The following is a 144179-nucleotide window of genomic DNA, read 5'->3' as shown; positions in this document are numbered from 1 at the left end:
CGTATGGTTTGTGGTAGTCGGCCAGAGTCTTTGGCTTGTCTCTCGGAAGCAATAGCGACAATTTTTCAGACCGAGAACTTGTAGAGGCAATTTTTGAAGGTTGGCTGGACCGTCGAGCGTCTGGCCAACCAAAGTATGTTGATTAGAAAAACTCCGTCCCGTTATCGAGACTAAAGGGGGTTTGGAAGCTGCAGGAACGATTGGAGTGTCGGAGTAAAAACCGTGCATGGGTGGTCGGATGGATGAGGGAATGTTAACACAGGTTTTTCTGTTTTTTCGTCCTTTCCTTGTTCCAGGGACCGAGGATAAGGAGGAGGAGGTGGAGGAGGAGAAGGCTGACGCGAGGCGAGAGAAATCCGAGGTTTCGGTACGTGGACATCCAAGTTAGGGCATAAGCTTTTGGGAATGACGAAACCAAAGAGCTGCGAACGGTCTTTCGACTGTTTACGAGGCCGCGCAACCTTGTATAGAATCGTGGCCGGCTGGTCGGAGCTCTTAAACGCGCTGACGAGGCGTTTAAAGTCTACGTTAAGAACAGAAAGACCCATTAATGGAGGACAGATGAGGACAGATGAGACCGATAACTTATACCGCTCGTATAACCTCAAACAGTAGATTCATTCACGTCGTATACCAATGTCAACGAGCTTGTACGCTTTCACTATCTACCGCAGGACAGTCGACCAGGCTCGTATCATCGCGCGTTCTCAAATTTTTCACCTCAGACGTCATCGTCTCTTTCCCCTCCCCATATCCAACCGTACGAACTGAAACAATCTCATCGCCGAGAGTCGTTGAGTAAAGTCGAACAACGTGAGAGAAGAACGCAGATTTGTTTACAACGAATATTGTAAAGTGTTAGAAAAAACTAGCGTTCCAAAGACCATTAGGCACGTCACACTAACGACAGAAAGTCACGCGCACAAATTCCAATTGCGATTCCATCCTCGAGCATTAAACCGTATTGCGGGAAAGATCGTTCAGGCAGCGATGAACTGTGTGTATTTCGGAGGTGTTTACAATGTCGGTTATGACGGCGATGTTAAAATGGCATGTCGCGTGTCGCGCGCCCCCGCAAAACGTTGTGTAGTGGAACACCCCGTTATAGGCGCAAACAGGATAGTCTGGGCCGTTGGTGCAATTACTTTAACGACGCATATTAATTGGCACAATAAAGCTAAGGAATTACGAGGGTTTAATTATAATATTGAATTACGAGTGACGTTTATTCTTGTCAGGCAATATTAACGGGTTTGTTGCTGCGGCCTGTTGTACACGTAAAACTGAATCCCGATCGCTCTGTGATTCCATCGACGTTTGCGTAACGGAAACCCCGACGACGCTCTTTGGGGCAAAAGTGTCTTTAGCCGAACGTCATATCGCCGCTTACCCTGCGCACTAGTCGATAAACCGTCTACACGCTGTACAAAGCTTTTCGTTCAATGTACGCGTGCCGTTAAATCTTAACCGTGAAGCGTGCAAGGGCTGCTGCACAAGACAGGCGAGAAGCGCATCGAGGATGGAAAAGACCGACCGACACGTTTGCACGCCGCGCTTCTCCGCAAAGGACATCGGGTGCTGCCGTACCGCACAGTTTTGCACGGAAGCTCACTTAAACATTTTACGAGGTGGTCGGCGTAATTTGATGGCCCATAAAAATGCCTAGTCTAGTTTTTCCCGAGCCTCGACCCGTCAACGTTCACCCGCCAGACCGCGGCACGCAACAACCCTCGATCTTCCTATACTTTCTGATTCATCGAACTGTGATGAAAACTATCCAAACGAATTCGTAATTGCTGTACCCGATGAAGGGTTCGATATTTTAACACGCGTCTTTCATCCTCTGTGCTTACTTCGTCACTTCAGAACTCGCGGATCGGCGATTCATCGGCTTCCGTGTCGATTTTCGCGAGGACTCGGAACGGCCGAACCGTTTATACGGTCCAATCTAAGAGTTAAGAATCTCCTTAGGTTGATAGATTGTATCTACGTCACGTTCGGAGAACTTAAGGACGAGGGACGCGCGCCGAGGGAGAATCGGGGTTATCAATCGGTCGTTGGGAGTATCGTAGCCAGCTGTCGGAGAAGAGCTGCGAACGGGAAACGCGGTGGAAATTGAAAACGTAATAGACGATGACGTCCAGGACCTCCGGGATGTGCGCTCCAGATCGCCTGGCGCCCGGGTCCTCGCTCCGGTGCGCAAAACCTGCGGAAATTACTGAACCAACCCTCCTCTTCGACCCTCTGGCACTTCTCGTCACGTCCCTCTACTTTCCTGATTGGTTCGCTGGTCGGCCGCCACCGTCGAGGGACGGAAATCTATTTCAGGTAAACTCGCGCTACTCTCCGGAATAACTACGGTGCTGCAAAATCCGTGCAGAAGGTCGGGATCATCGCTGCATTGCCGAATGATCGACGTCCAAGTTCGAAGATCTACCAAGTCTCAACGCTGGATAAATTGGATCGGTTCTTTAATTTTTTTAACCATTATTTCTCCACTTTGAACCTTATTCCCAAAGAAATTCCCGTTTCTTTTATTTTAGGTCAAGCTTGAAAGGTCGATTTTCCCAGACGAAGATCCCTCGAGGCGAGTCTGAGGTACTTTTGCGAGCCCTTGAAAATATAAGATCTGAATTTGTATTCTCGCCAGACAGAATAGGTAGTTTCGAAGATTAGGGGATGATTTACGCGTTCATGATCGTAACGCGTCACCCGTTAGACACAACACGGGTATACGTATCGCCCGGTTTATGCACGCGACGAAATATCAGCGTGCAGGTTATGTTTATGGCTAAATATGTATGCATAGAGTCCGGCTGAGCTCCGAGAACTCATTACCTAGCGCCTGGAGAGAATTACCATATTGAGAGAGAGAGAGAGAGGGGAGGAGGAGAGAGAGGAGCAGTTTCTCCGAGCTCATACCGGTGGAGTTTCCCGGTGGCGAACGACCCTGCCAGATCCCGATTTCCATTTTTCACCATTGCACGGGACAGTTTTATTGTTGTTTTCACTATACGTATGCCTATATACACATACTGTATTTATCAACTCCCGTTTTTCCCTCTTATACGCTACTATGTAATACAATCGTGTATATATGTACCGAATTTTCAACCCCTGCAGGTAGAATACACGCGCATTAACGGGTATCTGGTTCGCCGTAGATACTCAGACCCGCCGCAGACAGGCTCAGGGATAGAAAATGGAGACATTTTCGACTCCCCCAAAGTTTGAGCATACCGTAATCGTTGGGGGTCGGGTTCCCTTAACGGTAAACAAAGTCGATAAATCTGTGACGTAATCTTTGAGTTGAGAAAAACCCCAGCAGCCGAAGCTGCGATACCGGAGGTATTCTTTAAGATTGAATTCTTCGCTTCTCAATCTCTTCTGTTCAAACATAAAATACCATTCCTGAGTCTTGCGGTGATTCGGGATAAAAAAAAAAACAAAAGAAAATCTGAGAGGCAAACGGCGACGGTGTTTGCAGAGTAAATTACACCGTACCCTCATGAATAATTCAGGATACGCTGCAGCACTGTAAATTTTAAATGGCAACGTTAAAAAAATGATTAAAACGAGGACGTAATTCCATTGTTCAAGATCGGGGTACCAGCTTCCATTATTTCCCTGCAGCCGACGACGACGGAGAGAAAGAGAGAGAAAGGCCGAGAGCCGAATGACCGGAGACGGGATCTCGAATAAGGAGCTTGATATCGCCCGAAGCACTTCGCGCCGCAGCGGGGATTTTGGAGTAGGAAAACTACGGGGGGTACGATGCGGAAACGCCTCGAAGCTTCTCGGGACGCGGAAAGGACATTCCGGGACACCGCGATCCCCGCGGGGAGCTTATAAAAGCCCATTATCACCGTCCGCAAGGGTGGCTTTTCTTCATTATGCAGAGTGTGGGTCCGGCCATCCAAGTTGGAAGGAATTCGAGTTTCCCTTCCGCTTGCCAAAACGGACTCCGACGTCTGCACTGAGAAGCCTGAAGGCGTTCGCGATCCTCGCGATATCTAAACTTTCCCGTCGCTCGGGGGTGTGCAGGTCGCATCTCAAACCCACTTATGGATATAAATTTCCACTGCTCAGAGTCGTAGTAGGTATAACGTAAGAGGCGTCGCAGCGATTAGGTTCAGGCTGGTTTTGATTCGGGGTAAAAGTTAACGTCCCGTAAGTTTATTATATAATTTCATACGTTTCAGGGTTTCGGGATAAGAAAGGGGCACGTCGCTTGGGCGCCGGGGGTTGAAATGGATGTGCAGAGGTAAAGAGGTGCAGGGATCAGCCGCGCCCGGCGTTCCCGGCTCCTCCCTCCGCGGATTCGTGACGCCCGGAGGGCGGAAGGCACGAAGGAAGGAAGGAAGGAAGTAAGGAAGGGAGGAAGGGCGGGAAGGAGGGTAAGTAATTAAGGAAGCTCATCCTGGGAGACAATTTAACTTAATGAGAGGCAACCAGTTCCACCCCGGGTTTCGCCCCTCGCTCCACCCCCGCGTGGCCCTCTAGGCGTAGTGTCTTTTATGTACCTCGTCTACCCTTCTCCGCCCGGGTTGGTCGGTGTATGTATAACATGTCTAGTACATGGGGCATGTGCCTGCGATATTACATAAATCCACCTCGCACCTTATATACAAACTGGCGAGGCTCGAGCGGCGGCTCTGCGCTAGAAATATCACTCCCGAGATGATGATAGGCCGGGGGTATTTAATCGGTCCCCCTGAACTTGCCCCGACGCTCTCTAATCTTTTCATCTTCCCCTCTTTTTCTCTTTCTCTTTTTTTTTTGTTTTTTTTCTTTGTTAATTTAGACCCGGGGGAGAGATTTTTTCCTTCAGAAAATATCTTTGCCTCTGCATGATTACGCGTTATTTCGTAACGGATGATCGGACCGCAAGACAAAAAGGTAAAGCGAAGCTGTAAAAATAATATACACACATATTCGTGTGTAAAGCAAAGTATAATCTGATAAATCTAAAAATCGTTATATCTGTGAATGAAATTTGTTCTTTTTTTTTATTTTATACTTGACACGAGGTAAACAATTACAGAGCAAGGTTGGTAAAAAATTTATCACTACAGTCAATCCAATTTGGAAAAACATGTTAGCTGTACCGACATTTCTTTTTCGAATAAAAACCTGCAGAGCGTGAGAGAAGTGGTTTTGGAATGTCTGTGTGGAACGGCGATAAATACGCTGTAATATCATAACACGCGGCGTTGAGATATATATATATATATATATATATATATATGACATACTGGATACAGAGAGAATTTTTATACATTCCTTCAGAGCGGTTTCGTGGCGATGGTTTATTGCCGTCACTTGTTGCTGGATTAGTGGAGAACCTTTGGAGGGGTTCGCGATGACGGCGATTAATTAGGTCGGACTGTAATAAAGGGTGGGCTGGAAACTTTGCTCGGCGTTCGTATTTCTTTACTTTTTTATTCTCCTTTCAAGTATCGGACGATGCGCGGTAATCGCGAGGCACTAAACCGAAGAGTAGAATTTCCAACGTAAACGATACTTGAGTTGTTTCGAGCGACGAGTGCGAGGATAAAAGATGCGTCGGATGGACGAGAAGGATCGTTCTTGTGGCGCTAAGTCAGTTCAAAGATTTTTCCGTACACGTACGGAGGGTGCTTTTCATTTCCAGTGAACCCCACACCACCCCTCTTACCATTCGGTCGCATCGGGTGGGTAATTTTCCTTCTTTTTTTTTTTATGACACTTCGTATAAACAGAGCCAAACAAACGCCTGGAACACGCTATAACGTTGTATAAAGCCACCCCCGTTCACCACATATTATATATACAAGCGGGAAAAACGAATCTCGCAAACGTGTCGGTGTATACTTTAATACACTTCGTATCGCGCTTTATCCTTCTCTTCTTCCTCGTTTTTTTCCCCTCCATCTCTCTCCCGTCGTTCCAACGTTCTCTCGTCTTACCCTCAAACCGCGTCTAAATTACACCGAGGAATTCCCTTCGGGGGTTGCGTTACGTATCTGCCTTGTCGTGCATAAATACCGCGTAATAATTCATCCCGTCGGAATGCACTCGGCATGTCGGAATCTGCTACTCGTGAAAAACTACCCAAATACGTCGCCCCGTAACGCGTTACACATTTTTTCCCTCCCCTTTCCGCCCTCTTTTCTCTATTTTATTGTATATAACTCCCGATCATCCGCACCTAATATCCACGCCGTTTCATACCAATAATCGCGGAATAAATTCTTTACGAATCGAGCAGCTTTTTACTTTCCGCTTTTCAAATGGGGTAGGCACAGACTTGGAAACCAGCCTATGATTATCTAATCGAAAAAGAGGGAACGAAAAAATTGATCATCGTATAACTGAGTGTAACAGTGGGTCTCGTTGTCGGCCAATCTGAATATAAAATTTCGTTACACAGTGCAGGACGAGGGATTACGACACTCTGGTCTATTTCCTATTTTGCGTTTGGGTATGTTAGATGTGGATGAGAGCTGGAGCGTGGGCGTGGGCGTGAAAAGTAGAGTGAGCTAGACGGAGATGGAAGGAGGAATAGGAAGAGAGAGAGAGAGAGAGAGAGAGAGTCGGATATATTTGGGATGGAAACAGAGTGACCCTTGTATTACGAGTCTCGCAGCAGCCATCTCATCCCGTCTGGTTAGCTCTCGCTCCATCGAACTTTGTGACGGTAACCAGACACTGAACAGATTACCGAAACGCTGGCCCGAAATGGTCGCCCTGTGCTCGTTTACTAACGACCCTTTTTCCTCGAGCCCTTCGCCCTCGCCCTGCTCCTCCTTCTCTCTCGTTTCCACAGTTCACTGCTCCGTATCATGGTTGCGGCATATATCGAGCACCCGGATTCAGTAGCCACATGACTGGTCGATCAGTTGACAGGTTCGGTTGTGTAGTGGGACATAAAATTCCAACGTAATATGAGGAGAAAAGAGAAGAGAAAAACAATTAAAAAAAAAAAAAAAAAACACACTCCAACAACAACATTGAAATTAGTCGAAACCCTTGGAGAATGTAAATTATACGACCTTTATATCGTATAAGCATTAAATATACGACCCCTCCTGGTCACAGCAAACAAGTGAAAGCCGTGCCGAATTTTTTCCAAGAAAAGGGCATACAGCATAACTCAAACCCCCGTCAAATTCGTGCTCGGAGAGAGAAAAACCCGCCTAACTTGGTTAGGAAATCTCTAGATCACACACCCGCACCATTCCGTGCAGAAGGCAAAAACGTTGAAGGAAATTCTATAAGTCTGTACGCGAGGCACGTGCGGCGTTAAAACTCTATGGCGACGGGGAGGATGGATTTGGCGCGCAAAGCACGCGGCCCGGGACGAAGGAACGGCGTTAAGGGTGAGAGAGTTTCAGCGGGCAAGTTTTGTTCGGGGTGGCTGCGAGGGTGGAGCCTCTTTGACGGCGCGGGTCCCGGGCTTTCGGGGGAAACATTCGTGAAGAGATGGCGAACAGGGTCGGGGGAGGGTTTAGGGGTTGAGGTGGAGCCACGAGGGGTGGGGGAGCGATAAATAACGCCGAGAGGCAAACTTTGCATTTTTTTCCTTTCTTTGCTTTTCGCTTCCTTCTCTTATTCTTTTTTACCTTCTCTCTCTCGCTCCCGGGGAAAGGGGGAGGGATTTCTCTCGTTTCCTCCCTTCCGTTCCCCTCGACTTCCAGGACTTCTACCGCCAAGTTGCGAAACTCGAGCGAAAGGGGGGAGGGGGCGAAGGGACCAAGGACGCGTATCATTGTTACGGAAAATAGAAGCAGAGACCCCTTATACTGCTTCTACTGCCTTTTCTGCAGTAGCCCGCGATGAAATCTTTTTAAAGAAAGTAAATGGAACGGAGATGGAGACGAGGGTATAAAAATGAGACCTCCCCCCCCCCCCCCACCCTTCCAAGTTGGCGCACCGTACCCTGCGTCACTATATACATGTATACCTAAAATATACCTATATACCCGAACTTACATATATTTACCTACATTTATTTACATAGCGTATATACGGTGTATAAATTTTACATGTAAAGTTACGCCGCACAGATTTCACCCAGGAATGAAAGTTCGGTAAGGTGAGAACTTTGATTTCCGTCGCTAATTCGTTTATCATCGAATATAAATACGCCATGACGATACATCTGTACTTTTTTCAATTTTAAGTAATTTTTTTCGATTTAAAAAAATTTTTTTTCTTCCTTTTCCCAACCGAGCCTTGAAGATATTGGTACAGCGGAAGGCTTCGGATTAATTTATGAGACCTGCGACACTGGTACAACTTATTTCCATAGTAAGTGCAGTGTGTTCGTAATTTGTTACAGCTGGGTTTTTACCAACAACAACCAGGAGCTTTCTCGGGACGAAACAAGGGGTTCTTTTAGCTCTGCACCCTCGCTCAACCGTTCGATGAGAGGGAGGCTTGACCGGTACTTGAATATTTAAAGGGTCTGGAAGGAGAAGAAACTCGCTTCTTTTCCTGCAGAGGATACGGGGGAAAAACAATCATCGTTTGGTTGGTACCGGCCATTATTTATATCGGGTCAAGTTTCTACCCCTAATTTGGCGATCGATCGTCTCAGAGACGTAGAAAAACTCGATTTGTACTATCGCCCGAAATTTGTCTTCCCAAAATTTCCCCCTTTCCCACGATAAATATTCCGTTGCATGTAATAGAAATTTATCGCCTGCATAAATCTGCAGAATCTTCTCTTATGCAAAGACACGCGTCGAGCGTAGATACAACTCGAAGGCTAATTTTACCAAGTGGAATACATACATGTATAAGTATAAGTGCGGTAGCTTTTGTCGAAAAGGAAATAAATCACACTCTCAGACTGTATCTTGATGTTAGATATGGTATACGGTATGCAAACGAGCCGGTATACTGTACGCCAACCAACAATACCCATTCTCCCATGGTGCACCGCTTATATATATGCGTGTGGGTATAGCGCCAATATCGAGGAGGTGTTATCAAGTTATTTATTTATTTTCTCCTTTTCTTTGCCGCAGGGTGAATTTCCATCAAGGGGAGTACGAGGACAAATAGAATAGGGGCGGCAGGGGGGGGGAACAACCCCGTACGTATAAAGCCGCTGTCGCAAGGGGTTTGTTTCTTCGCCCCATCCCTTCACGCAGGAAACGCAAAATGGACTCGTTCGGTTTTTCCTTCGTCTATCTTCGGATGGAATGGGATTTTTTTTTTTTTTTTATTTTGATCCGAATCGTCGGTTGGAACTGTATATTGTATGGGAGAAAGAAAGAAGATGACAGAATTGTCAAGACGAAAACATACGAGTGAATAAATGTTCAATTCGTTCTTTGCAGAGTTTAATTTCGGAATGACTGTGTAATAGGCGTAATCTATGTGTTCGCAGAAAGAATGTCGTGGTGATGACTATATATATATATATATATATATTTTTTTATATATACATATGTACGTAACGATTCAACGGGGTTTTATTGCTCACTCGAGGAAATATATCGCGTGTTTAGATACACATCTATCATTTCACCGCGAGATCAAAGAATTAGCCAGAGATAATAATTTACACCGCTGTTTGTCACCAACCATAACGTTTGATTTACGACGCGATAGAATTACCATTTCGCTCGCTCGCAATTAGCCCGCTACAACTTTCGAGTAGCTGCTGTTGCACACTCGTACCAACCTAATATTTTTTCACATACCGTGATTTTTACTGCCTTTTTATTTCCGCTCATTCAACGTCGCAGCAAATCGTATCGTACCGGAGTTTTTGTATATTTTGAGGATGGAAGAAAATTTTCAACTCGCGAGCGACTACAAATCCGGAAACTTCAACGGTATATCTTTCAATTCTCTGTAATTATCCGCGCTTCCGCTGCAGACAAATGGAGATAATTTGTACGAGATTTACGAGCGTTAGATTAGAACAGTATACGCCGATTTTTAATGTAATAAAATAAAAGAGTTTTAACGACTACGGTATCGTGAATAGTCTATAAATAGAAAATTAACAAATCTTACAAGTTTGTATGCCAGTGAATAAAATTTCGTAATTATTTTATCACACTTGGTATTTATACGTTCAGTGTGTAGGGTATAATTTATTATATCACGTTCTTGAGTCCGAAAATATTAGTTTATAATAACCGAGCCTAGCAAGGCAAGTGGTATATAAAAAAAAAAAAAAAAATAAAAAAAAAAAAAAATAAACGCTTAAAAATATGCTTTCAGGAGAAGATACTCGCTTCTGTTGAAACACTTATGTACCTCCGATATATAATACATGTATAATACGGCCAATGCCATTGGCGAGTGTGCGCCTAAATATTGATACGAAACCTGGTTTTCGGTCACGCCCAAAATTTATCTGTTAAAAAAATTTCCACTCGTGTATCTAAATAAAGCTTTTTATTTTCAAATCCAAGCATAGGTATAGGTATACAAATATACCAGGATTAATTACAATTAAGGTATTACAAACTATTGATTAAAATGTTTGACACGAAATTCAAAGTGTGAAAAATTATGAATTATTTTGAAACACGAATCGCTTAAAATTATTACCATTTTTCTTTAACCCGAGCTTGCGGAAAATTCTGGCGATATAATTCCTCGACTCGTACCACGGGCAGGACGAGGTGGCGAGCTTTTCACGGTGAAACGGCGAGAAGCTTTGATCGGCTCGGCAGAGGCGCCATCTAGTCGAAGAGCGTTAAAACCGGGAGCCGGAAGTCGGTAAAAAAGATATTTCCCGTAGTAAATGGTTGCGGGTAAGATAGAGCTAGCTCGATATTTGAAAGGTAGAAAGGCGCCGCTGCCTTGATACGTGCCGGTAGATGAATACGGCGGCACGTCAGAGGGTGAAATACATAGAGCCCCGTGTATAAAGAAGCGTATTCCGCGCTTCGCTTATTATGGAAATACATAGGTATGTACGTGTGTATGTACACATAGATAAGGAGGGAAGAGAGGGGGCGTATAAATAAGAGGGTGGCTCCACTATGAAGATGAAAAGTTATTCCCCGAGAAGAAAAGAAGTGGTCTCATAAATTCCGCTCGCCTCCGGTATAAACAAAGGGGTCGAGTCCCGAGTCGACTCGACTCGTTTAGTCGAGATTCACCGAGTCTCAAGACTCGAGAGTCGAGAGTTGAGATTGCATTAGCTAAACATGGCCGTGCGGTTCCTCGAGTGCCTTGAGATTCTTCTTCCCCCGACCTTTTGCCCCCTCGGTGGATCATCTTCTTCTTAAGTATACGTCACGTCTCGAGTGGATTGCCTCGTTTCGAGGACCGATATAATTATGATATAGTAATGACGGTAATAACGCCTCTCGCCGAAGCACGAAAGCTCCGTTGATCGGCAAAAACGGAAAATCGAAGGGACGGAAAACTGGGTGGCGAAACATTTTTTCGCCTGAAATGAGTCGGAGCTTGCAGTACCGAGTCGAAGACTTCGTAGGTACGCTTTTCCTTGCATTCACCTCTAAAATATCCGGCAGCAGGTTGCGAAATGTGTTGCAAAATCAGGGTGACCTGGTGTTTGGATATAATCGCGAGCGAATCACGCGTCGATTTGGTCGATGTGCTTGCAAGCCAGGCCGACGAAGAAGACGGGAACGTAGGTATGACGGCCAAGCGGAGGAAGTTGATACGAATCTATTCTTGCTCTACAAATAATCATCGCTGTGCAGCTTCTGCAGAGCGATGCAGAGAGAAACGGATGAGCGCCGTTTTCGTCCTTCACGATCGAACAAACTCAATTCTTGTATTTTCTCTCTCACTGTCGATCCAGCCGCAGATGACGCGATTTCCGTGTCGTTGAAAAATGCGCCAAGACTCGATCTCGACTTCGAAAAACTTCTTGATTGAACGCAATTTTGGAAAAGCTCAAGGCGAACCTTTTCCCCGCTAACAGTCCACGCTTCGAATCATAGTTGGCATCGCGCTGGAGGCCGCGAGCCACTTCCGGGAGTAAAATTTTGTTTTAATAGCTCCGCAAGTATATTTCCGGCACAAAGCGTCTATGTAACAAACACAGCGCGAGACGCAAGCTCAAAGTCTGCCGTTGGCGTATTATATATATTATTGACTAAAAGCGGTTTTGCATACCTACATACGTACGGCGTCGTTTGAAAGGCGTCGGTGGAGGATATTCGCTAGGAGCGAAGTGTAACTCTTCCGCAAGAGATGTGGATATACGTACACGTAGCCGAAGGTTGGTATATATTTACATTACTTACGTATAAAATATATTTACACACAGCATCGCTGGCTGACCAAAGTCCCCCGTAAATCCCAACCCTCTAACGTCAGCGGCTCGTTACCCACGCGGCTTCCGTTCGCGGCTTAAGGAATGGACTATAGACCCGCGCTTTTTCTACCGCCGCAAATAATAATTTCGCAGCAAGCTCGGGCCGTTATCGCAAATAGGACGTGACAGCCGTGATTCATGCGCAAAATCCAAGAGCTTTTCCGCGTTCGTCATATATATATTTTTCGAGCAATTTCACGCGCGGTTGAAAAAAACTTGGGTTTAACGTTCGCAAAACTTGTAAAAATCATCGACGATCGTGAATAAAAGAGATTACACGGTGTTTTTTCAAGAGACGTATAATACCTGCGATGCCTAATCTCAACGATGTTTTCCAAAACCTCCGCGGATTCGTATCAACCGAAGCTTTTTCTTCGGCGAATGAAACGTTATGGGAAAATGTATGGTAATAGTTTGGACCTGAATAACGTCAATAATTCGGATACCGTACTTTCGCGGATTGGTCAATTCATGAATGAATTCATCCTCGCTGGTCTTGTGGACGAATGTTTCAACGTAATGCCTTGCCGTTATTACTATTATCCTTTTTTCGCAGAGCAACGATGACCCAGTTCGATATAACGAACGGTGGATAAATCTTCAGTGAGCCTAAGATTCCTCTCGAGCTGTTGGATCTGAGCGCTATGTTTCAAGGATGGTAAAATGGCTGGGTGAATATTTCTGTAGGAACCGCAGCTCGGCGTTTTTCTCACGGTTTGCGAAGAGCTGGTAAGTTATAGAACATTTTCTTAGGCTGCGGGGATCGCCAAGCAATTTGCAGAAGTGAAAAAAAGGAAAGTTAAATTCCTCCGTTTTACTTTACGACAAGTTTTTTCCAAACCTAGGATTCTCGCCCGAGTTTGCGTTGATAATTAACCGTGTTTTCTCTTATTCCCTGGGTATATCAATTCTCAAGCTTTGCAGCTCTTACAAACTGTAACTTATCGCCGAAGTTAACCTCTCGCAACCCTGTCGCCGTTCAACGTATGTCCGAGCAGCTGGTACAGAAATGATTTATGATTTTTACCACGACACCGGGAGCCTTGAGTTTGTAAATATAAGAACAAATTCTCGCTGTTGGACAACGCTGGCTCGGTTTTCACGATGCCACGGACAAGAAACGCCAGCTGCGATTACGACAAATAAAATGCTGCTTGTATAATAACGTGGAAACGAATATAGAAAAGTATAATCTCGTCTATGCGTCTACAACTTGATACGAAGTGTATTACATTCTCGTCTGTAAACGATTGTATTATCGTTGCAACAAAGTTCAGCCTGGATTTTGTACCGCAGCAAATACTCGCGTGTCTCGCTAATTAAGCCTTACCTCACTTTAATAACCGTACATTCGTTTAGCAGCCGCAATCACAGACTGAAATCGCCGCGTTGTGTATCTCTGCGTAAGATTATCGGCGTTTGTTAAGGAACATGTAACACGGTGTTGAATGGAGAACGGAACGAACAGTTTGTTACGTCATAAGGCGAACGCTTGTTCTTACATCGAGATCATTGTTTCGGTCATTGGAAGCGAAGGATGAATGTGTAAGATTCTCATTGTCTCGTTGACGCATCGTTTGACTTGTCGTTACGCGAAGAACAAACCCAAAGATACTGATTAGCGGACACAGCGTATAGTATTCGCCGTTCATTCATTGTGTTGAATATTTTTTCCCCTCTCTCACTCTCTCACTCTCTCTTATTTTTACGAGGCATAACAGTAAACTGTCGTAACTCAACGGCTTTCAAATAAAAAAGTAAAACACAATGCCCGTCCGCCTTAACTGTATACGTATGGACTTAAGGGCCGATATGTGTATTATAAGTAGACCGTAAAGTTCTATTTACATAAAAGATCCCTAATGGCTTTCCCCAAAATTCAAAAACTTGATATAATAATTCTTCTCGAATAATCAAGACGGTATAAATGTAACATAAAACAGTATCTTAACGTTTAAATTTCTCAGGAAAAGTTATCTCCTTTTTTAAGAAAAAAAAATTCGAGCCTTCTTCCGACCGTCCCACGTTATGTAGCCTTTACAATCAAGCGACATTTCATTGGACTTCGATCAAGGCTCAGGAAGGAATCTATTTCCCCATGAAACTACGTCACGAGTAAAAGTCGAAGCTAACTCAACGTGAGATCGGTTGATTGCAACGCTCACAAACTATATGCAATAATAATTAACGACATAAATTACAAGCCGACTACATAGTCGCAGTGACCTGAGCATGAAAGTATCGGAACCCGAGGTACTCGGGTATATTATAATTACGGAAAGAGGTATTTACGGTATCAGATCCAAGATTTATTACACGCTTGTTAGAGCAAACGGTTGCGCAATTCTTATACTCATTTAACATTCGACCCGATGCCAACAAGCTGAATATAGTTGCAGATATTCGAAAAATATCTGGAAGCGCGGTACGATCGGTTAGTTAGCCGCACGATCGCGGCTCGAGTTAAGTATAATGCAGGGTAGGAAAATTAGACAGAATAAAAAATCCTCAAACAGCCGACTAGTTTACGGCCAATTATTATCCTCTATATCTTGAGGATAAATTGCACTACAGAAACACGTACACCGCAGGTATATAACTCGCAGCTAAACTATCCTGTAGGCCAAGCGATCTCTCTTTCTCCTTCTCCGTTTCTGGCCCAAGACCAGCGTCTACGTATTTTCCAAAGTCTTGTGCCACGGCGAATCCTGATCAGCGACCTTGCCAGCTTCCGGCTGAATCCTTCTCCCAGGATTTATTGGAGCAAAAAATTCTGGAGAATGTCCTTCGACCCTGAAAGCAGCTTACGTCTTTCCAAGGATTCTCCTCTAGCCTCGTCTAATTGATGTTGCGGGAACTTGGAAATCCTTTGAAACCGTTAACGGCAGTCCTTGAAGCCAACATCGTTGACGAATCGTAAGTGGAGTGATAAAAAAAAAATTCTTCGGCTCGTTTTTCGGAATGACCTGATCGACTGTTGTTGATTTATTACGTGGATAAGCGGGGACACGACGATTGAGTGGATCACAAGTAGGTGTACCGACTTGTAATTATTCGCATTGGACGAAGTTTCTAGGGTCAAAACCGAAAACGGATATATTTATTGCACTCCGTATAATTTATGGCACCTGACGCGGGTTAAAGACGCTACATTATGGACCATTAACGTTTTATACGACCGCAAGTATCGGAGACTTGACTCGAACTGCTGCTGCTGCACAACCATGCGCGGTAGGTACACCTTCGAGTACTGCAACAACGGTACGATACGAGCAAAGCGTCATAGGACCAGCTTCTTCAATGGGCGCCGGATCAGCTTCCCGTCCGCGTCCGACGGAGTGAGATATTTTTTCGTTATAGTAAAATTATAGTCTCTGTTCTCCTTTTTCGTCGTTTCACATTGTTACATCAAGCATCCGTAAAGTCGTTCCAAAGACGCGAACCTTCCGCGTCTAAACTGTTCTCCCGAAGCCGCGCATCGAGCGGTACCCGCGTTAAATTTGTACAAAAAGTCTCAATATCAGAAGCGAATACCCACACGTGCCTCCGCCAACCTAACATGTAGCTAAGAATAAAGAAATACGCGAGAAGACAGGGCGACAGATTTACGGTAAGCGATCGTCGTTCGCCGCACGACGTCCCGTTGAATTCTCAAGAAACGCTCGAGTAGACGAAGCGAAACCTGGCTGCAACATCAAGTATCAACAATATTGCCGGCAAGGGAGTGTCGGATTTTTTCTAACCATACGTGCAGGCATGAAACGCGCTTGGAAGTCTGAAGGAAATAAAACGACTTCTTCGAGAAATACCAGCGAGAGAAAAGAATCCACTGCATCAGCCTTGCCTTGCAAATACATGCATATAGGCTGGAGTTTGTAGAGGAATTCAAAATGGCTGAACTTTAAGCCGCAGAAAGTTTCTTCGGGATCTGACGTCACTCAGCTCGCCTGTACTCCAGTTGCATTTGCAGTTCACTCTCCGTGCTCGTATACCTATACATACACGTATACAGTACACAGTATACGGTGTAAGCGTAATGTATCCAGTGTATAAACATACATCGGAATCACAGCTGCGGTACTTGCCGGACTCGCGTGCATGTGCATCGTGCACCGAGCAACATGCGACTCGTTATCAGAATCGTGGACCATTTGAATTCATCGCGATAGCTGGCCGCGATTTTTTCATATTGAAACCGTTTACACAAGGTCCGTGTACCGATGATGTGGACCAAACTACCGATCTAACACTCCCTTACCTCCTATCAGTAGGCCAGTAAATATTCGTAATGGTCCGAGCAGTGATTTTATTGCGGAACCGATTAATCCTTCTTCGACATTTTGTATAACTGTATTATTTTTCGTTTTGTTACTGGGATTCTCTTATACCGTTCCTTATACCGTTCTTCTTTTCTTCTTCTTTTTTTTTTTTTCTTTTTTTACAACCCTAAACTGTATTGATTCGAGAATGAGATTTATCGGCAAGGTTTTTCTGGGATAATGTAGATACTGGTTAGATACTTTGGACACCGTGTTCAGCGCCTGGTAGAGTGTGAACGGTTACAGCCCACCTTCGAGATAGCCTCCAGACTCGGGCCACGTAATGGGCTATCGCAGGCGGGTTTATTCCGTTAACAAATCTGTATAACTTTACCGTAGATAAGAAAACTACTCGATCCGTCTATGGAGCTCTTGCATAAGCATCGGACGCTGTATACCATTTGTCCACGAACGAATACAAATGAGTCAAACCGCACAGTTTGTGTGCATGAATAAAATCATGATTCATTAGAAAGCTCATATCGTTCCACACATAACAATCAATCGCTTTGTGGTCTACCCGCATGTCGATCGTCTCCGCGAAAAACCTTTTTAATAAAAAAAAAAAGAAAAAAAAAAAACAAGAAAAACAAGAAAGAAAGTAATTCAGATTGTTAGAAAGCCAAAAAATTTTCTCCAATACCGTTGCTGGTAAGAAGTGCCCGTCATCGCAGACCACCGTTTGTAACACCTGCCCAACCGTGATCGTCTACCTCGTTTGTAGCTAGGTGATGAGAAGTTTGTCGATGGTAGCTAGACCGGAGAAAGGATGGCGGATGAGACGGGACCACGGGGACGGGTGGGCGAGTGGGTTCAGCCACCCGGAGTTTCGAGGAGCTTTAGATTCAAGACGCGGCGAGCAACATGGCGGCCCTCCAAGTTTCAACGCAGCTCTCGGGTTAGCCTGGGTTGAGCAGGGTTCCATTTGGCTCGGCTGGTTCGGGTTGGGTTAGATCCAGCCGTTCCGGTCTGGCCGGGTTGTCTGGCTCTGCTCGGCAGGCGGGGCACGGCGACCGAGATCCCGATCCGCCCGCCCCATGCCCGTCGGCATCCATGCTTCGATCTCTGTGTAGTCCAAGCTTCGTCTGGATATTCCAGCGAGCAGCGCGTTGTTACAGTGTTTGATCGGTACGACGCTTTGATGAACAATCAAGGTCAAATCGAGAGATGGGGGAAATGCGACGTTGGATGGACGATGACGATGACGATGACGTAGGTAAGGAAAGTATCAAACAACCATTGTGGGATAAGTACCCCATGCGAGATGGAGTATCTTGTACCATATCGTCAAAAATAAAAGACATGTGTCTACGAGTACACGTGTGCAACACTGTCGGGTAAATCGAGGTAATTTCATTGACTTGATAATGCGGCGTTAAACCCCAAGATAATTAACGGATGTTCCGATATGCTGTAAGATTGAGGGTTCGTATCCGTAGTCTAATTGACGTTATATACCTATAGACACTGAAATTATACGCGACGTGCCGCCGGAATTTCCTGCTGGTGCTAAACCTGACTCCAAATCGAGGTGAACCTGGTGCGTGGGAGAATCGACCGGCAGGTATGGTAACTGGCTGGGGTCATTAACGATTGATTTATCAATCGATTTACAGCCCTCGAAAGGCGCACCGCGTTCTCCGATTACCGCGTTGCAGGGTGTGGTCGTGACTGCTAGGAAAGCAGGCTGCGTGGAAACGAGCTTTGAACACGGAACGAAATTAAGGATCAATCCAAACTGCACTCGCAATATTTGCGTACAAATTGCGCTTATATCAAGTGAAAACTATATTTGCGAATAAAGTTAGAGTTTATCTGACGGCTAGAGCTTGATTAAAACAAGTCGACCACCTTGAACTGTGCTGACATTTTTTTTTTAATTTCATATTGGAAAATGTATACGCTAACCGTGAGAGAGAAGAAAAAGAAGAAAATAAAGTTATACACCTACGCTCCCCTGAGCGATGAAAAAAGGGTTGAAAAAGAAAAAACGATGACACATCCCCAAAGGCGTTATTTACAGTCCGCTTTGGAGTTTAATATTTGGTACCGGCGAAATGTGAACTTCGTTAGTAGTCCAACGGAATCCGTGGTATGTTCTCATTAGCCGTAACCCCCGAGTCGGCCGGTCTCATAGGATGCTGGAGCTTAAAAGCGAGAATCCGCGGCCCCTGCGGTATAATTTGTGCTTAGGGCATAACACAGATGTGGCGCACTCATACTCGGCGTCGCAACGACGAACAACGGCGATGCAAGTTCGTTGGCACCGTCGTCGGAGCACGCAGGCGAGTCGAGTCCCAGTTGGTCCCTGATGTTCGGTCCAATTTACGATCATCCTCCGGCATCTGAGCAGCAACAGCAGCAGCAGCAGCAGCAGCAGCAGTGGAAGCATCGGCATGAGCTTTTCAGAGACGAGAGACCGAAACCACCAGGTTTCAAATTATTTCCTTCACTTTGTCGAGTCCACCAGAGAGGAAATCGGCGTCAGGACGACGACCGGACCTCAACCACCGCGTAGCTGCATCTCTACGCTCGCACGGAATGAGTTGAAGATATAAAGTGTATAAAATAGCACCGCTATCTAAATTACCTCGGAGCTGATTATCGTGGATGCGTTGGAAGGCTAACGCTCATCTCGACGCGTTGCGCTTCCACATGTTTTTCTCACCGACGACGGCTCTCCGCATGCCCTTCGCTTACACGCATGCACAATTGTACGCACGTATGTGTGCGCGTGCGTCTGTAGCCGAGAGGGATAAAGAAGACGCACGAAGAAGACGCGCGGGCGAACCGGTGCGGCGGCCCGAATAAAATTCAGAATTTATGTAAAACGAGGGAAGAGAGCGAACGGCTAGGGGGTGAGTAGAAGTCGGAGGGGGGTGAAAGAGGCGAAGGAGAAACGCGGTGGAAGCCGTAACGAGCGAACTGGGAGTGCCGGCTTGGTAGCAGCCAACGGGCATCTCCCGCAGGGCTTATTTTCTTATTTTCTTTTCATTTTTCTCTCCCCCGTTTTACTTTTTTCCTTTTTTCTTGTTGTGCTTCTTTTATTTTTCCTCCTCCTCGTTTCAGTTTTTTCTTGTCGTTTTTTTTTTTTTTTTTTTTTTTTTTTATCTTCTTACAACTCCCTGACCGTAGAATGAATTTGAATAAAAATGGAAACCGAAGAAGGAGAAACGCCTGTATCCTACCTGTACGTAGATCTCATGTACCGAAAACGCGGAATCTCTTACGCGCCTTTTATACGCCTCTCGGATTATATTCGTATACGTATGCAGATACGCATAAACGTTGGAATTTAATCCTGATTCACGCAACCAAGATATAACTGTGGGTAGTAATAAGACATCGGCATGTTATCGTTATAATACAATCCGCACACGTTCACTGACTATCGCGGATTTAAAACTTAAACCCGAGTTATGTACCGTATACGTTATTCGTATAAGTATTATACCGAGGTATTAGATATATAAATGTATAATATTCTCGTCCGGACGGAAATAACGATTAATTTTTATTCATGCTTTTAAGAAATATTTTACGACGGAACTGTGTGTGTGTGTGTGTGTGTATGTTTTTTTTTTCTTTTGCTCACTTTTTGAGCTAATGCGTTATTTATATACGTATGTCATACGGACGTGTATTATACCTATGCTCGCCTAATCAGTTGACATCCATTACGCCGAGGGACACTGCGAAGGGTTTGATTTACGATCAGGCAACGATATTATATCTGTTTACGCATTAATACTTCCGCTTATCTCTGGCTGCAGGAACGAAAAATGAAAATAAATACATGGATTTGAAAAAACAGACGATGGAAACAAGTAATACTCGAGAATTCGTAAAGTCAGTCAGGTTCCATTCGATTCGTTATACGCGTCGTTAATGATCACGCGTTGAAACGCGGACTCTGGTAGTCCACAATTGCTCAGTTATAATTGTCATTAGCATATTTGCAGAGGAGTGCAAACACGGCACGACACAAGCGCGAAAGCTCCGGTTTAAATAATGTCACCGTTTTCTCAGCAGGCATAAAGCTTAATTAAACGTATAAAATCTTTCGCGTGCGCTTTTCAATTTCTGCCTCCGTACGTAATCCGGCACAGCTCTTCTTTTTTTTTATTACGCGCGCAAAACAGAGGTATAAATATTTCGAAATACCGATATTAGTTCAAGTTCGCAAGCATCGACTACCGAACCCGAGCAAAAGCACAAAAAAAAAAAAAATTACACATCATTCAGAGATGAATGCGTCAGACTCCTGATAATCTTGTGACGCAATATGACATTGTTGAAAAATAAAATTCTGTACACACGACGCAGACTTTTCTTGCGGGTCAATTGTTCAACTGGAATGTACATACGACTTTTTAAAATATTGCAACATTTATCGTGGAAAAAGAAGAAAACATTTCCGATAACTTTATCGTGTTACTGAAATAATTAATATACCGTAGAAAAAAATGCTGTACGTTATACAGTCTGCATAAAAATCCTTAATGTCATCGGGCGCATCAGCACGGCATATCGGTATGAAATGGAAGTAAAAAAAAAAAAAAAGAAAAAAAAAATACGTAGGTAGATATAAATATATTCAAAAATAGAAGCACGAAGGTTTTGGATCTGAATGTTAATTGAAAAATATTGCGTAATCGATAGGTCTCATCGCTCAGATATCCGGGATTGTTTGAGCACTTCCTACAAACACGGTGCCACCCGTAAGAGCCGGAGCTTTTTGTAAAGGAATAAACTTGGGAATACATCGACATTTAGATAACGATACGATTAGATGCCGAGGCTACCGTCGGGCAGCCTTGCCGTCTAATTCCGGGTATATTCGATGCCATCAACGATGAGATATACAGAAGTATTCCTCTACATGTGAATTTCTTTCGCAATAATACGAAGAATTGAGAAAACAAGTCGTCCAAGTCAGTCTGACCTAATTTTATGGGACAAAGGAGTTTGTTCGCAATTGAGATTACTAGCAATAATTCCGGTCTCATAAAAATTATCCTATTTTCCTTTGTTCCACGTCTTAAAGATAGTTCAAAATTAATTAAAAAAAAAAAAAAACATCAAGTTTACCATTGAAACCACGATTAATCACCAATGTCGCAAACGACTTCCACCACTTGTATTCTCAACCCTTCAATTATATCCACGGATCGTTCGGGAACTGCCAAGAACAAAATCGCAGGTCCACGCATACAAAGCGCGCAAATATGAGAATATACCTATTAAACAAGCACCGCGAATGCGTCGACTCACCTTGCGGCTGTTATGGCGTCGTGGAGGGCGTTGCGTCGCGGGGCAACGTCCAGGGGGTGAAGGGAGGTGGGGGTGATACCCTATTCCCTCTTGTCTGCGGGAGGGGTTGGTGAACCTGCGATGGCAGTAGCTAGTCCATGACGTCGGGTCCTTGAGCAGCTGTAACAGGAACGATTCACCGGGTCACAATCACAACTGGTTGCGGCGGAAGGATCGGCCTCACAGTCAGAGTAACTCGGCCTCATTTTTGGGTCCGTTCGACTCCCGTCGACGGCCTCGCGCGCACTGGTCCACGATCTTTAATCTTATACCGGCAAGGAATCGCGGGCAAACGACTAGCCGCGAACAGAGGTCAAAAAGCGTCTAACGTCCTGAGCGCGAAACTTGGTCGTTGCGGTGTATTTACGGCGATCAGCGGTAACGTATCCGAGCACGTGTGCCGGGGCTCTGGTTCTGGCCTAGACGCCCGGCTGTAATATCGCGTGGCCGCGGAACTCGGCTCTGTAGGTACAAACAAGACGTAGAAAATCGCGTCGGCGACGCGAGTTGCGAGGCGGTTCCGAGGGGAACCAGGTGGAACAGGCCAATCAGGCTTCAACGCCGCGTGTGTACGTCTACCTGCGGTCGACTTCGGACTTGCACCGGAGGCATTTCGATCGGCTTCGGCATCGCGGCAACCGTCTGTATTAAGCCCATGGATACCCACCTTGGACTCGTCCGTCTGTCCAACGACGCCGCTGGACGTCGGACGTCGCGACGTCCGCTTGACTTTACTACTTTGTAAACGCGGAAAGAACGGAGGGAGTTCGGGAGGCGAAAAGTCGACGATGGATACGTCGTTGCCGCACGAAAATTCATCCGGTTGTGTGAATTCAGCCGAGAAGGCTGGCGTTGTGTACAATTTTCCCTGGAACCACGCTGATTGAGTCACTGGACCGTTTTACCTGACCCAACTCGGTTCTAATGGACGGCCGTTGTTATACCCTTTCAACGCTTTTTTAATCTCGTTTTTAATTTTAATGACCGAGGGATTTCGCAAACCAGCTCTCGCCACGCTGGTCTCTTCTTTTTTTCTCCTTCTTTTCCTTCAGGTTCCGCAGCGCAGTGACCAAGAAATTAAAGGTTTTCTGATGGGCAATGGGAATCCTGCATGTATTACCAAGTATTTACATACCCAGACTGTCTCTGTGGAATCCGAGGTACAGAATTTTGAGAATTCGAGAAAACGATACGACACACCGTGTAGTACAACGTAATCTGTAAATTATAAAATATCTTTTTGGCACGATTTACAGTCACGATGTACGGTCGCGTGGCTGAACGCAATGGCGATGTTTCACCGACTTCGTATATACTCCAGTTGCAGCCCTCGGGAGTATAAATTCGTCGGGCGCATTTGCATGTTTTAATAAAGTTTATAGGCAGGCAATTGTTTGCTTGACAAGCAAGCCATTCCCCGGTACCTACTGTAGCAGAGTTTGTATACTGCAGTATATACATGCGAATGAAAACAAGGGCGTATACCACGGAAAGGGGAAGACGGAGAGAGTGTGTGTGTGTGTGTGCAAGAGAGAGAGAGCGAGAGAGAGGGAGGAAACGTGGGGGATAGACGAAGGGTGAAACACAGTTGCAGAGAAAATTTGAAGGAAAATCGGAGAGAGGGAAACGGTGAACGGAAGTCTAACCTCCGCGGAGGCTGCTTCATTGTTCGTCCTGAGTACGTACGACGGTGGAAATTGTAGACCGAATAAATTATAATTCGTACGCGTATATCTACAAGGGCGGCCTCCCTTCTTCTTTTTCCTCTTCCGCGATTTTGCACCGCTCGAGGATTCAAGGATCGTTGGGTTTCCTTCGCGACGCATAGATTGCAAAGCACCGCGATAATTTACGGCCCCGCATAAACAGCCCGACGTACGCGTATCGTCTTCGTATAATCCTATTCCATTTCGCCCCATCCTCCTCCGATATTTCGCGGGGGATTCAGCCGGATAAAATTCCCTTCCAATTTTGATACACGCAAGCCCCCCACGACAAATATGGATAAGACTGAAAAAACGAAAATTCGTTTCTCAGATAAAGAAGAAGTCAGAGGCAAAACTTATCACGCAGAAGATGGCGTTTTCACGACTTTGCCTATATATTTACATGGCCGCATTGCGAGATAGTGATAGAAATTTACGAGAGGTGCAGATTCGTCGGAAATTGAATAAAATCGTACTTTACGTGCCGTCCGAATTGTAACGATCGAATTTAACAGACAATGAATACATCGGTTGCACAATCCATAGCACAATGGCGACGTGCGGTGTTTTCTTCCAAGCTGAACGAAACCTTTTCGACGTCGCTGTTGCGAATGTCTGGAAACACGCCCGCAGACTGAAAGGTGAAAATCCACTCGTCTGTAACAAGCAAATGCTAAAGACAAGGCGAAGGTCTACAATTTTATTGCTTGTTCGTGCAGTTTGAAATGCGAGCAAGAAAATGTCGCTGAAATACCAAAGATGAACGTTGTGCGCGAACATCGTTGAAAAATATTCACGTAATGCGAATTGCGCTTATTTTGAACCCCCGAAGTTTTGTGTCCGTGAATTTTTTACGACCAGTTCGTACACAAGGGGTGAGAAATGGTCGATTTTGACACGCGAGTCGGGTACGAAATTAGTTTTCTATTTTTACCCATATACATACACAATAACGATATATATTTCCCCGTGTGCACGACGAAAAGATCGCTCAATGTGTATTTGTGTACCATGCGAACGTGGACACCGGATCGGGGGTAGGTGGCATTCAACCACTTACTGAAATTGCCCTCTGGGAAAAGACAATAAAACATTCATTGCTGGGCATCAAGGTTGATTGCAGCCGCGGTTAGCTGCCACCGCGACTCTCTGGCGTTTAAGCAAAACCCTATACGCACATACATAGTCGGGTGTGAGGTAGCAATTTGTTAATTTATACGCGCGAAATCAACCACGACAGACAACTGAGGAGAGTGATCGACGCGTATCGCCTATAACGCAGAGAGAACGACGATGATCGCGTTATTGAGTCGCGTGGCAGCGATTAAGATTTTATCGAATCTGTTTTCATAATTTTAATCAACCTGTAGCGGCTACCTAAACACGACGTCGAGGTATGTTAATAAACGCGCGTAAATTATTAACGCGAGTCTAAAGCAGTGTAAGCTGCGTGTAATAATCGGATCGCTAAAAATAACCGCTGCACAAACGGTTTTACAGCCCGTGTGCGTATACACACGTACATAAAACGCTTCGGTTATCGGTAATTCGTATTTCTTAATTCTCCCTCCTCGAATTTTCTCATCTTCGTATCGTGTTTTTTACTTTACTTTTCTTTTTCTCCTTTCTTCATCACTACTCGAATTTACTCCCCACGGTAATAAAAATGTCGAACATCTTTAGTACACGGTCTGTATAACGTATTACACACGCTTACAGACATGCGAGAAGCAAAGTTCGAGCGCATAATAAACGAATGAAATCCTCGTCTCACCGATGGTCGCAGACCAGGAAGACCCACACTAAGAAGACGCGAATAATTAACCTAACCGAACCAAAAATTTCAATTAAATGGCCTCTCGAGATTGGTCAGCGATTCGAAACTCGGCTGGATAAGCCGGGACCAGCTGCTCTTGCCGCCGCAACGAATATCTGGAAATATGACTGCGCCATCCCCGCAATTTGAGTACCGTTAATTTCCTCGATTGGTTGTTCGCTCGGCTGCCTTGTCCAGAAATATTCGGTCCAACCCACGAATTAAGAAACCCAGTCTGGGATGTCTTAATTGGTCGGGCTCCTTCTCTCCCCCTGTGGTTTTTCTCCCGTACAGCCGAACTTCTCCCCACTCGTTTCATTCGTGGCCAATGCCAGATACAGCTTCGCGTTCCGATAGTCTCGTTACTGTATTTCGGTTCAAGAACCGCGCCAACACATTATACATATATATATATACAAACATATACCCATATGCATATGGGCTCAGGCTCATCGTCGCCAGAGTTTCAACGCATGAACACATCTAATAAATCTAAACACACGCTGCATTTCGAGAGTATAATTCAACCCTTTGTCTGCCCCGACCCGTCAGTGTAATCAAAAGAGTTATTGTCGAGGGTGACGACGTTCTTCAACGAACTCACGCGAGTAAAATCAACGCTAGTTTTCGTTAAATATTAACGTTTGAAACGGGCCTCAATCCGAGTCTGAGGTCGAATCCAGTTGTAGAAACTGATTGTATCGACAGAAATAGAAGAAAGTGGTTGTATACAAGCCGTAATTAGACCCCGACAGTTTTACAATGTATGAAAAAGTGCAGGTTGGGCTTTAAAGCGTTGGGAATTACAAGGGATCAAGAATATGGTATATACCTGAGGTGCGAAGTGCGTGAGGAAGAACACGAGCCTATCTTTATGCCTTGTACCTGTATAAACCGGCGCCATAACCGTGTACACAATGGTCTTTCACCTTTATGATTTTATAAGGGGTAATCTATCAGGAAACGAACGCTAAGTAGGCATTCGTAATTGTGAATACAATATCGTTTCAAGGGTCTCCGCGTCATGCAAGCATCGAGTCACGGTCACAGCTCGAGGTTTAAGAGTAGTTGTAACGTTATTTCGAACTATATCATATCATTCGTCGGATGCTTTTCTAGAGGTTTTAAATTCGGGCCACATGGCTTTGGCATGTGACTATTTTAAACTGTTTTTCAAACGGATATCTCAACTACGTGTCTGCAAATCCACGATCCCTCTCCAAGCGTCGAAACCAGGCCTGATCAATGATTGCCTTTATGAAATCTTTGGGCAAAACGGGCATATTAAGTACGGACAAATGTCCGTTCGTATCCAAATACTGCCGCGGAGGTTTGACGTATCAAAATATAAACGTTCAAGAGAAGAAGAAAGCATTACAGCAAAGAGAATTGCAATAGCAGCTTCCTGCAGTTGGAGTTGAACAACTTTAGGTGCCTACTTTGGCGAATGGGAAATGCATTGTTGTAGTAAGTTTATATAAACGAATGTTGATGGACGTACTACGGTTAGGTAGTTAGACAGGTAGGTACATAATAAAATGAGTGCCCATTGAGTGTTGAGTGTTGTGTGTTTCGCAGCCACGAGTTAATAAAAATGCGAGAATGCTGCTTTCCATTCGTTGTAAAAACAAAGAAACGAAAAATAAAAAAATAAAAAAACCAGAATTACGATGATACAATTCTTGGATGTATGTATTTATCGTAATGTGCATTATACCTATGTACCGTCATATTTATCACCTACTTAACTCCTTACGCCGATTTGTCTTAGAGGTAACCTCCTTCCCTACCTCGACCCCTTCAACTTACCTACGTATAACGTTACTACGTTCACACTTCTCGCGGTCCCTCGAGCATGGTGCGGGAGAGCATATAAGAGCTCATAAATGTGAATTTAAGAGGCGCAATAAAAACACATTGAAATCGAGAGTGAGCGACCGTATGCAGAAGCCAGATTGATCGTTCCGTCTCCCTCACCTTCCGTTTTCCGTCGCTCACTCTCCTTCTCTTTCTCTCTTTTGCGAATATATTCGCGGGCTTGACTGCACCGGACGCATATATATAACCGAAGTGTTAACTCTTTTCGCCGGTGAAAAATCAGGCCGGAAGGATAGGCCACGGCAACGTATTTCCGAAAATTTTTCAAGGACACTACCATCTATTCCGCGGGGACTTATACCTACCCCGAAACAACATTATATTCCTGTCAGCACGACCGGCGTTTATTTGGACTCAGACTTTACCGCCGTGACGGCGTTAAGCACGTCGTAAGCAAATGGGAGTCGAACGAATGGAGGTTACGGCAATTCTTAAATCTCACTTGCCAGACTTGCGCTTTCCATTTCATTTCCGAGGTTTTGCGCGCCAGGAGAAAATCGACCTACAGCGGCGAAAATTGGAGAAAATAAGGAAACAAAAAATATGTTTAACGCACCGTGATTGTTCACCCCTTTCAGTCTTGTTGATACTCTCCAAACGACATGTTTGTCCCAAAGACATTCGTCACAACGAGGTATTTCCTCACCGAGTCCTTGGGCCCTTCTTTTAGGGGCCTGAATACTGCTTCGGAGAATCGACCGAAACCAGCTGCGGGTCTTCCAAGCGTAAAGTTCAATTGATATGATTTTAATTTTTTTACCGTCGACTGCGACGATACGTAAATGAAAGGCCTGGGGTCGAGCTGGCAGAGATTCGAAGCTGAGACAGTGAGCGGCCATGATTCTCTCCGAGGTTATATGTATAAGTCTGGATCAGCTTTCGTCTAGCAATCTTTATTGTGCATATAACAGGCCTGCGTTTACATCTGTTGCACATCGGGTCTATGTACGTAAGTCGAAACGGCAATCAATTGATTTTTATCTATCGTATCCGTGACGTCGGCTGTAGCGATACGGTATAAAATACGATAGACCAAGGTAAAAGGATAAAAATACGAGAAAAATCAAGATTCCGTAGGTAAATTTTCAATAATTATTCACAGTCTCGATGCTGAGAGAAGACGCAGGCCTTCCGAGATCGAATGAGCCACCGATTCTTGGACAGCAAAGCCAGAGCCCGGCTGTTTCTCCAGGCATAAATATCGACCGACACGCCGACTCCGTGGACACGCAACAATATCGGACCAGCGAACCCAGCTCGCCGTCGGTTCTCCAGCTCTTTTCATCGACGAAGGGCAGCGACGTTAGTTCCCGATAACTTAACGTTCGTCCGACAAGAGCGTGAAACGTTTTTGAATAAAATTCAAATAAAACACCGGTGATGCTGTCGAGTCGTGGTAAGAAAACAAAATTCTGAAGCTATCAGCGTGGCACGTTATGGAAAGTGAATTTGAAAGATACCAGGACCCAAACCACACTTCCAATTCCATTCTCCAGCCCAGCTTGCACGCGGCATCGCATAACAGAATAGATAACACGGCGAAGTGAAGAAGTGAAGGGTTCGATTCACTGTCGGCGAGGCTGAACACGGATGGCTCGAACAGGGAGCACACGTATTGCGACCTGGTACACCTATACAAGTTTCCGTTCCGCCGTTCCGTGTCCGTGCCCACGAGCTGGAAGTAGCGGGGAGACCGGCGAACCTGGACGAAGTTATCTGGAAGGCGTGCATGAAGACCGCTCGCAGGTTGCCAATTACATGCAAATTCCTCGGCGAAGGGGTATAACTTTTTTCATCTAGCTGCCGCTGCCGCTGCCGCTGCTGCTGCTGCTGCCGCTCGGCTATAAAGCGCAGCAGAAACCTCGAGCCGATTGGCCCGCCGTCGAACCCTGACATGTGGGTATTATATTCACGGAGGAATCTCTCCACGTCAGCATCTGCATATTCCAGGCCTGTTTCCGTAATAACTTTCAGCCGCGTTCAATGGATAGGCGTGCATTGAAAATGACCAAGCCCCGAGTTTCCGTTTCACAATCAGCCCTTAGTGAGTACATCGCGCCACTTCCGTTGCGGAATTTGTTCCTCGCGTCACGGTATCGGGGCGTAATAAGCGGAATGGAAACGAGCGAGGCAGGCTGGAATGGACTGCGAAGCCGTCTGAAAGGGTATCGGCAGGTAGGTGGATACTCGGATACTTAGAAACGACTGTTAGAACGTTTGAGAAAAATTTCCTTCTACCTCGTCATCGACGTCATCACAATTACAGATATTTACAACTTGTTCGGTGTGTACACAATGGGTGAAAAGTAATTTGGTAAATCACTCGTCAAACATGACCCCCATAAACTTGTCTGAAATATTTAGGCTGCTGAGTCAACAAAGTGTCCGAAACAGGTATAAGTCGAGGGAATTGAACGAGCTTAACCGCATCAAGGAAAGTTTACAATACTACGGTAGCTGTATTCAAGTTTCTCTACCGACGTACACGCGATGTCAGCAGTTCGGTTCGACCTGGCCATATTTGAGGTGAAGAAAAAAAAGCACACGGAACCTTGCGACTCGTTGTCCGAGCTTTCAAACCACACGGCAAATAATACATTGCCAATTACCGCATGGGGCAGGTGAGTATAATGATATGGTATTCATGCTCGGCACACATGCCTGGTCGTGTGGCGCACGGCATCCGTGTATTGTACGTGCCGGCAACGTTTCCCAAAGGTTATAACAACCGCCGTAAAACAATGAGCCCCGCGTCGCAGGTGTAGGCGGTCGTGTTTCGAGCTTGCAAATGTAGCGCCATCATAAACAAGGCGGAAGGTAGGTAGGTACACTGTAATGCAGGGTATGCATGCGGCTGACCACCACCTAACCCAAGACCCCCGGTCACGCGCTCGCTAAGCACTCAGAAACCAAGCTCACTCAACATTAGACCCACGGGTAGGTGCATTACGGCGATACATGTCAAGTCGGATCGTAGCTCAAATTGGATCACGCACCTTGCATCTCGATGGCTGCTAATTGCGTTCAAATTTCAATACTGTGCCAGGTATACACCTTCGGATACTCCAAGTACTCGGTACCGACTCGCGTTGTCCCTACATTCATAATTGTGCCGAGCGAATCTCTTGGGTGATCCGGATCACTTGCAATGGTGGGAAATGGACAGAGATACTTCGGTGATTATTAGTGCCGATGATTACCGTATACGTGTGAATAAGTACGCAATGGCGCGGCTCTGCTACTGCTGCACAGGACGAAGAGTTTACGGTCTCTCAACGTTATATTGCCTGTATATCGCTCACAATTCTCCGCTAATGCTTTACCCATTAGTTTAAATTGGTTGTCAAACTTTTGCTGCTACCCAGACCACGCGGCTGTGTGTAACGGTGTCGGGTGATTAAAACGAGAATAGATGAACTTTTCGACGAAAAAATGATAAGACACCGATTCACCAATTTCTAAATACACTCGTATCTATACTGCAGAAATTTTTTCTCATTACGGAGGTCATAAATATTCACATATCTCTGCACCAGCACCACACGTGTTACGTTATATGAAAACGGATCGTAATTAGAGATATGAAGTCGAAACGGTTCAAGTCCCGAAATGAAGCCGTGTGGAGGATTACCCTGCAGGATCGTTGGTTAAATACAGGAGTTATTAAAAATGTATATCAGGATACCAGAGCGAACGGAGATTCGGACTCGTGAATTGCGGTACAGGGAGCCCAAAACGGTGCGGTGAGCATAACTCGGTGTTATTACATCCGTTAATCTCCAGGGTTGTTCCGGCGGCGTATAAGGGGTGAAATTGGTGAGGGTAGAGGGAAACTATAACCACGGGTCTGACAGGAATCGTACAGCCATTAGGCATGGTTAAAATATTCGAAAAATTCGTGTGAACAAAAAACAAATTCCTCCACCGAGGATTTCAGTCTAATCTATTCTCGCGGACTAAAAGGGCTGCATAGACAACGGAGAGGGATGAAAAGTGAGGAAAAGAGGATAGGGGAAGACGAGCTGTAACGGTGAAATCATTTCTTGGAATTTCGAACCTTACGTAGGTTGCACAAATACGTGTTTAGGGTTTACGTAGGAAGCTAAATACACGCGGAGCCGGAGGATGAAGAGGATGAATAAGGAGGTGGGAAAGGCTGCATCCAGCCTAAGGTAAAGGGGGAGGCGGGCAGGGAGAAAGGGCAAAAGAAGCGAAGCATCTAATGGATGCGAATATATCGCAGCAATAAATTTCACAAAAAGCGGTGAGAGTGCTTCGGTGCACGGGGAGTGTTCGGGAACTTACTTCTTGTCGGACGAGAGGCGAAGCTGAGGGAAGAAAGGAAGGTAGGAAGGAAGGAAGGAAGGAAGGAAGGAAGGTGGAAAGGAAAGATGGCGCAAATCGAAGAAAAAGGAGAAAAACCGTGGAAAGCTAGTCGAGAGCGAGCCGGACTCCCCGTCACGTTCACGCTACGTGACGGCGGCCATCTTGGCTCGACGAGGCGACGACCAATCCTCGCGCCTTCCGTCTCTCGGCGGCAAAAGCGAAGCAGGGGTGCACGGTGGGGCGGAATAAGGGTGGGAGCAGCCGCGGAGGGCGGAAGGGGGTGAGGGGCGAACAACCCCCGACGCGAAGGCAACATCCCCGCCAACAGAACCACCCGGCAGCCACGATCAATACCGGCTACGCCCCACCCTCCACCCTCGCAACTCCCGCTGCAGGGGTTCAAGTCGTACGGAAGATACATTCTCTTAGAATCCAGGGGAACGTAAGTAACAAAATGACGCAACCAGGCGAATATATTTTACCCATACATATTGAACCCAGCTTCTGATATTATATGTACAAAGCACACGTTGCTGATATTTGAAAATTTGAAATAAATTGAACAGAGAAATTCCAGACTTTATTCTTCGTCGTATTAAAGAAAAAGATGCGTTCTAGAAAAATTCTTTCTTGACTCAGAATTATTTTCAACTAAGCAATGATATTTTTCTCTCAAAATGGCAATTAGGTACCAAAAAAAAAAAAAAAGAAAAGAAAAGAAATTGATAATTCTTAAATGCGAAAAGTTTCTTCACAGCTTTATGAATATATTTATGAGATATGTACTGCGCAAAGGAATGGCGAATTCTGCGCGACAATGATCAAAATGGGTGCGGTCGTCGGTGGTTTTCAAATACCTCCGTTCCTTTTCATCCTTTATTTTACTTCTTTCTTTAACTTTTTTATTTTTTACACGACCAGCCCCATTTTGCGACCGCAATAAAAAGGCTGATTTCTCGAGTGAGGTACCTATATCTCAATTAGAGAAGTAGGTAACTACCTGAACGAAGAAGATAATTTTGCGTCCCCGCTTTACGAGTGAGTCCGTGAGTTGGGTTGATCGTGGGCGATAGCCTGGGGTTTTTAAGATATCTGCAAGTTTCGTTTTTCTCCGTCCAGTTCCGACCATAAGATCGAAGAGAAAGAGTCTTGTGATCTTCTGCCTGGTTGTACATTCGCTTGTGGAAATTGCACCGCTGCGGTAAGAACGCTTGAATTATTCCGCGAGGTGGAAAAAATTAAAATTCGAACTCGGTACGGGCTCGTTCGGGAACGTCGCGAAGCTCTCTCGAGGGATTCCGCGAGCTCTTTGTAACCCGACCGCCTCGCAAGCTGCCGCGGTTGGGAGCCACGTACCTCGACATTCTGGCTCCCTGAACGAGCCTCGAAACAAAGGGGGTCGAGCTATTCCAACACTCTAAATACAATATGTAATGAAAAGTTTCCTCATCAACGAAAGTTGCCCGACGTATAGCCCCCGCTGTTGTACTCGTGGTTACCCACTCCTCTCTTTCTCGTCACTTTGCAGTAACGGAAGAACAGGGAAATGCAGGACCGACACTACATTACGGGTGTATATACGGTATAGTTGTTGGGGGATGAGCTTGGCTGATAAAAAACGAGAATAACGATGATAATATTAACGTCGCCGGTACTCTGGACGGCCACAAATGTCAGAGGGAAAAAGTCTCGGGGTTTAAGGTGAAATAGAGAAATTTCAGAGTCGTGAAAGTGTAAATTAAGATTTTTGTGAAGATCTCGGTGGAACGAAACGCGGACCAATCGCACCGGAGGAGGATTAACTGAGACGTAAAATGGGCGTAGTGGAATATAGCTGCGGGAATAACCCACACTGTTCTTCGGAACGTGTGTATATACCTACTTATGGAAAAAATCTGGTATATGGGAACCGAGTAGAGCAGCTGAAGAATTACGAAGACGTGGAAAGCGGAATAAGGGTAAGAAGAAGAAGAGGAAGAGGAGCGTTGTGTGGATTATGCGTGAAGGTTGAACGGCACCGAGTTGCCTCTTCTTCGTCTTCTTCTTCTTCTTCTTCTGGCGGAGGGAACGAAAGAGAAATACGTCGAGGCTCTGCCCTCTGATTATATCCACTGGTGGTTCGTATAATAACAAGTTCATAAAGACGGTGAAGCGCATGCCCACCGCACTCACAAATGTTATGAATAATATTACCATTGCACGGGGCCCCCCGAAGCGGAGGCCGTGGCTCCTCCACCGCCGCTCGACGAGGGTCCAAGGATCCTCCGAAGGCAGCCGGCCTATCGTCGATCCTCAGGGCCGCGTGGGAGGAGGACGAGGATTCATCCGAAAAGGTTATATAGTAGGGACGGCCTCGAAGACGTCTTATTTGAAACAATGTTTCTAGTCGCGGAGCCGCTCCTCCAGGACCGTAGTAAATCCTCATTCGAATCCCCTTCCTTCTATCCCTCTCGGAACGCTCATGCCCGTATAAAAGGATGAAGAGAGAGAGAGAGAGGGAGGAAAAAAAGAAAAAGAAAAGAAAAGAGAAAATCTTCTCTCATCCGCGCATATAGTCCTTTATTTTATTCGCCGAGTCTTGACGTCGGTCAAGCTTTGATGTAGGTCTTCCAGTATGGGTGCCCGCATCTCACGCACGGAGTCCAATTCAACCGTCTGAACAGGCCGGGGAAATTACATCGAGCATCGGCGATACGGGATAAGCTACAAAATTCGTTTCTTCCTTCGTCTTGTTTCTGCTATCTATTCTAAGGGATCGCTCTCTTTCGGCGTCACGATTCTGCTCTCGGCCACGCCCAGGCACCGTCGAATCCCGTTGGAACATGAGAACGGGACAAAGGGTGAAGAGCATGAGGTACCGAGTCCTGAATTAATTGTAAGACGAACTCTTGGCTCCGTTAACGATTACCTTAAAAGCTCGTACGACTAGGAGCTTTTTGGAACGAGGGTGATCCTACAGGTAGCCAAAAGTCGAATCACCTCGGCATATGGATCGCAGCTTTTACATATATCCAAAGTCGCACACGAGATAACTCGACGAGTAATAAATCAGATGGCAAGTCTGCACGACACGCGAGTCGTAATATTTAAGTTAATGGCTTCGTGATAATAAAGTTAATGGCTTTATGATAGTCGTTCGAGACACCGGCTTACGTGTGTATAAACTGCACGTAGAAATATGGAGGAGGTGTGCGCATTCGTACATGGATCACCTTCGCCACACCTGTCCGACGATATCCAGAAGCCGTCAAGTCCTGATTTCGACCTCGGGTTAACCAGGAACACGTGACCCATGCCCGGCATCCCGGACGAGGCACGGGACCCTCTTCCAAGTGGTGGTGAAGGATGAAAATGCTCTTCTTTTGAAAATTGGGCTAATTGAGCCACGCGTTGATCCGACGATGATCGCTTACGAACATTTATATCAAGAGTGGATCGAGTTTCTGATGGCAAATTTAACGCCAATCGGCGTCGCTCGTAAGGGGTGGATAACCTGGATGAGGATGGAACCGAATCGCGTGTCGAAGAGAAGTGACAAAAACGAGAAACACGAGCGGAAGAAACTCGAGAGGAAAGCTCGCGAGTAAATTGCTCCCTTATGATGTTCGCGTAAGTATGGCTGTGGGTTAAATATTCACCACTCGAGTGGCGTGCGTTCTACGAGAGCGAAATTATGCCCCCGCCTAACCCGGGCTTAGGTGCGTGGTAGGTTCTACGGCGTTTCGCTTTGACGATTAAATCTAACTGCCACGGTTAATTAGTCCCTGAGCAAATTGACCGCGGTCAGTCGGACGGCTACTCCGAGTCGCAATTCTCGATAACTCGAAGCGTACTTTACCGCACGAACATCGAAACCATATTCAGCCGCATGAAAATGACCAGCCGTGGATTACTTTCCGGTAATTTGATAGCCAATCCGTTCGTCCGCGATAAACGAAAACGCGACGTTCGGGACGGTTTTCCGTGAATAGATATAGATTCGGACCGTCGAGAAAAAAAATTATTTTCTATCTTTTCTGATTACCGTGTCCCAGCTAAGTATTCCGACGATATTGTGGAGTTCATTGGAACCGCAGCGGGCATATCGGGAATGAAATTGACACATGGACAGGGGTTGAATATCGAGAGATGCCTAATTGAATCCAACAGCGATGGCTGCGGCACGGCTATATAGACGGGGAGAGATACGGCCGACCGTAAATAAGTTATTACGACTTCTGACAGTATATACTAAATTGATCCAATAATCCCCCCAGCGTCACATAAAGCAACGTGGCAATATACCTGTAAGATATGTACATCTACGTATGTATTACATGCATAAAAATATATACCAAATCCGTATAATACCTTCATTATTTCTACACCGCTAATTAATTATGTATACAAGGGAGCCCGTTTCCTTGTTTCTATTTTTTCATTAGCTTTCAGCTTTCATACACCTTTTTGTCTGATGATAATTCCTGAAGATGAACGTTTGGATAAGTTACCAAGAGATACTGCCGAGTTTCAGCTTAATTAATCCAGGCGAGGTATGTTAAGTGTACATACATCCAGCTCTGCACCCACGTAAACACGATGAAACCGAACTTAACGTCGGTACAAAACTTGATAAGAATCTCGTTAGAGTCCCGGAGTGTAATTAACGTCTGCAGGTTGACCGAAGCCGATGGCGCAGAGCTTTATGCAAAGCTTCCTTGCGATGTGGTTGGAAGTGAGCAACTGTAGAACACATCGGAGGCCGCCATTTCCCACCTTCGGAATTCATTTTGGGGCAAAAAGTTGGCGCTGCTTTCGTCCCGTATGAAAACGGAGCTTAAATGTAATCTGAATTTGTAATAGACCGAATGATTACATTTAGACGGATTGCGGCACATGAACCTTATATTCCTGCACTCCACTGTCCGCTGAGTGATTTATACATAAAGTTGTTTTTGCAACTCGCACGAGTCGGCGGAGTCAAAGAAATATCAAACATTTCTCAACAGGCGCGATTTATAACAAGACATGCGCTGCGTACATTCAGAAAAAGAAAAAGAAAGCTAAATATATATGTATAAATATAAACGAATAAATCAGGAAGAAAAACAAGGACTTTGGCATATCCTTGCTCACGTACAACCTGTCCTGCACTTTTTATTCCTACCAAGCGTACGGCAATTAAACGTTTAATTACCTTGCAATTTGCAGTCGTGAAAATTTCACGGAATGCACGGTTGTCGTAGCAGTCAAATGATCATAAACGCGAAAACTTAAGGGGGGTGCGATGTTCGATTTCGACGTTCACGTAAATATCTCCAAATATCAAAGTCCACGTATCTCAAAAGCGAAAGAAGGCTTGACAGCCCCATTCTATACACAATTCTGAAGAAAAACACTCTAATGCTTTTTCATTTGACGCAGGAATAAAGAAATGGTGTAGATTCTACAAACTTAGTATTAGATCCATTGAACTAAGAATTGCGATTTCGTAGAATCCATGCCATTTATTTATTACTGCGTCCAAGAAAAACGTATTGGAATGTTTTTGTTCAGAATTGCACATAGAATGGGACTGTTGGGCCCTTTTTCGCTTTTGAGATACGTGGACTTCGATATTTTGAGATACATGCGACAGGGACACTCGCTTGATTTCCACCGCAGTGATCGACGTGAAATTTCAGATCCTTCGAATAGACCTCCTCCTTGATAGATCTCTGTAACGATTTTCCGAACACCCGAAGTCTCGAAGGGTCGGTGGATGGATAGAGGATGCAAAATCGAGTTTCGGTTCGGTTCGCGTCGGCATCTGCACGCTGTTCGCGGTGGTATAACACGGCTTCGTATAAGTATTATTTTGTTGCGTTTAAATGAGCTGTTGGTCGCGGCCGGTTAACGCGTCTAATAAACATGAAATATTACGACAATAAAAGAATCATCATATAATGCCGAAGTACCGAAGTCCCGGTGCTCCCGCACGAGAGTCAACCTCTCTCCGCGCCTTGGTGCCAGGCCGTTCTCCATCTCTCTCTGCCTTTCGTTTTTGCACTCATTCCCTCTCTTTCCCTCTCTCCTCTGTTCGCCGCAAGCTTTATCTCACGCGTTCTTCTCGTCGCTCAGGTATCCAGATTCGATTCGCTTCTCAACGTATCGTACTCGCTGTATAAGGAGCTTTTCGGGAATCGCGCGTGAAATTACGCTGTTCGCACCAATGCAGGTATAAACGAATTTTCGGATCAATAATCGTGGGAACGCGATTCAGCGCCGGTTCGTCTTGCGTAGGGGAAAAATCTTGATGGTCGATCTCATTAGTCGTCGTCGTTAGAACCCGTGTCGCGTATTGAAACGTCCAAAATACTCGACACTTCGACGCTCTTATTACTCGGGAGCGACGTTCCGCGTTATCGTCATCGTAAGTCACGATAAGAGAAACGTGGTGGCAGATTTATTCAAGCCAACAGTCGGACAAAAACGTCCGTTTGACATTGAAATTTAGAAAGATATCATCCACGCAGAAGGAGACTCCTCGTATTCGCGTAGAGAAGAAAAAGATCAGATTTTACTCGAATTTTCTGGAAAAGAAGGACACGTTAAAGCTTGTGGCAAAAAATACCCATGTCACCTATATTTTTCACTATAAATATACCAGATTTTATTCTCCACACAGTGATTTTCACTACTATTTACCTCTAGAGTAAATTCTGTATTTTACGAATTATATTTGACCAAAAACCCGATGTGTTCTTCTTTTACTCCAGCTTGCGTAAAATCTGCTCTTTAATTCTGTCCGTGAATCGTTCTATAAAAAATTTGCCTACTCACCTCTGATTTCGAGAGACCGTTGTTGCGGAGGGGAGCCAAGAGGGGGAATTCCTCGTCGCCGCATGAGGAATCCTGAAACAAAAAGCACGCGAAACGTCATTCGATTAAAATAATTTTCACGATTGTTCAGAAAGATTTCAATTGTAAAAATGAAACAGAATCAGTTCGATCCTACAAGTCAGATCGCGTTTTACACCAGTCACGAATTCGTTCCATTATAACTACGGAGTTGGCTGCCTCACCTAATTCGTGGATATTTCGGTGTTATTTTAAAGCTTCGCGGAGCTTACGTTCATGACTGCATATTCATGGCGAGGAAACAGCGTTTATCAACGACACAATGGCTCCGCTCAATGAGCAACAACGTCGTAAAGCTGCACGGTCCAACGCGCAGACTGCAACGCTTTGACAGAAGCCCCTCGCACCTATCCTAGCGATATGTGACATCCGGCATTGCGGCAGTCTGTAAACGCGTGCGATGCACCGCTGTTTTATCTTTAAAATTCAGTCGCAACTAGCTACCCCGACTTCCCTCCTGGCAGCTAACAGCAGAACGGAAATGGTGCCAAAAGTTTTTGCACCGCGTAAAAACCGAGTCCCAAAATATGCCGAGTGGTCTTCTGTGACACTAGCGACGGTTTGTCTCGCAGTACATCGAACTATTCCCGCACCAAAATTGGTGAAAATAAATAAATTACGCGATTTGAAGTTCCATCGCTATTATCTTGCGATTCATGCAAAAATCTTGAGAATATACGTTTTTTTTTAATTTTATACGTATTCATTCGCGTACTGCAAAGCCTGTCGACACTTTTCCGATGTTTAACCCGTGTCTTTTTTCCCTCGTCTGCAGTCTATGTATACACATATATGTGTATATTTGTGATATATTTATAAACTGGCTAGCACTTTTGAAGTGTAAAGTGAGCGCGTTGTGTATACGGAACGAAAAAAGATATGGAGTACAGAAGAGAGGAGTGAAAAATAGGAATATCCTACCCAGTGGCGTCGGAAGATGAGCGTCGGCCATTCCGCGGCCGTCGGGACGCCTCGGAGCGTCGATGCAAGATCCGTCGCTGGAAGAGCGTGGATATTTCGATCCGCAGCGCACATCCCGAGTCCACGAATCGTACCGAATCAAAAAATCCGTCAGTCTGAGACGGAGTCGTGACCAAGACTGGTCATTCCTGGGTCGAGGAAGGCAACGCGACGGATCGTTATGGGATGAAAAACCCGACAAATGGCGGAAGAGAGGCAGAAGCGAGTGTAGAGAAAAAAAAGATCAGAAAAAGAAAACAAAAAAGAAAGAAAAAAAAAAGCAATAAAAGGGAAGAATGAAAGAATGGGACACACCGTTAAAGCGACCTTGGAACTCTATTAGCACCCTACTTAAGTGCGTCCAGTGCCGACCGGTACATGGGGGAAAAAAAATTGGAGTATTGACGGAAGACGAGAGGCCCATTTGCCGGCCTTGGAGAGGAGAGAGCCGGCCGAATCGAGGGCTCGCCATCCCTTTGTCGAGAAATTGGACCCGGCACCCTTTCCTCACAGCCAGACCGCGAAGAACCTTGTTTCCGGAAACCGGCGGATGGTTCACGACGTTTTCTCGCACCAAGTGCAGGGCATCTGCCGATATTTATAGCCTGATTTCGAGAAAACCGTCTCGTGAAAAGAGAACGAGGGAGAGAGAGGGAGAGGAAAATAGCGTAGCTTGAGAGCTTGCGGCAGAATGTTGTCAAATTAATTTATGCCCAGTTAAATGGTAGTGTATACGGTACCCTAAATGTCAACTGCAAGTTACAGAAGTGACGAATAGCTTCTCAAACACGCTTTCTTGCTCGCCTCGCGTTACATTTGGATTTTAAAAGCCACACTTCTCGTTTCCGAGATCCTTAAATCGTGATTTCAGTCCCGGAATATAAATTTGGGAATCGTAATTTGGGCGAATAGTTGAAGAGGGACGAAAATCGAAGAGAATATCCTTTTCAAGGCTTGAATTTAAGAGCTAGAAGATTTTTCTATCCGCACAAAATGGACCTACACACAATTTTCTTCACGATCCTGGGACGTGTTCAAAAGAGCGTTTGTTTTTCGGCGTAGGGTTGAAAATACTCCCTTAAATATATCGTCAACCTATTTCGAGCGATCTAAATTAGTTTTCGAGCGATTTTCCCACCCGATACAAATCTAAACAGCTACGGGAGACGCGTCGATGTCCGTGAATAAATTTATAGGGTAGACGATCGAAGTTCAGCGGGGTGTTTTTGGTGGGTTTGCTAATTGGCCAATCAGCGTTTCTTTCACCCCTGGGTTAAGTCTTTAGTGTAAACATAAATAAATTCAACGATGCAGCGGGCAATTAACATAAGAGTTCGAGGGCAACCCAGCTGGAGATGTAAAAACAGCCGGCCAAAGATTTATAAATACGATTGTAGAGTCAATTACATCAAAGCAGCACATATAAGAAAAAGCAGATTACGATATTTTTCAAACGGCATGATAACAAATAGCGAGAACATCAAAACGACGTGGTTCATCTTCTTTAGGGTCCCTTCTGTCTCCCCTGTTGCAAATTAAAAAAAAAAAAAAAGAAAAGGCGACGGTTTCGAGCCGCGGGGGTAAATTTTTCTCTGGGACAAACACGGGAGGCGATCAAGCTCCTTCGGTTCGCACGAGTAAGCCGCCGCTAGTGTTGGCTGGCAAATGGGAATTCGCTGATATCACGGCACCGTGAGCTTGATGGGGGCCCGACCGGTTGATAAGGGTTGTTACTCGGCCATACGTGCAGGGCTGCGGCTGGAAACGAGTCCGACATCGTAGCTCGTCCGTCTTCGCCGCGTCTCGGCCTCTCCCCTCATCCAGAAAAGCAATCATCCTTCCGCGTGACGTCATAAATCGAAAGCCATAACGGCGATGCCGCGACGTTAGGTGGCGCCTGGCATCCCTTTGCCCTTTGCCCGGAACCCCTAAACCCAGCCGAAACCCAGCCAAGAGTAATTTCACCTCGCGGCGCTTGTCGCGGGTGAAAGATTTTCCGAACTTTCTTACGAAGGGTAAAACTCGCGCACCGTTCCACCGGTAACTTATTACACTGAATAAAAGATGAAATATATTAAATCAAAAAAGAGAAGGAGAACGAGTATAACAATAACTTGAGAGAGGAAAGAACTCTCGTCTGGCACCTGCAGGTTCGGTTGTATAAAAAAATTTATTCATTCGTTCTAATGAATGAGTAAACGTATAAAATCGTGAAAGCTGATGAGCTTGCGCTAATATTTCCTACAGCGGCTCTTCGCGCGTGGCAGGGTCGAAAACTTCCTTCAATAATTGGCACATCGATCAGGCACTAAAACCGAGAGACGGTAGCGGGAAAAAAGGGTGTTTGCTCGTTTGGGATCGCTCGGAGGGCGGAAGAAACCCTGAGTCGGGTGGCCGGAAAAAGAGGGAGGGGTCGGAAAAGTAATCGGTAGCATTCGAGGCACGCCCGTGGGGATTTACCCGCGTACCTACGTTCTTGCTCTGTAATATACGACTTCCGTACGCTGATGGAATATTTGAAAAATCCTCAGTCAAGCCGGCGATAAAACTATACAAGGAGCGTCCCTTTCTCTCGACAGCTACGATCGGTATGGTAACATTTGTACGTCCACCTCAATTCCCGACGGCTCGGTCCACTTCGTTACGGATTCTGGACCCGGGCCACTTATATTCTCGTACAATGCTGCCGCGCACTTCTTCGCTCCAGGCTCCAGCATCGCGCCGAGATAAAGGACCAGACGCCTCGATCTTATCCCTTCGGATGGCATGTGCCTGGCAAATTTACAATACCGCTCTGTTCACCCTCGGCCGTGTTACCACGTATACGAATATCTGTATCAAGCGATCTCCTTCACTGTCACGGGGCAGCCAGGCCTAGTTCTCAGTGATAAATTCATAGACCAGGCCCTTGCCCAGGGATTTTCTCTATCTTTCAACTTTTGATGGATAATTCATGGCTTTATTTTTCAAATCTGTAGGGTAGGGAAACTGTAGGTATCTTCGTGAAAATCGAGCTTTAGGTCGTAAAGGTGAAAACAAAAACCATGCCAATTCACGAGACTCGTCAAATTCTACATCGGTTCACGTTGTTAATCTAGTTTCCATATCTTTCCAACATCGTCCCGCGGTCCGGGATATCTAGCGACGAATCGGAGTTTCTTTTACGAAGCGATCGGTGTTCGGAAACGTTGAGTAATCGCGCGGCGTTGGAAATGAGCGTTATCCCGAGGTGAGTATACGTAGGCTCGTTATCGAAAAAAGCTGGAATATTATCTGCGGGGCGCAAAGTGCCTCGGCAACCGGGGAATGTTGGCAGGCATGTAATATTCACGAGCACTATAGCACTGAGTCCCGAAGCCGGAGGGCTGAGCACCGTCTGGATGGAATGTACGAGGCACTTTGGCCCCGCGTGCGAAGAGCGATCTCGAAGCGAACTCCGAGGTCCGTAGAAACCCGCCATCTCGGACCACCGAGGAGTGCGAGATAATCCGAGTGGAAGAGGATGAAATCTGAGTTACGTCCCACTGCAGCCTGTGCATAAGGATGGGGAGAATATTTTCCTCGTCCTGAATTCAGCTGCTCATTTTAAGGTCCTCCGCAGTCCGCGTAATCTTTCAAGCCATTCTCGTTATCCTCGGAACCAAGACGGAGTGAAAATATCTTTTATTTTTCTCTCAGTTGTCTTCGTTCGTATTTTTTTTTCCTTCTTCTTCTTCTTCGTTTCAAGCCGGAAACGTCACGCCGTATAAATTCTAGGGCTCAGCCCTCGCAGGGCGAGAGACGTAAACCGTGTTTCTGGGGTTAGTTTTGGTTGCTACGCCTAAGCCTCGACACGTGAACACAATTATTTTTCTCTCGGTATAAGGTATGGACTTAGCTCGAGTCGGGGAACCAAATGCTGGGCGTGTACGGTATATTACATATTCTAGAGTCTTAGAAGCCCTTATCCTAGAAAAATGGAGGCAAAGAGAAGAGAGAGGAGCTTTTTTCCGGCTGACGTGTTAAGCTGCTGCTGTGTGAGTAAATGTAGTCTGCACACATGAGTTTGTATCTGCAGGACGCTCCAGGACGAGGAGGTAGAAGACGTATAAGGTGGAGGATACATAAGAAGAAGAAGAAGAAGAAGAGCGGGAAAGACGCGAGTCGTAAAACGCTGTACCTACTCCCCAAAGAAAATACGAATTAAAGCAACGCGGACGACGCGAAGGGGCGACGGGAAGCAGGAAACTTTCGTATATAATCAAAGCCGGAGGGAAACTCCGAAGCTCGCTTGCCTCGCTGTCTTTCTCCCGGTACCTATGTATAAAAGTAGCTTCAGGGTATTCGCCGATATAGGTACATAAGCACCTCCGTCGAGCAGCTTTAACGCATAGACCGTTCCGGATCTAGCGAAAGACGGAAAGGAAAAAAAAGAGATGAAATAATAAAATGGAATGAAAGTAAAGAATCTGCCGAGTGAGCAATGCGTGAAATTGATCCGGCGATTCGCCGACGTAGCCTGTATTAACGATAACGCGTTCTTGTCTCTGTAACAGAGCTTGACGATGATGACGCCGATGACGATATAAAATCGAGAGAGCCCGGGGCCGGAAATTCGATCAATCGGAGTGCGGCGGGCGAGAATTGTAATCAGCTGGAGAGAGCGTTAAATTGACCAAACACGAAACAGACATTCCTGCAGGATCCGTGGCTGGTGTACACCTAGCAATAAAACGTAGTCCAGGGTGTACGGTAAACAACAGCCGTGACCAAATTCCCCTGATTGAGGACGCGGTAAAAGCAGAGGCAGGGGTTGCGAGGGGGAGCGAGGGAGGAGCTGCGGAAATGGCACTCATCCCGGCAGAAACCCGTTGCGTAAATGCGGGCGAGGTACACGCCGCCGTTTCGGGGGTAGATAACTCATCGAACCCTCCCCGGGGGTGGGTACGGGGGATGCGAAATGCGGTTTCCAACCCTTTCGCGAGGGGTGAAGAAGCCGAATAGTTATAGTGCGAGGCCCCTCCCAAACGCGACAATATAACTTTGGACCGTAGCGGGCGCCGTAAAGCCTCTGTATTTAATTTACTGAATAATTGGAATCAAGCTGCCTCATTTGTGTGCGGGCCACCCCCGTTCTCTTCTCTTTCCGCCTCTCTGCCCGGCAGCCACGGATCCTGCGGGAGCCTGATGAGGAGATTTGTGCGCGGCCGTAAAACCCACCCCCTTTCCACCCCGCCGCGGGAACGGGCTTCTCCTCCGGAGCCGGGGGGTGAATAAAGATGGCCAGATAATGGAACGCTTGCGATGGGTCGCGAGGCGCGGGGGCGGCGGTCGCTGGATTAAATAAGCCGCAAGGGCTTCCAGAGTCGCCATGCGCTTCGTCCCCGTAACGGTGCCTCGACACGCTGCAGCCTCGCCTCGCCTCGCCGTGAGCGGCGTACGTGACGCGAGCTTTCGGCCGGCTACGTCATCGGCGCAGAATTGTGTGCGCACTCCGAGCCGCCAATCAGGGGACTCCTGTAACGCGGCGCATCGCCTGCGCAGGCGCAAAACCTGTTCCGTAGGATCGATGGCCGCGATCACCGACTGCTCAGCGTGAGAGAGAGAGAGAGATAGAGAGGGGAGAGAGATGCTGAGGAGCGGATTGCGAGCGGATTGGATGTGCCGAGATGGCCACGCTTTTCTCTCGCGATTCAGATCCCACGATTTTCACGCTGACAGCGGAAATTTATAAGTTATTAGAAATTATCGATCGCGAAGAAATTGGCGTCACGATTCGGGTAATGGATAATTGATTATCTGATAGAATACAGTAATTTTTTCCGGAATTTTAAAATAGCTAAATATATATTAAGGTAGTATTTTTAACTGTCACATTGAATTATGGATTGAGACAAGGAATTTTTGAAAGTTCGCGGAAATCTGCAGCAGACTCGAGAGGTCGAAAAACTGCGGGCAGAAATTAAAACCAATGAAATTCCGAGTATCCTATTTACTGTACATGTTCACGTAACGGAAATATTGCGATTGCTTGTCGGAAGTAAGATCGACGATCGCTTGTGAGCTTCTATAAGCTCAATACTAACTCAAGACTGCCTCTATTTGCGTTGACTCTACTGTGTTCAGCCTTCTATGGATGTGGATGAAATAATTCGAAATGCCATTTGCCTTGTTAAAAACTAAACTAAACTGAAGGCGATATTCAAAGCGATTGAAGTAAATTGGCAGTTTAGTAAGACGCGTTGTGGTAAGCTGTAGCTTATATGCGATCACGTGTGAAATGAATGCTTGCGTCACTACAAGCATGACTGAGTTCTCTTTCAAAATTGTCGTTATATAAAAATTGTATCGCAAAATTGAATTCCAAACCATCGCCTTGCTCTATTTTCATTCTAAAATCTTTGGTATTTTCAGAGAAAAAGCATAGTGCAACGATAGGGTAGAATGCCTGGCTGCCTGGCCGCTTGGAGAAAAGAAGCTTGGGTGGTCCCGATTTGAACGCAGGCGCGGGGAAGTCCCGGTCGAACATCCACCACACTCTCAAACACCTCATAGGTACAGTATATGCTGTATTCAGGGATTCAGAGGGAGCAGTAACTCCCACCCTGCACACCGGTGAACGAGGCCTGAGTGTGTAGAGCTTCGGGTTCAAGGGATACTGCGAAACACACCACCGTGAAGCTTGGCATGCAGGCATTGCAGCGAAAAGAAGAAGAAGAAGAAGAAGAAGAAAAGGAAGCGAGATGCGTACGTTCGCTTGGCTACAAATTAACCTCGCGACTCACCAGCGGATTCCCCCCTTGCCACTCCCTTCCTCTTCCTTTTCCTCCTCCCTTTCCCTTCACCCTTCCGCAATAGCAGCTTAACCAGTCAGGCGAATGCCTGATAACGCTGCATTCAGCCCGCGGCGCTCTCCTTCCTTCCCTTCCCTTTCCTTCCCTTTTCTGCAGCCCATCCCGTAATGACTCGCGGGCCCTCGTTGCTCCCTCATGGCGTGGATAATGCCTGTACTGGGCGGACGACGAGGCGCCCGGGGGTAATGAAGTTACCTCTGCGTGATCCACGCGATTTTCATGTTCGCGGTGTATTTGCAGGGTACTCGATTGCACGCTACGTGCCAAATTTCTAGCCATTCACGCTCGGTAATCGGTGCGAAAAGCAGAAGGTGGGATGAGAAATGGCAGGATTATTACAGCTTATGGAACATATTCAGCTTGAAAATATTTAGAGAGATAATGGGGAAGAGAATTTGGAGGTGAAAAATAATTGCTTCATATGTTTCAGACCTTGTTTCTTGCTTTTCAAATTTTTTCTTCATTTTTAGCATCACTTATTTAATTCCATCTCATTATTTGAATCGCTTGGAAATTAACAACGTAAATATTCATACCAACTTTATTACAGGATTAAATAATTAATACAGAGGGTTTGAAAAATTATTCGATCCAAACAATTTAACGTCTAGTCATATTGAAAATCTGTTTTCCTTGCACCCATTTTATAATCAAATATATTCATGATCAACGCGATAAAATATAAATGTGTTAGGGAATTGTTGAAGTTTTCAAGTAACATTATGGATTGAAGTGCATTTCAAGGCTTGTCAATAATATTAATTTACGGTTTTTGAAAAATTGCAACAAGATGACGAAAAAAAAATTTTGAGAATTGTTGGAGGCGTTGGGAACCCGAGAAGCGAAAACCTCGTAGGATCGATATCGGGATACAGCGCGCTGCAGCATCCCAGGAGATGATGCAGCTGTATCCCAGTACCCTTCGCCCCAGGGAGTCGTTCCGACTCCCTACCTTACCGCCAGAATATGCCTTACTGACGCTAGGTAACCTCGAGGCGACGGGTATAGCAAGCAGGTTTTTTCCCTTAACGAGAACTGGTAAGCCACGATCATTGTGTCGGTCGAACATTTATCCTCTTGACTAAAAACCCTCGGACAGAGATTAACAACGGCGGACAAACTGATCCCTCTAAGGAAACGAAAGTTTTTTCACTAGTAGAAACAAAAAAACGATTAGTTTTACAAAAGACTTGAAACTAGAAAAAAAAAATTCATAAATTATCCGACAACTGTGATTACAGGCAAAAATACGACCAAGGGTATCCCGGTTGTGACGAAGGTAAGAGTGTGATATTATCGTCCGAGTTTTAAGGTGTATGCCGAACATTTGTTACCGCAAAGATTTACGAACATAATAAAGGGTGTAAATTGGAACAATAAAGATCGTTCACGCGTGATGAATGTTGGCGAACGCGTGTCCGTCCCACGTGCTTATCAAAGAAATCACGGACGTAGGTGTCTCACCGCTCCGTTCATACAGTCGAAGCACCGGCAATGCAGCGTTCTACATTCTCATTTGCACAGTGGAAATATCCCTGGTGGGTAAGACCGGCTGCGTGTCGAAGCGGTTGAACGCGTGGGGCGATATTTAATTGCGAATGATTTATAAATCACGATAATTTATCACTTTAATGAGGGGAAATAACGGTGATAATGACGAATGAAAGAAAGACGAGAAGCAGTAGTTATAGACATGATGAGACTAATGACGAAGTCCGATTACCCGCCATTAACGACGTGATATAATAGCAAGAGAAAATTCATGTTATGTAAATTAATCAACTGCTTAACTAATGTGTCTGCCGGAGTCAATACTCCTAGTACCAATAGTTACACAACGGCACGTGGCGTTCTTTGGTATTCCGATGGAAAAAAAAAAAAGAAAAAAATTCTCGATCGGAGATGCCGAGTAATTAGAATCGCGAATTGCCGAAAGCGGAATGGAAAATTCGAGGAGATTGAACAAGTGTCAGTGAATACGAGAGAACGGCGATGAAGGGGAAAAAATTCAGCTTTAACGGATCGATCCTCGAGATTTCCCCGCAGCATCCCTTCGGCGTCACGGGTGGGGAAAAACGACGCAAGCTCGAATCTTGCGCACGCAATGTTACAGAATGATGGCCGCCGCGGTGCGTCTCGAGCTTTCAAAGCCGAAGAAGGGAAATTGTATGGGAGCCAAGGAGGGATAAGCGGCGGAGAGGCTTGGGACTTCATTGGCAGGAACCCCATGGGGCGAGGCGTTGCTACGTGCACCGGAGGTCGCAGCGGCCATCATGGATTCCAGTATGGCCGCCGAGGTAGTTGCTGCCAGCTGAAACCGCGCTGTGGAATATCAGTGTGTGGGCGAGGCGCGTGTGTGAGCTATGAGCAGGCCACACCGAGAAACGGGATAAGCAACCCGTTTCGGGTCTCGCGCCTGCAGCGATGGAGGGAATAAGGAAGACGGCGAGTAAGGAAGGAAGGAAGGAAGGAAGGAAGGAAGGAAGGTTTGTTTAGGGAACCGAGCGAGACGAACTGCGTTAATAAGGAGCTCATATTTGACGAGCTAGTTAAACTGTTGGTCCATAAAAGTTAAGATTATAAATAAATAAGTTTTTTAGTGGAATATAATAGCCGGGCAATTCATCAATCCAACACTTGACTTATCCTATACCTATTTAAGGTTGTAAAGCAACAAATATTAGCACAGCGTCGTTAAACAAACACTAAATTACCTTCTCCCTCAGAGCCGCACAGACTCTTTATACACAGGTACCTACCATGCGGAATGATCGTTAATCTCGTGTCCAAGCTAGAAAGTACCAACGCACATATTTCTTGCAAAAATTTATTCCTCTCGCAATCAATGACGAGGAGATTTAAATTTGAACTTTACAAAATTTACGACAGACAAATTGCGGATACTCCTTTGGCAAATTGTTCAACATTGTTTGGAACAAGCTCGATTATCATTCTAAACAATTCGAAAATTATTTCAAATGCATTTTTTCAAATGGTCAATCTAGCGAGTTGATGCATTTACAATTCGTAATCGCATAAGAACGAATTAATGCCACTCTCGTTTCGTAATCTTTACATTAGAGGGTAATTAGTAACCATACTAACTTACGGAGGGAATAAACGGGACCATTATCATCACAGCAGGGCGTATTATAGTTGAAATAAAAATAAAGCCTGTCAACTTGTCACTCTCTTGTTATTTAGCGTAAGGTGACTCAAGTTCAAGCTGCCCCCCGAAAAGAATAAATTATAACCTTTCCCCCGATCTGAAATAATGGCCACTATAACAACCGGATAAAGTTTTATTGCGGCGACCCGCACGATTATAATAAATCTTCTTTTTTTTTTGAAGAATAAGAAGAATAAAGAGTGCCTAAAATATACGATTTTGGAAATCGGAATCAACGACAGCCATAAAATCAGACAAAAATGTGAAATTCTCGCGTGCGAATTGCGTAGCTGTTACAATAATAACAGAAAGAAAACAACAGTCGAAATAATGGCCAGTTAGATTGTCTTCCTTTTCGTGGACATTAAATTGTATCGGATACAAGTAGAAGATATCTAAACAGCTAATCACATATTCATCAATAGCGTATTACTCACATTTGTCCAGTAGCAAAGATCGGTGCAAAACACGGCATAGATTCTCCACCTTCAAGCTGCACCGCTCAGAAAACTCTGGAGCACCTCAGCTAATCTCGTACGACTCGTCTAATGGCTAGAATATGCTCACAACACAGCTCACACCGATCGCATTGAAACACCATTACAGCAGAAGAAAAACGGATTTGTTGGAAATGCTCTCGCAAAAGTGAAAATAGACGCGACTCGTGGGCGCCGGAGAAGTGAGTAGTACAAACTCGGGTGAGGTCGGACAAGCGGGGCGACGGCGAGGCGTCTTTGTTTACCTCGACACGCCAGTTTCGATTCGCAACCTTACCCGGGCGAATGACGTAAACGACACAACAAGTATCGATTCGAGGAAATTATCTGCGAGTCCGACCCTAACAGTCGCTACTACTTATCCCTCGGTGAGTAGAAGCGGACTGGCGACGCCGGCGTCGCATCGAAACGGATGTTTTCCCTGTTTACCTTGCGGGAGGTGAATTTCCGAGAGTTTTGATACGGTTCGGAGTGATTCATTAATTTTTAGTGAGGTGAATTGTTACCGGCGAAATTCTTCAACGATCGGCGACGCCCAGGGATCGAAACACGTGAGTATAACAGTGACCTTTTTCTCTCTCTCTCTCTCTCTCTCGTTCTCTGCATACTTGGGTTCGAATAAACGGTAGGTCTGAATTCCTTCCATTGAAGAAAATATCGGCCATACAACCAACCGGCCGGTATACGTCGAAGCGACGGAGGGGCAATAATAATTCGCCGGCAATAAAGTCGCGTGAAGGCATTTTTACAGCTACGGTTTCATTACTATCATGTTTGTTATTATGGGATTGAAACGCCTCATAAATCTCTGTGTCCACGTGGCCGCGAGGCTCTGTATACTTTTACCGAGCCCTGCCTCCTCCACCTTATTGCCGATATTACAGTCTCTGGTACGAAGGAGATGCCACCCTTCGTACGTTTGCAGTCCAACTTTTTTCTACAAACACAAACTTTGCGATCCTGAACGTGTGTTTTTTCTGTCCATTGTCAATAATCCGTTGCTTGAAAAATGTTCTAAATTAATTTTTGAACATAACTCATCTTATTTATCATTTTTGATTCTAGATTTTTTTTTTTGTTAAATTTAATTCAATGCACGAATGTTGACAGCGGTTAAATTTACCCGCAATTTCGAGCAAATTTGCTTTCGAAATGGAGCTGCAGTAATTTAGACTGCGTGTACTTTACTCTTAACCCTTGATTAAATTTATGCCCGTCACGTTGCGTAGTAAACCGCTAGGCCTACTCAACCGACATCGAAGGTGAGCCAACCATGTTTATTGAGCTTTTACTCTCCGCGAACTTGCGTTACTTTTAAAAGTGAATTTATGTCGCGCCACTCCAAAACCTGTTACTTTTAAACTGAACATTATACGGAACACCAAATCTCTACGTTTTTATAGTGCGCAATCACGTTTAAAACAAATCCTGAGAAATCTTGGTATATTGAGAATTCACAAATATCGCAAGGTGCTAATCTCGTCATGGAATTACTGTCGCTGAAATCAATTTAATTCTTATTCTCTCTTTCGCTGAGGCACGTAAAACAGATTTGAAACCAATTTTAATTCAGCTCGTTGATAAAAACCGGAAATTCGTACGATCGTCCGTACGTGAAAAAAATACTTTAAGCACCGTTATCAACAACCTATTCTGCCTCTAATTTACCCACCGTGTTTCCAATTTTTATTTTCCAACTGAAAGCAGCAATCATTTATACTCGCAGTGGCTTGACGTCGTGATTGAATACATGGCTTGGCTAATTGTAAACAAGTTTCTTGGCGGTACAACCTGCTCATTGCTTTGTATTATACGACGCGCAGTAATTTCCAGCTCGCTTATTTAATGCTAGACTGCAAAAACGTGAGCATTCCTTTTTTTTTATTTGTATGTAAATTGCATTCCAGTAGATCAAAACTAGCGAAATCATAGATAACATAATTGAATGTAAATGAGACCTTGTGAATACATTTGTTTTTTCAACCACAACGTAATTTTATACATAGTTTTGTATAAGTAATCGGTATGCACGGATTTGAATGAGTTAAAATCAACGTTGGAAGGTTATCCCGGAATCAAATACCATAAGTTGTTACAAAAATGGTGATTAACAAAACACGTTCGCGGTTGATTTTGAAAATTTTGTATAAGACATTCGTCAGGCGCGTACGCGCAGGTGTTTACGTGTAAAACAATTACCTGCAGGGAGCTTTATGGAGTTTAACAAGCAAGCGCCATGACATCCCTCGTAATTGCAATTATATTAAATCATCATCCGTGATTACGCAGCTGCTGGTAGAATTGCAGCGCTACGTTACCTTAAAAAAACCGCAATATTTTTATCCCGTTCGTACGGACGAGAAACAAAAATCTAGTCGTTAATTTTACGACGAAGATGCAGTTGTGCTACAAATTGTGTACAGATGTTAATTACCGCTGAGATTGATGATACGTGGTGAAATAATATTTAAACGCAGCGCGCAGCGTAAATGCATTCACGTACGTTATACATGTACGAGATGAAAACGTTGTGTGAGAAACAGGAACTTGAATGAAAATGATTTATATTCACGACGCTCCGCGGCAAACAATGCTTCGGTAGTAAACTTTCATCCCATTTAATTCTACAATTTAATTTTCTGTTATACGCAAAGTGGATTAACACACTGCCCGCATTTAATTCTCCGCGAGCTATGCCACGTGAAATTGTACGTCTCGAAATTCATACCGTGGGATAGACAGTTTTCATCAACGAATAATTTCTCCTCGGCTAATATTATTCTGCATACCTTTCCGTATTCGCGTCTTGATGGTTAAAAAATTTCCGAGCGAGTTACAAAGTTGCGCAGACAATATCACCAAAGAACAATACGGCAGGCAGCACTTATCACTCGGAGATTCTAATTGGCAATTTATTTTTACCACCCGAACGCTGTGCGTTAATTACCGAGTCTCATGCCTGCATCCGTCTAATCGTCTTTTAAAATCAATTGCACAATCAGACTGACGCAGATAGCGTCCCAGATAATCTCTTTCAGCACCGACTGGCGCGTTTCGGACTTTTACGAGCACTGAGCACATGTGCTCGCGAAGATACCCGCGTACATCTTTGTTCGCACGAAAATTAATATTACACAGGTGGGCGCGTCGTCGACATCTTCGAAGCTTGCGCTACCCTTTATCAGTCAATGTTAGGTCAGGATAGGTTGTAAAAGCTCGCAACGACGCTCGACGAAATTGGAACGAGCTTACGCAAATCGTGTCATTTTCAAGGGTAGATATTTAACACGCCATCGTGATGTGGCGTAGTACATTGTAATTTTAGTAACAAACAATGGTGAAATCGTACCTTTTTTATCTTGGATGGCTGCGTTGTGAGGAGCTGAGTTGTATCGATGAAATGTAAAAATAAAAAAAAATATATATATATATATCTATATGCAATAAATAAATAAACAAATATTGAACAATCGTCGAAACACTGGAGTTTAAACCACTGCAACTATAGATCACTGTCCGTGAAGAGGGTTTAGTGCGATTTACATTCACAGGTCGAAAGCACAATCGAATATTTTCAAGCTTAGCTATACATATGCGAAACCGATATTAAGTAGAAAGTACCGAGACAAATTACGGGGATATTAATCCTGATCAGCACGTGGCGACAGCCTTCCGCGTTGTAAATGACAGCTGGATGTGAAAAGCTTCGGGCTCCCGCGTTTCGTTCGGGGTTGCGGTGATCACTACTCCTGGTGGCTGATCGCGACCAGCAATGGCGGCGCGGGCAAAGAAGGCGCGATCGGAGGGGTCTTGGTCCGCGCGAAGCCGTCGTCAGAAACGGACAAGGGAGAGGACGACGGGCCCCGTGGAATCGCGGTAGCGGACCAACAGCGCACCAATCCTCCTTGATGAAACAAGCCTGATCATGGTAAGCAAGCGAGATAGGAACGCCGTGCGCACTGAGACCGCCGTCGCGACGCGCGCCCCGGCGCCGACCCCCCACCCCTTTCTTCCCCTCATTCCCCCTCCCCCCCCTCCAGCCCCTCGGAGAGCTTGGTTCCTCCTCCGAGTCTCCCTCCTCCTCGGTTTCGTTCCGACTGCGCCTCCTCCGTCGGCTTCACGGCGTCCCAGAGATCGCTGCCCTCCTCGTCTTTCTCTAACACCGCGAGGGTTACTCGGGGGTGTCTTAGGACCGGGGTGTGGCTTTCCGTGGTGCCCGTGCCGAGGTTCACTCGGGGCTTCTCCTTTTTAGCGAGCCGTTTAGCCCGCCAGCCTTTGTTATTTTTTCTAATGGCCAATTGGATCGGGTTCCCGGCCCGTTTTCACTCGTGTTCTTTTTTGTTGGACGGTTTTTGTACTTTTTCATCAACACCACCACCATTCCACCTTACGAACCACCGCGTAGGTACTGTTTTCTTCCCTACTTCGCCCAGTCTCTTGACCGTTAAAATCGTGTCGAGGACCATCCTTCGGTTAATGTAGGTACTTTACACTGCAGTTTAGATTCTCAGAACGATACAGGCGGATATGGGATCCCGCAAGATCGTGTTTTCACCTTGTCGCGAGGGTCGTTATGGTTACAAATCAATTCTTCAGACGCGCTGTGTGTGTCTGTATATATATATATATTACAAATCTAACTTGAATTATTGCCGCAGATCTCTGGATCTTTTTCTATTCGAAATATCTACTCAACTTGGATACAATTTTCGCCCTTTACGATCCACGCCACTCCTTGTTATGTCTTGTATATTGTCGTACATTGGCATTATGCTCACCCCGCGCTATTTCCGTGTGCTTTGCCAAAAGACCTCACAGGGCGTCGGCCCCATCCGCATCTAGAATCTTGAATTTTCTCAACCAGGTTCATCGGAACATTTGTAGAAGTTCTTGAAAGAAAATAACGAAGACACGGATGAAGATATTTTTGTGTAGGTGAATTTCGAAGATTACGAACGTGAAATTCTCTTCGTTCGTAATTAAAAATTCATCCCCTGTTATCACAAATCGACGCAAAGTATTTTATAATCTTGAATCGTCGATAATAAACGAATTTTGCAAAGAATTTGCGAAAGTGAATTTTGAACGACGATCTAAATGCGTAGCCAGCTTGAATACAAGGCGTTGAATCAAGATTTTTACTGTCGAAAAGAGCCACGGAGTAATAAAAGTTCGGCCGGATTGAGATTATCAAACCTTATATATTATACATGTTTTTGATTATTTTTTTTTCTTTTTCTACCATTAGAGAAGCGTTGCAGTATAATCTGTTTTTTCAATCCGAGTAAAACAAAAAAAAGCTGCCGCTCTGCCCGAATCCCTGGTCTCAACTCGATCTAAAGCCTCGCTTGCCGAGAATTGCTGTCGAAACGTTTTATCTCTCACGTACTTATCTGACCGTATTCCTTTTTATATTATTTTCGTCCCATATCCTTCTTCGAGTCCTTCCCTTTTTCTCTTGTTAAGTGTATTTCGAGAACAGGGCTGCAGCACTCTCACGCAGAGCCGAAGACAGTACATCCAACGCATCCAACCCAGACTGAACCGACCCACCGACCTGCCACTTGCACTAAAATACGAGCTGGTCGGTTCTGTCTCGTGTCACCGGCGAAGCCGGCCGCACCTACACCCATACACGACACCCAACCCCATATGTCGAGTCGTTGCAGGTACACGTGCGAGACCCGTTCGTCCATATGTCACAGCTCCAACTCGCAGGTTTTCTTGTACCAAAGAGATACGTTTCAACGGTCGTAACTCCGCGTCTTTTACCTACCCAAGGCCAAGTCACCTGGGCAACGATGATAGTTTATTACGATATTCCCGGAATAAATTGAACCCTTTCGATACTTGCTTGGCCCGCAAGGGCGTGAGATATTTTATACACCAAACGGCGGGTCGAAAGATGACGGTTTTTTAAAAAGACAGATGGCGCTGGCTCAACGACGTTTCTCGCTGACGATCGATCGCCGTTTTCAGGAACGTTGAACCGAATTTATTATTGTATAGAACGAGAAGCTGTTTGAGCTTGCGCAGCTCTCCACTTCCCTGCACCCCTGTCGAACCGCGAGGAAAAAGAGAGGAAATTCCTCGCCTGCTAGAGAAACGAGGGTGGCCGCTCGCGTCGTTGCAGAACGAGGAAGAGAAGCACGGAATCGATCACCCCGCCAAGGTCCAGGGCAAAGCCTCGTCTCGCCCGGGCTTTCTCGACTTCCTCTACACCCTCCGTTCTCCCGCTCTGCCACTCCTCTACATCCACCTCCCTCTCTCTCTCTTTTTCCGGATAACTCGAATCGCGGTCCGTCAAAGCGGAGCGCGTTGACGAAAGGTTTTAGAGTTTTAGAAAATCGCGATATTTTCACAATATAAAGTTAGAAGAATCAATCGAATCAACGCTTTGATGAAACTCGATCGGGGAAGTGGAACCGATGAACGACGACCGCGTAGGTAATGGAATACGCAGAATCGTTTGATGGCGGTTTTTCAAGGCCCATGAATACGCGGTGCGTAGTCGAAACCCTTGACCGGGGTGATAATGGCCGCAGGGGCGGAGGGCTGGAACAAGGTGTATATAGCATCGCAGGGTGCAACGCAGCTAAGCGCAGGGCTAGGTAATATACGTGCAGCACGCCCGCGGGATGATCCTCCGTCAAGAGTTGTTATATTTATCGAGATACTCAAATACGCTTTACGATCTATTAAACACCATGCGAAATGCTCCGGTGCCGTTGGACACGGCCAATGTCTCACATCCAGAGTTCCATAAAGGTTTTTGTCTTGAATTTCCGGTGCTTGCGATCAAGCGCGTATCTCAGGCGGCCCTTTTCGGGCTGAACTTGAAATGAGCATCGATCCGTTATGACGTGGATACGTATAAACAACTTCTGCCCTGGGTATTGATTGGGTTGCTCTTTTTACTTGTGTACGGGAAAACAAAAGGGGATGAAAAAATGAGGCGGGATTCGAAAGGTGAGAAGCTGACATTTTTGCTACTCGCATTTTCTTTTCCGTCAATGTTCTTGGGCCGGTCATTTGCGAAGCGTGAGCGTCTTTCTTGCTCGGATGGCAATTTCGAGGGTGAATAGACCGTCCATTGTTCCTCCTATCCCGGCAGTATAACCTTTGGCGAGGGAAGCGATGCGGGCTTTGTCGTAGTGCGAAAGGGTAAAACAGCGTGACCGTAACGCGGATTTCGGACAAAGAATCGCGGTGAGAATGTTGCCGGAAATACGAGCTACCGGAGCTGAGTATCCGAATACGGGTCGAGAAAAAAAATTGTGCAGCGAAAATCGGGCTGCTTGAAGGAATTGGAGAAATCTAGGTGAAGGTCGGAGGATCCGTTTCACCGTATTGCTGACAAAAGGGATTCGTCAAACTCGGACACTTCCGTGTTTCAAATTAGGGGTGAAAAAAAAAAAAAAAAACTTACACCCCTCTGCCGGGCTACCGAAAAGTGAAACTCGGACGTTTTTCGTTTCGGAATAAAACTGTGTTTGTTCCTGCTGCTGCTGCTGCCTCAATAAAATCTTCGCCTCGTCTTCTTCGGGGCAGAAAAAATTTTGAAACGAGGTACAAGACCAGCTCCGTTCATTCTTTTCGGCGTCTAGTTAAACCGCGTGTTCAATTCACCTCACGTATTTCTTCCTTGTGTAACTTAATACTAGGAAAACCACGTGTTTGATTTTCGACAGTCTCGTTTGTGCCGCTTACATCACTTTAACGCTGTAGAAGTTGAAAGGAATTGTGGATAGTAACGTTCATCGTGCGATATGGACATCAGAAACAGACTTTTTCAACAGTGGTAAAAACGCAACGCATTTCTTTTTTACACCGTTTTAATGCGGGCGTTTGGCCGCGCTAGCCATCCTCGATTACTACTTAAACAGATACCGAAGAGCCTGACCTACGAGAACGGGAAGTTTGCACCTGTTGGTCGCGTGATATTTAGCGGACCGTAATTACGGCTGAAAAATTATACCGGAAGAGAGGACCGGTTGAGGTTTGTTTGCGTGAGTGTGTCCGCGGAGTGAAATGTGGGTCGCTTTCGGTTCTCGCCTATAATCCGTTGCAACATCACCGCGCGGCAACCAATTTTTCACAAATAAATCCTTACTCTCGGATACCGCGTACACGCAACGACCAATTAAACGGCGATCATTATATTCAGGGTCAGCTGATACCGGCTCATTTAATAGTCTACTTCCACATTTACAAGCCATTGAACCAAACGGTTATACACGTAGACGTAGAATTGGTGCTACTGCGCAAAGTTATTGGCCCGGCATTGTAAAATTTAACCCCGTGTACCTTCCCTCAATTCCCGATCCATCGTTACCGGCTTTTCTAACTCAACTCTAAGGCCCGCGAAGCTCTTATATTTACTTACTTGCGCGTATTGTATATCACGTTTACCTTGTCTCCGGGTCGTCCGACACTCGACGATGTCAAATACAGACGTCGGGAGACGGAGGAAAATACAACCCGCCTCCTCCTCATTACCCTGCATACTCTGTTTATACACGCTTAAACACCTGCCGTTACTTCCCGTCTCGTCTGACCGCGGCACCACTTCATTATCGAACCATAATCGTAACGCCGATTACAACCGCCATTTTATAACCCTTGTGACTAATTATTCGATCGTATAACTGACCAAGGGTCAATTAGCCATTCCGACCTCGGTGCCTACACGATTTGCGGCTCTTAACCATCCGACGGGTAGGAAATCGAGATGAAATTATATTTGCTTCCGCTAATCAATAGATTTAAAAAAAAATTATAGTGTACGCTTGTCACGAGATACAGGCGATTAATTTGTGCGGCTTTAATATAACAGCAATAAGGATGTTGAAAAATGTTGGAGAAATAATGTTAACGAAAATTGGAATCTGCGATGTCAGTTCTATTTTATGTGGCACAGTCATGATAGCGAAAATTTCGCCTATATTCAAAAAGCTTGTCTGAAAAGTTACATTTTTCTTCACGTAACTTGACAGTTTTGGGATTTAATTATCCGCACAATAAGTTTATTGCCGAGTAATTTATGAACAGGTTTTTCCGCTGTCAAAATCGTGTTCAACTGAGCTCCAGTTTATATACGGATTTGCAATTTAGATGCCCAATAAGTATGTAACCCACTTATCAGGGTGACTGAGATTTTTAAAAATGTTTAAAATTCTGTACAGAAATGAAGGAAGACAATTTTAGAATTGATAGTCAGTCTTCAGACCGGCCTTGCCGAACGCTAAAACGAAGGTGATAAATGCAATACGACTGAATTGCACAATGTGAACACGTGGATAGCGTAGGTTGGTACATACATGAAGGTGTTCTTTGTTTGCCGCAGGTGAGCTTATCAGTTTTACGTACAAGGTGAGCGCACGTTGCAGTGCGGCATGGAGGAAAACGATAGCTGGTTGGATATGCCCACATTTCGCGTTATCTGAACCGCCATAACCGCAAGCGGTTAATCGACAATTGATACAAATATCGCCGAGATCGATTTGTTGCGGGCTAAAAAAGAGAACGCTGAATCCGACGGCGTTCGGCCGTCGAAAGCTCTTGACGAAATATCATTCGAGAATTTTTTTTTACCAACTTTCGCAATTGACGATTCGATACAACCGGTGGCGGTCGTTAAAAATCAGAGGGAAGAAGTAGGAAAAGAGGTGAGAAAATCGGGCTTTGTAGAAATCCGCCTGCGATAAACGCGACCAGATGTGCTCGGGAAGCGGTGTGTTTTTACTAACGACTAACGTTTCCTTCCAAGAAATACAGCAAAAACCAATCAGACAGCCGCCCCAGAACTTCCCGAGAACTTTATTTTATAGTAATAGAAATTTCTCGTTCTTGGAATAACCGGTAGATCGATGTGTTTTTTTTTTTTTTTTCGTTTCTTTCCGCGCCCAATATCGCGTCGGTTATTTTTTTCTCACGGTAATAGGATGCATAATTTACCCATCTTACCGATTACATAATATTCGGTATCGAAAAAAGACCAGACAAAAGTTGAACACTTTATTCTGAAACTGAACCGAACACTCCGCGGAAATGATCGGGGTAAATTGTAGAGATATTATTAATCGATATTATTAATCGATATCGGAGCAAATTCAACTCTGGATCCATCGATCATTCGTATATTAACGAAAAGAGCGACGCGATGCTGATCAAATCTGAGGCACAGAGTTCGGTAAAGCGTGTTAAAAAATTTCTTTGCAGTAAGTGCGGACCACGTTGCCAACTAGCCGTAAATTATTGACAGCTTAAAGTAATTCACTCACCGATTTGAATCGATGCGAGGGTTAAAATATCCGTGGAAGCGACTCGGTCGACGTCTTCGAGGTCTCGGGGCGAGATTAGAGGAGATCTTGCGAGGCGAGACCGAGCGATCTTCCTCCCAAGGCCGTCGGGAGCAGAGGGTGAAGTGCTTTGGTATAAGTAAAAGTGTTCCTCACATCCCCAATCGAACGCGACTCGCCGCGTGCTTCGCGTCGGCGTATCGTCGGCGCTCCTGCGCGCGCAAATATTCGCCACCCCTGATACGCCGTCATCCCTGATATCCCCAGCCTCCCTCTTCTCTCGCTCGAACCGCCTTCAAGGCGATTCTTCCCGGCGAGGGTGGTGGTGGAGATTCTCGCCCTTATCGGCCCGCTTTCCATCCCGCAGGGCCACTCCCTTGCTCCGAGAAGAATTGCCACTTTACCCGCGGCGCACCGAACCGCATGAAAATATTTTCGCGAATACCGGAGGGGGGGTGAGATTCAATTCACCGCTTGATTAAAGTTCGGCTTGCTTGAAAAATGTTCCTCGAGATTTCACTGCACGTGCACCGATGACACAGGTGAACAAAAAAAAATGTTGTTTCTCTTTTTTTGGAGCTTATATTTGAATGAGTAAATTTTGATTCTACACGCCGAACGATAGCTAAAATTTTCATTTGATATTTATACGGTTTACTTTTGTCTTTTTTACGTTGATAAATATAACACCGGTCGAAACGATTTTTCAGTCCGAATTCTAGATGTCAAATCTTGATTTCTTCTAGGTATTAGTGAAAGAAAAAATAGTTTTGTTGGATAAAGTTCGCTTTTGTTTGAGAAGAATAACAATCAAACACGCCGTAGTTTCGCAGCTAAATTTTTAAATAATATTGAATTGATAAGAACATCGAGAAATCATAATTTGTCATCTAGAACCCAGACTCAAAATTCGTGTTGACCGTTCTAATACAGGTATAAAAAAATGTGCACATGTTTTTCTCTAAAATTCTGAAATATTGTTCAACTGTTGAGCAACAATTTCATCCCCGTAAGACAATAATTACGGCAAAATGCGAGGAGGTTATTTTTTTCACTTTACTTTCTCTCGCGTTAAATTCTACTCGTTAGCTTGATGTTTATGTTATTTTACTTCCACCGTTGCGTTCCTTTATTTTTTCATCTTCTTCTTTTAATTGGACGTAATTGGCGAGAGGGTGATTACCCCGAAGTGGTGACAAGGAGCGATCGCTCAGGCGTCCGAGCGCGTGATTCGTTTATTTTTTAACAGCAGTCTCGGACTCGATATATTTCCGACATGTTAAGGAATCCGTCTTGTTTATTTCTCCAGTCTAAGGGTTAGCCGTCTATTTGTTGGGTCACCCGGAACCCGATTTATTTATATTACACGCCTCTGCCTCTGCATGCGTCGGCGGCTTGCGGAGAACGTTTTGCAGGCATCACCAAAGCGCCGAGCTTTCTACCTATGCCTACCTATATCTACCTACCTTCGAGAAAAAGTCCCGTCAGCCTGTAAACTCTCTCAAAAAACGTAGAGAAGTTGACGCCTTCACGTATCGCGTCTGAAATCCGGAAAACTCGTTCAGATTCAAGGATCGGACAAGACCTGAAACTCTCACCCCCTGACGAAAATCGTTGTATCACACCCAGTGAAGCGTGGAATAATTTCGTGGTCATTTACTATCGCACAAGCCGGTGTACGCGGTGTCGAAGAAAAATAAATAACCATCCTGATTTCAATTTCTTCACGAGGTAGAGAGCGTAAGGTGACGCTCTTTTACTGCCTCACACTGCTGGGATGCAGGGATGGGAATCGAGTACGCATCTCTCTTTGCTTCTATTCCACGCTCGTCTTGCTATACCTATAAAATTAACGTCTAACAGCTGAGGACAGATTTACAGCAGATGTTTTCGCGCTTGGTGACACGTGATCGTTCTCAAAGACTCGAATCTTCGCTCGTCGTTGACACGAACTTCGTAAGACACGCGAGCGCGTATGACGATCGTTGTTTGAAAGAAAGAAAATTCAGGATCAAGTTAATAAATTTAGGTCAAATATTTATCCAACGATTACTTTTTACATTTTTATACCAGGCAGGGTAACGAAAAGTTAATAATCCTGAGCTTGTAAAAACAAAGTGAGCCAACAGTTACACTCACTCGAGTTGCGGTTGAACGGTATTATTTTAATGTGACCAAATGGATATAAATTCAGAAGGATCGGTTAATGGGTTGCACCATTATAAGATATAACTCAGGTATAATATCCGTTGGGAAAATGGAAGACGGAGGATATATAGGATAAAGTAAAACGGTGTTGAGCGAGAAAAGAGCTGATGGAAAAAAAACGTAAATAAAAAAAAAAAAAAAAAATATACTTTGGAGCGTCTCGAGACGTGTACGCAGGATGTTTTACGAAGGTAAATTACAGAGCTCTTTTTGCCGCCTCTACACTCGACCGTCGTGATTCTCGAAGGTGCGGAACGCGTTGCGATCGGTGAGAGCTGCGGTATGCTTGAATTTTTCGAAATTTAACACACGCCAGCAGGGCAGCAGCCCTGCGTAATCTCTCTTTGCTCTTTTACAGCTCCTGCCGATAATTCGAGGGGTTTATGTAGCGGAGCAGTTAAGTGAATATTAAACGTCGCTCTAGTGCCTCGATATTCCTCGGGAAAAGAACACCTCGTACCCTCGATTTCCCTGCCCTTTAAGGAGGAAACAAAAATTCGAACAAAAACGAAATTATCCTTCGACGAGGGCAGCAAAATGGCGGCCGGATCGCCCGCTCCGTTCCATTCTCCAGACAAACCTGCACCCTGGCCTTGGTTCTCTTCGTAGCATCTCGACGTACGTTTCCGCGTTTAATTAGCCCGGCTATAAGCCTGCGGAGTTTCGGTCCGCGGGGGATCCCGGAGATATTAAATTTACGAAGGGAATTGTGGGCCGCCTCGCCGCCTCGTCGGGTTGGTCTAGGTCTGCAATTCGGCTCCGCTCTTCGGCCCGGATCAATGTTTGCCATGGAACCGTTGAGGCCGTCAGACTCGCCGGAAATTAGGCGCAAGTCAAAACTAACGCGAGGCGAGGACGCGTTTCGCTTTGATGCGATTTGATCGATTGATTGCGCGTTGACGCTGAAAAGGGAGGAAATGTCGATGAATGAACCGTGGAAAAAGGGGTGAGCGGAAATTTCCTCGAAACGATTTGTACCTCGTGTTGAAGAGGATATTAGATTGCAAACTACGATAATGGTGACGAGGCTGTTTCGATGAAAGTGTCGGCACCGGACTGACCGGTCATTCCCGTTGACTGTCGAACTGTACCGCTTCATCCCACCGAGGTGTGGGTGCTCCGCTCCTCTCCGTTTCACTGGACAGCCACACTTTTCCCCGTATAACGACACATCCACCTGGATTTATCACGTCGTCAGGATTTCAAACGATTGTCTCCTTTACAAGACAAATACCCACTCACCTATATCTTATATATATGTATATGTATATATATATATATATTCCGTATACCCGTTCCATTCGAAAATGTACGAAAGGACGCGAATCGAAGTCCAATTGAACGGAATATTTTTGATGGTGTATAAGAATAACGCAAAGTTGTCTGTTGCTTTTATTTATTGTTCTTGTATCGCTATTTCACGCCACGAAAGAGTAAATTTTTTTGAGAGGCAAGGTATATTGAGTTTCGTAACGACGTGCACTTTTACTACACCTGCACCGTTGATTAGCCTTTAAAAGTCAAGACCTGTCGTCTCTCACATTTGGATAAAGAGACAAGGGTAAAATTACATGTCGCAGTTTTTAATCAGGTCATCCACTTTGATTCGGTCTCGAGCGTTTTTGTCTTCAACCGAATAAACCTGAACCATCAGCCGAGCATGCGTATTTCAAAAATCACCGCGTAGAAGGTTTTCCGATGCATCCAAAACCCCATCTAACCACACGAAATCGTTCGATCAATCGTTGATAAGTCTAATTGAAATCAAATGTGATCTTAAACATACGCGAGACATTTTTCTTCCATTATCTAGCGTCAACGTAAATCCGTCAGAGAGTGATTCTCCGGGGTTATAAAAAAAAATCGTTGAATTTTTCCTACTTATACAGGCGGCAAGTATGCGCCCGTGCTCCCGATAACGTAGGCGGAGGCTGGTCCCGGGTCGATGTTGTATTCAGCTCGGCGATGGTGTTATGGAGCGTAACGGAGCACAGGAACCATGATTGTGTTGAACGGTGGGTTGCGCGGGGTGGAGGGCAGGGGGATGGAACGAGAGAGGCCGCAGGGGTCGTGAGAAAGAAGGAGAGAGAATCTTTCTCGGAGGGCGGGTCCGGGCTGCAGGGCAGGGCCAGGAGAGAGGGAGCGGGAGATCCTCGCCCGGGCCGCCATCAGAGGGTGAATTGGGAGCCGAGGGCATAAATAACGGCACGTAACCACCCCTTTTGCCGGTGGCGGTGTTGCTGCCCGTGAGGGAAAGGCAGCGCTTTCCACACCGAGACGACGAGAGGGCGAGCTGTAAGCAAGGATCAACTTTTTTTCGGCTGACGTTTCCTCCCTGCGAAAGAAACGTACCAGAAACTGTGGTACCGAGTTAAGGGAGAAATTAGAAACACGCCAAGGACACGAAAGAGAGACCGGTTGGCTTCACCTTTAACTAACAGCCCCGGTGCTAAAGAAATTGAGAAACTCGGATTGGAGTTGCTGCTCCGGTGTTCAACCTTTGTCTCGAACCACTGTTGTGGATGATTAAAGGTGAGTATCGTTTCACAGTTTTTAGAAAATCTGTGGAGGGATTGGAATCTTCGGTTATTCGGTTTTTGGTGACGTTGATTCACCGGCGGAGTTTGAACAGGGAATTGGATGGGTCGGCGTACCTCACGCTCGGCCTGTACCGCTCGAGGCGTAGGCAGCGAGAGATCTTTAACTCTTTTTTGTGAGGGACCAGCCCCCGCATGGACCACGTCGTAAAGTAGCATTAATTGAAAATCGTGGCTTTGCCGTTGGACAAGAGAACGGAGCTGGGGAACCTGGCTCGTGAATAAGGCATGAGCTCCGGTTGAAAAATAAACCGTCGAAACTAAACGCGGGGGAGCTCGTAGGGAGGAGATAAAGGGGATAAAGAAGGAAGAAAGAAGGATAAATTCCGCCCTGTGGAACCGACGGACACCGCGCGGGGGTCCGAGATGTGGTTAAGTCACGAGCCGCCCCCGGTTTCTTCGTTTCGGCTGACAAGCCGGCTTACTGCCCCATCAAAGTGAAATATATGTATAAGGCAGCTACGAAGTTCTCAGCTCGAAATCCCGACGACGCAGACAGCTCGGGGCGTAAAAGCAGACCAGCGGACACCTTCGCAATATGGACAAAGTAGAAGTTCACCGCGATTCCGACAGACCGCAAGCCAAACTCGCCCTTCGTGCTCGGCATCCGCCGAAGCTGTGGTCTGGCGAGTGCGATGAGAAAATTTGCTGGACATTTTTTGTTTTGTTTCCTTTTCAGATGAACTCGAAGCGCCTGGAGAAGCCAACAACGGATCGGCGTGGCTCTCGCGAACCTCAAGCATGTGTCCGTAATAAAATCTGGAGAGTCACCGTCCAACGGGGGTGTAAAACGAGAAATCGTTGTCTTCGCACTATTCAAATCCTGGTGATCGTTCAGGGACGCAAAGTGAGACTAACGATGAGCGACCGTGCAATTGATACCACGTACCCACAATGTACTACTTTCCTAATTTATAGTGCAGTCCATAATAAACTGCCGCCATCAAGTCGCGGTTCGCGCTCGAGTGATGGGCTTGAATGCAGAACCGGAGCCTCCGCCAGCGTTTCATTGGAAAATAAATATGGCCGAACGCTGCACCTTGGACGGATCCTGAATGTTGGGTATTGGAAGGAATTAAGTGCCCGACGGGTTATTCGCGAGCCGCGAATCCCAGGCCTCGGCGATCATCTGCCTATCGGCTGCGCTCCGGCTTCCAGCTCGTTTACATTGAGCCTCAAAGTACCTCGGAGGCAGCACCTTGTTATTTCTTTGTGCCGAGCCTCAAGGTCCGACGCCATCCTTGCACAGGTGAGCGAACTCTCTTCGGTCATACTTTTTTATACACTCTCCAGGTCGGCTGGTCAGTGTTTGGTACCTGGTAATGGCGAACGGCCGGATGGATCGAGGCGCAACGAAATCTCAATGAAAAGCTTTGCCCAATTATTATTATTGTTGTACTTATTATTATTATTATTATCATTATTATAACAGTGTGCATTACGAAGCGGAGAATTTGTTGTATATTATACCAGTGCACAATGTTGAACTAACCGCGGAAAGTTACGAGATATTCAAATATTGACACTATAAACATAACACCTTCATAAAAGTTACCGCGCATAACGAGCTCGCGACAACTCACAAATACACCGGCAGCTGTCGCTGTTCAAGATACTCCAGTAATGAAACCAGCTGTATACACGTAGATGTGGTCGGAGGAGCATGATATGCCTGCAAATGATTTATCTCAAGTTCAAGACGGTTCGTTGAACACGATTATCAAGAAATTTGGAGAGTGCTTCACCCACATGCTCTGTACCTAAAATAGTCTAGTTAAAATTCTTTGAAATGTCATCCAAAACCTAAATTAGTTGATTTACGTTGAAGTTCTACTCGGGGCGATACCAGATTCATTTGTACCAGTGAACATTTGAACAAAGTCTCGAGAGCAGGGACAAGTTTTGGTAAAGAAGAATATATTGGCCGGAGGAGGAGCTGGAGGACCAGAGTGGTTATCACGGGAGAGGAGGATCGGGAATAGATGCACTTCGATACGAGACGTTGGAATGTGTAGACCGGAGGCGAGAGGACCCCTCCAGCCGCTTTGTGCGTGGAGGTGCAGTAGGTATCTGCGTTTTATACGACACCCTTCGTCCATAAATTACGTTAGTCGTTATTTTACGCTTCCAGAGCCATCTTAGATTCGGCTCGATACTTCCTCGCCGGTTCGTTCTTCGTCCGTCCTCTGCTGCCTGAACAATCGCGTCGAGTTCCCGCAGCCTGATCGCGAGTCCAACGGATGATCGAGGGGAATTCCTGAAGGAGTTCAGTTCGCCGATGAAGATGGAGGGCCGATTGAGTCGTAAGCCCCGATGACCGGTCTCGAAGCGAGATAAGTGATAATTGGCCGAGACGTGGGTGGTGGGTGTTTGTCGCTTCTTGGTTGTTATCCGGTTTTTTCCCCCCCGTTCCGTCAATTAAACGCTCTGCACCACGATCCGGCGATTAGTTAGGCTAATCAAATTCCGGGCTGAGAGAATATGCACCCAGCTTATATCGTCCTCCATTTCGCTCGCGTTAATTGCTCCCCATCCTCACCCGACTCGACGCCACTTACGGGGATAAACGTTGACGCGACGTAGGCGTCGACCTGAGCCTCTTTATCTCGATCCTGGCGTGCTGGGAGCGGCCGCGCGGCTCTTCGGTCTATCTTTCGCGTTGAGTCACGCGAGGCAATCACCGAGAGTGTGTCGAGCGTGCGGAAAGCCATCCCCCACACCATCCACGATCCACCCTTTCCTCGATCATCCTGACTTGCACGAGTTTCGCGATGGAATTCGGTGTCGCGGATTCCTCGAGCCTGCTTCTTTGGACGACTTGAGAAAATATGTACTTGGGCCGCCATTCTTCCCTCCCGGTACGCGTCGGAGACGTTTTTTCCTCGAGTGAAAGAAGAATACAGATGAAGTCGTAAATTTCTTTTCCTTTTCCCCCGTCAGCCACTGTGCACTCGTTCCAAGGGGGAAATTCAGAATTAACGACGTTACCGTCGTCATCGGTATGAATGCAAATGCGAAAGATAATATTCTCCGAGAAAAAGAGAAAGACTGAAGGGGGGATCCGAGCCGCCAGCTCCTCGGATCGAGTTCGCATCCCCTGTGCCGGAGGGATCCGCTCCGCACCGGACCCCATGATTCTATTAGCGATTGTGCGCATTAACGGCCTCGGGTTTATTATGCTGAACGGTCGGTTTTATAGCTATATCTTGAAATATATACCCTGGAATACATATACAGTCGGCCATCCGTACCCCACAGACTCGAGCTCTCGGCTTGGAGGGTGGTTGACACCAATTATGTCTATGATATAGATGTATCTGGTGATTTGTCTCCCGATTCAGGTCCACGCGTTCGTCTCGAAGACGCGCAAGCAAACCGTATCGCATTGTACTCATCCTCCCCCCCCCGCCCCTAGGCACATTTTATCCCCTAAGTACATTGCGTTGGGTACCCGTCCTACATCTCGTTAAGAGTCTGCCTTTCCGCCTGTTCTGAATGCTGGCAAAATGGGGATTGGTTTAGGCTCTGTCTGAGGGTGGGATTTGTATATCCAAGAGTGATTCAGGACGAGATTCAATCCGCAGAAGGTTGCACAAAGTTTTACTCACAGATTTTAAGTTGTTCGATAATCTGATTGTGCTTGTGGCAGCTATAATGAAACCGTCATGGTTGGGTACCTTATACACAATGTTTGAAATTGTTTGATCAATTTCATCAGCTTTCTTGCCGCTTATCAAAGACTTGAGAGTTGATTGGATAGACGGAGAGAATTCAAAGCAGATGAGAAATGTGGGACGTTTTTTTTTTTTTATATCTATACGTTATCACGGGAACGTTACATTTGTCATCTGTCAACCTGAGGTTCGATGACTTGTGGACAAAATGGCTAAGTGACAACGTGACTCTTCTCGAAACGAAGAAGGAAAATGTTTCTGGTTTTGGAGGGTTGCTAGAGCGAGTAAAGAAGGGTCGCTCCCCCTGCAAGTTTCATCTCCGGGATCTACGAAGGGGATCTCCGGTTCTGCGAGCCGCGATGGCGGTTGTTTCCTGACGAGGGGGATGCGCGGAGGCCGAACGACGAGTCGAAGGGAAACGAGAAGGGAGAGAAGGGAAGAGGGTCGTAAAACAGCGGAAGTCGACTCGAGAGCCGACGAAGCGCGCTGGCATCGCATCGCATCGCATCTCATCGCATCGCGTCGCGTCGCATCCCGCGCTTTGAGAGATCCGCGCTAAGCTCTGCGACTTTTGTGTTAGTCTATCCGCGGCCTCTACGACGACACACCGATCCTACGGCATTATACGGCGCAGTCGAGGCAACCCTCTTCCTTCACCCTCCGCCGATATAGGGCGATTCAAGTATAAGAGCCTCCGGAGAATACCGTCTTGGCAAACAAGTCCCAGGGGATGAATTGACGCCATTTTACCCCGGCCTTCCATCCGCCTGTTTTAACTGCCGACGCAGTTTGCGGTTGTAATTAGGGACACGCGGGGTGTAATTATTCCGGAAGCTCGATGCCTGCTCGACTTTCCCTATTTTTTTATTTATTTTTATTCTTTTCTTCTCTTTGTTCGTAAGGAAATTAAACGAATAAATAAAATTGCCGCTGAATTCATTGAGTAATCTCTGTAATTATCGAGATTCTTATTTAAAAAAAATCTACTAATCAAGGTCCAAATGTCGAGTGTGAAACGTGGTGTAGGAAGGGAGACGCGGCGTGACTATACGGCAAGAAGCCTTATCGTCGAGTGAATCCTTCGCGGAGCGGCCGTTAAAACTGAAACTACAGAGATAGTACAAACGGAATTTTAGAGAGGCGCTAGCGCAATTCCATTCTTTGAATACCACCCTCTCTTCTCCCCGTCTTCCCGTCTCTCTACCAAAGTCCCTCTCAGCGTCGTATCCACCTCTTTCCTTCTCGTATACTCACTTCAGAATCTCTACGAAACGACCGCTCTGATTACACATTTGCATTCCGAGTCATGATCCACGCTGGCTCTGCTGATATATACGTATAATTCAAACGCGAAAGTTAACCTAAGGCTAAACGAAAATGCAAACTCATCTTCTCTGATGAGTTTGTGATCGGACAAAGTTTACCGATGAGGTTGGTGTGGTTTTTTTTTTGTCAGAATTGAACGTTCCACGCGAGAGTCAATTTCATTTTTCTTCTCAAAGAGGAATGATGCAAATTATCGGACACGGTTCAAACCAATTTGTATAAATCAACTTTGACAAATGCAGTAAGCTATCAAGAAAATTAAAGTCCTTTCAATAAAATTTCAAGCTTTTCGAAACTCATTTCGCACAGTCAACGATCAGTCGGACTGATGCAAATATTATAATTCACTACTTCGAAAACTTGTCGTTTGCTTATTCCTGTACAAATGTTACTTTCAGGAAGCCTGAATACTTTGCAATTACTGTTATTAATTTTTTTCATTACTTCAAGAAGTTGAGTTTCTTCTGTTTCAAATAACGTTATACTACAACCTGAGTCAATCTGTATTTTCTCTGTTTGGCAAACTTATTTTGCACTGATACTTTTACTGGGCCCAAAGAATTCTTTAAAATGTTCGTACTTATCTCTTTTTTCATTCACCGCGTTCTGAATATCGGTTATTCGTACTTACAGCGAGCCTTCTCCGGTGTAAATGTATATCCGAGTCCAGGGTGTGCGCTTTTTGTAACTACTTTAACGTTCTTGAACTTGCACTAGAATCCAGATCGACACATTCGGTGCAGATGGGGTTGCGAAGTGCAGTTGTTGTTTCGGTTAAGTGAAGTACTTCATGCCCTCTCGAATATCGGGGGCAGTGGAGTGACGTTTGCCAATTTGATGGGCAATACGACGTGACAAGAGCGTCCTTGCTTCGGCTTTCCTTTCCTTTCCTTTCCTTCCTTTCCGTTCCGTTCCTTCTCTGTCTCTCCTGTTAAACGATTATTTTTGTTGACGTCGTAAATCCCTTTAACCGCGCCACTTCGAGTGCTTCAATATCCCCGTGACTACCACCCCCAACTTCACCCCAGAGACTATCACGTCTCAATGATATCTCACTCCTTACCACGAACATTGCCGCACGCTAGTAGGTACCTGGTAATCTCTTTCCAAGTGTCGCTATGTCGTTCCTCCATGATTTCACCCGCGGCTGAATAAACCGTTCCGGAAAATAGCGCGATTCGTGGATGACGGCGTCCGGTCGAGACGACCGCAGAGGAAAACTGCGCGTTTTCATTCCTCTCGGACCCCGAGACCCGGAAGTTCCAGTCTCTCTTCACCCACTCCCGGGCCGATTCTCCCTTTGACCTTAATTGCCGGTATTACAGCCTCAGGCGTCCCGCGCAGGCTGCCAAACAAAGTTTTTTTTTTTCTACCCCAAGTTTCTAAACCTTCGCCGGAGTAAAATCCTTCCGGGTTCGTTATTCCTGACCGCCGCCGCTTATGCTTCCAGATTTCTCTCTGCGGTCGGTCAGGATTGTCGGTGCAGGTTAGGTATCCACGGGTTTATGATGCGGGGTACCGGGACAATGCGACCTGAGAACAAGGAATTCCGGGCGGACAGTCAAAATCGCTCATAAATGCCGTGCCTCGCGTTTTTTGCGGAAAGAAAGAGAAAAAACCTTTGTCTCTCATTGTCCCCTTCCTTACTCTTATAGAATCCGTACTAATTAGGACCGCCGGATGGCGATTAATTAGACCCTGTCCGATGCAGCCGTTGACCTTATCTACTCGCTGCCGTCGCGACGGAATTCGGCCCAATCCAAGAGTGTGATTCACTCCACGAGATTTTGAAAACTCACTCTACCCGTTCCCGCCGCCATCTCTGTTTCGGCTTCTAGTTCCTGCCCAACCGTAAAGATAAAAAAATAGGGCCTGGAGGAGGCGACGAGATGAGAAAGGCCATTAAACTTGTCGAAAAGGAGACACGAATCCGTTACAGTCCGCTGCTCTACATCCTCGGGATTTTCTCCTAGAGATAAACACGAGACGCCGTTCGAGTCTTCGACTACATCCCTATCAAATCTGGAACCGCATTCGACTTTTTATCATCTCAAGTGAACCTGTTCACGCGTTGCCACGTCTATGGCCCAACTTCCGTTGCGCCAGTATTCTCATTTGTGCATTTTGAAGTCGTTGGAATTTTTCTCTGTTTTTCGTCGCGACGGTGTTCGTCGGCAAAATTCACCCCAGATCTCCTTCGCCTGGACGAAGAAAACCGCAGCGACGGGATGGAGGCTGGATAAGCGGATGAATTTTGAAGCGACATCAATTTTACAACGAGCAGTATACCCCAGTGCAGCCAACTGCAATATATTTACACGTGTATTTATGGGCAGCCACTTTGGCTTATGGGCCTGGCCGCCGCGTTGCCGCATATTCTGCAGCTGTGTTGCTCGTTGCCCAGGGGCCAAGGAGCCTGAAACTTTTGCATTTAGCAGCTTAATGTCCGAGACGTATAGGCACAACTTAACTAAATTGCGCAGAGAATAATTTAACTCTCAGTCTCTCTCTCGCGAAGCTGCTGCCCAGCACTTAGCACGCTTGCTGACGTTTATTAGCCACACTTACCGTCCGACCAGTTCGCGCGCTCCAGGTTATTCTCCTGCTCTCTTTTCTCCTCTCGATTTACCCTCGCAGCCTGCCTCGCGAACCTCCTCGAACACATTTCAAAAAAGTTCCTCCCCGGATCAGACCCGAGGTTTATTATCGTTTATAGGTATATATTCTCGGGCTCGGTGAAAGGGGTCAGTATATCATATCTTTCAGGGGAGCTGATTTTGGTGGTGGTTTTTAATTCTTTTATTTTTCACTTCTAAATCACAGCCGCTCCTCGAATTCCGGCTAAAGATCAAGGAGCGGACTCCATCTCGAGAAGATGCCATCGGCCAAACGTGTTCGAAGATCGGGTCTCGCCACTCCCACGGATGCTGCATCGGTGGTCCGGAGGATTCTTAAAAAGCAGAAAATCCCACCCACTTGAGCCACCCGCGTATCTCGTTTCAAGGGGGAGGAATCGGAGCTCTCGGAGAAAACGAAAAAACAAAAATGAAACACGCACAAAGAGAGAAAAGGGAGAGGAATTTAAAAACCAGTTCTCCTCGCGGATACAAATCATGACCCTAAACTATAATACCCAGCCACACCTCTTCCCTTTCTCCCTCTCTTTCTCTTCTTCTCTTCTTCTCTTCTTCCCTTGCCGCCTCTCCCCTCTCGACTCTTTGTGTAATGGACGACGACTTCAGCCCAGACTCCGACTTTTTGACTCCGTGATACTTTCGAGCTGTCAGCCTAGCTTCAAAGTCGATAAATTAAAAAACCATTTTTACATTCAGAGGCATATACACACTGCGTCGCTTATATATACCTGCCCGCATTTAGTGCACTCTTAAAACCCCGAGAGTTTCTTTCCCAAAAGCGTGCCGCCGCGATCGAGTTATACTCCGAATTCCTTTCACATTCCTCTCGGACATCTTCATCCCTGAGACTGATTCGCAGGACGAATCGCTTCGCCTCACGAATAAAAAATCGCTCCGAACACTCGATGGGGGGTGTGAATAAAAACCGATATCAACGGCACCAAGAACCACGTTAAAATAAAACTCAGTATGTGAAAGCATGCTTCACAGTCTTGAGAAATATCGCGTTACTGAGAATCCGCAACGGTTCAAGGCTTGTCAATTACAATTAGCGCTGCAAGATCGCTGAGCTCGCTATCGGAGCTCGTTTTCCATCTTGGAAAAAGACGACGAGCGAAGAGGTGCGCATTCACGACTCCACGACGACACGTGAGGAGGTACGGACATGCAGATGTGCTCGAAGAGCCTCCTGATAAAATGAGAAAGAAGGAGCTCGCGTCGGGTTTCATTCGCGGCAGGACCGCGGCTGCGGGAAGAGACCGGGAATAAGCTCGAAAGGACGAGCCAGGCGATCGAGGAGAGCGGAGAGGGTCGTAAAACGATGAGTGCACCGCGCTCGACTCGAGATCCCGCACGCAGATAATTGTGTAAGTGGACCCTCTCGACGGTCCCCTGTTTTTCTCGACGGTGGTCGAGCCATCCATTGAAACTCCTTAGTCGCCTCCCAAAATCCGAGCACTTCTCCCAAAGAAGCCGAACCCGTCCACCAGGTCCCAATGTCCTCTGAACAACCGCTGAATTTTCAATTAACTGCGAACATCGTTCCGTTTTTGAGGCATTCAAATCATCTGCATTTAACAAATTTTGCGTGAAACGCAATGATTGGCTCTAATTGTTTACTTTTCTTTTTTCTTTTTTTTAATTACGTTCTTCGAGTAAGAATATTTCCAAATTCAATCCTCTCGTCTGCAGAAATTGCAGGGCGTTGTTTTTCCGCAAGGGAATTAAACCTGAACTACTGTTACAAAGTAAAGGAATGCATCTTACGGTTGATCGAGACAAGACTAGGTGCGGAGAGTCGGGTTTAATCGCCGAAGTAACGTTGCAGGTTGGTGAAAATTCTTCACCGCATTCGCTCCCTGCGGGCTGCACCAGGCAATATTAAAGGCGAAGATGCCCCTCGTGCTTGCACGCATGGCGTAATGCCCCGCTACACCATAGCTGCAGAGTGCAGCACCGAAGGAAGAGCGTTTATGGCCGTTGCTAGCGTGAATATTTACGTCCCGACCATTATTGTCTACATAATAGCGGATAGGCACGCGGTGAAGTTGGGTATGGGTTGGGAAATGAGGATTAGCGCAGAGGTGGTGCGACATCCTTATGCAGATTGCCGTTTATCCTGGAGGAAAAATTACCAAAGTCACAACCCGCGCGCGGCTGAATTCCCGGAATGAGTTAAATTTTTTGGGGGAATTTCCGGGCGATGGAATTCAGAAAATTTTGTTGCTTTTTTCCCCAAGAGAACGGTTCACCCCGAAGAGGGTGAATCGAATAATATACAAGACGGGGGAATTTCACTGCTCGGTATAAACAGGAGAGTTTATTTTATTACAGTGAGCAAGGATTTATTTACACTGGGAGTAAATTTTACTTCATTTAAATGAATATTTATTCATCTTGGAGGATATTTAGTGAGCGATTAAAAAACTCCGTGGTGTTGGTTGAATGTTTTCAAACCATGCGCGGTACAGTGGCTTTGTAGCGTTGAGTTTAATAATTGTGAAGCTTGCTTACAAACGAATTAGAGAAAATACACTTCATGAAAATCAACCATTACGCAGATTTGAAGATCTCTTAAAACGATATCATTTTATTAGATGATTTATAACTCGAGAAAACCTTTTTGGTTCTATTCTTCAGGCTTTGAATACATCTTACTCCTTCGCTTCACATTCTTGTAATTAAAAAAAAAAATATGGAGGACCTTTTCGTTCTTAGAATATTCAAGGGAACGAATTCCAAGACCTGTTCTACAAGAACCAAAAGAAAGAAAAATAACCAGTCGGTTAAAAAACTTCGAAAAAGTTGGAACTGTTCCCGAATGTCAAAGTTCGTTCGTGCAATTAAGGTTAACATACTTCGTCCGAAGAACGGAAAGTAAAAAACATATCAGATCTACGAGTCAGTCGTTTTTATTTACGCGTTCTGGAGAGTCGGCATCGCGATCTTCGATAAACAAGCACAAATCTTTAGAATTTTTAAGCAACGCATACCGCATATCTCTTTTTAAAGATAGTTACAAACAGACTCGATAATTCTAAAACGAAATTTTCCGCAGCCTGGTAATTATGCAATATACTAATAAATGATCATCCTCACGAGTGTTGTACAGATATAATTATGGTTCACTTATCTGTAGAACACTGACTGTGTTTATTTTTTTTTTTTTTTGCTTGGAAGAGATACGTGCGGAATGTAGAATATATAATTTCAGAGAGAGAAGATTCTGAGACGGATTTACGTAACGCGACAAAGCTAAGCGAACGTAAAAAGGCCGCCCGATAGTCAACGAATGTCGGTTTCTCTTCCTTATACCCACTCTTATCAATTCGCAGATAAACAACCCGAGGCTTTCGGCAAAAGAAAACGGCCTTCCGACTAATCTGCTATATTCTTTTCGTGAAAAGTCGACTGGGCGGAGGCGACTGACGTGTGTGCGAGGGTGTGTCTGCATGCGTGAGATCGATCGAGCCCTCGCCAAGGGGATGTTCTCGGGTCACCAACGCAAACTCTGTTACGGGGATAAAAAAATCCTCATGCAATTTTCAAGCTATCAAAACTTGATACCGAAAGTTTGCACTGCACCGAGAGAAATTTTTAGTTTTGATTACCGCTCAGTCCTTAATTATTTTCATCTTTTACCACAATAGAAAAATATAGTTCTAGGCAGAAAATGAAAATTAGTTTTTTAGCTAGTGTCCGTTACTATTCCTTCTCATTACGATCACTGTTACTGTATTTTCTTGTGACCGTTGCGAAAATTTATTGCTCGTGCAAGAATAAATTGACGCTAATAAAGCCTTATTTAACTAAAGAAGTATAGTCAACCTCACAAACTGATTTTCCTATGCAATTACCGAAAAAGGATCGACAATAGCGCAAAATGGTTACGCGTACCTTGTTTTTCGTAATTCCAACGATATTCAAACATTTTTTTTTAACAATACCTGTTTTACTGAATATTTCTAGTTACTGTAACAAATGAAATTTTTCTCAGTGTGCACTTAACGTGTATCAAAAATTTCGCATCACAGTATCCAAAATTCTGTTTTGATTTGGCGATACGGTTTACGCCAAGTTCAAACATGCCGTAATGGAGCCGTCTTGAAAAGTGCGAATGGAAATGTGCCTTGAAATTCAAAGAGTATACGTGTGTGTAAAAGTTCGCTTCCAACAAGTGTAGAAGATTTGGTAATTGTTGACTTTAATTTTTTTTCAGTTTCCTCGAAAGTTTTTGTCTTTCTCTACAGCGTGGTTCCGACTGATTCTTTGCGACGCGAACGGCGTTGGTGCCATAAAAGTAATAATTGTTATTATTATTGTATACAGCTGACCGGACGAGTTGTGTTTGTGCAGGCTCTCCGGGCTGCTCGTCATCTCCGTAACTCCGGGTCCCGGGTCCAAAGGAATTTATTGCATCTTGCCCTCGTCGCGCAGCCCGAACCAGCTTCTCTCGCTTCTCAAAAATAGAAAATTCTCAACTGCAGCAAAAACCCTCGGCTCCGGAGACGCGAAGCGATGCAGGAGGAGCGATGTTCGAGTTTGAAACGAAACAAGAACAAGGTACGACTCAACATTTTTCCATCCGATCAGTGAAATACTGCGGATGCTTTGAGCAAGATAAATACAGCAAAGACGTGTATTTATTCCATCTCTCAATCTTTACGCTCTTTCGATATTATTTATCGCCATACGCTGCTTTGGAACGATACATACATACGTGCGCAACGGAGTCGTCTCTAGTTGAGCTTGGATCCCTGGACGAGTAACAAGCCTAACGCACCTGTAAATTACCCAGAGACACGTACGTGAATATCCTGCGGTGCGACACGAGACTCTCGGTGTGCGTCGGAGCGATCCGCAATGAGTAAATCGAATATCCGAGGTATCAATGGACTCGTGATCACCCAGGATCACTCCAACATCATAAATTAGGATCCTCGAACCGTTAACGCCGCGTTATAAGAACGGAACATTTTCGTTCTTAGAGCCGATTCGCCTCGTGCGTCAAAGAGAAAGAGAGAAAAAAAAAAATAACGACAACGACAAAAGAAACAGTATTAAATCAACAACGAGACGAACGACGATGACGTTATGCTCTCGACTCACCATAGAAGACACGGCATGACAACCAACCTCTGGCTCTTCGTCGAAGGTGCGCCATGCACTAGGACCAACTTCTAAGGACGAAAAGCGAAGCAAAGCTGATCCGTCGGGCGCCGAATCGCGCGAAGCTCCGAGCCGGGCAGCGGCGTCTTGTTTCACGTGTTAATAAATAGCCGGGTTATTACCCACAAGCTAATTTCTCAGCCTCTCTGTTCATTTAACGGAGCCAATTATGACAGGCATAAATGTAAGCACTTAATTGTTGTGTACAGAGGCGCACGCGCTCTGCACCCCTGCACAAGGACGATCCTGACTCGCCGTTCCGTCGGTCAAGCCATTGCGAATCCACACCGCTGTTCCTCATTTTATCCAAAAATTTATCGCAAATAAACCCATTCGTCCGTCCGTCGCTGCTGCGCACTGCACTCCGAAACACTTTGATTCATCCGAACGAGCTTGCAAGCTTCTTTGGGTCAACCGACGTCCACCTTACAATTACAATCCGATCGGACACTTAACTTCGAATCACGTAACACCTCGATTAACACAGTTTTTCCTCGACCTCGAAACCCGCGTCTTTATTTTTATTAAATTTTTTCTTACTTGACACGTTTTTTTTTTCCTTCAATTTTCCGCAGGCAAAAGTGAGGGCTGAATATGAGAAAGAATCCGCGGCGTTTGCGAGGCCGGAGGAGAAAAGACTGGATGTCGAGGTAGCCGACGACTCGCGGCGGGTTGAGCAATTTCTTCGCTTAATTGCCGACGTATAATATTTTTATTGTTCATTAATTCCGCGATTGTGGTTATGAAATCAATTTGCCCCGATACTCAGGCGTCGTAAAGTTACGTTTAACGTGGATTATAAAAACATGCTGTTGCAGCGGCAGGACAACCGCGACGTTGCCTCGACCCTTTTGTAAGTGCGCATCTCTCTTTACGTACACAAATCCCGGTTGTTCTTGCGGGTGGCTGTGTATCGTTGAACAAGACATTAACGGTCAGTGGTACTTTCCCCGTCACTCAGCGATCGCACCTACTTTATCGTGCATTCTTCAGCAATAATACTTCCCATACCATCGACACTTCACCCTCGGATAGTCTTCAATCCCGAAAGAGGATAAAACCCGACGCTCAAAAATCTGATTTCTTCATTTCAAATCATCTCCACTCAAGCTTTGTTCAAGTCAATTTTGTCCACCAGATTAAACCAGTTGCAGTCATTCTTCTTAGTTGGTCAACATTTATTCAAATTACAAAAACTTCCGGGCTTTCGAAACCCTTGAACACGGTTTTCCGAGCGAACCCAATCGAGATCCCAAATCTTGATCCCACGACTTCCGGAATTGATGCGAAGCAACTGTTCCTCGAATTTCGAAAAGTAAAAAACCTTGGGGCAGATGCAATCGAGCCGCACCTGCAGCTCGCGGCTTACTGTCCCGTCGAGAAATGGAAGGAAGACGTATCGTCGTCCCGACGGCCGTCGCATGATCGCGTCCGCCCCGCAAGTTTACACGTCTAATTATCACTTGTCCCTCTGTAAACAGCCGAGGAATTCCTCGACGTCGCGCGTTCTTCACGGGCCGAAACTCGGCTTCGAGCCGAGTTACTCGCAGCCGTCGCGTCGGCCAAAGGCTGCAAGCCTTACACACATCGACGGGAACTCGTCAAATAAAATATCGAAGAGTTTTTCAAGGACTTTGAAGAATCACCGCTAGCTTGACAACCGGACTCGCCGAGTTCAGTGTACCCTTCGAAGGATGTTGCATTGCCTTACTCCAACGATCATCTTCTGTACACTCAACGTTTCTGTTTGGCTTGCTACATCGCTCATATGTATCCACGTCGTGTTTGAACTCGAAACTCCATTTTACAAATATCGACCCTTCACGCCTGGCTCGCAAGCTCAATTTAGGTCTTCAGGTTATCCCCGAGATCAATTTTTACTTCGTATCGAACAATCTGAGGCCATGTAACGAATCTACGAATTTTATTCCTCGAGTCTTGAAATGCAATTGAATTTATCCGACAGTTTTGAGCTTCGAGACAAATTCTCAAACACGTTCAGATCAGAAACCAATGAAACGAAAGAAGCAGTAAATTAACGTCACGTTATTTCTGCAAAATTGCGGCATCGACCAATTTGCTCTATCGATGTACGAGGGTAGGTACTAAATTTTAATCGCTCGTTGATATTTTTCGGTAAATCAATTAACGTCGGGTTATATCGATGGGTACTTACATATTATACCTACTCGATCCCTGGGACCCACGGCGTGTTTATTACTGTGTCGCAGAGATTATCATTTATTGTGCCAATGTCGCTGATATTCTTGGCGATGGGAAATCGTTCGGTACGGATATGAAATATACATAAAGAGAGGTTGTGTCAATTAATAACAAAGAAGATTTGCTCCTTGAGCTGTTCGACCGATCGGTTTTCACCTTTTCGTTTACAATCATTCTGAAGTCCTTACAGACTAGATTCTCAAGCAAATTAACGATGTTTCAAATATTCACCAAGTCTACTTTGGTGACAGATTTATGAGGATGCGGTTATTCGATACTTTATTATTAATATCGTAAGTATAATTAGAATTCCGAAAGACGCGTAAATATACTGAATATAATTTACCGCAAAAATATCAATTGAATTAATCTAGCAAAGTTGAGACTTTCCAATTCATCCACTGGTTCGTTTTTAAAATTTTTTCCCTAATCCGTTCTGATCCTACGCCATTTATCACATCGCATGTGACAAACATAAAATCTCAATATTTACGGTGGGAAAACGTTAAAGCTGGCATTGTGGTGGGCGGAAAGTTTTGCATAAATTTGAAACATCTTCATGAATCTTACGGTTCCTCAGAATACGTGGATGAATATATACATAGGCGTTAAACTATTTTCTATACCATAAGTACATTGGAAACATGCGGTTATACTGTACTCCTGTACTTGCTCAGAAATATCCACGCCACGATAAGTTAATACAATGATCGAAGACTCGGTAAGATTTTACATCCTCTTCTGGCTGAAGAAAAAAATCACGTTTTTTCTTATATTTTAACCTGTAAAAGAGTTTTTAACGTTGTAATTTTCGTATGTGAGCCGAGGATACTGGTCGGTAGAATCTCGCCGTTGACGGCTGGTCGCATCTTCTCAGTTTGTTTACACATACGGTGCTGCAGTCTTGGCTTCGAGACCTTTTTTCCCCGTTTTCTTCTTTTTTTTTTTTTTTTTTTTGCCCTGTTTCCTTTTTTTTCCTCTTTTGTCGGCTATTTCCACCCCGAGTCGAAACTCTCTTCATTGCCAGGGACAAAAGCACCGGGGAATAGCACTTGTTATTGTTATTATTACTATTATCATTATAATATAAAGCGGCGTGCGTTTTGTGCACCGCGTATAACGTCGAAAACCGCTTTGATTCGCCACCGGCTGCATTCTTTGAAGTTTCAAATTATAAATACCTACATCAAGTTGAAGAGATGAAAACGTCTAAATGCCATTCCTCAAAGATGAATCTAATAATAATACCCGAATGTTTTCAATATCTCACCTTCAACGCTGTCCAACCATTTCAATCCGCGTAATTAATACTGCCGAATTTTATCGATTCTCGCGATCTTTTCATCAGGTGTCACAAATTACACCTGGTTCGAATTACCATAGACACTAATTATTATCATCGCATTATATGATTCGCGTTATTATACCCATACCCACGCGGCTAATCCCACGCGTAAATAGATGATAATACCGCCACACCCACGTAACTTTCGATTTTCTCATTTTACGCCTTGGTTGATTTATGCCGTCTCCTCCTAGTCTGATGCAAAATACTATTTTTTCAATTTCTCTGTTCGCATAATTTTGGCTCGTTGGTAATTTTGTACACAGAATAATTTTATAAAATTGGGAAAATAAAATTTCAAATTAAACGAAGGCTTTTTTGAATTTATCAAAGCTTGATATGCACTGCTAAGTATTATTTTGTTGTAATAGAAGGCCCCTGTAAGCTGGCAACTCGAGTTACACCAAAGTGAATTCACGCATCAGTTTTCCGGTTTGTTGAGCATTGCCATCTATAGTTAAAGCTGTTAGGATTGTATCCGAGTGGCAATATTGCTACGGTCGGTAAGGTCAAATCCTGTAGATCTCCTATATCCTTACCTACCTTATACCCTTACCATGCAAACTGTAATTGTAGGTATGGACATGTAAAGAGACACCAGATGCAGGCAAAGCAATGATGTTTCCCTGTTATTGTGAACCCTGAACGGTGAAAAAGCTCACGTATCAAAAGCTCGAAATTGTCATTTTACCACCATTTCACCGCAAAGCACGCCATATTTCACTTAAAATCTGGTAAATAATCACAGCTTAATAAAAGAGAAAATTGATTGTATAAGAGAATGAAAATTGAACGGAAAAATCTATTTTGCAATAGATCATCTTGATCATTGCGGATCGAAAAAGGTGCGGCGATGATGAAGCGACAAGATTAGACCATAAAAAGTTTAAAATTACGAATTTTTAGAAAGCTTTGATAACGCAGAGAGGATTGGAAAGATGCCATTTTTACGAAATTCCTCTATGGTGGTGGGGGTGGATTCGATGGGGTGCGTTTCTTTACGTGAAAAAGAATGCTTGACGAGAATGTGTAAGTTGGAGGAACCGACGTAGACGAAGGGTCCGACGAAACGTTGGCTGCGCGTGTTATTACCCTCTATAAAGTTTTACGAACCGAAAATATCAAGCATTACCCCCATAGATTGCATCCTCTAAGGTCCACCTTCCTTTACTCAGGATATGTCTCTGTATTTCGCAAACTGATCCGAGTCCCCTGCGATCGAAAGTCCCTACGAAAAGCCCGATTATTTTTCATAACTTGACCCAACTGTCAGACTTTAAAACGACTGAATAACTGGGAGTGACTGCTAATCAGTTACACTTTGAAAAATAAAGATTTCGAACAATTCATCTTCAGTTATTTTATTTTCGCACGTTTGAAATTTCGATACATCGGTCATTCGAAATATTAACCCTTCTAAGTTTTCACCTCCACCCCTTGAAATTTGAAGTTTTCTCTCACCCAGCATTTCCATTAACGTTTTTTTTCTGTAAAAATCTGGATTTACGTCAAATTATCAAATAATGTCATCCAACTTTAGATCACATTTTGACAGATTATAGAAACGAATGATATCGATCAATCAAGAGGTCGAAAAAACCCACTTTTTAGAGAAAAATCCATTGGGCGTAGCATCAAGTCGCGGCGATCATTTTCTGAACAGTTAAACTCGAAAAAACAGAAAAAATTTCGCAGCTATTTGTGCAACGAAGTGAACTCGAAGTTTCTTTCAAGTTTCAGCAGGCGTCATTATTTGGAAAGGGATCCTGCAGACCAGTCTTGAAACTGAAAATTTGTTGGCTTCCAAAGTTTGCAAAAAACTACCGTGGTTTTATTTCGACTTTAACACGACATTTTGGCAAATTCGGAAGAACAATGAAATCCGATATCATGTATCGAGTATCATTAATATTAGTAATATTAATTTGCTTCCGGATGTCTATGATTAGTGTGTTCACTGATCACTTACTGAACGTTACGTGTCGTGCGTCTCTGAGTCATTACATCTCATTCGTTCGCATTCGATTGGCGAAAATATATCACAAGTCCATGTTGAAACTCGAGGCTTTAGTGCATAAAAGATTTCTGTAAGTAGTCGAGCAATTGCGTTAAGCATTGAATCAACGTTGTAAAATTATCAAAGTAACCGCATTAAAATCTGTCTGTTGTTGTTCAGAACAGTGCCACTGTACACTTTTCGAACTACGTGGAGCTTCATGCTGTTTTGCTCATTTTTTTAAATTTAGTCGTAGCGAGAGCTGATATTCCAGTAAATTGAAATTTATACCGAACTGCTCAAATAATTTTATTTTCATAGATTTACGGACGTTTGAGGCAGTCAAAATTTCTTATGAATTTAAAACTGCAAAATGTTTTAAACTATTTTCAGTCGTTTACTTTTACGCAACGACATTTTCACTATCCAAGCCGCAGATGCTGACCCGCATATGAAATTGCGATATTGCACAGCGGAAAACTAGTTACATGTTTTAAATATGGTGCATCCACCGGAAGCGAGATTGTACTGGTTGGAATTCTGCTTCTGCGGTGACGTCGTTGCGCAGTGGCTACGACAGCGAACTTTGCGTGGCTATTCGATGTTCATGAATTTCAAAATTTGTCGAAATTCAGCTATCTTGTTATCCCGGTAACATTCTGATCGCACTTGACGCTAATTACCGTGAATTATACCCGCGTTTGAACGGATGCCGGTATCCGTATCGACAGTTATTGCAAAACTCCGTTTCACTTTGAACAACGATGTATAATTTGCGAATTATTTTCACTCATCATTTCATGACACGGTTGGCTACGCAGCCCGAATAAATTATCAGGAATTGATAACGCTCCGCTTACTCTATTTCGCTTTGTTAGAATTAGCGGGCGCATATATAAAACGAACGCAATCCTGGCTCGGCTCACATTCCGTTCAAAATGTCCGGACTTTTACCGCTCTTAATTTCAATCGTCGTGATGTGGCTCCACGATTCGAATTGTAAGTTGATTTTCGTACTGTGCAATACACATTTGGCCAACAATTTTCCTTCTATCAAAATTTTTACTTATTACTTTGATCGAAATTCTTTATTTCTTTTATTGCTTGATTTGAGTTGAAACAAATTTTTCACCAGTTATTGGGAAGCTCTTGCTTCATATTCATCAACGATCCTTCGCTGATTTCTGTGATTTCGTGATACGCAGGTGCAAGTTTGCCCGAGAAATCGGAAATCCGTGTAGCCGTCGGGGATGAAAACTCGGAGACGGAAGACGCGTTCCGCGAACTGGAGGATGAATTTATGCGAAAAATTATTGAACGATTGTTTGCCATGTACACGAGCGAAGAGTCATCCGGAAACGCGGGAAAAGCAGCCATCACTGATTCCCTGATACCGGAAGCGCTTCGAAATGCGGTTAAAAATTTCACGCAGAACGTAATTGACCGAGATCAATTAAGACTCGCCAGAGATTCTAACAGCGATCCAAAATTTTTCTCCGGCTGGGTCGACAAATTTTTTGAATTTGTATCGAACGAAGTTCCCCACGATCCGGTCGATTTCGAACGTCCAACAACTACGAACATTAATTTAAGCGGCGATACGCAAAAAAATCAGCAAGCTTAGATCAAAACATGGCTGTGAAATCATCGAATGATTTGTTTTTAGAATTCGTTTTTAAATATACCTGTAATCTGGTATTTCATATTTTAAAGACGCAAATATGTGCAATCAGGATTATAAATTTCGAATAAATTTCGAATAAATTTCTTACGCATTCAATTATCGTTTACAAAATCAGTTGCAACCTAGAATCCAAACAGTCTAATCATTCTCTACATTTTCTATTCCAATCAGGTAAAAACCACGCGCAATCTTATCGAACATTTTACCATAATTCCTTATGTATCCGCGACTCGCTCAGCGTGACTGATTTCAATTTTTCCTTTCCCAAATCGTGGGAACGCGAAAGCAGTGCGAAGGTGGGTATATAAGAAATCAGTGCAGAATCGAAGACTGCCAAATCCGCGTGAATATTTCGCAGACGAGAATGAATTTTCGTCAAAATATTTGCCTGTTACTGACTCTGCACGGCTTCGTCGTAGGTAAGTGATCACAAAAGCAAAATCAAATTTTTCCTCAGACTTGAGGGTAGGACGTACATCGAGAACAGGAATAAATTTCACGAGTCCTCTGGCAGGTTTATTTTGTGGCGACAATCTCGATTACTTTTACCAGTTGTATCAGAGCTGTTAACGTTATCCAATAATCGCCCATATTATTTACTGCGCCGTAGAAAAGTACTCGTATAATTTCACCTCCACGTGCTTCAGCACTACACTTCCAACGGCTCCAGATTCCGTGGCGTTTCCATTGCCAGAAATCATTTTCTTCTTCATTTCACATCATTCGACCTTAGCCAGTCACTTTTTTTTTTTAATCAACTTAAACGTGTTTACTTTGCAAAGGCACTGAAACTTGAAACTTCAAATAATCTCGTGTGAAATTTTCAAAAAATGTTCAGGCATTGCGTCAGCGCCGACCAGCATAGATCTTGAGAAAAGTGAGAACACCCAGAAGCTGTCAGACGGTGAAACGGCACTAAAAGAAGAACCAAAATCGGATCCTCGAGCTTTGTCAGTCCCGTTTTTGTCCTCGAACGACTCGCCAGTATCAGGATCAGGGCTTTCTGGGCTTCCTGGTGTCGGCTCGATGACTTCCGGGGCGAAAATGTATCTTGGGGCTTTCCAGGTGATGGCAATGCCAATGCCGAACCTGAGCGAAATGGCCGGAATGCTCGGGAATCTCGCAAATCTTCCCGCGTCGATATCCAGCATCGGAAATCTCGGCGGACAGAGCAGCGGATCTTCGAATCAGGGATAAATATTACACAGGTGGTCAGAAAAAAATTTATTGCTTCGAGTTTTTATTCAGATGAATAAATTTCGATTCTATACATCGAATAATAACCAAAACCTTTATTTAATACTTATAAAGTTTGGTTCCGTCTTTTTTACGGTGATAAAGATATTGGTGCCTGTTCGGAAGAAAAGGGAAAACGCGTTTTCACCGAGATGCGATGGACTTTATCGTTATTAACGTTATTAGGAGAAGTTTAATGAGAGCGTGATGGAAGATTATGTTTGGGGTTTGATACGAGAAAGTCCGTACAATAATAGAAGTTCAAAAAATATTCATTTTTAAACTTTGTTTATCAATTCTTTTACATTTGCATTTCATTATTAGTTATTATTTCTGTATAACAGTGATTTAAGTCTGAAATTGAAGTTTGTTTAGTTGTTATTTGCAATAAGTGTTTGAGAAGCTAGGTCATTTTTCTTAAAATCTGAAACATCGTTCCGGTATCTAAAAAAACAAACCTTATCTAATAAAACTGTCTTTTCATTTATCATTTACATAGAAGAAATCGAAATTTGGCATCTAGAACCCAGACTCAAAATTCGTGTTCACCGTGCTTACAAGTCCTCTGTAAACTGTATAAGCTTGAAATAAAAATGCTGTTTGTAAAGCAAGTAGAAAAGTTCCTCCAGTTTACGAGTCTACGCGAGTTGCGTGGCAATAAAATAAATAAAATCTGGGCCTGAAGCAGTTTACCGAAAAATCGAATCGGTACAAAACAGTTATTGGCTTCGACTCAGAGCGTGACTTTTTCGACGGGCGAAGCAAAACGGGCCGAAAAGGAAGGCACGACGCTTGAATGCGCACGTTTGCTTTTTTCGCTCTGCAGTTTTATCGTTATATTGCTCTTTTAACCCTTCGTGGTCGGGGCTTCCATTGTGCTGTTTGAGCCCGGTTTGGTCCAGACTGGCCGCAGCATCCGTCGCCCGATCCTCAACCGCGGTTTCTGAAAACTTCGCCGGTCTCGCAAAGCCGTGCGGTTTGGCTCGGCTCAGTATTCGGCGATCCTGCGGCGCGACGCGCGATTCTGAGCCCGATTTTTTCTCTTTTCACTCTTGCTCGTACGTGTGTAATTCGTTTTTAGTCAGACTGCAGAAATGCGGGTACCGCGTTTCGCTTATCCGCACTCAACTTTGGCGCGAAATGCTGGCCGGAGGCGTTTCGCGCGTAAAAGTCCCTCGGAGAATTCGATCGAGCCTAATGTCCGACTTAATTATTCTGCACGTATTACGCAATAAAAAGAGTTACTCAAAAAAATTAAAAGCCAGACAAATACCGCGGTAATGTTGAATAAACATTATACGCGGCTGTTAAGATCTCGTAATGATAAGCCTCGGATACGCGATGCGATCTCGTCGTTTCACGCCGTAAACTATTTTCAAAAAAAAAAAAAAAATAAACCCTCGCCTTATCCTCGCACGATTCAATTAAATGAGGACAATTAGATTCGGACCGATTGATGATTAGGCTGATTATAAATATATATTTACACTCTACGTATCTGAGATCCGGAATTTAAGTCCAAACTAAACAAGCTGCGAAATATCAACTGAATTTGGCAACGGCCATTCGGCCAGCCTGATGCTGATATGAACCATTGGATCTCGCGTCGTAACCGTTGGATCGATCCCACGCCCATAGGCATTATGGGAAGCAAGGTGTTGCCATGCCAACAACAGGGGAGATCGCTCGCATCCCTCTGTGACAGCCTGAAATTTATCCGAGGGTCAGGAAAGTAATGGCGTCCACTTTCCAGGGGATATTGTCTCTGGAAGCTCAGTCAGCATCTTTGGTATTTCCCGTCTAATGCCCGGTGTATAATTTTGGGAAGGATTATGACGGCTACGTGTCTAGAATGTTCTTTACCCAGGTAAGTTAAGTACGAGAAAATTTTTATTGGACTCAACAAAACACCGAGAAGAGAATTTTTACCAAATTGTATACCTGTTATAAGTATACGACTGGATTCTCAACGATAAGTGATTCTTGATGTCTCGAGTTTGGAATTTTTTGACATTTTTTTTAAACGAAATTGAAGAAAAAAATGGAAAAATGCAGAGATAAAAACCTTCATCTAGGAATCGAAATAATGAATTTATTTTAAGGCGAAGATAATGAGGCGGAAACAGCATCGTTGCAAGACGGTAGTGACTTGGATATATTTTCTTTTCTTTTAATTCAAACGATACTCAGCTAATTGATTCTTGTACTCCTCGATTGGTTTACGACCGACTTTTTGCCCGTATAATGAGACGGACTAATTAAATTTATTGAAAAAATTCACTTACCTGTACCAATTAACCGGCAATACGGAGCGTCGTGAAATGAATTTGATGACTTATAAATTGATCCATCGCTAAAATGTTTTGACTTCTTCAGATATGCACTTACAGTTGTTTACTTTACTTTTTCTACCGGTCTGACAACTCTTGGACTGTGCATTAAGTACTAATCATATATGCCAATATCGAATCATCTTCTTTTGCGGTCAGAACGAGTTTTAGCAAAATAAACTCTGCATGGCTAATCATCGCCTAACGATGCGCTGCCGCAAGAAGTGAATGTATTTATAAAAGCTTATTACGGCAAAGCTTGACGGTTTAGAGGGACAAATCATAGTCGAGACTCTAAGATTGGAATTTTTTTACACCTGTTTACTTATTGCTCGGAATAATTAAGGCGAAAGATGAATATATGTTAAAGCTGTAGTACGTTGAAGTTTTTAAAACGTTGCGGAAACAGAACGTTTGATTTATGCATATAAGTCGCATATTCGTGTTTTGAATGTAGGTGATGCAAACAAAAAACGATGTGGATGAAATTTCTTTCATCGATAGAATTCAGTTAACGGCTTAAAATACTCCAGAACTGAATGCTTGCATGGTTTTAATATTCCTTAAATTTGTCTGAAAAGTGTTTTTTGCACACGAACAGCTTTGGTGTGAAACAATTTTCAAAAATAGGGTAATAATGGTTCCGTTTTGTTTCATCAAGGAAAAACCTGCAGATTCTCATGCTTGGTAGAGTCGCAGCTCCTTTGAATGTATTGCGAATGTTTGACAAAAATGTAGTAACAATAACTAGATCGTTTCGGTATTTCATATAACTAGATTCATCTTCAAACAGTTTTTAAGACGCCAGTTGAGGTCACAATTTTTAGTACCGATCTTTTTGCTAAAATCGCAACAACGCTTCATGGTTGGTTTAAAAATTGGATCCAAAGCGGAAGAGAAACTGATCTTTGAAATAAGCCAGGAAACAAACGCAGAATTTCGGGTCAAAGGTGACTAAATTTTGTCAAAATCCGGTAGCAAATAAAGTATACGGGTTACGGTTTTCACGTCCAGCCTACCACCTGTAAGGACTATATTAATAGGCCGAATAAGACGATCTTATCACCAAAGGAGAGGCCGGAGTCAGCGATCAATTTAACGAGATTAATTTAGGAGGAGTTAATATTTGACGATGGAAGCTTTACGAGGTCGGTGGGGTATCCATCTCGGGGTTCGTCCGGAATGCTCGCCATTACCGGGTCAAAGTTGGCTTGACGACCGCCTCCGAGGACCGGGTATCCCGGGGGCCGACGAGGCGATCCCTCATTGGCTCGGAACCGGGTTTACGAGGGAGCTTGATCACCCTGCGACGGTAGCACCCCGTGCGAAACGCGAGTTTATTGGACCGCCGGCCGTTCCGTCGAGGCCTCCCCGTCTCCCGTCTAATAAGCTCATCTTTACAAGTCTCCCCTGCCAATATCCTCCGGCGAAAGACGCACCCGGTCCCCGGATTTTATGCGCACACATGCAGCACTAAATTTACCGGGAAGCCCCGACAATACCCGCATATTGCCCGGTTTTACGCCCCTGCGAAAGCGCGCGGAAATGGAAGAGGGTTCGCTTCCTCTTCCGCTCACCCTTCTTCTTCTTCTTCTTCTTCTTCGTCTTCAACTTCTTCTCCTTATTTTGCTCCGACAGCATCTCCGAGCGTCTCGCCCCGTCCACTTTCAGATAGCGGACCGGTTTATAACCCCGGTTTTACAACCACCATCTGCGATGAACCTTTCAGGGAGAAATATGGGTGCCGGACCCGGCCGAACTCGGCACCCAAATTCTACTCGCCCTAGGCTTGAGTCATCCCGATCTGGTCCCACGGCTCCCGATGGACGACGGCGTTCTTCGGGACTCGGGTTACTGACCGACGACGCCGCTTTTTCCGGACCGTCAAGTTGACGCCCGAGAATACGTGTGAAGACTTTGGTGAGTAGATAACAGAGGACTTCCTTATCGTCGAGGCAGCGATGATCGCACGAAATGGAACGGAATGATCAATGTCTGGCCTCGCCTCGAGCGGCGACCGCGTTTCGGTATTCCTGCATTGCCGAATGCTCGCGGTTGTGCCGCGGAAAGAAAGGACAAGCACGGATCGAAAACTGCTATTGCCGACTTTCAACAAAGAAGAACGACTCGAGGTTCGGCACTTGCTCGTTCCGAGTACAGTTTTTACGCTTGAACACGCACCGACTACCAAACAAGCAAAAATGGCTGACACGTGCGTCGTTTCTTGGCAGGTGGTTCAGCTTCGCCGGAGCTTTTCGCGCGGTGTTCATCGGGGTTGTGCTTTTTGAGTGTGCAGAATCGGGAATCGGTCCTAGGAGCAGAGCTTTCGGTGAGTGACGCTTAGCTTTTAACACCTCGTTATAAAATCGTCGCAGCTAGCTTGCTTCGTATTTACTTCAATAGCCAATAATCAGCGTCCGACGTCTGTCAGCCGTCCTAACAACCGCAGATTTTCGATCAACACGAGCATAACTTGGAATTTCATTGCTGAAAACACTCAGTCGCTGATGTTTGCAATCTTGAAACATCTCGCTCAACCTGTCAAGCTTCGAAGTTTTTAAATTACAGCGCTAGTAGTCAACAGACGTCGACTTATTATTCCCCCAAAGGCTGATCAGATTTCTACAACCTTTCATTGATCATTGGAAAAAGTTTCTCGAATGAAGAAGCAAGCGGAGCACACCTCTGTTTCGATCCGTCGATGCTCGTTACCATGAATTAACAACGAATGCTGCTCAAGCACAGCTTGCGATGACAGTGGTGAACGTTCTCGATTCCAAGCCATTGCCATCCTTATCGGTGGTCGAGCATCAGACCCGCGGTCGGTCGAAAGGCTTGGAGTATTGAAACTACAGCAGTTTCCGTCTTTAACACTGATTACTGTCACTCGTGGTCCCCGGCAAATACAGATGTCACCGAGACGGTGTTACGCGTTGGCTCACTCGGCGTAATCTCCGTCCTCTGTCAACCACTGCAATCGGTTTTGCCAGCGTATTGAACAGCCCAAGTACCTGCCGCAATAATCGATTGACATACAAGCCATAAACTTTATCGCCAATTGCGGATTTTCGTTGATTGAGATCGAGAGAGGTGATCTATGATCCAAATTCCAAGAACATTGACAAACCAGCCATTGTTGTTAGCCCATCTTTCCCAAAATCATCTTTGAAATTGTACAAATCGGGCGTCTTCGATCAATTTCGTCGCTGGCACTGGATTGTACATTATCAACATTATTCGCGTGACGCCAAGTGACATTCGGACCGTCCTCGAATTGACGAAATCCAAATTTCGCCATGAAATTTTACTACCCTGAAATTTGCCGACCGAATAACCCTTGGTGTTCGATCATTGCTCCAAGACCGTGAAAAAGACGGTGTTAAACGTAACACCGAAAATATTCTATCAAAGTACAAGTCCGTCCCATTTGGCGTGAAAATACCAACCACCCATGGGTGTTATTTGGACAATTTCCTCCGATTAGATTTGAGTTTTGAACCAGAGGGTGTGGACTTTAACACAGACGCAGGAATTCTTCAAGCAGTGAATAATTGACAAACATAGTCGTAATACGGAGGGTGATGAACGAGGGAACTCGTGCGCGTCTTATCAACGTTAGGACGTGTTTACACATTTCGGGTTAGGCGTACGTCGCTCGAGTCTATCTATCAGCTCGTTTGGAGGCCTAGACATCGTCGGCTAGAAACTAGAAAGAATGAAAAGTCCGAGTTTATACCAGAGCAGTGGGCCCCGCGCATCATTCTTTATGCGACGGTCACTCCGCTATACGTGTGATTAGATAAGGCGGGGAAGGTTCATAGTGCGCCCAAGATGCAGAGCTCATAAGAAGCAGAGATTCGACCGGCTCGGTCTCAGTTTACCCGGTGTGTGCATGCCGACAAACAACGTTTATTTTCACCTTTCTTCGACAAAACTTATCTCTCTCCCCCTCTCTCCCATTCGCTCTCTCTCTCTCTTCTATACACGTTATCACCGCCGCGTTGCCCGACCCTCTCAAGTGTGACACCCACATATTTATTGACTTAAGACAATAAGCACCGTTAATTGCGAGGAACGCTCGTTACTGTTTATTTTGTGCCCGTTTTCTCTTGTGGCGAAGGGAAGCAAACGGAAAATCTGGACGATTGACGGCCTGAAACAACCGTCGCGGATGGACCGAAGAGGGCTTTTATTCGTGTATCCTGTCGAGGAAATTATCGGCAATTAAGTGTGATCTCTGATTCTAAGGAAGAAAAGGAACATCGATCGTCGGGTGAACCGTTCGAAAGAAGAGCCGAGCAGCAGAAAAATCTTGTCCGCAGGTATGAAGAACAAACCATCCGGCGTTTCGGAGTTTCGTCAACTTGTTAAACTCAGGTGATAGCTTGCACGTTTCAACGAAATTTAATGCCAGTTCGTTATCGCGGTTCAGAATCGATTTTCGCAGCTGAAATATTGACTCGCTTGAAGACTGTAGCTCGAGTGTTGAAAAAAAGTCAGCGATAAATATCAGACATGCCTTCTTGCGGCAGTGAGAACGTGTCGAGATTCTGGGGCTCGAGCCCCCCGATCTCAAGGCGAAACAGCACGGCCTCGTCTCCGTCACCTGGATCACCTCTGTCAACGTCGCCCCCCGACGTCTCCCCGATGCTGACGTTGAAGCGCTCGTCATCGACGGTCTCGAGCGCCTCGGTCTCCTCGACGATATCCAGCGCCTCGAGCACCCAGACGACGATTCTGACCTCGAAACGGCCCAACCGCCATCACCACCACCACCACCACCAGAACCAACAGCATCCGACGAGCCCGATCCAGGACCGCCGACGATCAGCGTCGAGGGAAATTCCGTCGACGAAGAGTCGCCCGTTTATCCTGACGAGCATCGGTCACTGGTACGCCGGTTTGGTGATCGGCGTTTTCACCGCCGCGTACAAAATCGCGAGCTGTATAATATGGGCACCGGCATTGTGGGTCTCGGCGTGGGTCTGCATGCTATGGGCGATTCTGCAGCTGCCGTTAACGGCCCTCAAGTGGTTCCTGACCGCGCTCTACACCCCAGCCTCGGAGAGAGTCAGGCCCAAACGATGCGTCCTGATCAGCGGCGGTAGCACCGTGCAGGCCGTCCACCTAGCAAGGAACTTCTACAAGGCCGGTGCCCGCGTCGTGGTCTGCGAGGTCGAGGGCCTCTTTGGGCTGGCCCGTTTCTCAACCGCCTGTTCGCAGTTCCACACGCTTCCCATACCTGGCCCAGACTCCGCGGCCCAGTACGTCAAGGCCCTCCGCGACATCGTCCAGCGCGAGAAACCGTCCTACTACATACCGGTCAGCGCTTCGACGACCGCATACTACGACGCCCTGGCAAAGCCTCACCTCGAAGCCCTTGGATGCGAGTGCTTCGTACCCGGCGCCTCTGAGGTCACGGCCCTCGACGATCCGCTCGAGCTTTTGCGTCGATGCAGGTCTGTCGGGCTTCCGACTCCGTCTCACTTTGTCCTCCGGTCCTCGGCCGACGTGGCCAATCTTTACGAACGCGGCGTCCTCCGCACCGGAAGACACGTCATGCTGGCCGCCGGGCCCGCCGGGATGCGGGACCGTGCCAAAGTCGTGCTGCCCCCGACGGTCCGGGACTTTAGGAGCGAAAACTACGAGCACGAGATAAGCGACAAGCGGCCCTGGGTCGTGGTTCGCGATCCGGGTGGCGCCCATTTTCTCACCTGCACGACCGTCAAGGACTCGAAGGTCGTCGCCAACGTGACCTGTCGCGTCGACGAGCATCGGGGCCTCATACCCGAAGACAGACCCGACGTCTCCCGCTGGTTGGATCGCTTCTTCGCCCGATCACCGGGCCACAAGATGTCCGGTCACCTGAGCTTCCGGCTGGCCGAATCGGGCCTCGAGAACGATCTCGTCTCCATCGGTTGTCGCGTCGGCGTCTCTTTCCCCTACGTCTGTCACACCGGCGTTCATCCCAGGCTCGTTTGGCGACCCTGCAGGCACTTTTCGAGACAGAATTCCGAGCATCTCGCGAACGGGGATCGCGGCCAGAATCTCAACGAGGCCGTCGCCAACGCCCTGAAGAGGCCTCCGACGGACGTCGCCTCCCATCTTCTCGGCACCGTTCTCGACAAGCGGGAGACCCTTTTCGTCTACTGGGACCCTCTGCCCTATTGCGCTTACTACCATCTGCAGCTGCCCTTCAGGCGCATCGCTGGCGTAATCAGGGCCCAGCCTGCCGGACAACACGCCCAGCCCTTGGCGCTGGTGCAGTAAAGGGAGGGTCGAAGAGGGTTCAAGGGTTTGGGAAGGATCGAAGGTCGATCAGCCGCAACGGTTAATCGGGTTCACACGAACATTCGGCGTGTATCGAATACCCTCGTGTTTCATGCGTATTAATTAATTTTATCAAATTGTAAATACAGACTCGTATATATGCGTACAGACTATACATTATATACGTACATTTAATGCTTTGATATAACTTTGATGGTAACACGATCACAAGATTCACATATACACAGATATACGACGTATAAGATATCTGAATAAAATTTTTGGATATAATTATATTTATACATATATGTATACGAGTATAACGTAAATTAATTTCGCAAAAGTCGTACGAAAGGTTGCTGAATGTATGGATATTTCGAGTTAATTATTAACTCGAACAAAGATTACGGTCTGTCGATATAAGGTATAATATATTTTACGAAACGTACATACGTATGCGTGTTTGTACGATAAGTATCCGCGCATACGTGTAAAATAACACGGTTGTAGAAAAATTAATCGAAAAAAATATTCACGACGAATCTGAACCTTAGATTACGTCGTCTCATAATGGAAATTATTGCACGGTATTATGCAACGCTTCGAAGATTATCGTCGTTACAAAATATTCCGCAATACGTGATTGATGTTCGTTTGAATTTTAATTTTTCATTTTCTAAAGTTTTCTCTTATTTTTATTTTATTTTTTTTTTTTCTTCTTGCTTTTTTGCGTTCGATGTTTTGTATTTTCGAATGAATCGATAAGAATTTCTTCAGCTTACAGTTAGTTTGACTCAACGGTGCCGAAGTGTGAGAGAATATGTCATGTATAAGTATAGATTTTTGCGAGATTCACAGAGCGCGACGGTAGACGCAAGTGTACAAATAATTTTAGGATCAATGCCCTACGAGTCGCCAAATGTTGTAACCATCATTATACACGAATTTTATCATAGTTGAGATAAAAGTACTCTGCTTATTTATAATAGACTTATATTGTGTTTCTCTTACTCTCTCATATTGTATTTATATGTATATGTAATTATCATAGTATCGTGTGTTTGCAAGAATTTATAAAATAAGATTGTGTGTGGAGACTATGTTTTTTATAACAACGTTGACTAAGAAATTGTAATACGATCTAAATACTTGTTCTGTTCTTTAATCGCATATACATGCATGTATATGTGGTACATGTACGTTTCTTAACATTATACCATAGATCTTGCTAAATCGAGAATATAACATATATAGTACATACATTATGTATACAGCTAGATTATTTACTAGCAATATTCTCATAAGCAATTTCTTGACGTAATTAATTGAAAAGAAATACAGATTCCAAAGTACAGCCGTTGAATGATAACTAATAATTTAACCAATGAATCGTTGGGTTAGTTTTCAGTGAATTTACCTCTAGAATTCCGAAAGTTACTGGGAAAAAATTTCGTTACGTTCCGTCTAAAAATATCTTATTCAAGACAGCATGTAATAGATCAAAGATACAATAATTTCTCGTGCAATAAATGTCTGGTGAAATTTTACTCGAAGAACTTACGAAAATCGCGACAAGTTATTTAATCGACGTAATCAATGTTATTGCGATTAATGTATTTTTTTTCAGACTTTTTACAATACAAATTTGTGTAAATCAATTCTCTCCCGTTTTGGGAGTGATGAGAGGGCCGGCGAATTCACCGAAATGCTTCGCATTATCGGCACGTCTGTTGTAATTTTTGTGCTATATCAACATGTAATAACCGTTACACGAAACCCTGAAATCGCTTGCGGCTTACAACTAAAAGTTCATCAAACGGTAATAGAAATTTTTGGTATTAAGATTCGCGAATGAAATAATCGCCACTGCTGTCGGGAGTTAAAGAAACTTGTGCGTAAATGAAACGTCTATAAGTTATTTTAATATTTTTTTTATTTTTTTTTTAACTTTACCGAGAATAGACGAATTAAGGTTTCAGATTTTTTAGAAACCCGAACGGTATAAATAGAAGATTAATAATCGTCTCATTCAAAAAATAACTTTCTAAAAGAAAAATGAAAGAAAAAAAAAAAAAAAAAAAAACGAGTCTTCCAGAGTAATCTACCGGATTATGAATACGTTCTAAAAATATAGCAGCATTATTGCATCGATAAGATTTGTCCGACATACGCGCCGTTTCCCTTGACTCGGAGGAAAAAGAACGAAACATAGTAGAAACGAGATGACGATGAAAACAAATTGCAGCGGTAAACATCGAGACGTAAGCCTAGGCTCAGCAATTTCTACGGTTAAAAAAAAAACTAACAATAAACCTAATCTTACGTCTAACTGAGACAAGGACGCGATATTGCGTTACGTTCAGATCTTCCGATATTATTCGACAAAATAGGAAGAGCGTCGCTCCGCCAACAACGTGCCGGTCGACGCGCGCCTGTGCAAGCTCTCGTTTACTCTCCATAAATTTCCTCGTACCCATAGCAACACGGAGCTTTTATCGAGAGTCTGGACAACTCGACGTAAAACTTTCGTCCGCAGACGCAGACCGCAGACGCAGTCAAAGATCCAGGCCGTTTCTCGACCATCGGACTTTGGCAGCCGGCTCCGCGTTACTATCGCCCCCCATCCACCCCTCCTCATTTCCGCCCCCGCCCGCCTTCTTGACGGCATTCGATGGTGCGCTTTGCACTTTCACGTCATTCCCCCGCCCCTGTCTCATTCCGACAACACATGCGTGCATCATACTACGTGGTCGTAGGCGCCTTACGCGGATTGTGCAACTCTGTAGGCTTGCATGCGTTGCGAGTTTTCGTTTCGGTGCAGTTGTACGGGTATTTTTTTTTTTTTTTCTAAATTCTCTTTTTTCATTCAAAGGTTTTTTTTCCAGAAACTTCGTTACAGTCGTATGAACATTATGTCCGAGGAAAGAATCGTTGATATCCGTATCAATGGAAAATTCGTCAGAGATTTTTTTTGTCATCATACGTTGTACGTGACTCGAGATTCAATGAATTTTGTCGGTGCTTGATTTATTTCGTTACAAGTTGATACGAATTTCTTGAATATCAATTTTTTTTTTCCCCACAAATTGTTTATAATTTATTTTTTATTCGAAGAAATTCCAATGCCAGTAACCACGGTGCAAGAGCTTTTGTCAACCGTCTATAGCGAGAGTCGAAGTTTCGAAGAGATCCGTTTATAATGAGGGCAGGAAATTGGGGCGGGAGGATATCGGCACGCAATGAGAATAGGAAGGGAAATTGAAGGGAACGAAAAACTTGATCGTTAAACGCAGGCTGACTGTATATTATTAATAATGATAATAATTTCTGTAATTATCAATAAAATGTCTATTCAACCAGCATAGGTATAGCGTATTACAGTATGTATGTATAATATCTCGAACAGCGGGATCAGTCCTTGTAGAATCCGAATATACACGTATTAACATATACCTACAGAGCGGGTAAGGTTGTAAGAGAATCTTATCATGCAATAATATTGAAATGCAGTTCCTTGACGACGAGATGTGACCGCGATCGATACATAAACTTCCAAAGTAGCGTAATTCTTTCCCCGGTAAACACGCAATATACTTATATTGCATAGGATAGGGGGAATGTATACAGAAATATGTACCCAATTTTTCTACTAGCCTAAGAATTTCTCGAACTCGCTTCTGTTGAATTGAGGAATTACGTGGGTCTTGAACATTCAAAATATCCATTTTTTCTATGATTTTTTCTTGTTGAATACAACGAAGTTTGAACTATATTTCGTAAAATTTTTATCCCAAAATACAACAACGTCAACTACCGTTAGCTTCATCTGAAATCAAAACATCAAACATTTTCTGTCAGTAGGTGAGTGTACAAAGTAGTGAATGAATAAAGGAACTTTTTTATTTTCTCGCTCACAACTTATTTTACAAGGCAATAAATACATGGAGTAAGATGTACCGAAAATCTTACATTTTTCAAAAAGCTCTGCCAAAAAATCAAATTAAATTTTTTTTTTATAAATTCTTCGTTCCTTTGCTGGCCATATACAATTACGTATTAAGAGAAAATATTTTGTTTATTGATTTTAGATAAAGCTTGCAGGATTTATTGTGTCGTATTTGTAAAATATAAAAATTTTACAAAATACAGTTCAAATGTTGTTCTCCCGTATACCTTAAGTTTGATTAGAATAATTCTTTTGTTATGGTTGAAAAAAAAAAATTATAGAAACAATAGATTTTTGGAAAGTTCAAGATCCATGTACCCAATGGTTAGTGTTGAAAAAGGGTGTATCGTCGATTACTTGGCATCATCTCGAGTCGTAAGTCGGGAGTGATTATCGGGCGAAGAATCAGCAGTCTGGTAAGAGAAAATTGCGAAAAGGATTCTCCTGGGTACAGACTGTACCATGTGGATCCAGGCACGGGAATGTGGGAACCAATTCACCTGACTCTAAAGTCACAAACCAATGCCTCGATTTTACTACCAAAGCCCCACTTTGCAGTGATATCAAAGTGCCTCCTTACCGTTCCCAGGTTTTATTCCAAGAGGGGTACATTTACCAGTCCCCGTAATTCATCGAATCGTAAGTGCAGGTTTTCCCACCCCCAAAATCACCGACTCAAAACGTGCTTTCGTTCGCTGTACGAGAGAAGCCAACAAGTGTGAGACTAAACGTACAACAGCGGGTATATTCATGTGTGCTGATTAAGTTCATTATCAAAATGGCACAGCCTTGACCCTCGCGGTTTTCAATATTCACGATCAAGCTGCAATCCGCGCGTCTGCCAGCGAGAATATTACACTCATCTCTCTGCACTTGTTTGTACATCGTTGGTGCTAAAATTCTGCTAAATGATTGGATCGAAGCACCGTTTTTCAATCTCGTCTGATAAATCATTTCGAAGCTTAAGATGATCTCGTGACGAGGAGAGGATTCGGCAACGAAATCACGAATGACTCGAAACTTTGAATTGCAGTTATAACCGAGTGCGTTGTGTTGATATTTGAAGGGGCTGCCGGTATCTCTGCTATTAATACATCACAATATTGGCTCGCAGCATAACACCGGCGCAGATAAAATGTGTTTTTTCAGCACGATCGAACACTCGGATCATCGAGTTTCTCTGCAGCGGTGAAGCAAAACAAAATTATAATTAATTACATCATAATTACTGCAACGTGAGCAACAACTCCGCAATATCCGCAGATTACATTCCCCATTTCATACGACGAGCTTCTACGCTTGCAATAATAGTAGCAGCCCGGTTCTTCCATCTTCCACACTTTCTCCCCGAGTCATTCTCGTCTCTTCGACTTGTCGCGTTACTCGCTCTGTCCGCCGCCATGCTGTCCGCAAGTGGATTTCGTGCTTTCTTCGCGATCCTCGCCCTGCCTCTGACCCTCGGAAATCGCTTCTACGGCGACTGTCCGGCTTCCGGTCACAACGGGGACCTCATATGGCAGTACGAAGTCCGTCGCAACTCAAATCCGTTCTCGAATCAGGTAAATATCGAACGAAGCACCGGCCGAACGGGCTTTTCGCAAGCTCGTCGCCTCCGGGGTATCTCTTTTACGCAGTTTCGGCATAATTTAATCATTCGAAAGACCGCAGAGGCGCAGTACGGACCCATGAACGTGAACATCAGTTGCATCGAGGTGATTTCAGACCGGACAACCGAGAACGGAGAGGCGACGATAACTTCCGGTGGAGTCGGATCGAACCACGTGAAATTCAGCTTCGCTACGGATCGCGGGAAGCCGATGCGCATCAGGGTTTTGGTCTACAGACACCGGTTGTACGACTTGCGAGCGATTTAATCAGCTGCCCGCTAGCGTGAAAAAGTCCAGCGTAATTTTTATCGAACAATTGGCGCCATCGATTTTTCCACGTATTATAACAACGAACCTGTTATGGTACCTAGATTCGCAATTTATTACTACATACTTCGCTGTTAAACGATTGTGTTTATACAGCATTGTACAACGTTAAAGATCCGGAAGTCGGAGCTCGTTTCTACATCGTTCTCTAATTATCGAGTCGTATTATTTACCCCGGAAGATTCTTATCTTTCCTTGACGTGACTCAATCTAGTCTTGTATACACTACGTTATGTGCGCACAGATTACTGCGACATGTTCATGTAGACTTTACTCGCGGTTGAGATGTATGGATAATGAAATTTAATGAAATAATAATAAAGTAACAATGCAGAAAGAAAAAAACAATGCAATCAAATATTTATTCATTGTATTAAAGAGCGTCTTCGCCGTCTGGCGATACACAAAATACTATCAGCAACTTCGTTACAGGAATTTTATCCTGACTTCAATTGTTACATTTACCAAATTAATCGCTTCATAAAATCAGACACACGCTTAAGTCAATTATATGTAACCTCTTATTAATATTCGTCGATTTTTATAATACGTAAAACAAATTTAAGAATAATTCTAAAATTTTGTATCGTGTAAGAGTACTTAGAAAATGAATCGAATAAACGATTTGAAATCGCATCAAAAATCAATTCGCTGCACAGATTGGATAATAACTGACATGAGAGTGAACAGTATTTAAATACAAGTTTTTTCACCGACAGTGTTGCAAAAACGTTTCTAATTGTTGGATGAGAAAAGTCGTAAAATTACTCATAAAATGATTCGCTGTACGTGAAGGTATCTTCGCCGTACCATTTCGTACGTACAACAAAGGCCGCAACAACAACATTGCATATCTGACAGGGCTGATTAATCGCAAGGGCCGTTGTAAGAATTCACCTTGTGTTACGCTATCGATCCAACGCTTTTGTAACCCTTCTTGAAAATTTTCTAAGGAACTCTTATTACGGTATTTAATAACAATTTCCGACAGCAGGAAAGAGCTGCTTAGTCAGTCGTCGGCGGTTCGTTGAGAAGGACGTCCGGTCTCACCGGCACTTTACATCGCATTGGAAGAACCGACTTCGTCGCGTGATTTCGGTGCCGTTCGATCCTTGAGTAAATTTCGCTGCTTAATAATGACCGTCATCTTTAAACAGAGAAATGGAATGTCCTGTCATTTGTGTGGGATTATAAGCGGTATTCGAATCAAATTTACAACGGTGAATTCATAATGCTCCGATTCCTCCTTGATGTTCTATTTTTGTTCGAGTGGTTCTTCCGTCTCGGTTGAACCGAAGGCTCGCGTGTCCCACTTCGCTGTACCGATTTCCGATTTACCCCCTCGAAGAGTCGCTGTTCACGACTCTAAAATATTGTCCGATATACACGCTTATTTATTCAACCATAAATACATGCAGGAATTTACTCGTCGGGCTGAGACCCTCGTAAATAAAATTCCTCCCCTTCGCTCTTCTTCTCTTAGTCGCCCTTCATAATTCCGTAACTTTTTCACCGCAGCTTTTATACTTTATCGACTCATCCTTTTCCCTCTCAAACGCGTAGCTTTCTCCCTCGCCTGAGAAATTACACGAGTAATTTAATTTCTTCGCGTGTCTTTCCTCGTTTTTCAAAAAGCTTTCACTTCGCTTTGAATTACGATCGCACCACTCAACACCGGCTAATTAATAATCCTACGATCACCGCGATCCTCGCGTAATTTAAACAACCAAAAGTGACGTCGTCCAACGATCTTCCCGATTAGAAGAAAAGCGGAGACTCCATCTCCTCGCAAGTCAATCATGGTCGATCTAATTCCAGCAAGATGCAGAGCTCCGCTCTGCTGGCCCTCTTCCGATCCGTCGCTCTTCCTCCCCAAGTAAGTCGTCCACCTCTAAAACAATCCTCCCAAGCCGCATCGAAGAGCGTAACTTCTTTCGAATCCAACCGAAGCTGCACCGCGGCAGGACAGCTTCCGGTTCCTTGAACCCCGCAACTCGGAGGCATAAATTTGTTGCTAACTTTCTCCGATAGCCTTCCCGAACTCGAGGGGGACGCCCCCCGGTGTCAGCCACCCCCGGAGGGCCGAGGGGGCGGTGAAACGCGGATAGGCACCGTGACACGCGATCACGATGGCCAGGATGTAGGAGGTAGGAGCAGGCCGGCGACGAGCAACGTTAGTGAAAGCTCAGCGTCCGCCCCGAGCGCACCGGATCTTGCGATCACCATCCGCAGGGCCTCGTCTCACCCTCCGACATCTCTGTCGCCGCCGCCCCAATTCAGAGACCCTTCGGCCCGCCGTCTACGGCGTTTTGTCACCCCAGCCGAGGAACCCGAAGCCTCGAAGATGCCAAGGGTGAGTTTTCCACCCTCCGAACAAATCTTTTGCACGCCGCGCCTGAACCAAGGCGCGCAACAGATTTCACTCCTCGAGTGGGCACTGCGCCGTGGTTTGTACATGTTACATATAGTTAGTAACTAGCTTCGCCTTGCATTCAGCTCTGTGAAATGGGGAATTGATCGACAACTCCTTATCTCGGATCGCTTTAGACCGGCTAGCGGAGACACCACGTGTTCTTAGCGGGCAGGATACGTATGCGTGATTCGTTGATTGACTATCAGAGGTGTTTCAAACTCTCTCTCTCTCTCTCTCTCTCGCTCTCTTCGAAATAATTGCGGCTCAGCCCGCTTCCCGCACACATGCCGATTGACTTCGAATCAAACTTACACTCGTGTTATACCCTCCGAGTTAACTGAATCTGAAGAGCCGAGCACTTCGTTAGCCACGTTTCGAGTCCTTTGTTGTCCCGAAAGTTCAAATTCAATTTCAAACCTCCTCGACTCGCACTGGAAAGAAAGCGACGTTTCAACCATCGACGCGATCTTCGGGTGCCAAAATTCTCGCACCATTTCTCATACGTATTTCAACCGTTACGGTTCGACCGCTTCTACAAGTACAAAAATATATACCTATATCTATACGGTACAAAACCTTTGAACCTAGCTTAAATAATAACGCAGGCTTGGAATTTCGTCAGGTTTACAAAGTGATAATGCCGAGGGTACACTTTTACCTCAGAATCGATAAACACGACATGTGGTCAGTTGGAGATAAGGGGGCGCCATGTGCGCACCCCTGACGCAACTCGCACGCAACATACATGTATACGTACATACATGTATAATATTATACATACGCGTTGGAAATCTTGATCCCGGTTGTATTATCCAATGTTTTACGCATCGCGGTTTTATTAATAAATGACCGTCCATCAGCGTATCGATTAAATGACCAAATCTGATCGTTCTTTGTGGAAAAAATGTTTCACTTCGAGACAGTTAACGATACCAAAAAAAAAAAAAGAAAAAGGAAGATTGCGTTTTTAAAGGCCGGCTTAAGGGACCCTGCGGAGTGACGGTGGTCACCCTTGCGCGAAGGTGACGCACCACGTGGTCATCCAATGCGTGTTCATTAAAGGGTAAAAGACCAGTTGGGGTGGCCGAGCACGTGTCCAGGGACTGCTCGAAGGGGTGACTGAGCGGTTGTCGAATCACGGGGTGAGAAATACTCGAGTGATAAATGCGTTCTTGTAAAAGAAACGAGATTCAGAATGGAATATACTTTTTACTGTAGTTGTACGTATTAATTTGCCGTTTGCTTTGATCGTTGTTTCGATTAATGAATCCAAGTGCCTGGTCGCGATGTCGAAGATCGCGGCCTGGAATGGGAAAAAAAAGCAAACCGTTGTTATGCAACAACATGCGGCGTTACATGTAAGTTTAGATAAATTTTTCGAATCGGGGGTATTACCACATTCCCCAAATTTATAAGATTACGCAAAAAAATTGAGAATCTTGACATTTTATAATCTTGACGAACTGTTTGTATATGAAAAATTATGATTAATCATATAACATGCAAATGGTATGTGTTAATGTTATACCGAAACTAATTTGTCAAATACCTCCGTATCATGTTGCTAAGGATCAATTAGTTCTTCTACCATTTTTTTCTTTTTCATTTTCTATTTTTTTTTTTTTTTTTACCCGTCGCAACGTTAAAAACCGCAGAGAGTGATAACTTGAATATTTAACTTTCGCGATCAATGGAATATCCATGGACTTGATATAATGGGAGGGGGAGTTAAGGCCGAGAAATGAATGATCATTTACACTGCTACTTAACATCGATCGTGATCAAATAATTTATTGGTTTAAAAATATTCCAACACATCAGCTTGACATTTTTATTACAAGATAATACAGAGATGTTATACACATCTATCCAAGAAATGCGTGCACTGTGATATAATAAATGAGTCTACGGTGCTCGTTAAAAGAGCAAAAAATACATTGAATGTTGTTTATTACTAATACATGGTTTGGTTAATAATTAATCATTTGAGATAAGTTTATTGAGCGGTGTAACTCGCTAGCATATTGCACTATCTGCGAGCATGTGCTCAGAGAATGCACGGACATAACACTTCTTTTATCATTTCACTAGTTTGCTCGATTTTTTCAATTTTTTACTTTCTTTTTTATCATATTAAAATATTTTTTTACACATGCCTCGTGGTCTTCGTATATAATTATCTTTCAGCATCCCGGTGACACTTTATTTACTTGAACTGATTACCCTCTACATATATGTATTATATATTATATATATATATATATATATATATATATATATATATATATACACTTTATAACATCCAATTCATTAGGTGGCATGTAGGAAATAAAACGACTTGTAGGTGGGTGGGAGATTTATATAAAAAACTTGATTTCAATTTTCAACGCTTTTTAGCAACTTCACCTTTAAGTAAATCGTAGAATTACTTATTTCGCCATTCCTGCAAGAAAAATATAATTAACGATCGAGAAAAACTTTTACAACACACTTTCCAAAACCAAGGTTCAAATTTTGATCACATTCACCCGTGTACTACATAATTAACAACAAATAAGTACGTGTTTCATCGAAGCCTTCAACGAAATCGGGGACATCTAAATAAAAGGTTAAAAACACTTGTTTTTTATAAAAAGTTTCTCGTATTCGAACTTGTGTATACACTGACAAGATTCAACCTACCAAACGGCACCGTTTGATATGCAATAATCCCGCGGTATCGGATCCTTGGTATTTCCAATTTTAGATCACAAGCAATAAACTGGAGGTCAAGAGGGAGCATGCAGTAAAAGATTTGCATAATTTTTTGTCCTTTTTTTTCTCTCAAAATCACCGATTCCGATGTACAAATTAGCGATAAGGCCCGGAAATTTTGTAATTTACATACACGCGCATCGTAAAAAAGATGTGATCTCCCTGGTAATTTTGGTATTTTCGTTAACGAATTGAGGTTGATTTGATATCATTTTCTACCATTGATCTGTAATAAGAAAAAAATAATTAAATCTATGAAACGGTAATGCCCGTAATTCACTTATATCGCACATTAATTTAATTTCACCAATCGTTATCTTCAGGTTACGCCAGAATACCGTTAAAATTATAATACATACATGTATAATATACGTAGTATCCAAAAATAATCTGCGTACTAGAATGCAAAAACACTTTTGATTAAGTAATCAAGGTGTCGAGTGATTTTTCTCTCTTGCTTTCGCTTCGAAATTTAATCGTCTGAAAATAATCTCTATGCAATTGCGATAAATTTTTCTCGACCCAAAAGTTATAAATTTGAATTATTGTTGTATTACAGAATTCAGGACTCTTCATCGGTGTTGATATTGATTATACCAAACGGTAAGAGGAAAGATAAAAACTCTAGCAGTGTATTAGGCGATCACTCGTCTTAGTTTTTTCGCGTAATTATCGTTAAATTTTTTTTTTTTTTTAATATTTTTATTCACACGCCCTTCATTTACGACCTGCATGACCGTGACTGCATTTATTGAACGGCACGTGAAAAAAAAAAATAAACAAACTAATACTGAAAAAATAAGAAACTCGACAGTTATTGGACTTTAACCGGCGGTAGTTGGTGAAGTATGAAATTAGTCTCTAAGAAATAATCTTCATTCACCGATCACGTCTAAGGTTGAACACCGAAAACATTTTGTCACGCGTTTGCGCCATTCATGTTTTACCAATCTTCTTTGCTCAAACGTGAAATCAGATCCAGTTCAATTCCTGGTCACGTGATCGTCTTAATTGGCTAATTAATCTGTCCAATTAGCGTAGCAATATATCAGAACTGAATTACACCATTAAAATAACACAGCGAGATGCACGAGGCGTTTCAGACGTTGTCAAGACTTCGTTTCACGCAAGAAATTTCCGATCAGATGACGCAAACGGGGCTGGAAATTGCTGGTAAAAAAAATTCTCGCTTCGTAATTAAAGAGCTTCGTAAATTATCGGTGAAACTGTTTCGTCTTCCCTTAGCACCGAAATAACACTCGAGCGGCCCAAGGCAAACATTTATTTTATTCAGTGGACATTGACCGCGACTATTTCCTGACACCGTCCGGCGGGAAAACACCGGACGGACTTTGAGCCAGACGGGTTACGTCTCACAATCAGCCTCCACCCCGTTTCCCCGACTCTCTTATCAGTCGTCGATACCAACGAATTATCCAGCGCACGAGCCCTTCGTACATCGTCAGGCTTTAACGAGACTTTGAAACATCCAGGGATTAAAGGTCGCAGGAGAAGCCGGATCATTGGAGAAGGAAACGAAGACGCCGCGTGAATTCGCTGACGGTAAAAAACGTCGCTAAAAACTTGCGCGACTTCTTCGATTCGAACCTGTTGACTGGGGTTCCGGATTCGCGAAACTCCCGAGATTCGGCCCGACGGTCAATCCGGACGGTTTGTCCCGAGGTCTAGGACACGCTGAAGGAGGAAATTGGCCGAAACTATGCGGCAACGAGTGTGTCAGAATTCTGGAAAACAAAGCGGAGGGGAATTCCTTGAGGCTAGACACGCGTGTCTGTGTGTCTACGTTGCATGCATCGAAGATTCGAATTCCGAGATCCACGGATGGAAATTTTTCCGGTAACGATACGCCGGCGAGTCGGAACACACCGCGAGCAAAGTGACCCAGAGAGCCGTGTCGGTCTGTAAAAAATTTATGCATGGAACGTAGACGAACGTCGGTGCCGAGATACAATGGGACGCGGTTCAATCCAGTTCATTGGATTGCTGAGCTGGTAGTTCACGTTAGCGGCGGTTCAAGTTCCAACCGTTAACCGTTTCCCCCGGCCGATACGTTGTGCGTGTGAAGCGTGTCTACACATATTAATTTGTCAATTCTCGTTTCAAAATCACAAAACGAACGACTGATTTATTGTTCGATCCAAAGGTCTTCGTCTAAAGTCTAAACGTACCGAGACTCGCGAGTATATGTGGCGTTAAGTGTTTGCTGACCACGATTGTGCCAGTAGTGCGAGTCGCTTAAAGGAGAGACTGCTCGCTTACGTTATAACGTATACAGACTTGATCGACAAATTGCAGATGTTTATTTAACTCTTTTTCGTCGCGCAAAAACAAGAGCTGTGTGGACAAGTTGATGCACGAATCATAGCTATGTCATCACGTATATTATTACGTATACGTAACTTTGAAACCAACACACAAATATTAGGCTCGATGGAAATTAATTTAGGTCGTCTGATAACGATGCGTTTTATTTTGACGGCTATTCCCCCCTTCAATGCCCTTCCGCGCCGGTTCACATCCCTTTTATTTCCAATCTTTTACACCTTCTATATCAGCGCAGCCTTCCAATGCGCTTAACAACGATAAAGATTATACACCTGTACGTCATACCCGACCAAGGCTAATCACCGGTGCAATTAACTTTTGGTGAAATTACATTGATGCTGGACTGAGAAAAAAAACAACAGTCATTGAATCAACCGAATGTGTGGTCACATGCGGCGGAGTAAATATTCATTTGGCTCGATTCAAGGTCTATAGGTCTAGCAAAATGTTTTGTTGATTCAACTAAATTTTGTTAGACCAACATAATTATTTTATTTATCATCTAACGGAGTAAGTATATTGCGTTCCCCGCATTTAGTTGAATCAAACGAATATCACGCGACTCAAAAAATCCTTTCACTCAGTACGGAATCGTGTGAAATTTTTCTACTCAGTATCCAACATACTTAATGTATGGTAAAAAATTTTCTACATCTTAAAAATGTAATCATTGTTTTTCTTGCTCTTTCAATTTTGAACAAACCTTGCAGATCGAAAACAAGCGTATCGTTACGTTGAAAAATTATGTCAATCATAGATGAATAAAAATCGATTTGACGCATGTCACAGTATCGATTTTTAATTGATCACCGATTTCTCTTTGTACCGCACACCTTGAAATCATAGACGAATAACACCGTCGACGGTGCTTTGTTCGACTTTTCCACGCGAAGCTGGTTTTTTTTTTTTTTCTTTGTGGGTGGTAATTAACTTGGCAGGTATTTCTGGCGGCTTAAAAATCGTTGGCCGATAACTCGATCGATCGAAGGGTGGCTGCAATCGGGGTTTATCTTACAAACCAGGTGCAGGGTTCCCATGTTCGACGATATTAAGCCAGCTGGCAGTCCTCGCATGCGATTCCAGGAGTTAATCGTTCGACGGAGATTCGGAGGTTAGTCCGAAATCTGCTCGACGATTCCCGGATTCTGGGTCGTTGATTAGCCCGAACTGTTGCGATTTCCGCGGTTTGATCAGAGCGCTAATTCAACTTAACACGACTCTGATTAAACCGTGAAAGTTTTAATTGGGTATTAGATTCTTCGCGAACGTTATCAAATTCGCCGTTAATTCGACGACCATGCCCGGCACCAAATTACCATCCCATAAAATATGCGGGTGGCGAAACCAGAGTCCAAGCTCGATAAGCTCTCTTCTCAGGATGAATATACCTGCAGCTATCGTACCGGTTAAAATTACATCTAAGACCAATAGCCCCCGAGTAAGTTTCTCAAGTCTATTTCAGCCACGCTACGCCAAATTGCGAACGATCAAACGATTTGCAAGTATACAAGGTTCAGGTCGATAGTCAATTGCAGGAGGAAGAGACGCGCTTCACCTAATTCGGAGAAACATCGATCCTAGATCCGATAGGTAAGCGGTTTTCCGTGCACCAAGACGCCGACTTCCTCGAGTTCCGCGTCTCCGCGGTTTCGTCCCTGAAATCCGCAGCACTCATCGTCCTCGATATCGAGGGTGGTAATCTCTTCGAAAATGCCCGCATATCCGGTATCGCCTCACCTCCGAGGCGCAGGGAAGCCGTATAACCCTGCAGGGATAGTATTCGGAGCGTATATCGATTGGTGCCGTTCAGTGCCAGGTGGCAGAACGGCCGCCCCCCTTTTCCCTCGGGGACTGCCTGCCGAGTTCAACACCTGAGAGTCCGGCAACTCGGTTCTTCCGATAGAAAGGGCCACAGCCACGAGGTTGCCGGGCATGCCCGTCGAAAAAGCACGAGCACCCCTCAGTCCGGGCTCAGCTGTTGAATTAGACTCGACGGACTCACCAACGCGACGATATCTGGTCGATGTCCAGTCCTGATGGATCCTGCCAGAGGTGCAACTCCGAAGAGTGAGTAAATAACCATTCATAGCGATCCGCAAGTCGCGAAGGACGAGTGTTCGGTTCCCCGAAGCGCACTGTCATCGGTTGGAAAGAAAATTACTATTATCGTCGACATTGGGAGGATAGAAACCGTTATTCCGATCATTATACCGAACCGGTTCGATGTAAGATCGGAGAGAGATCGATTGACCAATTTGTCTTATTCGATAGTCCGAATAGCCGAGGTATAAATACGCGATTGATACGGTGAAGTATAATACTTGCATATTTTTTAAAAGATAGAATGAACGGAAGCGCAAAACTGGCTTTTAATTAACTAGTAATTGTATTCTGATTAATTGCTCGCGGCGCGTACAAACCCGTTGGACTTTGTAACCAGGCGTCTACACTCTCTTATCAAATTGTCTGTCCGCCCCAGACGATTGCAGTCACAGAGTCGTATGTACTTTGTAGTTCGAACGAGTTACAGTATATTTCCAGGGTTTTGTCTCCCGCTGCACCAATGAACGGATAAATTTTCGTGATATCCGTCACGTATGCGGGTTGGCCGTACGAAGTGTGCGTGCCACTTTCCCGCACAATAATTCCGATGAATCTCATATTATTTATTATGTGGGCGACGTTCAAAGTTCACGACAATTTTCTGTTTGGAGGTATATGAATTTGTTTTGTCTCGACTGCCTTATGATGTTTCTTTCAACTGCTCCGCGTGTTTACGACACCCTTCAAGGTCCAATTTCCGGAAATCAGGTCGTGCCGCAAAACGTTCTTACCGCGCATTCTTTTCCCGGGGATCGAAAAACGAGGGAATCTCTCGTAAATGCAACGTATTTTGGAAAGTTTCGTCGAACCTCGAGAAACTTGAAGAACTTGATGGCTCATGGACGCACGCATTTTTTTTCTCACGCAAGACACCGCCAGTCACGGTATTCGTACTGCCGCCGTAATGCTAGACCAACATCTCATCCTTGTCTTTATCGCGTGTCTTGTACTAGTTGCAGCTCGACAAGATTGTTTTGTCAATAGGCAAGGCGTATGTCTAATAATACTAGACTTTGGGGAGCTTCGAAACCGTCAATGAAGAATCACCGAGATCCGGAAGGTGGAATCGATTTTATCGTACACCGAGCAGGGCCAAGCCTTAAAGTCTCAGACGAATCAACCATAGTCAGATCGAATTCGTCATTCGATCGACGAGCATCTCGATCAACTCTTGCTAAATGTTTTTTTTTTTTTTTTTTTTAATTTTACGTTCCTTGACTTCGCCTCGAAATACGCTGAGCTACTCTCGTCGTAGTTATACCGAGGTAAACTTATCGATCCGACTGTCTGGTCACCACCAATGTCTTACTGTTTTAGGTGCCAACCAAAAGCGCCTCTCACCTGACGCCCCGAGGGCAGATGGAGAGACGACGACCCCCGTTTCTCAGAGGAAGTGTGAAATCTAGAGAGGTTTGTAAACATCAGTCATGCTCGCGTCAGCTTCGCGATCGATCATTTTTCGGTGCTTTTCACAGTCGGACAGAGGAACCGGAGGCAGTGGAAGAATGGAATCTGGACGCAGTGCGATTTTGGGAAGTGGCGGTGGGGACGGAGGCAGTGATGACGACATGGCTCCCGATGCTTTAGTCCGGCAAAATTTCGAGCTACGCCATCGTCTGGAGGAGGAAGCAGCCAGCTACAAGAGGCGACTCGACACCTACAGACAGGCGCAGCAACATCAGGCCACCTTAGTTTCACGCCTGCAAGCCAAGGTAAGTCCACATTGTTTATTCGCGAGGCAGAAGAGCCTTTTAGACTCGTCTCGTGATTTCAACTTTTACTCTTCATTTTTCAGGTGCTGCAGTACAAGCAGCGATGCTCGGACTTGGAGAACCAGATGATGGAGTCACTGCCAATGGACGCTGGCAGGGGACCATCTTCCTCCGCGCCCAGTGGATCAGCTCTTGATGCCGCACATCAGACGCTCCGAGAATTGCGAGATGAGCAGATCCACGACTTGGAAACGGCGCTGAAAAAGCTTGCGGAGGAACGCAGAAGGCGAGTGAATCTTGGAAGTAGAAACATTTTTCAATGCGAAGACGCGCCGTCAGTCGGAATTCGATCTCAAGTTACTTTTTTTTACTCTCAAACGGTGAATTGGTATTTCTAGATGTGAGAAAATCCTGCAGGTGAATGCCTCCCTGAAAGACCAACTGGAGGACGCTCACCAGACCAACGAAGCTCTGACGTCGGATCTTCAGAAGTTGAGCAGCGACTGGGACGCCCTGCGAGAGGAGATGACCGTTAAAGAGGACGAGTGGAAGGAGGAGGAGCAGGCCTTCAATGACTATTACACCTCCGAGCATAACAGGCTGCTCAATCTATGGCGCGATGTAGTCTCTGTCAAGAGATTATTCTCCGAGGTGAAATCTGCAACGAAAAGAGACCTCTCCAAACTCCAAAACGAAATCTCTCTCACCTCAAGGGAAATGGCGACCGCTTGCGGCAGCACTAATTTCGCACTTAAAATGCAAGCCACCAATGCGCAGTCATCGGTATGCATTCTTGTATGATTACTGCGTAAGATACAGTCTTAAATGGGGGGCGGGGTTGAAGTTCCGAATTTAAAAAGCTCCGAAAGCGCCTAATTGCGAATTATTTGGTAGCGAAACTTGAAGTAAAGAAATCAAATTTTTGCGAAACAACAAAGTTTCAAATGGTCGGTACTCACCCAGCGTAGCTTACTCGACGAGTGGGTGTGAAAAATCAGAAAAATCAGAATGGCCAAGATGTCGAACGTAAAAATATCGAAAATCCAAAACAACGAAAGCTCAAAGTGGTCAATTTTCGCCAAGTCAGAAATTCACAGACCTGCAAATTTTCAATAATTCGGAATTGGATGTTTCAGATTTTTAAATGTTCTCAATTTTGCACTTTCGGAACTTTGACTTGTCGGAGTTATGCTCTTTTGGCATTTTGTCCTTTCAGAATTTTTCTCTTTCGAAACTTTGCACCTTCGGAACTTTCAGAGTCGGTTTTAGAACCATTCGAAATTTTGTTGTTTCGTCAAAGTTTGATTTCCTTACTTTAAATTTCACTACCAAAAAATTCGAAATTTGGCGCTTTGTGAACATTTCAAATTCGGAATTTCAACTTCAAATTCTATAGCGTTCATTTCAGCAGCATACGCAAGAAGTATGAATCTATTGTTTCACGAACAGGTTACCTCCATTTTCCCTACTAATACTGATTTCATCGCTACTGATTCAGGTTTCCCAGCAGTTCCAGCAAGCTCAAGAAGCTTGTGACATGAAATCTGAGATAGTAGCTTTGAAGCAGCAGTTCGACGCGGCTCAGAACGAGATTCGATTGAAGGAAGACCGGATAAATCAATTGATACGCGAGGTCCATACCCTGGTGAGTGGCTCGTCGTACCTCGTGATAAGTCCTGGTGAACCAGAACCGGCCGAGACAGTTTATTAAAGAACATAGTTATTTCCCGCAGGAGGAAAGATGCGGGGAAGCAGAGGCGGGAATGGGCCAAGTCGTTCGCATCCAGGAAGATGTCGAACTCCTACAATCAGCCTTGCGTGACATTGCTCATGCCGTGATCCAGGATGCCGAGTCCCGGGACGTCGAAAACACTCAGGCTCCACCTCACATTCACCTTTCGCCGACAGGAGCTGTTCCTCAACGGTCACCTAAGAGGGGAACGCGGAGCAACACGACGCCAGCTTTTGCCGAAAGCACGATAAGCGCCGTCCAAGCGGCATTGCACAAGTACCAGCTTATGATACACGAGCTTCAGGTACCGATGACCAAAGATGGCTGGGAGGTGATGGAAAGATTAATGGTGATGGATAACTTTCACGGCTTCTAAACTTCAGGTAAAACTTCAAACGAACAAGGAGCAGCTAACGATCGCTCGCAAGCAGTGCGAGTCAGCCGAAGAATCCAGCCAGGCTTTGGAAGAGAAGGTTTCCGAATTAACTTCGCAGTTGGACGCCGCGAGGTCTCATTGCACCCAACTGACGCAGGAAAAGGATCTTATTCAGAAGAATCTCGATGCTGTAAAAGCGGAGAAGAACTCTCTTGACAAAAACAGACTGGAAATCAACGCTATGGTCGGTTGCAGACCAAGTTTGACCTACGTTTGCATGAACAGTTTAAAATTCGGTGTTCGATAATATCCGCTTTGTCGGCAGGTCGAAGCTCTCAATACGGACTACGACAAACTCCAAAAAACGAACAACAGGTTACAAAAATTGGCTGACAATCTCGAGGACGAAAAAATTTATCTGCAAACCGAACTTGATCGGGTCAACAAGGACGCAGAATTGAGGTAAGAGAAAATTTGTTCGGTTCAGGTTCTACATGATCATCAAACGTACGTATTTTAATAGCTTGTTAATTTCGCAGAGAAATAAGTCTTCGGTCGGAAGAAGATCGGTGCAGTAGAATGCGAGAAGAGCTTCTGACTTTGAGGGAAGAATTGAACAAGACTTACCTCGCCAAGGATATGTTGGAACAACAGAAAATGGAGTCCGACGGTCTCATATCACAAATTGAAAAGAGTAAAGGTAAAGTTGTAACAATTAATACCTCTTCAGAAATTATTTCAAATTAGCTCCCTCGAATTTGGTGCAAATGTCTACTTCCAAAACCAGGTGATCTTGAGCTAGAACTGGAACGTATCCTCCTGGAAAAATCCGACACTCAAGAAGCCTTGGCGAAACTCGAAGCCATGTGCGCGAACAGTGAGCAGGATAAGAAAAGGCTACAAGATGAACTGAAGAAGGTTATAATATTCTTTACTCCGAGTAATTAATCGAGAATATATATTCTTCACATGGCCGTAAATATTTGTTGCAGATGCAAGACGAGAAGAGTAAACTCGGAAGTCAATGTACGGATCAGCAAGGCGACCTGGGATCCTTGAAGAAAGAACTGCTTCAGGCGGAACAGGCCCGCCTCGATTTGGAATCCGACAAGGTTACGCTGAACGAAAAAGTCAAGTTCCTAGAGATCGAGAAAGAAAAGGTTGAGATGGAGCTTGGTCAAGTGTCGCGGGAACGTGGCGATCTCAGCAATCAGTTGTCCGTCCTTGCCAGGAAGAAAGAGGCTCTGAATGAGGAGCTGATGAGGCTCAGGCAGCGTTTGGAACAAGCCAATGAAATGAACGCAAGGATCAACAGGAACCTGGAAGATCTCGTTAAGGACAATGAAGAGAAACAAGTGAGGATCGTAGTTTGTGCTCGTTGGAAGGATTGCAGCGCTTTTCTCATCTCCTTTTTCTTATAGGTACTGCTGGAAACCACCGACAAAGAACTCCAGCGCGTTCAGGAGCAGCTTGCTTCCCTCCGTAGCGAGAAAGAAGCACTGGAAGGCGTTCTGTTCGATACTCAAACGAACCTCGAGGCGACGCATGCGAAAAAAACACAGCTAGAAAAAGAGCAGCAGGAGCTATTGGTGAGACAGGAAAGTCTGAAGGGTCAGGTCATGAGGCTTACGAAGGATTTGGAAAACAGCGAGAGGCGAGCTCAGGATATAAAACAGACGCTGACACAGCAGAGCGGAAACCAGGAGGCGGAGTTCCAGCAGATTATTGCAAACATGAAGAAGCAGAATGACGACAACGTCAAGAAGCTGAACGAAGAAAAGGTGAATATTAAGCAATGAACACTTTCAGGTACGATTTTCATGCGACCGACATCGTTTTCCATTTTAGGAACAAATAAGAACATCTTTGGAGAAGCGTCTGCAGCAGTCAGTTTCGCAGCTGGGCGGTGAAAAGGATGACGAAATAGCACAGCTCCAGCAGAGAATCGAAGATCTTCAACAACACATTGAAAATCTGTGCCAACAGCACGAGGAGGTCCTTCTAAGAGCAGAAAACGACAAGCAACAGGCTCTCCTGATAGGTGAGTCGAATCGCCGTCAAGTGAAATAATAAAATCAAAAATTAGTGACTCAATGACAATATCCGTTTGCGTTTACTGGCTAAAAATATCAGAGGAAAAGAAGCTTAAGACGGTACAATAACTTTTGTAAAAAATAACACACCGCGACTGCCTCACAACTTCGCGATTTACTGCTTTCCGAACTCAAAGTCTCGCGAGGTATTTGATTTTCATCATCAGTGAGAGATCTGGGACGTTCAAGTTCATCGTTCTTCGACAATTTCCCTCGGGAATCGTCGCGCTTTTCGGGTCTGTAATAATCGGAGTCACTGTCCACACTCTTCACTGACCCCATTCCAAGGCAACAGAAACCGTTTCGACCACGATCCCGTAGCTTTGGCCCACGTCCGTCAAACTGAACACTTTTATCCTCGAACTGATAGGCACTGAGCTTTTTATCGTCCTCATTTGGTTCTTCTTCTTTCCCGTTGACAAGAGCATCGGCGACCTTTGTCAGAGTCTCGACAACGGCTGAAAGCTTTTCTCGCATATCCTGCATCTCGTCCTGAACGGCTTTCAGTCCTTCAGTTTCAGCAGTTTGTTTCGTTTTTTTGTGATGAGGATTCTTCAAACGTGGACTCGAGTACGCGAGGTAATTGCTTCCCTCACAAGGCAGGTATCCAAGCGTGACTGGGCAACAGGTAGTGTATCGGTTATGATAAGGACTGTTAATTAACTTGTCGACCGCGTAATTGAGCCGCTGCTCTCTTGGGTAAAAGGCAGAAATAGATTTTGCGAAGTGATTCTGGTTTCTGAACTGATTACGGGTGTCGGTTTTTAATTTTGTTAGTCGTCTTCTCGATCGAGGATGTCGAATCATGAAAGATTTATCGTTCGTTGATATGCGCTCACCAACGCTGTCCATCACCTATTACAACTCGATGAAACGATTCTGCAATTTTTGCAGAATATTCACGTCACTGTTAGTGTGAATTTCTCCGACCATTGGTCCAGTATTTCACGGAATGGATACATAATATCGTTTCTCTGAGCACCGATAACCAAAAATTTCATCACGCGTCAGAACGTGAAACTTTTACGAAACAAACTGAAGTTTGTCACGTTATGGATTTATCTCATTGGTAACCTTCTTTTGTATATGTTCCTCTTTGTATTTATGTGATCCAGCTCATCACGATCAGCAAGCGCTGATGAAAAAACTTGAAGGCGTGTACCGAGAGCTTGAAGAGGAGAGAGGAAGCTTGGATCGCTTGCGCAGAGAGGCAGGTACTCGCGCGGATCAAGATCGCAATAATATAAATCAGCTTCGCGACGAGGTGGCTCGACTGCGAACTCGATACGACGAAACAAAGCTTAAAGCGGAGGAGGAAAAAATGCGGCTCGATTTAAAAATCGAGGAACTCTGGAAGGAGAAGGAAAGCTCTCAGCGAGAGACCGAAGAACTCCAGGTACAGCTACACATGGCCGAAGACAAGGTCGATGGTTTACAAAATCAACTGCAGGAGACCGGCAGAAAATTAAAAGAAGGTACGTTTCAGCTCATTTTTCTCATCGACGCTATCGCCAAACACTCTTGAGGCAATTCCTCACGAGTCTAAATTGTTGCAGCCGAAAATTCAATCGAAATGTTGCGAAAGGAGCTAGTCGACGTTCGCCGACAATTGACGGACACGAACTATGAGAAGGAGAAGTACAACAGTAGTAATAAGGAATTGCGGGAATACGTGAAACGCACGGAGGGTGAAAAACGAGAGCAGGCTCGAGCTCTGGAAGAAGCTTATCAAAAGATTGCAGGTAAATTCCAAACAGTGTCACACTTTTGGGATCCGTTTCCACAAAGCTTCACTGCAAATTCTGGTTCTTGCAGGTCTGGAAGACCTTAGGACTACAATCGACAACGAAAGATCACGACTCCAGTCTCAGCTCCGAGACATGGAGCGAGATACGATGCAGCTGCAACAACAACTCCGAGCTACTCAGGACGAGCTGCAAAAATCCCAGGCTGCAAATGCTCAGGGACAAAACGAGGAGAGAGAGTTGCAGGCGAGATTAGCTAACGAGACCGAAGAAAGGGAACGTCTCCAACTGCAACTGCATCAACTGAAGAAACAGGTCAAGCTCAATTTCTTATTCGCTTCTGACGACCGGTAGTGAAGCATTTCGTACAGTCACTTTTGTTTCTTTGTATTTTCTCCATAGGTAATCGACTTGGACAACAGCTTGGAAGTGACTCGCCAAGAACTTGGAAGACTTCGTTCCCGAGGAGACGAAGAAGACGAGAGATGGCGTACTAGAGAACAAGAGCTCCTGATCCGACTGGAAGACAGTCGATGTCGGGAACGAAAACTGGAGGATCAGAAGCACAACTTGGAAGTCTGTTTGGCTGATGCTTCGCAACAACTCCAGGAACTCAAGGTATGCCTAATGTTATTCTGATATCCCGTCGAGAAAAAAATCCTTTGATTCTGACTTCCAGGCCCGACTTGGCGGTTCCGAGGGAAGGGTCCGTGCTCTGGATGCTCAATTAAACCAACTAGAAACAGCCAAGAAAGAAGTTGAGCAAAAGTTGAGCAGTGTCGGATCGACTCTTCGTCGTATTGCTGGTATTCAACTCGACGGCAGCGTCAATATGCCTTTCAAATTAATGAGCCCCTCGCGAAGATGGAGCCCCGCGCGTGGTACGTAGTTCATAAGTCATCCCCTTGAGTAAGATTCTCCATCTTCAATGCTGGATACATGTTGCAGCAAGCCACGCCGATCACGGAGACGGCGGACGAGACGTCATACTTGATGTTGATCCGGAGGCTGTGAGAAAGGGGGTTCGATCTCTTATGCAGCAAGTGGCTCAAATTGAACGAGAGCGAGTAGGGCCCAATTGCAATCGTCCATTCGTTCAACGTTTTCTGCTAATTTACACCTTGACGTGTGCCCGTTTTCTTGATGATTCCAGGACGATTGCAGAATTGAAATCAACAGTATCAGGAAGCAGCTGACAGAGGCACAAGAGAACCAGTCAAAGGCTGATTCGAAGCTCAACAATTTACTGAGCAACCTGCGATCTTTACAGGATGAAAAAAGTACACTTGAGGCAAAATTGTCCCAGAGACAGGCTGCCTTCCAAGCGCAGGTATGTACTTTATTTTGTTTCCAGATACGTATAAAGGTCAGCTGGTAATTTGTATGTATTCCAGTCCGACGCCTTAAAGCAAAGAACTGAGGAGAACGAACAAATGCGGGAAAAAATGACCACCCTCGAATTAACCATCAGTAGCGAGTCTGAAGGAAAGAGTCAGTACGAGGTGAGAAAGGCCCCAGATCAACTTCAACCTATTACCTTAATCGTTACTGGCACGTAACAACTGTTATCTGCGATAGGAAAAACTTGAAAAAATGCGACAAGCACTAGCGAAGCTGGAAAATGAAAAAAGAGGCCTCCAAGATGAATTGGGAAGAAATGAATCCCGCTCGACGAAGCTAGAGCTTCAACGCATGTCGCTGGAGGGAGACTTGCAACGTCTGCAAATGATACTGCAAGAAAAGGAAGGAAATATTCAGGTATCGAACATCGACAGTGCTAAAACTGAGTGTAGAGGATGATTTATATTTGAATCTTGCACCAGGTTTTTATAAAAAAAAGAGTCCCTGAGACTCTGCTGGATCTTGCGAATGCGCAGACCTAGTGCTGAGATTTTGTGAGGTCCACGTGGAACTACTACCGAAGCTTCGCTACATCTGAACGGAGCTTCGGTTAGCGTTCCCACGGGGTCTTCGTGACGTCTCCGCGCAGCTCGATGCATCGGCAAGGGTTCTGCTGAGACTCTGGGATTCCCCATGTACCCTGTACTCGGATTAGCCCGCGAATATTCGGTTGATTGGCTTACTTTCACTACGAAAGAGTCACGATCATTGATTACTCTCCTTCGCGTCTGCGCCGCATAGCGTCAAAGCTACTAAAACTTGCGATGCGAAAAGGCGCGCATTTCGAATTTCGATTCGCGGGAGACTAGAACTTGCTTGGTAGCTGTTGACGTACATCGCGGATCTTGTTCTTCGCTCCTGTCGTGCAAGCTACTGTTGAAATTTTTTCTAGAAATTGCAAGACAGAGTTGAAACGCAAAGCCGAACGACGGCTAGCCTAGAAGAAAGGTGCGCCTCGTTGAAAACAACGATTGAACAACTGAACTTGGCTTTGGAGCGAGCATCGTCCGGCGAAAGTGAATTCAGGAATGAGATAAACGCCCTGCAACGAAGTCTCATGGAAAGTAACGCGTCGTCTCAAAGCCAGAACGAAAAACTGAAACAGGTTGAGATACAGCTATAAGTATATTGCTTTTAGATGGTCGTAGATGGAAGAGTTCATGTGTACACTCATTGCATTCCTCCCAATTAAAACCAGCTGCAGAAACAACTATCCAACAGCGAGAACGAGCGCCGCATATTATCAGAGAGGCTGGACTCCACGCAGCAAGCAATGGCTGAGCTCAGACGCACAAATCAAACTTTAGCCGACCAGACAACCAGGCTTCAGAACGAATTGGCCAATAACGAAGTACAACGATCCGGCCTGGAATCTCAACTAAGATTGGCCAGCTGGCCTCCGGAAGGCTCATCAAACAAAGACGAAGAACTCGTAAGGCAACTCCACAGTGCACAACGAGAAAGAAGTGAACTTAAAGGAAAGGTCGATGCTTTGAACGATAAAGTGAGTCGCTCTTTCTTTTCGGATTCAATCTGTTCGTTCGTTACAGAGACGTGATGGAATGATAGAATGTGAATATCAGATATGAGTTAGAAAAGATACATTTCTGTTCGATGTTGTATTTTCACAGGTAAAAGCTCTTGAAGCAGACAAACGGAACATGGAACGACAGCTTTCATCATCTCGATCGAGCAATATCCGTAGCAAGAGTTACGAACGTCCCGAAAAGGCGCAGATGGAGTTGATGGGTTCTAACATAAGCGTGGAAAATCTGGAACAAGAGAACAGAGATCTGAGATTGAGGATTCGCAGATTGGAGACGAATCTCGCGGAAAAGGAAGCGGAGCTTATTCGGTTGCGAACGTCACATTCGCACTCCCATTCGCATTCGACGTCAGATCTAAGCAGGGATAGAAGCGGAGAGATCGAAAGATTGCGAGCAGCTCAGTTGCAGGCAGAAAAATTGCTAGAGGCCAGAGAGCAAAGCCACCGTCAACAAGTGTTGCGACTTGAAAATCAGGTATTTTTTGTGTAACGGTATTCGGATTTTTTAGTAAACATTTATCTCTTATCGTTCGGCTTTTGACGCGTCCAGATTCAATTGCTGAGAGAACAACTGAATCAGGAAATCAAACGCCGTCAACTTTACGTGCTGCGAAGTTCTCGCGCAGGGCGAGAAATGCAACAGCTTCGACAGGCTCTGGGGGATTCCTTGAGGACGGTGTCGCAGGATCCATCCTTGGACGCGGTACTCCTGGAACACGAAGCCAGGAAATTGGACTCGACTCTTTCCAGCACCGCGAGTTTGCCGCCTTCTTTGGCCTTGCCTCCGTCCTCTTCGTACGACAGAAGATCTCCGACGCCGACGCGGCTGAAATAAATCTGAAACTAATCAATAGAGGATGAATCCGAGAAGAAGGAAGGAAAAATGATAACATTTGTTCAATCAATGTGTAATGAAAATTCGGTGCCTTTGCCGAAATGCGTTGATCGAGAGGGCATTGCACAATATTTAATCATATTGTATAGCGGTACGTGTATTCTTCGTTTTGGGAACTGCTATGAGGCATTCTATGATAGTTGAGGATACATTTAGAAGTTGTTCTCTCTCGATGCTCGGTAGGCATTGCGGACCGAAGAAAGTTAGTCGATCTGAACCGGAAGGGACAGATGTAGATATATTATTACGTAGATGATCATTCAAGTTTCTTTATTATTGATACAAATTATATAACTACATTGATTTATTTGTGTTTTGTTGTGTAACTGTGCGTCAGTCGATGTTCTCTATTCGTAAATCACGCCTAAAATTTCGTTATGTGTACGTTATATACATGGGTATACACTTATATTATATTATACATTTACAGAATTGATTTTTTTTATCGCTTGTTTTATTATACATTTTGCTTCCAGCATATTGACTCTGTGAAGATCAATAATAATATTATCACCGAAAATTACGCATTATGTCGTACGAAAGAGACCAGAATATTTGATCGACCTCGTTGTTCGAATTCAGAATTAATTGATTCTTTTCTCATAAATCTGATAACAATTTGACTGAACTGGAAAAAAATTATAGCACTGAAATATGAAGATCTTATTTTGAGTTGATTGCAAGAAAAATTAGGAAAAATTGTTGAGTATATTTCAAATTTTACAACGTTACAAATATGTTCTTCATATATATATTTATATTATTTATTCGTATCAGTATAATTCACGAACTTCAATTATTTATTGTTAGATTCATTTTATAACTCGTTTTGTTATGCCTCCAGTATTATTTTTTCGATTAATTATCTAGCGGTATACGTATCGTTCATATTATTTACACAACATACACATTACATATATATATATATATACAATATTAATATATATTATAGTTAAGAAATTGCGAACAACCGTTTCTAAGTTAATAGCAAATAGTTTTCGAAATAACCATTTTAAAGAGTCTCTCTATCTATCTTTGCTCTCTGATCTCTGAACAATATAAATCTATACATGATACATATATTACGGAATAATGAACAGGCTATCTTATGACAATATTCAAAGTTATTTTTTAAGTGTATTATAATATCGCCTCGTTCATGATCGATACAGTGGAAGAGGCTCTTGCAACACAGAATGTGCATACAATAAGGAAATGCTATGTTTAGTCTCGTCCCGAGACCAAACTTTATCATCTGAGGAGAGCATAAACAAATAACATGCATAGGCTTTTACAAGTTTTCAATTCAATCATTATGAGTTTGCTTGAATCAGATTCACTGATTATATAATTGGCATAGATTACCGATAGATCAAAATTGTACCTTATTATGAGTATATGTAGCCAGAAGATGTAGATGGCAGAGAATGGATTGTGTCAGTTCTTTAATATTGAGAATATTGACATCCAGTCCAGCCATATCATCTACTCAGACTTAAAACTATACCATTCGACTGTATCGGAACATGAAAAATTCACACGTTTGTTTTAAATAAGTCTACGTTTCATGTCCTTGTACAACTTTATATACCAAAATATCATATACGGCATCATGTACTATACATACAATACATAGTATAATAATATATCAATCCCATACAATTTACATCGGTGAATGATAATTTGACTTAACGTATATAAATATAAGTTTCACTCATTTTCATGAGATTCGAACGACATTTATAATTTTCACTTCATATTGAACATTGCATGAGTAGATAATAAAAATTTAACTCACAACCCGAAACTCTCTATATTTTCATGCTACAAAAATATGTCTTTTTTACAAATGGCTTGATGATCGTTGTTGTTAATATAATTATCTGTTTGATTAAGAGTCAAACGTTAACCGACGTGCAAAGAACTGAGGAGAATGAACAAATGCGGGAAAAAATGACCACCCGAATTAACCATCAGTAGCGAGTCTGAAGGAAAGAGTCAGTACGAGGTGAGAAAAGCCCCAGATCAACTTTATCTATTATTATCTTAATCGTTACTGGCACGTAACAACCTTTATCTGCGATAGGAGAAATTTGAAAAAATGCGACAAGCACTAGCGAAGTTGGAATATAAAAAACAGGGCCTCCAAGATGAATTGGGAAGAAACGAATCCCGATCGACGAAGCTAGAGCTTCAACGCATGTCGCTGGAGGGAGACTTACAACGTTTGCAAATGATACTGCAAGAAAAGGAAGGAAATATTCGGATATCGGACACAGACAATACTGGAATCGAGTGCGGAAGCATCTGATGTTTGTATCTTACACCAGGGTTTTTTTTTCCAATAGAGTCCCTGAGACTCCGTTGGATCTTGCAAATGTGCAGAGCTAGCGCTAAAATTTCGCGGTGTTCCCGCGAAATCCCCGCGATTCTTCTGCGCAAGTTCCGTGCACTTACGACGTATGTTGGTTCTCTAGGACTCCCGGTGCTCGCAGGACTTGGATTAGCCGGGAAATATCCGGTGGTTTGGCTTACTATCACCGCATGAGAGCCACGATCGTTGATTACTCGCCTCCGCGTCTGCGCCGCATAACGTCGATGCCGTTAAAACTCGCGTCGCGATGCGAACGCTGAGGCAACGTTGCATCGCAGAATTACGAGTCAATCGACAGAGTTGTCTAATTTCGGCTGTAATTTTTCGTTGTTTCATAAAACAAGTGTTTGACAGAGATGTGACACATGATCACCAACGGGAGTACATGACATCTTAACCGAATTTAACAAAAAGTAATGTGAGGCTTATTATAAAAATTTGAAATGAGTCGCGTCGCTCGCGGTAAAGGTGTCAAAGCAAAGCAGATGGTCCGGAACACTGCAAAATCAGCGAAATCAAACTCGTCATTTTTATGGAAGATGTATAGACGGATGCCGAATTGCTCGATAAAAAAACTCGCCAAGATAACTGGTTGGAAATGGAATAGCCTCAACAAACCAGAAAAACCCGCACGCGCAATCACACAATCGTCGGGTAAATGCGCTCGTCCACATCGCAGAAGACCTGCAATTGATTTATCGCAATTAAAATCGGACGCCATCGCCAAGGATGTTCCAGCACTAAATTCTCATTGCTGGAATGACAAGCTGTGCCGGTTGTCTCATCCACTTTTGTGTACGTCTGTAATGAATCATGTCCTCCTAGGAATCGAAGTTGTCATTAGTACACTATTGTTCAATAAATTTTTCTACAGATAAGATATCTCCTTTGATATCGTCTCTGATGCTGTACTTGTAAATTTGTAGTAAAATTTTCACCTTACAATATCGCACTTGTCACCCGACAAACGGCAATCCGACTCGTACAGCTTCGTTGAATGCGCATAAAAATTCACTGCAAATTTTATAGAAATTGATCATTTCTTTCGGTAATCAGATGAGTAGTTCGAGTTGCAATTCGATTCTTCTTCAAGGTAACAGCACACGGTTTTTCAAACTGTAAAAAACATTATCGGAATTTAGATTGACCTTTGTCGGGTGTATAATCGAATTTGAAAAGACGCGCTCTTTTCACAGCCGCATCAAACGCAGCCTCTGAAGGACGCGCGTATATTCAGTAGGTCTGGCAACATTGGAAAGAGCGCATGCGTGGATGTAGTCGTAGATGGGATCGCCATCTTTGAAGTGTATCGAATTTTTTTCTGTTGCTAACTCCGTTACAGTGTAAAATCGTCAGCAACGCGGTGCCAGAGTTTAATAATAGGTGTAATAATCGTGCGCCTACCCGTGAAGGGAGTCAGTCAGCGATGAATCAGTCTCGGAATTTCACGTCCCTGTTGAATCCAAGTTATTTACAAAATGCGCAAAATGCCGCTGCGGCAAACGCGGCCGCCGCAGCAGCCGCTGCAGCTGCTGCTGTGTCTGCGGCTATCGCCAACGGGACTTCGTTAAGCTCCAGCAGTTCGTCCCAGAGTAGAAAGCGGGAAGCTGAAAGTGAGTAGTGAAATTCAGGAGCCTCGTTCGATTTGAATTAGCCACTAAGTTCGCGCACAGGTTACATTTCGATTCGATGATGAAAACCTGGGAGTTACATTTCACTGACTGCACGTATTTTCAATTACCCAAGAGAGCTACCCACTAACACTTATATTTCCCTTTTTTTTTATCCTTCTTAAACTCAGGCGATGGGAAATCAGACAAGGAGTCCAGAGAGGAACGGCGTAAGCGAAGGAAGACCAGATGGGGAGGTAGCGAACACGACAAGACATTCATTCCAGGGATGCCGACGGTTCTCCCGACTAATCTTACCCCGGAACAGGAGCAGGCTTACCTCTGTAAGTTGTGTTTTCTTGCCATGTCTTATCCGTCGTAACTCCTATAAGCTCATAGCCTCTAGGATACATTTAGGTGGTACTGTATTATTTATGCGAGGAAAAATTTTGGAGCTCGAAAAGCACTTGTTCATTTGTTTGTTTATCTCAATTATTATTTATTTATTTATTATTTTTTTTGCTTCACATTAGATGACCGTTACGATGTAAGTATGATAAATTTATTTTTGGGAAAAAAAAAAAGTTGGAAAAATTGTTAAACTGTATAAGATAAAAGTTATTTAGTGGTGAAGGTAAGCAGTTTTATTATTAATTATTTGATTCAAGAAAGAAAAAAAAAAACAATCAATAAGGAAAATAAAAATATACATTGTTCAACGTTTGGGACGATCAAAACTTTGAAGAGAACCTTTTTACGATTTTTTTTTTTTTTTTTTTGTATCCGATTTTTTTGGAGGTGTATGTTAACAACGAATACCGTTGACCTAGATTGCATATAATCTCAATCCCGTGGGTAAACCTACTTTTGAGAGAAAGCCGTTGTGATGGAATAATGTGAACAATGTGCGATGAGTCAGGATTGAACTTGGTGATACTTTTTGATAGATTTAATCTTATAGACTTATAACTCATGCTATTAACCAATTCCACTCAAGGTTTTGATTCTCAGGCTGATATCGTACGATTTATGAAAAGAACATATGTACATATATTGCTATACATTAGCAATGTATACCCTTTTGACGAATTGGCATTGTCTAACTGTTGGGGTTTCCGCCCCCTCTAACCCGTTGGTTTACAGTTCAGCTGCAGATTGAGGAAATCAGCAGGAAACTCCGTACAGGCGACCTTGGAATACCGCCAAACCCCGAAGAAAGGTTTGAACGAATCTTACGTACCAAAAAAATGACCATTACAATACCTACAGTATCGACTGCCGTCACTGAGCAGCCGCTAACTCATGGTTGTTAAAAGGTTTTTAAAATGGCTCTACATAAATTAGTCGGACCCCTGACGGCCAACTGAGAGCTGGGGGCTTGGAACCTCGAGCTCTGATGTTCACCGAAGATGAATTATGATAATATTGGTTTGCTCTAATCAATTTATCTTACTATTTCATTTTAATTGAATACTGCTACACTCTTCTAGGATATTTAACGGCAAGGAAATTTATGCCTCAAACTTTTAGAATGATGCAATTTTTTTCAATGTTATCGCTTGAGGTGGTTTCTCTTTTCCATCGATTGCGTAGCAGTATTTAATACCTAAGGGGCATTCCTGGCACCTTTTTCGTCTAGTATTTAATCTTACCCAGTACCTACTATAGCAACAGGTTACGGTTGCGGGATGAGTCGGGTGGCTGAATGCACAAGTTGCGTTTACCATTGCTTCAGACTGCTAAAGACAGGCAGGCAAAGACCTATCGCAGCTCAAGCGCAGAAATATTTACAGAAAGAAATCTCACATAGCTTATAATTGGATCAAAGTAGGCTTCAAATCAACGCCCTTGAGTGGCTATCTTTGGTAGTCCTTAGGCGATGAGTTTACCAATGAATTTCGTATTAGATTTGGATATTTGAGTGCACACCGTTCATGTAGAATTAGAAAAGTCTAAAGTAAAACAATTCCCTATCAAGAGTCAACATTTGTGACTACAAAATACCTGGCTAAACGTATGGTATTGGCAAGGCGAGTACTATTCACTCGTCGTGCTTCTCAGGATGATTTGCATAATGAAACTTGACTTGAATGCATTGAGCCGAATTTGTAGAATTGTAAATGTCCCGTTATTCTGTGTCTAATGAATATTCATTGGCCACCTTTGTCATTATTTCGTGCGGTAACTAGACTGCCGTGATTTGCACGGCAACCGAATGAACCACTAATGATGATTACGACTTTAATGCTAAGAACCAGGTTGTACAGATAGCATACAGCAGCACATCTTTACTACTAATGAAAAATTTAATGGGCAGATTACAGGAAAAAGAAAACAATGAAAGCGTAAATGTTAATAATATAATCATTTTTACTTTACCCATCGATCTAACGTTACTTTCAGGAACACAACTTGAATTAATCTTCACAGTAATTTCTTAATCTCTTTGATTTATTCCAATAGGTTTTACTAATTCAATTTTAGCTGGACGCATTCTTGTATAATATTGTATTATCGTTTTAGTGTTTGTATACTGTTTGAAAGTATGCAAGAAGCGTACATGCATACAGCTCTGTGACATATGACTAATTAAACAAAAATTATTATTTCCTAATAATCACAGGATTTATCTTAGCAGCTGACATCATATCCATATCTGCCGTGCACAATCGTGCAGTCTACCAGCGGCTCACTACAATATGATATAATCGATATACGCACAATAGCTAAGCCATTGTGTTTACGGTCAATTGCATTAATATTTCAATACATTGGCAGCGTGTTTCAAAGACCATATGTATTCTTACAATCGGTTATCGTGGGTCCTTTAATTATCAATTCTTTCTCATTATTTTCTTCTGTCTTCCTCTGTCTTCTGCATTTTTGGGGCAAACTAATCATGTGAAATACTATAATACGCTGCTACGTCATAAACTGGTATATAATATGAATGATGTCCAACCCATAGAAATAATTTTTCAAAGTTTCGCCTATCATTTAGTCTTTTACTGCATTGTTTTACGATATACTAACAACGCCACAGAAACAAAAGTACAATATCTAGACTTGAAGTTGTTTTTCTTTTCGTGCAAGTCATTTTCTTAAGAAATGCAATAAGAGTTGTGTGACTGCCAAATATCATCTACGTGGAAAATTTATTTTGAAGCAAACTGTGTGTAAATAGGTACAAAGGGAACTACAAAGAAATTTTTGGACATTAGTCAGCGAAATGAGAGCATACACCGTATAGAATAGGCTTGTAAAGCCTACGTAACGTACAAACAAAAAATAACTGCGTTCAAAATGATGAAGTGAAAACATAGAATTGTCATCAGCTCTTCGCTATGTGAAGTTGAAGTTTTTTCATGCATTCAGAGAAAATTCCTTACAACTAGCTTTCTATAATTAAAAATCATAAAAGTGAGAATCAAGTTTTAGGTAGAGTGAGATTAGAAAGTCAGGTCGCTTGTACGCTAGTACCATCTCCCTATGTCCCAGGTACTGATCTATGATTACTTTTTTTTTCAGGTCCCCATCTCCGGAGCCGATTTACAGTAGCGATGGTAAGCGCTTGAACACCCGCGAATATCGAACTCGACGAAAATTGGAGGAGGAAAGGCACAATCTTATTCAGAAGATACTGAAAATTAATCCTGAGTTCAAACCGCCACCAGATTACAAGTAAGATTTAAAAAAATCCTGTAATCAATTCACCGTTTGATTGAAACTTCGTATCATCAAAATACTATAATTTGAAAACTCAATTACTTATACATCCTGATGGAATTAAAAATGATTGTAATTTATAGTCTAACTTTATTCATTACAGGCCACCAATAATCCGTGTACATGATAAAGTTATGATTCCACAAGAGGAGCATCCGGACATAAACTTTGTCGGTTTGCTTATTGGACCACGTGGGAATACTTTGAAATGTACGTAATTTTGTTTATGCTAAACTTGTGTCATGACTGCACTGAATTTATTTGGTACAGAGTAGCTGAATTTTTTTTCCTATTCCATCCTTTTACAGCAATGGAAAAAGAAACCGGCGCCAAGATTATTATTCGTGGAAAGGGTTCAGTAAAAGAAGGTAAAGTTGGTAGAAAAGATGGTCAGCCTTTGCCAGGAGAGGACGAACCGTTGCATGCGTACATTACTGCGAACAATCTTGATGCTGTGAAGAAAGCAGTTGAAAGGGTGTGTATGCCTCTAATGAAAACCAAACGAAACCATCCCAATATTTAATCTATCCTCCAGAAAAATACACAAGTGTATCGTTGTTGTTAGATTCATGAAATAATTAGACAAGGAGTTGAAGTACCTGAGGGCCAGAACGATTTACGTCGCAATCAATTACGCGAATTAGCATTACTGAATGGAACACTTCGAGAGAATGACGGACCTCGATGTACGAACTGTGGCGCAAGCGACCACAAATCTTGGCTGGTAAGTATATCACCACTCTTCGTCTTCTGGTCCGCTGCAAAAGCTCTAATCTTTATTATCTTGCAACTTATTTCCAGTGTCCTGACAAACCCAATGTTACCAATAACATCGTATGCTCGAGTTGCGGAGGCGCAGGACATATAGCGCGAGATTGTCGATCAAAACGACCTGGTCAAGGCGGTCCAGCAGCTGCTGGAATGACTGGAATCACCCCAGGTGGCGATAAAGCAAAGATTGATGAGGAATACATGTCACTAATGGCTGAGCTCGGCGAGGGTCCACCCCCAGATCGATCCAAGGGACATCAACGCTCCCAAAACACAAATTATCCGGGTCTATTCGATAGGTAAGTCGTCGAATCCCTGACTTGACCAGAATTATGTTACTGATATTCTTCACAATATTAGCTATAAAAATTGATACTTCTTTCAGACAACAAGCGCCTCGTGCTTTGATGGCAGCTCCGGCACATCCACCGCCGCAGATGATGCAAGGCGGTCCAATGATGCCTCCACCAGGCATGGCGCCGCCTCCCTGGACCCAGAACGATGTGAACAGCATGAATGGTATGAATATGCAGTGGCAACCTCCGGTCAGCATGCCTCCGCCTCCAGGTGTGATGCAGCCGCCACCTCCGCCCCCCGGCTCAACCACGCAACCCAATATTCCACCGTTGATGCCGTGGATGACTGCAAACAACCAGCCTCCACCGCCCGGCCAAATGCCACCAAGCCAAATGCCCCCAGGAATGGGAGGAATGCCACCGTGGCAACAAGGGCAACAAAGTCCGATGCGTCCTCCGCCTCCTGGAACAGCTCCACCTCCTGGATATCCGGGATGGCAGCAGCAAACCCTGAGCGGATGGCCGCCAGCAGCCCCTGTACCTCCGCCACCTCAGCAACCGGCACCTGCACCGCCGGGTATCGATTTGAACAGCTTACCGACATTGTTGGCGCAACCGCCGCCGCCACCTCCGCCAACCAGTTAGTGCAAAACTGAGTCGAACCACGAAATTTAATTTTGAATTACCACTTAGGTGTAACAGCCAAAAGGGTAAGTTAAGTTTGCTACTTCGTTAAGTGTGAGAAATTAAGGTTTCGATAACGTCGGTTGGGTGTCCATGCCGATCGAGATGTGGCTGAGATTCGTCTTTTCTTCGTTTTCTTACGTTGTTTCACGTGGGTGATCTTATTTTTGAAACACGTATTTTCAGAATGTGTATCACAATTTACGAGATATCATGGAGTAGACACTGAATAACACAAATCAGCCGATGAAATTTATCATTTTTATTGTGTGAAAAACGTTATCTTGTTTTTTCCAGTAGTAAGCGTCCCTTAAAATTTAATTATTCAATGTTAGTTATTTAGATTTGTTAGGTACAATCTGATTAATTGACAAATGTTTTTTTTCATCACTTTGAACGATCATCCGTCTGTGTACAACAGAACCACTTGAAAATTGATTCGGACCTCACCTGATAGGAACGATGTTTTGTAACATTATTTCTCTTGAATAGATCCAAAGACAAACAGTCAAGCATGTGAGTGTTTTTATATACTGTACGTCAACATCTGTTGGCTGTTTAGAAAAAATTTTGCACGGGGTTTTTGTCTACAATGTGAAAAGCCTCGAATGACGTTCGAAAATTTGGAACAATTTTCTATATTATAAATATAATTTTTGTTTGTGGATTTCACAACAGCAATAGTATAAATTATCATATACTCAAACAGTATATGTAAGTATATACATATAAAGCACGATACAGAATCAAAAAATGATGCAAGAAAAAGAAACAAGAAATTTAACAAAAGATTAATTTACTAAGTAAAACATAATCACTTCTTTAATTAGCGCATGCGTATATAATAGTTAATAAGTAACTATATTCATCAACCTGCGCAGATTTCTAATTATTTTATTCACTATAAATCTTCCTAATTTAACAAAATTTTTACGTGGAATGAAATGTCATTTGGGTTATTATCAGTGTATTGTACTGCATATGTCAAATATTACTGAAAAATAAAATTATCAATAATAAAGGTATAATTCTGACGAATGGGACGAGCATAGTCGCATAATTGAACCAGTCGTATGGAATTTAGGCGTACTACTTGTCCATCCTATGTATTGCCATAGAGAAGACTGCGCGCTTTGCGCACAGTGTTGAAGCTGTGACAAAACAAAGAACGACAGCTGCAGGCATTTTCTCTCACTCTAATCGGTGACTTGGCAGGGGCAACACATAGGACTTATACACGTAGCCTCCCCACCTTGCGACTGCTCCCCACTCTTGCGCACCCTGCGCAAGGGTTCTTGGGTAATTTGAAATTCTTAATTATATCATGCTGAAAACATTGGTTTTGAATCTTGATACATTCTATTAATCATCGACACGTATGATGTTTTTGAATGAGTATTTCTCTTCCATATGATGTATTGGCTTTCTGGAACGTATTGGACGACCCGAGCGACTAAACTGATAACGAATGGACAAACTGTAGCGACTTGGCCCAAATTCATCACGCCGACTTTCGGCGCACGCGCGTTTGTTTCACCGCTCGGTTCAGACGGGTAGAAACCTCCGATGCGACGCTTTGCATCGACGTCAGTTCAGCAGCTTTAGCAATTAGCTAGCCAAAGATGAAATAAATAGGTCGTGATGTGATCAGGTGACTTTGGCGTAGTGCGAAGAGTTGATGGACAGACAATCGCGAATTAATATCAAATCGAAGTCGATATCCGTCTGCACGGAGGAACGATGGAGGAAATATTTCAAAACGGGAATTACGACGATAGACTAGGAAATAACATCTCAACAATAACAACAACAGCCAACATGACTACATCAGAGGAAATAATACGGAAAGAGGTAAATACGCATCGATGATTTTTAGTATAATATCACGGGGTGAAAGAAGATTGAGAGACGCGTCCTAGGTACAGTGTCTATTTGTAATTTCTAAACATTATTCCTACATATGATTACAGTTCGATCTGCTCTACATATTTAAGAGAGGGAGAATCAAAAATAGGTAACGCGATAATTCTAACGGCAGAAGATAATTCAAATACTCTAGTCGCACCCTGACATGTGTACAAACAATATTATCATGTATACTTCGCCTGTTGACTTTCTACGATAATCAGCAAAGTCCTCCTCCTGTTATGTTGACCCAGTGACCCATCTCTCCAATCAATTTTACTCAACTCTGATTTGAACACGAGTTTTATAATAAAGTAAATAAAATATTTTCAGTAAATAACGTGGGAGTAACTGAAAAATCTCAATATCAAAGAGTTTTAACATTCTTCCTTTGGATCCCGATTCAATAACATTTGCTAAAAAACTTTGTGAGCATTAGATCATCGATAAATAATATTACTCTAATTCGCCATTTCAGGATTGTCTTCTTGATCATATGGAAATCGTGATAGTGGAGGCAGAAAAGCGTGCCAACGGAGCTTTAAATCTCAGAGAATTTTACACGGTTTATTTGGTGGAAACCAAGTGAGTGGGTCTTGTTATTCTAAACAAGTATATTGATTTCAGCCTGAGATTTTACCCCACTAATGATACATCGTGTGTGTTTCAGAGTAACCGATCCAGATTTCAAAGGCGCTCTGACACGACTTAGTTCGTTATGGAGACGCTACACCGAATTTGAATTGTTACGTGCTTACCTGGAGGTATCTTATCCTTACATAGTGTTGCCTGCGCTGCCTGAGAAGAAGGTACTTTATGGATGGCAAAAGGTAGCTTCCGATACGTTCGATCCTGACTTTGTCGATCGCCGTAGAGCTGGACTTGAGGTAAGGATGTAGACTGTAGATTATGTTTGCTTGATAAATTATTTAAATATATACTATATTTCCCGCTGCTTACTGCCTACAGAATTTCCTGTTGCGTGTTGCTTCACATCCAGTGTTATCACACGACGAACACTTCATGGGTTTCTTGCAGCAGGAAAACGATTGGCGAGAGAGTATCAAGGAAACTGGTAAGTATAAAGTTGGCTGAAACTTTTGTGCCACTGATAAAGATAGCAGCTAAGTTTTTCAGGTCTATTTTAATCAGGATACATAATTGTAGCACGAATTTTTCTAGCCTTGCATAGTGTGATACGGTTCTTTCTTTCTTCTAGGCTATCTGCATCTAGCAGAATCCAAGCTAAAAGCTCTTAGCGTAGCTGTGAGACTGAAAAAACCTGATAAACGATTTGAAACAATAAAAAACTACGGAATTGAATTACAGGTAAGGGGGTACAGAAAGATTCATTGTTTATTCAACCTTTCCGTGATCATGTCCCGAAGTTATCCACCATTCATCATTTCAGAGCAATTTATGCAACCTACTTAGAGTTCGAGCACGTCTGGTCGAAAAGCAATATGGACTGTACAAATTACACGCTAATTATGGACGTGTGTTCAGTGAGTGGAGTGCTATAGAGAAAGAAATGGGCGATGGTTTGCAGGTACTTTATTTATCCTCGCTTCTCCTCACTTCATCGGTATTTAATACCTTATCCTGAATGATTTTTACAGAAATCTGGACATTACTTAGACTCCATAGCCGCGAGTATTGACACAGCTCTAGAGGAGGAGGAACTCATCGCAGACCAATTGAAGGAGTGGTTATTTGGGGCTTCTGCACTACAGGCAGTCGTCAGACGAAGAGAAGCTTTGCAACTGGTTAGCGATGAGACCTACGATTCTCTCACCGCGACTTGTGAGCATAAGGATAAATTGCAGCAAGGTATACGAAAATCTCTAAGAATAAACATCTAATTCTCAACAATTTATTACACGCATTGTTACATCGTTTACAGGTAAAACTGGGCTTATATCCCGTCTGTTCGGGTCTGTGGATACAGAAGAGGTGCGTGAGCTGAAGGTTCACCAGCTGGAGCAGAGAATTAATCAAAGTGAAACAGCTGTGAAACAGGCGAACGAAGACTTGGAGTGAGTTAAGCTCTTTTGACTTTCATTAATATCTTGACGGCTGCAATGTTATCGGTTGGGACGTTGATAACGGTCGACACTTTATTTCCAGATCTTTCTCCATCAAAGCAATGGTGGATATAGAAAGATTCCAGCACCAGAAAGTACTAGATTTGAAGGAGACTCTCGCTGCATATTGTGTTCTACAGTTTAAGTTAGCTAGAAAGGTAATAAAAGCTGTACTTTGGTTCTGTTGTTTTTGGCGTTGCAGTCTTGTTCGAAATAAAATGAAAATAAACTAACATTTGATATTTTCAGGGTCTTCAAACTTGGCAACATATCAAAGATTGCCTTGAGAGTATTCCTTAAGCTATTCAAAGCACATCCTGCAAGTACAATATCTCTTTATCAAGTGCAACATCACAAAACAACCTTAATCGTTCCATGTCACCCGATGTACATCTACATTCCTGCATTTATAAGCTCTCCTGACGTTTGATGTTCTAAGGTTATTTAAATATTCTTATTTAATAGATATTAGTTTGTGCATAATACATACTGAGCACAGCGTATACGCGTTGTGTATAAATACCTGAAAGACGAGCAGCACCGTTTAGTATTTATATGTACCTACATCTATATATTTAAAACAAAAAACATATATATATTTATGAATATAGATATATACGTGTATATATATATATTCTATTGTTCGGCAAAGTTTAAGTAAAAGCGTCTGCGTAATTTGACGCAAAATTTGCTTTAAAAATTTAATAAACTTCGCATATGTACGTACAACGTTCCTACGCTTAAATCAAATTATTCAACGAGTTTTCGTTCCTTCATAAAATACTGAATCACAGTATAACTTTTTGTTAACGATCAATCATGCTAAACTTCCGGTTATGACGTGTTCGCACGATCCGCGAAAATATTTAAATAACATCTTGCCGGAGATTTGTTACGATTAAAATGGAAGTCATGCGATTTTCCAACAATACTTATCGACTTAAGTATGATCGAGGCAAAAGTTTCGGATGGAGTTTTTCCTGAGATTATTTCGCGCCGCTTTCTACCGCAAGTGTGAAAGTTCAAACGACGTAGGATGAGGTGAAATTTTTGCACAATCATTTTCAAACTTCTACCTAGTCGACCGAGCTTTGATATAAGCTTAATCCGTTGACCTAGAGTATTTCTCTAATCAAGTTTTTTTTTTTTGCTTCACACAAGCTCTAAATTCCCAATTACATTTTATAAACTTTGAAAAGAAATTTATCCTCTCAACACGCAAGAATAATTATTTTAATGCAAAAATTCACCAATAATTTATCCTCAGTCTGTAACGAATATCGGGGAATAGAATTATTCAGATTTTTATTAACAATAGAAAATTTTCTAAACCTTAAATCGTAACAATCGTAACGCGAGGCTTGTTACGCCTCTCACACATTAATTATCCAAAGTCAACGAGGCTGATGACACGTTCCTGCTTTGATAAAAAATATCACGTGCCCACTGTTTGTGAGCTAGTATATGAAAGTGATGGATCGTTCGTCCTACAAACGTTTCCGCGAGATTTGGTTCAACAATTTCGCAACAAAAAATTACATGTAATTGATCGGTTCGCAAAGCGTGCGTCATTTTTTAGAATAGAATTAATTAATCACGTGTGCAATTTTAGTATCTTCTTTTTCGTTGTGTACCGTGATTGTCGTATTAATTTTGTGACGTGATAATATCTCGCCTTAATCTGGGAAATATATTTTTCACATGGAAAAAAACGTCGGAAAAATCGGAATCGCTGATCCGGCCGAATGATGTGCGTTAATTTTCGCATTGACATATCACAGGAGCGTCGGTAAAGCAGAAAACTTCCGAGACGCAAAAGTTCTTAAATGTTTCCCGGCTCGAATAACGAATGGAATGTTGTAATTTCTTTGGCAAGGTATAACAACGAAGTCGTAATATTTGGATGTATGTAATAGCCAAATCTTGGATGAAAAATATAAAAATTGATTGTCCGTGAAATATGAGTAAAAAAAATTCCCATTATCCGTCAAGATCGTATTTTTCAGTTTTATTTCTGAGTCACAGCATAGATGCTCGTCATAAAAGTTTTGGCGAAGATTCTTTGTCGCCGTTGAAAATTCCTTACGAAATATATTGCGATAAAATTTATTGACCGAGACCCTTAAACTGTATTTGCAAAATATTATACCTCTAATGAAGTTTTTTCTCTTTCAAAGTTCGCAGCGTAAATTTATATTCTAGGAATAAATTTCAACTGCATGCGCAACGAAAACAATAAATAATTGCGGTTAGTTGTCAATTTGTGTGAAAAAATAATCCGTGGATTGTATAAATCAAACCGAACCGAAATTCTGGAAAAGGCGTGAAACGCATTACGTGTATGGAAATCATGCGTATCCATGAAAAGCTATTTGCATATACCTACAATTATATTCCATTTGCTGTCGAGGGTTTCTCGAGACACTTAAAACGTTCAATATCCACGAAAATGATTTATGGCGAAATGTATGAAACCACGTACGAAGTGCCTTTCAATTGCCGTCTGCTTCTACCCTGGAAGCATTTTACGTGTTTATCAATCTTCCGAATATATGCCTTTATACATTTCCCGTACCTACTTCGCGTGTTCAGCTATAAAGGACCGGTATTACGAATGCCATTTGACCAATGGAAGGAAATCCATATTCAGTAACGCTGTGATTAATTTATCGCAGGGAAGCAAAAATTTCAAATTTCGATTAAAATAGAACAATGTTACTGAAAAATAATCGTTTCTTGTTTTCTGAATCGTTGATGATCGGTGGACTAGATTATTTGTCAAACAGTTTGTCTTTCGTTTGAAAACGATAGAAGGCGATCGAATTTGGTTTGAAATTTTCCAATCGGTCGAAATTGTTAATCACACCAATCCACGTTTGAATGACAAAAAGTTGAGGGGATAAATAGATAAATAAATAGAATTTTATATTTGCTTTAAAAAACAGCTGGCTTTTTTCCAACTATTTCGAACGGCGGTTTGGATAAACATTGAAACGAGATTCTCCCTTCTCCGAAAACTCGCGTCTCCGAATCTCGATCATTAGCGAGTGATTTCGGAGCTAACGAGATCAGCACGGATCGGTTTAATCGGACGCCTCGAATTAACTGTTCACATTTAACAATAGGACGAGTTTTATAGGAAGTTCCAGTTGAACGGGGAAGCATTGGTTCAGTTTATCTGGTTAATCACGTGCTTGTTCCGCTTCACCGCAAATGGTGCAAATCCGGCGCCAACTGGCACGCTTGCAGCGTCTCTGTCGGGTTTTCACGTTTGTGCATACCTGTAACGTCTGTATGTATTTATCTGCACGAGTGCAGGTGGCGCGTTATCTCTCGAAATTAATCTTGTTAATTACATTATGTACAACGTTGTGTAATTTCTGCATGTATAGGTGTACCGAGCTTTCGCAAATTCGAGGTAAACTTCGCCGCCTAATTCTCGTCGCAGTTGCGATTTTCCACAACAGAAACTCTCGAGACGGAAATCGAAGCCTGCACAAATTCACGACCCTTGACCGTCTTCGAGGGTCTCGAGAATCCTGCGCAGCGTGTTTAAATTGGCCGCACTGAAAACGGAAGCTTTCTTACATCAAGGTTGACCACACATCTGGAAAAACTGGAAATATCAAGGTATTTAAAAGCTCGTGGAAAACCTAGAATTCTCATGTGATTTTTAATTTGGTCACTGAAAAAACTGAAAATATTAGTTATGAATTGACTTAAACTATCTTTTTTGTGCATTATATTTTTCTTCAATTCGAATTGAATTTCAACCGAATATAGAGTTAATAGCCTGAACGATTTGAGTTTTAGTAACTTACTAGAACTGGAAAAACTGACAACCTTGAAACGTCGTGACATTTTTTTCCCAAAAATTTTTGCCCACCCTGTATATGTACCAGAAATTATTTCTACCATCTGGCGACTGGCCAGATTATTTCCTCAACTTCTTATCCCAATTGTTTAACGCGTGAAAGCCCTGCAATTGGTATATCTAGTTCCTTGATAGCGGAGTTCTGAGGGTCCGCGTCACCCGAGGCAAAGCTTAAAGTTTCCAGAGAACCCAACATCTCCGTGTATCCAACGGATCGAATCCCTCTATCGCTTATACGTACGCCGTATCGAAAGGTAAAAATTTAACGGCCGTAAATTTTTCCCAGTTTTCGAGTTCAAGTCTTCGTATTTTCAGGCGTAAAATGAAACTCGAGTGTCGTACTAGAAAAACGTCCGTTCACTCGAATCTGCAGAGAATTGCTCGCCTTACGTTTCACGGTGCAGTTTCCGATAGTCGCCAGATGGACTTGAGGCGAGCGGAAATTTATTAGCTCGACACTCGTACAAGTGTAAAGTAAACTTTTCCGCTGTACGGATAGATAACGAAAGTTTTGAAACTTATAAGCGATGCGATAGATTCAGTCGCAATGTAGAAGAAAGCGTGTGTCGCTTTCCCCCGATGAAATAAATTCCGAAATGTTATAATCACCTGCAGAATTATAGATCAGAAAATATTCTCGTTTCAATTTTTCAAAATTATACCGTAATACAAGCCTCTGCTGGTATTTCTAACGATACGTCACGTTTCGGGATCTGTGAGAAAATTAATTGGAGAATCATCGATGCCGGTGACCCGATCAAGGTTTGATCGAATATCGCTATCGCTTGAGCCTCTCCTAATTCGCGGTTTCTTTCAAGTTTCACATTTATCTTCAGCTATCGCGAATAAAGGAGATAGCTTCGACGGTTTTCCCTTTCAAGCCTATAACGCGATATTTCGAGGTTGCGATTTATATCCGTGGGATTGCATACATATATTGTATTGCCTTTTTACAGCCGATTAATCGAAAACCGAGTGAGAAGCATGCGAAATTTTTTTTCCCTCCAGTTTGTAACGCAAATATTCGCACACATACAACACGACCCGTTTTATGGGGTCGCGGGAAGGTATTGAGCTGTTTTTTGTCCTGTATCTCTAGGAACCCTTGCTTCCAAGGATAGGAATTTACTCTTCCGCACTTTCGGCTATGCGTGGCGACACTCGATTTTATTATACCGAACCTCCGATAAAAACCCGAGGACAGAACGCCCGACCGACCGACCGAAGTAAAAAATTGGACTTAGATTTTACGAGTAATCGATTTGTGCCCAATATTTTATAACTCCAAGTTGTATTCGGTAAATTCAAGTGCTCGAGTTATAGCCGCGTTTCCGACCTATTATAGCCCGCGAATTAGGTTAGGGGGGGAAAAAATTGTATACCCAGTAAAAATATGAATAAAAAAAGATATATATACATTCTGTACCGCGCCCCTGTTACGAGGGGCGTAAAACGAGGATCTTCAATTCCGCGGCCTCGTTTTTACACTTTGAAGCTCGTAAAATCTAACAACATAATTATTGCAGTAACAGGCAGACTTTTTTTATTCAGGCTAAAATAACCCCGCGATATAAAGTGTTTACAACGATCGACTCGGGGCGGGGTTTAAGATGGAAAAAAAAATCGGGTGATTTACCGGGTTCGCGATGTAGGCAGCTGAGGTCCGGAATTGGGGAATTTAGGTCTGTATAAACCGGGTTGGCGGCCGGCTGCCTCCGAATTTCACGGGGCCCGATCACCGGTGTATCGATAGGGAGGAATCCACTTTGGGAGAATGAAAATAGATCGGAATGTAAGAAGCGTGGGCAGCCGGCGCGATGATAACGCCGTATGCCAATCCGTGTGATATCCAACCTCAATTCGTATTTCGGCCCTGATATCGGAATTGCTATAAGTCTGATTCGTTTCTGGTTGTCTTTTACCCCTTGGAATTCGCGATCTAGGTCCCTTAAATTTTTTCCACGAATTGTTGCAGAATAGCTAAAGCTTCGAATGTTCCAACGTTCGATTATTGTTCACCTTATACCTATACGCGAATAGAGTGACGGTAATCGATGATATTGTAGGCGGAATTCCTGTCGATGAATAAGAGTGGTTTTTACACGGTGCAAAATACAGCTGATTGTGTCTGCCAAGTGGAACGCTTAAAGAGAAGGGAGAAAAAAAAATATAGTGAAACGAATACAGAGGTGAAGAGGTAGAATAAACGCTTTCATCTTGAAGAACGGCGCCGAGCTGAAAGCCTCGTAATTCAATTTGTCGAGGAGGAATGGCTCTATCCTGACTGCTCCTTTTTTCATTTCTTAAAAAACTCCTGTCCATAGGTGTCAAAATCGTTCCCCATCAACGTCGTCTGTTCTATTTTCAACGCTCTACAATTACCGCACAACTTTTAGCTTGGCGTAATTAATTGCGAGTATATTTGTTTAAATATGCATACATACATATTTTTTTATTCGATTCCACGATCGTTTCTGACTGCTTTTTACAGTTTCCGATGTGCTACCGATCAATAACGAGAAGTAAAAAAATTGCACGATTTTCCGCACGTGCTTATGTGACTCGCGCACATAGAAATGTAAATAAAGGGGATAAAATTGGCACTGCGAAACTGAATAAGATGATATTCGTACTCAGGGCAGTGTGTATGATTATGAGGAATATCTCCGGGAGATTCTCTTGAATACAACAGCCGTTCATCCAATTTGATTTTCGGGCGATTCCGGACATTTCTCGAGCGCTGCGTCGTCTTTGGCTTTTCCGAGGCCCGAGCCAACGAGTTCGGTCTAAAACAGCAAGACGGCAGTTTGTATGCAGGGTCGCGTCGCGCCTCCCTGATTACAACAGTTTGTTCGTCAATTTGCCAGGCTCGTGTGGTTAGCTGTGACAAAGCTCGGAAAAGCTTGGACCCAACCGATTTCACTCGAGTCACGAGTGCGCTCTGATACCTCGTCGGATGACAACGTCTCTCATCCACCTCGTTCAGCCTCGCGAATGATCCCGGAAGAGGTTTAAAAACGAGCCACAAGTACCTACTTTCACGTTGTTACGCAACAACACGCAGAAGCTCTTTTAACCACCTCGATACCTACGCCAACCCCATCGCTCGGTATTTTCCTACTCACGATGTGCTGAAACCGAGAAATCTAAGTCAATGTTCGAAATTAACCTCCCCTTACGTATTTCGCAACAGTTTTATTGTCAGATTTGATGGTCGCGGGAGAAAATATTCGGTGCATATAATATGAAGATATTTCCAATCATCTAATCGATGCAATAGTTAATAGCGTGATGATAATTGAAAAGAAGACTGGCGCGTACTTGACTCTATTGTCAACCCTTTCAGTCATAGCGGTAAGTATTCTCACCACCTATTTTACAGCAATTTTTTGTATATTTAGAGAATTTTGAAAACATATTTCTTTGCGCCTTTTTGCTGTTTCTGGTAGTATGCTAATAGCTTTTCAATACTCGAGAGTAATTGTTCCGACTATGTAACTATGTAGATTAGTGTTGTTAGAAACAAACTGGCTGAAACAAAAAAATCGTGAATATTTAAGGAATAATTCATTTCCGAGAAAGTTACCCCCCTATACGTATATATATTTTACATAAATTATAAGTTTTTGGAGTAGCTGTTTACGAATCTGAAAACAAGTTACAAAAATTCAAGATGGCGGATCCAGTATGGTGAACGAAAAAAACTCTTTGCAGGGGTTTTCGAGGTCGCTGATTGGATTCGCGATACTGAATTTTCGTAATCTGATTTCCGATTTGCAATCAGCGACCCTAAAAATGATTTTATTCCATCTTCTCGTAGAAGTTGATCAAGCACAATAATGTGTGACTAAAAGGGTTAAATCTACAAAGTTAATTTTCAATCAAGAACTATGTAGTATAAACCAATACTAAAAAATTCTCTCAGTGAGCTATCCTGTAAAATGTTAATTGAATAAGGAATGAGGAATTTTAGGATTTCGGTGAGACTCAGAGGGTTGTTTAAAAACTTTTGGGATTTAGGGTAACAACCTAGAGCGTGAAGGCCAACTTCCTTTCGTTTAAATCGCACCCGGAATTTGCCCGAAATAATTATCCGCGCTTTTGGCTCCGCCTCCTCGTTCTTGAGAAATGAATATCCTGCGCCTGAAAAGGGAGCAAACGCGTTTTCCCGACTGTGTCTGCTCGATGCAAATTGACTCTTGTTTAATAGGGCCTGATTAAGAGAGTTTTATAAACAATCGTCATGGTTTCAGCTGTTGCTTCGGCGTGCCTATATACATACGCAAATAGCATATTGTTAAACGAGCTGAATTTATTCACCCGTAGAAAATCCGCATTTTCTCTTCTTTTTTTCTTAGAACGTTCCGTTGTTTATGTTCGAATAAATGACACGAAGAAACCTCGCTGATCGTTAAAACGACAAAGTATACAAGAGCAGTCAACCGACCCTGTATTACATACGTCGAAAATCATTATCCACGATCATGTCTTCTCATCCGTTTCCAAGCTTCTGACGAAATGGATTTTCGCATCGAAGAAACAATAAGTTTGCGAAACTGGCAAACTTTGCTCTCTTGAGTTGCTATCATTCGCAAGAATTATATTATATATACCTTATACTTGAATAATTCTGCCGGAAAAACTTTCTCATCGAAGTTGTCAACAAAGGGAGAACAACTCGATTTTCGCGCGCCGTTTATCGTTGTTGATCGAACAAACTTCTCAGATTTTTCGAATCAATATGAAACTTGATCCGCCGAAAGTATTCGGTGTAATAATTTCCAGGAAGTTTAGAGATTGATATCCTGTCCCAAGTATAACACACTCAATTCGGCATGCTTTAATTCCGAAAATATACTCTCTA

General features: G+C 43.8%; 6 protein-coding genes across 11 annotated transcripts; all 6 read left to right on the top strand.

Moving 5' to 3' along the window:
* The first annotated feature begins 84401 nt into the window (after positions 1-84401).
* LOC124310478 (uncharacterized) lies at positions 84402-85238 on the top strand. The gene is made up of 2 exons (XM_046774476.1): positions 84402-84474; positions 84681-85238. Exons 1-2 carry the CDS (start codon positions 84414-84416, stop codon positions 85097-85099), a joined length of 480 nt encoding a protein of 159 aa, XP_046630432.1. The 5' UTR covers positions 84402-84413; the 3' UTR covers positions 85100-85238.
* A 5686-nt stretch (positions 85239-90924) lies between these two features.
* Positions 90925-122614, top strand: LOC124306440 (rootletin). Of its 4 annotated transcripts, XM_046767159.1 has the most exons (28): positions 102736-102751; positions 102907-103228; positions 111809-111901; positions 111967-112203; positions 112287-112489; positions 112602-112986; positions 113702-113848; positions 113937-114239; positions 114319-114555; positions 114637-114773; positions 114851-115011; positions 115099-115229; positions 115304-115666; positions 115733-116092; positions 116160-116352; positions 117520-117879; positions 117961-118146; positions 118220-118464; positions 118552-118767; positions 118829-119030; positions 119098-119216; positions 119303-119479; positions 119544-119651; positions 119728-119907; positions 120443-120655; positions 120749-121054; positions 121182-121571; positions 121647-122614. In XM_046767159.1, exons 2-28 carry the CDS (start codon positions 103220-103222, stop codon positions 121929-121931), a joined length of 5946 nt encoding a protein of 1981 aa, XP_046623115.1. In that variant the 5' UTR covers positions 102736-102751; positions 102907-103219; the 3' UTR covers positions 121932-122614. The 4 variants fall into 4 exon arrangements, with proteins under 4 accessions (XP_046623136.1, XP_046623115.1, XP_046623126.1 ...); XM_046767180.1 differs by lacking the exons at positions 102736-102751; positions 102907-103228 and adding an exon at positions 90925-91054; XM_046767170.1 differs by lacking the exons at positions 102736-102751; positions 102907-103228 and adding an exon at positions 110325-110455.
* Positions 92495-96358, top strand: LOC124306508 (uncharacterized). Its single transcript, XM_046767338.1, has one exon. The coding sequence runs from the start codon at positions 93241-93243 to the stop codon at positions 94993-94995; it is 1755 nt and encodes a 584-aa protein (XP_046623294.1). The 5' UTR covers positions 92495-93240; the 3' UTR covers positions 94996-96358.
* LOC124306575 (uncharacterized) lies at positions 100237-101522 on the top strand. Its single transcript, XM_046767364.1, has 2 exons — positions 100237-100500; positions 100603-101522. Exons 1-2 carry the CDS (start codon positions 100342-100344, stop codon positions 100813-100815), a joined length of 372 nt encoding a protein of 123 aa, XP_046623320.1. The 5' UTR covers positions 100237-100341; the 3' UTR covers positions 100816-101522.
* A 1930-nt stretch (positions 122615-124544) lies between the features above and the next one.
* LOC124306501 (splicing factor 1-like) lies at positions 124545-132821 on the top strand. Of its 2 annotated transcripts, none has more exons than XM_046767324.1 (9): positions 124545-124742; positions 126167-126319; positions 127119-127194; positions 129504-129656; positions 129805-129911; positions 130010-130176; positions 130267-130425; positions 130503-130771; positions 130858-132821. In XM_046767324.1, the coding sequence occupies exons 1-9, from the start codon at positions 124613-124615 to the stop codon at positions 131411-131413; spliced, it is 1770 nt and encodes a 589-aa protein (XP_046623280.1). In that variant the 5' UTR covers positions 124545-124612; the 3' UTR covers positions 131414-132821. The 2 variants fall into 2 exon arrangements, with proteins under 2 accessions (XP_046623280.1, XP_046623271.1); XM_046767315.1 differs by lacking the exon at positions 124545-124742 and adding an exon at positions 125650-125978.
* Positions 132822-132955: 134 nt separating this feature from the next.
* LOC124306515 (sorting nexin-4-like) lies at positions 132956-139064 on the top strand. 2 transcript variants are annotated; one of them, XR_006908633.1, is made up of 11 exons: positions 132956-133303; positions 133836-133942; positions 134028-134244; positions 134327-134432; positions 134577-134686; positions 134769-134906; positions 134977-135187; positions 135261-135393; positions 135485-135599; positions 135691-135880; positions 138834-139064. XR_006908633.1 is itself a non-coding variant. In XM_046767351.1 (10 exons), exons 1-10 carry the CDS (start codon positions 133193-133195, stop codon positions 135739-135741), a joined length of 1299 nt encoding a protein of 432 aa, XP_046623307.1. In that variant the 5' UTR covers positions 132956-133192; the 3' UTR covers positions 135742-136177. The 2 variants fall into 2 exon arrangements, 1 of the variants encoding a protein (XP_046623307.1); XM_046767351.1 differs by lacking the exon at positions 138834-139064 and having other exon boundaries at positions 135691-136177.
* The last annotated feature ends 5115 nt before the right edge of the window (positions 139065-144179 follow it).

Source organism: Neodiprion virginianus, chromosome 1 (genome assembly GCF_021901495.1).
Source record: "Neodiprion virginianus isolate iyNeoVirg1 chromosome 1, iyNeoVirg1.1, whole genome shotgun sequence".
In the NCBI taxonomy this organism is placed as follows: Eukaryota; Metazoa; Arthropoda; class Insecta; order Hymenoptera; family Diprionidae; genus Neodiprion; species Neodiprion virginianus.
Note: the sequence above shows the minus strand (reverse complement) of the source record. Positions and strands in the feature narration are given on the sequence as shown.

Coding starts and splice junctions, on each gene's coding strand:
- LOC124306515 (XM_046767351.1), top strand. CDS start 133,193: ATGGAGGAAATATTTCAAAACGGGAATTACGACGATAGACTAGGAAAT. Junction 134,433..134,576: donor AGAGAGTATCAAGGAAACTG/GTAAGTATAAAG, acceptor TCTTTCTTCTAG/GCTATCTGCATCTAGCAGAA. Junction 134,907..134,976: donor AAATGGGCGATGGTTTGCAG/GTACTTTATTTA, acceptor TGATTTTTACAG/AAATCTGGACATTACTTAGA.
- LOC124306575 (XM_046767364.1), top strand. CDS start 100,342: ATGCTGTCCGCAAGTGGATTTCGTGCTTTCTTCGCGATCCTCGCCCTG. Junction 100,501..100,602: donor CAAATCCGTTCTCGAATCAG/GTAAATATCGAA, acceptor ATCATTCGAAAG/ACCGCAGAGGCGCAGTACGG.
- LOC124306501 (XM_046767315.1), top strand. CDS start 125,792: ATGAATCAGTCTCGGAATTTCACGTCCCTGTTGAATCCAAGTTATTTA. Junction 129,657..129,804: donor AAACCGCCACCAGATTACAA/GTAAGATTTAAA, acceptor TATTCATTACAG/GCCACCAATAATCCGTGTAC. Junction 130,177..130,266: donor TGAAGAAAGCAGTTGAAAGG/GTGTGTATGCCT, acceptor CGTTGTTGTTAG/ATTCATGAAATAATTAGACA.
- LOC124310478 (XM_046774476.1), top strand. CDS start 84,414: ATGTCCGGACTTTTACCGCTCTTAATTTCAATCGTCGTGATGTGGCTC. Junction 84,475..84,680: donor GTGGCTCCACGATTCGAATT/GTAAGTTGATTT, acceptor CGTGATACGCAG/GTGCAAGTTTGCCCGAGAAA.
- LOC124306440 (XM_046767159.1), top strand. Junction 112,490..112,601: donor CTTGCGGAGGAACGCAGAAG/GCGAGTGAATCT, acceptor TGGTATTTCTAG/ATGTGAGAAAATCCTGCAGG. Junction 113,849..113,936: donor TACGCGAGGTCCATACCCTG/GTGAGTGGCTCG, acceptor TATTTCCCGCAG/GAGGAAAGATGCGGGGAAGC.
- LOC124306508 (XM_046767338.1), top strand. CDS start 93,241: ATGCCTTCTTGCGGCAGTGAGAACGTGTCGAGATTCTGGGGCTCGAGC.